Source organism: Arachis hypogaea, chromosome 13 (genome assembly GCF_003086295.3).
Source record: "Arachis hypogaea cultivar Tifrunner chromosome 13, arahy.Tifrunner.gnm2.J5K5, whole genome shotgun sequence".
In the NCBI taxonomy this organism is placed as follows: domain Eukaryota; kingdom Viridiplantae; phylum Streptophyta; class Magnoliopsida; order Fabales; family Fabaceae; genus Arachis; species Arachis hypogaea.
In genome coordinates, this window is record NC_092048.1 from 65,113,577 (window position 1) to 65,257,755 (window position 144,179).

Consider the following 144,179-nt stretch of genomic DNA (forward strand, 5'->3'; position numbering starts at 1 on the left):
CTTTTTCATTAGTTTTTACTTAGTTTTCATGTATTTCTTAGGTAATAAGTAAGTGTTTGGTTGAGAAATTCATGCTTTTCTTGATTCAATCAAACATTGTTGATTTTATGCATTTTCATGAGATTTTCTGCAAGATTTAGTTGATGTTTTGAAAAATGCAAAATCTTGTGATTATACCAAGGCTTTGAGAGTTTGTTTGGTTGATGATAGGTAAAAAGAAGCAGAAGAAGATCAAAGAAGAAAAGAAGGAGAGGCCAACGTTGGAGCCAATGTTGGCCCATCAATGTTGAAGGCAACATCCCGGAAGAAGAAAACATGGCTGCCAACATTGGAGGAAACGTTGGTGAACCAACGTTACCTCCAACGTCCTCGAAAATGTTCATTTCTGGAGTTGAAAGAAATTTGGGCGACGCATACGCGTCATTGACGTGTACGTGTGAAAGTGAAAAATTTCTTAATTCAGGCGCAAGCGTGAGTCACGCGCACGCGTGAAATGGCAAAATTGACCATTCACGTGTACGCGTGGGTCACGCATATGCATGACCCAGCCAACGTTAGAGGCAATGTTGGTGACCAAACGCTGCCTCCAATGTCCACGATGAGAAGCCCAGAATTTGGAATTGAGAAACTTGAATCGACGCGCACGCGTCCATGACGGATACGCGTGGAATGGAAAATTGGCAATGCATGCGTAAGCGTGGTGCATGCGCACGCGTGGAAGGGCAAAAACACAGCCTTCACGTGTACGCGTGGTTTACGCGCACGCGTGGATGCGCAAACTTTGGTGCACCAACGTTGAGTCAAACGTTGCTAGCAGCACCCAGATTTCATTTTTATGCAACGTTTAGGCTCAACGCTTTCACACAAACGTTGCCACCAACGTTAAGGCCAAACTCAATTCCTAAATGGCACCATGTAAGCTCATAAACGTTTAGCCAAGGTCAACGTCAGTTAGAATCATTCCTCACTGCTTCAATCAATGCCAAGGCCCACATCCAAGTACACTGAAGACCCAATTGAAGATGAGAAGAAGACTATAAATAGAAGGCTCTTCTAAACACTTTTACCTTTCTGCACTTTTACATTTCAATATTGAATTCAATTTAGCTTATGCTATTTCAATTTCTGTAACTTTCCTTTCAGCCAATTTTATATTGCTGTTTCTATTGAGCTTAATTTACTTTCTGCTAATTTTAGATTTCCTGCACTTGTTCTTTGAGCAATGATCTACTGAACCCCAATTCATTAGGGGCCGGAGCTCTATTTTGATTCATATGATTAAATGAACATCTTCTTCTTCTCAATTCATCTAGATAGCTAAGAAATAACTTCTGTTTTGATTGAGATCCATTCACTCCGGAAGGGGGTTTGAATCTGTGAATTTCCATGTGAGCCTCGGAAGGGGAATCATGGAAATTAGAACTGAAGCTTTGTTTCTCACAGCTCTCTTGATCAACACCATTCGGGAGGAATTGAGATCTTGAGAGTTTGTGTGGCTTATGGATGAGAGAAAATGCTTAACCTCTTCTCATGACAATTAGATCAAGGAATTGGAAATACTGATTGTGATTAGAGAGATTGGATTGCCAAGGAATTGGGATCCAATCAATTTCAATCTGCCATAGATCTATTCATATGATTAAGAAGGAAGTTGAGACCCATTTGATTCATTATGTATTATGATATCTCTAATCCCTGATGAGTCTTTCTTTCTGTTAATTGCCTTGAGTCTCATTTAATTACTTTAATTTACTGCTTTCCTTAATTTCCCTGCACCCAAAGCCCCTTACATTTGATGCAATTTACTTTTCTTGCCATTTAAGTTTCTATCAATTTACTTTCAGCAATTTACGATTCTTGTAATTTACATTCTGTTTGATGAAATTTCACTCAATTCATCAATATTCGCTTAACTAGACATATCACCTCACTAAAGTTGCTTGATCCATCAATTCATGTGGGATCGTCCTCACTCCTGTGAGTTATTACTACTTGATGCGACCCGGTACACTTGCCGGTGAGTTTGTGCGGAAATCAATTTTTCATCATCAGTGTACAACTTCCAAAGCATATCATAGTTGGAGACTTTGAAGAGGTTAATCAAGACATAGATTCAATCATTGATGAATTCTTGTCTAGAATTGAATCCATCCCCATGGGGCATAAATTTGAGGTCACTAGAGACAACTCTACACCAAGTGACATTGGTGACCTTGTTGAAGACTCTTCCATTGGGTGTGAAGTTGATGTTGAAGTGGACTTCACACAACCTCCGAAGTTTGATTTGATTGATGATGAGGAGGATTTGGAAGAAGTTGACGAGCAAGGAGAAGTTGAAAGAAGTTGTTAAGAGGTAGAAGAGCATAAAGGAATGACCCCTGCAAAATCATTGGAAACACCTCTCCCTAAGCTATCACCATCCATTCTTTCATTTAAGAGGGTAAATCTCTCATCTCTAAGCTTAATTAGCCCACTTGAATATGGTTTCCTTGAGACGGATGGGCAAATTAGAGCTCTTTGTGGCTTTAAGAGTAAAAAGGACATGGTTAGGGGTTGGCATTGCAAATTGATAAACCCATATTTTATGATATATATTGTGCTCAATTTAAGTGATTTATTCAACCCTTCACCCACTTATTCATGTAAATTGCATGGTTTCACTTTCCCTTCCTTATTATGTGATATATGTGAAATACATATTTCCTATGCTTTGAAATTATATATTTTAATTACCCTTTATTACCATTCGATGTCGTGATCTGTGTGTTGAGAAGTTCCAGATCATCTAAGGCAGGAATGACTTAAAGGATGGAAAGGAAACATATAAAAATGGAAGGAAAGCACAAATGGAGTTTTTGAAGAAACTGGCAGCGACGCGAACGCATGGACGACGCGGTCGCATGACCAGGGCGAAAAGGCAGCGACGCCAATGCGTGACTGACGCGGACGCGCGCCATGAGCAGAACACAGATGACGCATACGCATGACCGAAGCGAACGTGTGACAAGGAAACCTCCAGATGACGCGACCGCGTGACCCACGTGGACGTGTGACAGACGCCACGCACCAAAAATTACAGAAAACGCTCCCAGCGATTTCTAAAACCTTTTTTGGCCCAGATCCAAGTCCAGAAGGCACAGATTAGAGGTTATAAAGTGGGGGAATTCATCCATTCAGGAAGAAGTCTTCAATTATTCACTTTTCATAGTTTAGATATAGTTTTTAAAGAGAGAGGTTCTCTCCTCTCTCTTAGGTTTTTAGGATTAGGATTCCTCTTAAAGGATTTAGAATTTCAACTCTTCATCAGGTTCAATATTCCTTTTACTTTATATTTCTCTTTTACTTTCAGATGCTTTAATGCTCTCATTTAATTACTTATGTTGTCAATTTGGATTATGAACTCTTTATGTTTAAATTGATTTTCTCTTATTAATGCAATCGAGGTATTTCAGATCATTGATTCTTATTTAGCTTTTTATGTTATTGGCTTTAATTGATTAACTGGAAGCTCTTGAGTTATCAACTATCCATGATTGGTTGTTATGTCGGCTAAATTGACTGGTATTCCACTAACTCTAGTCATTCCTTAGAAGTTGGCTAGGACATGGGAACCTAACTAATTAGTTCACTTGACTTTCCCTTGCTTTCATAAGGGTTAACTAAGTGGGATTAACTTCCATTCTCATAGGAGTAACTAGGATAGGACTTTCGAATTTTCATACCTTGCCAAGAGTTTATTTTATAGTTATTTATTTATTTTACTTGTCACTTAAATTACTTGTTCCTTACTTTCAAAACCCCCAATTTACAAAACTCATAACCAATAATAAGAACACCTCCCTGCAGTTCCTTGAGAAGACGACCCGAGGTTTAAATACTTCGGTTATCAATTTTAAAGGGGTTTGTTACCTGTGACAACCAAAACGTTTGTACGAAAGGATTTTCTATTGGTTTAGAAGCTATATCTACAACGCGATCATATTTTTATATTTCTTTACCGATAGAAAAACCGATCGTCAAAATGGCGCCGTTGCCGGGGAACTGCAAACGTGTGCCTTATTATAGGTTATTGTAAATATTTTTCTTTTATTTGTTTATTTTTTTTTGTTTTTTCCCTTTTTTTTTATTAGCTACTATAAATTCTCACCCCTCTCGCTTTGAGTTTGGTTCTAATATTGTTGAAGGGAACGAAAGTTATAGCAGGAACATGCATCAAGGTCAGAGCAATCAAAGATGGATGGAGCCAGGAGGATCTGATCAACCCTTTAGGCAACAACACCCTCCAAGATATCATGGACGAGGACCACTATACAATGCATACCAAGCTAATAGACATGGTAGACCACCTTGCAATTACCAACAAGGCCCACCCTGTGCTTATAGACCATCCTCTCAACGTAGATTTGAACCACCGCACTCACAAGTTCTCTTTCACTATTCACCACCATATGACCCTTATCCACCACAATCCCAATAAAATTACTCCCAAGAACCACTACATTCTTATTTTGAACCCTCTCCCCCAACCAATGAAACCTCACACCCACCCCAACCTCTAGTGAATGACAAACTTCGTGTTCTTCTTCAAGGGCAAGCAAAGATAGAAAAGCGCGTACTGGAACTCACTACTGCCGTAACTAAGGTAGTAAATTTAATAGCTTCCCGACATCTGAGAACTCGAGGTACTCCCATGGCTGCATGTGGAGAATCAAAAGAAGATCGTAGCATGAAGGAGACACTAGAGACCTCGGTGGACAATGAGGAGCATGGCTTTGTACTAGAACGAGTAGAGGAAGCCATGACAGTTGTAGAGGAGGAAGTGGTTGAAGATTTAGGAGATGCTGAACCTCCATGGGAATCAAGAACCGTAAAAGATTCCGCTGAGAAGTCCAAAATTGATGCCAAGGAGGACAGTGCACAACCTCCACAGCATATGCCTTGTGAAAAATTGGACAGAACAGACCAAGAAGTTGATTCCATGGGCAGTGACGATCTTGAATCAAGCTCTCCTAGTCACGAACTCACATCCGCAACTGAATTCCTTGAGCCTGAAGAACCTTACCCAAGTGAATACGAAGATGACGTCGAGGTAGATTTCTCTCAACCTCCAATGTATGACTTAAGTGATGAGGAAGACATAGAAGACTTTGATCAGGACGCAGTTAGAGCTGAAGAATTTTGCAAAGAAGTGGAGGAATTCACAGAAGATTACAAGGGAGTAGAACTTACAGAACCACTGGAAACACCTATCCCAAAGCCATTACCACCTAATACAAGCTTCAAGTGGGTACAATCCTTAACCTTTATCTTTACTTTTTCACTTGAATATGGTTTGCTTGAAACAGATGGCCAGCTTAAAGCTCTCTGCAGCTTTAAAAGTAAGAGGGAAATGGCTCATACTCAGAGCTGGTGTACAAGATTCAATAAGGTTCCATGTTTCAATTCGAAGTGCAAGGATTGGTATCAAGTTCAATTGAATGGGTCACGGAAGACGTTTGGTCATCTTGGTGAGAATACAATTTCTAAACCGCCCGGATGGAAGCATATAGATCAAGACAAAGGCAGATTTAAAAGCAAAGTTTGGGATCCTGGAATCTATTCTGACATTCGTCACCCCGGGAGGCTGAGAACCTGTTTGAAGCTGCTCAAAAGCTTCACATGCCTAGTTTGGGACCCCAGAAGCTGTTGGCATTCCAAACATTGGAGGAGATTTCTAGGTGAATTTAAGTATAAGCCACCATAACAAGAAGCTCATCCAATGTCCAACTTAAGGACTTTAACTAAAAGTGCTGGATGGGAGACAACCCACCATGGTATGGTCGTTTCTTTTTCAATTTTTATTTCGTACTATTTGATTTTATGTTATATTATTGAACCTAGATGTTATTCATAGCATTTGCAGTAGCATTGCATACTGCATAATTGCATACCTGCATATAAAAAAAAAGAACGCGTGCGACGCGACCGCACTGCTAACGCGTTCGTGTCAGTTGCGAAAACCACCTCCCACGCGTCCGCGTCAATTACGCGAACGCGTGATCTGGAAATCAGTGTAAAAATCGAACGCCCAGAAATCTGGGCTGGAATCGTGCGGCTGGTGTGCGTTTAGCACAAAACGGCCCACGCGTTCGCGTCCCTGACGCGAACGCGTCACTTGCAAAACACCCATCCCACGCGATAGCGTGAGCGACGCGTTCGCGTCACGTGGATATTATGGCACCCCAATGGAGACAGAGAGTTGCGCTGAAACGACGCTGGAATTGTGCGTTTAGCACAATTTCCAGCGACGCGGTCGCATGCCTCATGCGACCGCGTCATTCATCCTTTTACCCATTCTATGCGATCGCGTCACTCACGCGATCGCGTCAACCCCATTCCACCCTAGCCATGCGATCGCGTGCCCCACGCGTTCATGAGGATTCAAATTTACTAACTCCAGTGATGTGAAACCCTATTCTCCTTTCCCAACCCCCTCTGCTCTCTCTCCCTCCTTCCTCTGCACCCATCACCACCGCCAACCACCCCTGACCGCCGCCCCAACGCTAACCACCCAGACCCACTGTGCCGCCCACCCCCCCTTCTTCCTTCTCCCCTCCTTCTTCTTCTCCTCCCCCTTCTCTCTCCTCCACCACCGTGGCCAGCCACCGCCACCGCGCTATCACCGTCGCGCCTCCCACCACCAACACCCTCACCCCCCTCCCTTCCTTCCTCCTTAACTCCCTCTCCACCATTACCCCAACCCGAAACCCCTACCACCAAACAGCCACCCACCGCCGCACCAACCATAGTTCGCCGCCGCGCCGCCCTACGCCACCGCCGTATTGCCGCCAATACCACCCCACTCCCATAATCTCTCTTAGTTCTATACTTGTGCCTCTAACCACCAGGTTCTGCCGAACGCCACTTTTCTTTCATTCGTAGTTAGTTGCATATTTTTTTCAGTTTATGTTTAAAATTAGGCTAGTTAGAGATGCATGTTTGTAGTGGATTCTAGGTGGTTAGGTAGCTAGGATTTGGTTAGTGGATTTAGGCCTGATAATTGCGCTGTTCGTGCTTCTTGTTTTATCAATTTTGCAATTCTGATGTTGCTGTGATATGTTGTTCTTTACTGTTTCATGCTGCTTTTTACACTGCTTTTTCATGTTCATATTCCGTATATGTAATTGCAGCTTTATTTTAATTTATATGAACTATTCTGCTTGCTGTTTATTACCCGGGAATATCCAATCTTAGCCGGAATGCTGCCCAATTTTCTGTAAATTGTTTTGATTTTCATTCATGTTTTTGTTTTGGCAATTTGAATTTGGCATTACTTAGTGGTGCACAAAATTGTGATCATCAACAATGACGCCAAAGACTTGGAGCTCTCAAACGTGAATCACACTTCGTCACAATTCCGCACATAAATGGTCATCTTGTAAATCTCAGTCAGGCGGATTCAAATGGTTATGGCGGATTGATAATTAACAGATGAATAAAACATAAAATAGAATAAAGATAGAGATACTTATGTAATTCATTAGTAGGAATTTCAGAGAAGCGTATGAAGATGCTTTGTTCCTCCTGAACCTCTGCTTTCCTATTGCCTTCTTCCAATCATTCATACTCCTTTCCATGGCAAGCTTTATGTTGGGCATCACCGTTGTCAATGGCTACTTCCCGTCCTCTCAGTGAAAATGTTCTACGCATGCTGTCACCGCACGGCTAATCATCTGTCGGTTCTCGATCATGTTGGAATAGGATCCATTGATCCTTTTGCTTCTGTCACACGCCCAACACTCGCGAGTTTGAAGCTCATCATAGTCATCCCTTCCCAGATCCTACTCAGAATACCACAGACAAGGTTTAGAGGTTCCGAATCTCAGAAATGGCCACCAATAATTCTAGCCTATACCACGAAGGTTCTAATCTTGATTAGAAACCCAAGAGATACACATTCAAGCTTGTTTGCATGTAGAACGGAAGTGGTTGTCAGGCACGCATTCATAGGTGAGAATGGTGATGAGTGTCACATAATCATCACATTCATCATGTTCTTGTGTGCGAATGAATATCTTAGAGAAGAAGTAGGCATGAATTGAATAGAAAAACAGTAGTACTTTGCATTAATTCATGAAGAACAGCAGAGCTCCACACCTTAATCTATGGTGTGTAGAAACTCCACCATTGAAAATACAAAAGTGATCATGGTGGTCATTGGCTTCGACCCCAGAGAGGGAACCTGAAGAACCAAGATGAAAATACAATAGTAAAAAGGTCCTATTTATAGAGAACTAGTAGCCTAGGGTTTACAGAAATAAGTAATTAATGCAGAAATCTTATTCGGGGCCCACTTGGTGTGTGCTTGGGCTGAGCATTGAAGCTTCCATGTGTAGAGACTTTTCGTGGAGTTAAATGCCAGTTTTTGTGCCAGTTTGGGCGTTTAATGATGCGCATAAACTAGTTATGCTACGATTTAGGAAATTGCACGATTGGCAAAATTCCTTCCGGCAAGTGCACCGGTTATCGTCAAGTAAAAACTCACAATAGAGTGAGGTCGAATCCCACAAGGATTGGTTGAGTGAGCAATTCGGATTAGAAGTGTGTTCTAGTTTAGCGGAATCAAGATTGAGATGAGAATTGCGGAATGTAAAATTGGCGGGAAAAGTAAATGACAAGAAATTGAAATGGCGGAATCTTAAATTGCATGAATTAAAGAGCAGAAACTAAATTGCTGAAATTAAAAGGGAATGGGGGTGATTGCATGAATTGAGTTGCAGAATGTAAAGAGAAGATGGAAATCAGAATTGGGGGATTCATTGGGTTATAGGAGATATTGAGATCTCCGAATCAAAACATGTTTATCTCTTCCTCAAGCAATGCGTTCATTGAATTTTGCTTGGCAATCTTATATGATTGGATCCCAATCCCTTGGCTCACCAATTCTCTCTAAAAATGAACAAATTCCCAATCCCTTTGTTTAAATGTTCATAAGAAGAGATGATGCTCGATCACTGATTATACCACACAGTTTCATGAACCACAATTTGGTAGGATTACATGTCACAATATCCATCCAAACCCCAATTCAATTCACTGTGAGAAAGCTTCTCTAGCATGAATCCTCCATTCCTTTCCCAAGGTTCCGAAGGATTCCAATTATGAGTAGTTTCTTTCCCAAGACAACTACCCAATGGAATTAGATCGAGAAGCTTTCTAACAAAATTCAAGAGAAAAGATTGAAGAAGAAGATGAACTATTATTGATTCATTGAATTACAATAGAGCTCCCTAACCCAATGAAAGGGGGTTTAGTGAGTCATAGCTCTGAATTCAATTACAAAGATATGAAAACTAACTAAAAGTGAAGGTAAAGTTCTCTCTAACTTAAATTCTATCCTATTTATACACTTTCTATATTGAGCTTCTGTTGTGTTTCTTGGGCTTTGAGGCCTCTCCCTGCTTTCCTTTTGCCTTGGGTTTATGATCCATAATCTTGATGAGGTTGTTGATCCAAATTCTTTAACATTCATTGAGCCAACTTAGTGATAATCAAATAATGACACATGACTCAATAAATTGAGATTTCAAACTCATCAATCCTTCAGGCCCAATCCCATAAACCATGATATTCAATTGGGTTTCATACCAGAATAAGTTTAAGTTAATGTTTGTGCTCAAATACTAACTTAAACCACAATATTTTTGGTCCAGAAACCTTTTCCAAGAGTGGCGTTTAAGTTGCAGTTTAAGCTTAAACTGCAGCTTAAACGCCAGATACTTCCAGTGAGGCCTTTTGTAGAAGCACGTTTAAGCTTTAGTTTAAGGTTAAACTGAAGCTTAAACGTGGAAATGGAAGAAGGCAGCCCTGGAGAGTCATGTAGTCGAACACGTTTAAGCTTCAGTTTAAGGTTAAACTGAAGCTTAAACGTGGATATAGGAAGGGCAGCCCTGGAGGTCGAACACGTTTAACCTCCAGTTTAAGGTTAAACTGGAGGTTAAACGTGGAAATGGAAGGAGGCATCCTGGAGGTCGAACACGTTTAAGCTCCAGTTTGAGGTCAAACTGGAGCTTAAATGTGGAAATGGAGAGAGCAACCCTGGAGGAGAAAACTTGGTCGAACACGTTTAAGCTCCAGTTTGAGGTCAAACTGGAGCTTAAACGTGGAAATGGCTCCCTGGTGCTTTTCCCATTCTGGCGTTTAACCTCCAGTTTAAGGTTAAACTGGAGGTTAAACGTGGAACTCCTTCCTGAGTGGCATTATCATTCTGGCGTTTAACCTCCAGTTTGAGGTCAAACTGGAGGTTAAACGTGGAATGCTTCTTTGGTGAGACTTTTCATTCTGGCGTTTAACCTCCAGTTTAAGGTTAAACTGGAGGTTAAACTTCAATTCCAGCATTTCTTAGCCTTCATGATTCTGGCGTTTAAGCTCCAGTTTAGGCTTAAACTGGAACTTAAACTCCACATGTGATATTCAAGCTTCCTTTATTGATTTTGTTGCTTCCTTGCTTAGCCTCTTCTTCCCTGAAATCATCCAAACAAATGCATCAAAGTCTTGCAAAATTTCATGAGAAATCTTCCATTCATAGCATTCAAGTAATATAACTAAAACTCATGGAAATTGCATCAAAATCATATTGTTTGGATGGTTCATTGCTTTGTTATTCTTTTAACCATTTTTGGTTACTTTAAGCTCAAGAAAATGCATAAAACAACTAAAACTAACAGAAAAATGCTAGTGAAACTAGCCTAAGATGCCTTGGCATCATTTAACTCCAGCTTTCGTGCCAGTTCTGGCGTTTTGACGCCAGAATTCTTAAGCTGACTTGAAACGCCGGTTTGGGCCATCAAATTTTGGGTAAAGTATAGACTATTATATATTGCTGGAAATCCCAGGATGTCTACCTTCCAACACAATTGAGAGCGCATCAATTGGGCTTCTGTAACTCTAGAAAATCCACTTCGAGTGCAGGGAGGTCAGAATCCAACAGCATCTGCAGTCCTTTTTCAGCCTCTGAATTAGATTTTTGCTCAGGTCCCTCAATTTCAGCTAGAAAATACCTAAAATCACAGAAAAACACACAAACTCATAGTAAAGTCCAGAAATGTTATTTTTATTTAAAAACTAATAAAAAAAATAATAAAAACTAACTAAAATATACTAAAAACATACTAAAAACAATGCCAAAAAGCGTATAAATTATCCGCTCATCACAACACCAAACTTAAATTGTTGCTTGTCCCCAAGCAACTGAAAATCAAATAGAATAAAAAGAAGAGAATATACAATGAATTCCAAAACATCTATGAAGATCAGTATTAATTAGACGAGGGGGGTTTTAGCTCTTTGCTTTTGAACAATTTTGGCATCTCACTTTATCCTTCGAAGTTCAGAATGATTGACTTCTATAGGAACTCAGAATCCAGATAGTGTTATTGATTCTCCTAGTTAAGTATGTTGATTCTTGAACACAGCTACTTTATGAGTCTTGGCTGTGACCCAAAGCATTTTGTTTTCCAGTATTACCACCGGATACATAAATGCCACAGACATATAACTGGGTGAACCTTTTCAGATTGTGACTCAGCTTTGCTAGAGTCCCCAATTAGAGGTGTCCAGAGCTCTTAAGCACACTCTTTTTGCTTTTGGACCACGACTTTAACTGCTCAGTCTCAAGTTTTAACTTGACACCTTCACGCCACAAGCACATGGTTAGGGACAGCTTGGTTTAGCCGCTTAGGCCATGATTTTATTCCTGTGGGCCCTCCTATCCACTGATGCTCAAAGCTTTGGATCCTTTTTATTTTACCCTTGCCTTTTGGTTTAAAGGGCTATTGACTTTTTCTGCTTGCTCTTTCTTTCTCTTTTTTTTTTCTTTTTTCGCATTTTTCGCATATATATATATATTTTGCAAGCTTTTCACTGCTTTTTCTTTCTTCAATAATCAATTTTATGATTTTTCAGATTATCAAATAATATTTCTCCTTTTCCATCATTCTTTCAAGAGCCAACAATTTTAACATTCATGAATCAACAAATTCAAAAAAATTATGCACTGTTCAAGCATTCATTCAGAAAAACAATAGTATATCCACCACATCAAAATAACTAAACTGTTTTAAAATTTGAAATTCATGCACTTCTTTTTCTTTTTCAATTAAAAACATTTTTCATTTAAGAAAGGTGATGGATTCATTTTCGTTGCTTTAAGGCATAGACACTTAGACACTAGTGATCATGTAACAAAGTCACAAACATAAATAAACATAAAGCATAAAAATATGAAAAACAGAAAATAAAGAACAAGGAATTTAAAGAACGGGTCCACCTTAGTGATGGCGGCTTGTTCTTCCTCTTGAAGATCTAATGGAGTGCTTGAGCTCCTCAATGTCTCTTTCTTGCCTTTGTTGCTCCTCTCTCATGACTCTTTGGTCTTTTCTAATTTCATGGAGGAAGATGGAATGCTCTTGGTGCTCCACCCTTAGTTGTCCCATGTTGGAACTTAATTCTCCTAGGGAGGTGTTGATTTGCTCCCAATAGTTTTGTGGAGGAAAATGCATCCCTTGAGGCATCTCAGGGATTTCATGGTGAGGAATTTCCTCATGTCCATGAGTGGGATCTCTTGTTTGCTCCATCCTTTTCTTAGTGATGGGCTTATCCTCATCAATGAGGATGTCTTCCTCTATGTCAATTCCAGCTGAATTGCAGAGGTGACTGATGGGATATTTCTGTGGAAGAAACGAATTTCTCCAAAACACCCAAATCTAACCGGCAAGTGCATCGGGTCGCATCAAGTAATAATAACTCACGGGAGTGAGGTCGATCCCACAGGGATTGAAGGATTGAGCAATTTTAGTTTAGTGGTTGATTTAGTCAAGCGAATCAAGATTTGGTTGAGAGATTTGTGATTTGCAGAAATTAAATTGCATAGAAAGTAAAGGGAATGGGTAGTTGGCATGAAATTAAAGAGAACAGGAATTAAAGTGCTGAATCTTAAAGAACAAGAAATTAAATGGCAGAAACTTAGAATGCAAGAAATGTAAATTGCAAAATCTTAAAGTGCAAGAAATGTAAATGGCTTGAATTGTAAAGGGAATGGGGAGTTGGATTTGCAGAAATTAAACAAGGAAATGTAAATTGCAACCAACAGAGAAGTAAAAGAACACTTGGATTGAACCGGATCTAAAAACAGAATTGTAAATAAGCATGAAAACAGTAAACAGGGAATGGGAAATGGGGAATCCGGATCTCAGGACCCAAGAGACTAGATAACCAAGTCTAGATCTCAATGCCTTCCTAGATCCAACAAGAACAATTGCAAAGGAATTGTGAATTGCAAAGAAAGTAGATGAAGAACAATTAACAGAAATTAAATTCAATAAGCAGTAGAAGAAACAGAGAGATCTTCGGATGAGATTGAAACAGAATTCCTTCAATTCTCCAACCCAAGATCCAATACAATTGCAATTGAAATTGAAAGCAATAAAACTAAGAAGAAGAGAGTGGAATTCTCCTTCCCCGAAACTAAGAAATTAAAGATCACTCAATATCCAAAGCTCTCCGAAAACTATTATGAAAACTCCAAAGGAAAGCTCTCTTCAGAACTTGAATTCTATCCTATTTATACACTTTCTTCAAATAATCTTCAAGCCTTGAGTTGGGCCTTTGCTCTTGGTGGAATTGGGTTGAGAGAGGCCTTGGTTGATTGCTCTTGGAGTTTGGAGAGGAACCAAAGTGAACCAAGTGAACCGGGTTGGAGTTTTGCAAAAGTTTGAGTAAAAGTTTGACCAAAAGTTTGAGGCAAACTTTTGGTCCAACTTTTCATATCAGCCCCCATGTTTTGCTGATACCCACGTTGGTGCAAAAGTTAGGGGTCTAACTTTTGTTCCAATGTTGGCCTTCCTTAGTGCACTTATGGCGCCAACGTTAGCCCAAAAGTTAGAGGCTAACGTTGGCGCAAACTTTTGCTCCCCCTTTGTGTTTTTCATGTGCCAACGTTAGCCCAAAAGTTAGAGACTAACGTTGGCGCAAACTTTTGGTGGCCAGGGGGTGTTTTTCTCATGCCAACGTTAGCCATAAAGTTAGGGGCTAACGTTGGCGCAAACTTTTGGTACCCAGGGAGTGTTTTTCTCATGCCAACGTTAGCCACAAAGTTAGGGGCTAACGTTGGCGCAAACTTTTGGTGCCCAGGGAGTAACTTTCATGTGCCAACGTTAGCCCAAAAGTTAGAGGCTAACGTTGGGGCTAACTTTTCACCCAAAAGTTTGTGCAAAAGTTTGAGGCTAACTTTTGGTCCAACTTTTTGCTTCCTGGTTCATTTTCACTTAGTCCATTGTCCTCTCTTTACTCCTAGCCATTCCTTCTTGCTTCAACCTTTCTCCAAGCTTTCTTCACCTATCATTAATCAACCAAACACATCAAAGCTATGCTTAAAATCATGAGATATTCATTTTATCATAATATGTGACAATTATAGCATAAAACCTCATGAAATAGCATGAATTCATACATGGTTGATTCAATCAAAGGAAGCATGAAAATCTACCCAAATTAGCTTACTTGTAGCTTAAGAAAGTGCATAATTCAATTGAAAACAAAAGAAAAAGGCTAGTGAAACTAGGCTAAGATGACTTGTCATCACAACACCAAACTTAAAGCTTGCTTGTCCCCAAGCAAGAAAAGATTTATTGAGAAGAAAGGATGAAATGGAAGAGGATGTTCATGCTAGCAGAGTATTATTGATAGTTCATGGGATTTTGTGTGGATATGTAAATACTCACTTTTTATTGACTCCTAGGCCTAGAAAGTCTCCTTCAAGTTTCAAGTAACATACTGCTATGACCTCTCATTATTCCTTTATCCTTGGCTATTACTTTGTTTATAAGCTTTATTTGAGTGTCATGTGTAGCAAGTTCATTTCCTTTTCTTTATACTTGACACATTATTCACTATAGACACTTGGCTCACATTCCTTCTTAGAACATTGATGCCCAGCACCTCTTTGGGCTACTAAGTGCCTTGTAGTTAGGTTGCTCTTGATAGTGGACTTTCAGCTGATGATCCCGGGATAGTTAACCCAAGTCACCGAGTGTTGATGCACTCCAAAGAGCTTAACAATCCAAGCAGATCCTAATACAAAGACACCACAGGCATATATTCTAAGGTTCAAGCTATTGGTGTCTAGCTTTGTTTCTTTTTGTTTTTCTTTTGTTCTGCCACTTTTTTTTTCTTTCTTTTTGTTTTTCTTTCTAACCAAGGATTTTTATTCGATTGAGATTCATAGACAGTAGGCCACTCTATACTTAGAAGGAGATATACTGGCTCTTTATTCACTAAAAGTGAGCTATTATACAATCACACACATACCACCACTTACTTTTATTCTACTTCTATCTAACAGAGACCATTCTACTTCGCATTCAAACATTTTTTTATTGAACTTAAAGATGCAGGGGACAAAACATGCTTTTTGCTAAGTGAAAGTAAACACACAAGCACACACATAGACTAGCTTACTTATTCTAAGATTGATTCTACTTGTATTAGATGAACACTTTAACAAAACACAAGTCAAAGCATTTTTCAACAGCAAGAGTTAAGTGTAAATACAACCTATTAGTTTGCAGTTCCTTTGTCCTTCCTTCTGTTGTGCCCTTTTGAGTTATGATGCATAGTGTCTTCAACTGGTGGTGAATTCCCTGCATAATTCTCAACAGTTGCTTGCTTCTCAAGCCCTTAGATGACCAGTTAGTATGCATGAGTTGAGTGTGGCTTGTGGATTTAATTTGGTGTGGGGACACCAAACTTAAGCTCTTGCCACTTCTCTGGATACAGCAGGTTAACTCTAGGCAAAATCTTGTATCCTTGCTAAAGGTTATGAAGTTAAGACTAAAAAGCAGTTAAGTGGTTGAATAATCTGTTCGATTGCTTGGAGCTAACAATGTGCAGGAGATTAGAATGTGCTTTTGAATGAGGTTTTGGTGGAACACCAAACTTAGAATCCTCCATTCTCCTTTAAGTTGTTTTTTGGTGTGCAACACCAAACTTAGCTCCTTGCAATACATATCAATTATTCAACATTTTTATTGAAAAGGCTATGAAAAGGAAACTACCTCAGGTTGGGTTGCCTCCCAACAAGCGCTCTTTTATTGTCATTAGCTTGACATTGAAGCTTTCTTTTATGGTGGTTGGTGCTTGTAGAGCCTCAATTTGTCTCCCCTGACTGTGATCCTCTTCTTTGTTCCCTGGTGTTCAATTTCAGCATGCTCTAATGAGAGTATGTTGCTGACAGTGTAGTAGTCCTCAGTTTGTTGGTTTGCCCCCAGCTGTTGATATATCAGTTGCACTTTGTCACCTTTGGAAAGCCCCTCTGTTGGGATCTTCCTGTTCTTCCAACCCCTTTTTGTTTTGTTTCTCCGTTTCATCTTTCCTTTTGTTGATCTTTCTTTTCTGGCCGTAGGCCTCCCTTGGGGACCTCTCTTCTCAGTGGCTAATACTCCAATATCCTCTTGGGCTCTTCATCAGTCTGCACAATCCTTAGCCTTGGGATGTTGCTGTGACTCTCTTTGTCATTTTCTTCCTTCAACTGTGATTCTCCCTTGTCAATTTTCATATAGTCTTTCTTCTCCTTGCTAAATTGTGCCTCTGGTAATACCTTCAGAGTGACACTCTTATCATGCATTCTAAGAGTTAATTCTCCTTCCTCTATGTCTATGATAGCTCTAGAAGTGGCCAAGAATGGCCTTTCCAGAATAATAGAATCACCATCATCCCCTTCTGAATCTAGAACCACAAAATCTGCAGGGTATATGAAGTTGTCCACCTTGACCAGCAGGTTTTCAATCATACCCCTGGGGTATACTGTTGACTTATCTACTAGCTCTAGAGATATTTGTACTGGTTTAACTTCCTCTATATGCAGCTTTTTTACCAAGGAGGATGGTATTAAGTTGATACTTGCTCCTAGATCGCACATTGCTTTAGTGATGGTTAATTCCCCAATGGTGCAAGGTAGCAAAAAGCTCCCTGGATCTTCAAGCTTAGGGGGAAACCCTTTTTGAATCAAAGCCCTGCATTCCTCAGTGAGCGGTATGGTTTCTTTCTCATCCCAACTTCTTTTCTTGTTAATAAGCTCCTTCAAAAACTTGGCATACAGAGGCATTTGCTCAAGTGCTTCAGCAAAAGGAATATTGATTTCCAGCTTTTTCAAAGTTTCAAGGAACTTGTGAAAATGCTGGTCCTTGGTTTCTTTGTTGAACCTCTGGGGATATGGCAGTGGAGGTATAAAGGTTTTCTCTACTTGTTGCTTTTGATTCTTGGTTGGCTCTTCAACTGCTTCATTCCCTTTTTTTGGAATTTTTGGTTGTTCCTCCTTTGCTTGAATTTGCTTTGAGGCTTCCTTGCTTGCCATTGCATCATCATCATTGGCTTCCTCTGTGTGTGTTGGTTGTTCCTCTTCTATTAGTCTTTTGCTGCTCTCTACTTGCTTCTTAGTAGTGTCATTGTTGCTCATCAATGTTCTCCCACTCCTTAATTGTATTGCCTTGCATTCTTCCTTAGGATTTGGGATTATGTCACTCGGTAATGAGCTTGAAGGTCTCTCAAGAGAAATCTGCTTGGAGATTTGCCCCATCTGTCTCTCTAGGCTCTTCAGGGATGCTTCCTGATTCTTGGTTACCATTTCCTGGTGTTTCAACATTTTGTCTATCACGGCCTCCAAGTTAGTGATTCTCTGGGCTTCAGGTGATACTTGAGGTGGGTTATGAGATGTGGGTGGTGGATGATAGGCATTTTGGTTGGTGGGTTGGTTATTGGATTGGTACTGGTTGGGGTTGGGGTAGTTGTTTTGAGGTTTTCTGTAGGGGTTTTGGTTAGTCTGCTGCTGGTTGTGGTTTTGGTGGCTTCTTGGGTTGTTTTGGTTTGAGTTCCTCTGCCATGGTTGTTGGTTTTGGGTATGATTATCTCCCCATCTGAGGTTTGGGTGGTTCTTCCAGGATGGATTGTATGTATCACCATACACTTCATTTGGTCCTTGGTTGTGCATATACTGTACTTGCTCTTGTTGTTGTTCTTCTTGAGTTTCTTCACTCTGTCCCCATGTGGTTGATGGTTGGCTAGTGTTAACTGCTGCAACTTGGAGACTATCAATCCTCTTGGCCATTTGCTCAAATTGTTGTTGAATTTGCTGCTGCATCATCTTGTTTTGAGCCAAGATTGAGTCCACTCCTTCTAGCTCCATCACTCCTCTTCTTTGTGATGGTTGGCGGTTTCTTTGATGAGCAAAGAAATATTGGTTGTTAGCCACCATATCAATGAGATTTTGAGCTTCCTCTGCAGTTTTCATGAGTTGCAAGGAGCCTCCAGCTGAGTGGTCAAGTGATTCTTGAGCCTTTAGGGTGAGTCCTTCATAGAAGTTTTGTAGCTTGTCCCACTCAGTGAACATTTCTGGTGGACATTTCCTCAGCAGAGCCTTGTATCTCTCTCATGCTTCATACAGATTTTCAGCATCCAATTGTGTGAATGTTTGTACCTCAGTTTTCAGCCTGTTAACCCTTTGAGGTAGGTAAAATTTGGCTAGAAATTTAGTCACCAAATCATCCCAGCTAGTGATGCTTCCTTGAGGAAAAGTTTCAAGCCATTGTGCGGCCTTGTCCCTTAATGAGAACGGGAACAGCAGAAGCTTGTAGGTCTCAGGGTTCACGCCATTGGACTTGACAGTGTCACAAATCCTTAAGAAGGTAGATAGATGTTGATTTAGATCCTCCAATGGTCCTCCCCCAAACTTATTTGCATTGACATTAGGGGTGAGAATGCTGCTTCCATAATGTCTAGCATTTGCAAAGGTATAGGAGGCCAAAACTCTCCTCTGGGGTGGATTGTTATTGTTGTTGTCTGCTCCACCTGGTGGATTGGTTGAATGTTCCTCCATATCTTGGAATTCTTCTTCTGATTCCTCTTCTCCAACAATATTTTTCCCTCTTTCAGCTCTTCTTAACCTTCTAAGAGTTCTTTCGTCTTGTTCATGAAAGATGGGTGTATTTCTTCTTGTACCTGACATACAAGCAGAACATAAGAAACACACAAACCAGTGACACTTCAATCTATTGCTAGAATGAAGTTTTAGTTAGCTTAAGCAAAAATTCAAACAGTTAGTGGGTTAATTGAAAATTAAAAGAACAGAAAATAAAAAGAAAAAATGCTAGATCTAGATCACCACCTCACTTAATCATTGTCAATCTAATCAATCCCCGGCAACGGCGCCAAAAACTTGATGGGATATTTCTGTGGAAGAAACGAATTTCTCCAAAACACCCAAATCTAACTGGCAAGTGCACCGGGTCGCATCAAGTAATAATAACTCACGGGAGTGAGGTCGATCCCACAGGGATTGAAGGATTGAGCAATTTTAGTTTAGTGGTTGATTTAGTCAAGCGAATCAAGATTTGGTTGAGAGATTTGTGATTTGCAGAAATTAAATTGCATAGAAAGTAAAGGGAATGGGTAGTTGGCATGAATTAAAGAGAACAGGAATTAAAGTGCTGAATCTTAAAGAACAAGAAATTAAATGGCAGAAACTTAGAATGCAAGAAATGTAAATTGCAAAATCTTAAAGTGCAAGAAATGTAAATGGCTTGAATTGTAAAGGGAATGGGGAGTTGGATTTGCAGAAATTAAACAAGGAAATGTAAATTGCAACCAACAGAGAAGTAAAAGAACACTTGGATTGAACCGGATCTAAAAACAGAATTGTAAATAAGCATGAAAACAGTAAACAGGGAATGGGAAATGGGGAATCCGGATCTCAGGACCCAAGAGACTAGATAACCAAGTCTAGATCTCAATGCCTTCCTAGATCCAACAAGAACAATTGCAAAGGAATTGTGAATTGCAAAGAAAGTAGATGAAGAACAATTAACAGAAATTAAATTCAATAAGCAGTAGAAGAAACAGAGAGATCTTCGGATGAGATTGAAACAGAATTCCTTCAATTCTCCAACCCAAGATCCAATACAATTGCAATTGAAATTGAAAGCAATAAAACTAAGAAGAAGAGAGTGGAATTCTCCTTCCCCGAAACTAAGAAATTAAAGATCACTCAATATCCAAAGCTCTCCGAAAACTATTATGAAAACTCCAAAGGAAAGCTCTCTTCAGAACTTGAATTCTATCCTATTTATACACTTTCTTCAAATGATCTTCAAGCCTTGAGTTGGGCCTTTGCTCTTGCTGGAATTGGGTTGAGAGAGGCCTTGGTTGATTGCTCTTGGAGTTTGGAGAGGAACCACAGTGAACCAAGTGAACCGGGTTGGAGTTTTGCAAAAGTTTGAGTAAAAGTTTGACCAAAAGTTTGAGGCAAACTTTTGGTCCAACTTTTAATATCAGCCCCCATGTTTTGCTGATACCCACGTTGGTGCAAAAGTTAGGGGTCTAACTTTTGCTCCAACGTTGGCCTTCCTTAGTGCACTTATGGCGCCAACGTTAGCCCAAAAGTTAGAGGCTAACGTTGGCGCAAACTTTTGCTCCCCCTTTGTGTTTTTCATGTGCCAACGTTAGCCCAAAAGTTAGAGGCTAACGTTGGCGCAAACTTTTGGTGGCCAGGGGGTGTTTTTCTCATGCCAACGTTAGCCATAAAGTTAGGGGCTAATGTTGGCGCAAACTTTTGGTGCCCAGGGAGTGTTTTTCTCATGCCAACGTTAGCCACAAAGTTAGGGGCTAACGTTGGCGCAAACTTTTGGTGCCCAGGGAGTAACTTTCATGTGCCAACGTTAGCCCAAAAGTTAGAGGCTAACGTTGGGGCTAACTTTTCACCCAAAAGTTTGTGCAAAAGTTTGAGGCTAACTTTTGGTCCAACTTTTTGCTTCCTGGTTCATTTTCACTTAGTCCATTGTCCTCTCTTTACTCCTAGCCATTCCTTCTTGCTTCAACCTTTCTCCAAGCTTTCTTCACCTATCATTAATCAACCAAACACATCAAAGCTATGCTTAAAATCATGAGATATTCATTTTATCATAATATGTGACAATTATAGCATAAAACCTCATGAAATAGCATGAATTCATACATGGTTGATTCAATCAAAGGAAGCATGAAAATCTACCCAAATTAGCTTACTTGTAGCTTAAGAAAGTGCATAATTCAATTGAAAACAAAAGAAAAAGGCTAGTGAAACTAGGCTAAGATGACTTGTCATCAGTGACAAATGAGATGAGGGAAGGCTAACCTTGCCAAAGTAGAGGACTTGTCCGCCACCTTGTAGAGTTCTTAGGATATAACTTCATGAACTTCTACTTCCTCCTAATCATGATGCTATGGATCATGATAGCCCGGTCTATAGTAACTTCAGACCGGTTGCTAGTGGGAATAATTGAGCGTTGGATGAACTCCAACCATCCCCTAGCCACGGGCTTGAGGTCATGCCTTCTTAGTTGAACCGGCTTCCCTCTTGAATCTCTCTTCCATTGAGCGCCCTCTTCACAGATGTCTATGAGGACTTGGTCCAACCTTTGATCAAAGTTGACCTTTCTAGTGTAGGGGTGTGCATCTCCTTGCATCATGGGCAAGTTGAATGCCAACCTTACATTCTCCGGACTAAAATCTAAGCATTTCCCCCGAACCATTGTAAGCCAATTCTTTGGGTCCAGGTTCACACTTTGATCATGGTTTTTGGTGATCCATGCATTGGCATAGAACTCTTGAACCATTAAGATTCTGACTTGTTGAATGGGGTTGGTGAGAACTTCCCAACCTCTTCTTCGAATCTCATGTCGGATCTCCGGATATTCATCCTTTTTGAGTTTGAAAGGGACCTCGGAGATCACCTTCTTCTTGGCCACAACTTCATAGAAGTGGTCTTGGTGCACCCTTGAGATGAATCTCTCCATCTCCCGTGACTCGGAGGTGGAAGCTTTTGCCTTCCCTTTTCTCTTTCTAGAAGTTTCTCCGGCCTTAGGTGCCATAAATGGTTATGAAAAAAACAAAAAGCAATGCTTTTACCACACCAAACTTAGAAGGTTTGCTCGTCCTTGAGCAAAAGAAGAAAGAAGAGAGTAGAAGAAGAAGAAATAGAGGAGATGGAGGGGGCTTAGTGTTTCGGCCAAGGGGGAGAAGTAGTGTGTATGCAGTGTGAAAATGAAGGAGTGAAGATGGGTTTATATAGGAGTGGAGAGGGGGGTATGGTTCGGCCATTATGGGTGGGTTTGGGTGGGAAAGTGGTTTGAATTTGAATAGTGAGGTAGGTGGGGTTTTATGAAGGATGGATGTGAGTGGTGAAGAGAATGGTGGGATTTGATAGGTTGGGGGTTTTGGGGGAAGAAGTATTGAGGTGATTGGTGAATGGGTGAAGAAGAGAGAGAGAGGTGGGGTAGGTGGGGATCCTGTGGGGTCCACAGATCCTGAAGTGTCAAGGATATCTCATCCCTGCACCAAGTGGCGTGCAAAAATGCCCCTTTCTGCCAATCCTGGCGTTAAACGCCAGGCTGCTGCCCATTTCTGGCGTTTAACTCCAGCTTCTTGCCCATTCTTGGTGTTAAACGCCAGTCTGGTGCCCATTTCTGGCGTTAAACGCCCATAATGGTGCCAGACTGGGCGTTTAACGCCCATTCTGCTACCCTTACTGGCGTTTAAATGCCAGTAAGTTTCTCCTCCAGGGTGTTCTATTTTTTATTCTGTTTTTCAGTTTGTTTTTGCTTTTTCAATTGTTTTTGTGACTTCACATGATCATCAACCTACAGAAAACATAAAATAACAAAAGAAAATAGAAATTTAACATAAATAATTAAAGATTGGGTTGCCTCCCAACAAGCGCTTCTTTAATGTCAATAGCTTGACAGTGGGCTCTCATAGAGCCTCACAGATGTTTAGAGCAATGCTGGAACCTCCCAACACCAAACTTTAGAGTTTGAATGTGGGGGTTCAACACCAAACTTAAAGTTTGGTTGTGGCCTCCCAACACCAAACTTAGAGTTTGACTGTGGGGGCTCTGTTTGTCTCTGTATTGAGAGAAGCTCTTCATGCTTTCTCTCCATGGTTATAGAGGGATATCCTTGAGCTTTAAACACAAGGGAGTCTTCATTCACTTGAATGATCAATTCTCCTCTGTCAACATCAATTACAGCTTTTGCTGTGGCTAGGAAGGGTCTGCCAAGGATGATGGATTCATCCATACACTTCCCAGTCTCTAGGATAATGAAATCAGCAGGGATGTAGTGGCCTTCAACCTTTACCAAGACATCCTCTACAAGTCCATAAGCCTATTTCTTTGAATTGTCTACCATCTTCAGTGAGATTCTTGCAGCTTGTACCTCAATGATCCCTAGCTTCTCCATTACAGAGAGAGGCATGAGGTTTATGCTTGACCCTAGGTCACATAGAGCCTTCTCAAAGGTCATGGTGCCTATGGTACAAGGTATTGAGAACTTTCCATGATCTTGTCTCTTCAGAGGTAATTTCTGCCTAGTCAAGTCATCCAGTTCTTTAGTGAGCAATGGAGGTTCATTCTCCCAAGTCTCATTACCAAATAACTTGGCGTTTAGCTTCATGATTGCTCCAAGGTACTTAGCAACTTGCTCTTCAGTAACATCTTCATCCTCTTCAGAGGAAGAATACTCATTAGAGCTCATGAATGGCAGGAGTAAATTCAATGGAATCTCTATGGTCTCTGTGTGAGCCTCAGATTCTCATGGTTTCTCATCAGGGAATTCTATGGAGGCCAGTGGACGTCCATTGAGGTTTTTCTCAGTAGAGATCACTCTCTCTTCCTCCTCTCCAGGTTCGGCCATGTGAGACGTGTTTATGGCTGATGCCAGGGCATTTTAGCCAATTTCACTAACCTTTTCTTTACTATTTTAGGGTAGTTTCATGCATTTTCTTAGGAAATAAGCAAGTTTTGGGTAAAAATTCACTTACATCTTGATTCAAGAAAGCATGGTGCACTTTACATGATTTCATGAGAATTTTGCATGAATTAAATGACAAATTAGATGATGCATGTATCATGATGAGGATTAGAACTTTGATGCACTTTATTGTTTAATTTTAGGACAAAGGAAGCAAGAAAGAACCACGTTAGCAGCCACATTAGTCTAACTAACGTGACCACTAACGTGGAATGGAAGCTAGCTTGCAACGTTAATGAGAAAAGTAATCGCCAATAACGTCCTCGAAGCCATCATAGCCCACGTTAAGAGTCACGTTAACTAAGTTAACGTGAATTCTAACGTGGAAGAAGAATGTGGAGCCAACGTTAGTGACACTCACCTTTGTCACTAACGTTGGACCAAGCTCATATTGGCCACGTTAAGGGCCACGTTAACTTAGTTAACGTGGACTCTAATGTTGGGAAGCAAAAGAATGGCCAACGTTAGTGACACTCACCTTTGTCACTAACGTTGGAATGAGCCACTTTGAGACACGTTAACTCCCACGTTAACTTAGTTAACGTGGAAGCTAACGTGGAGAAAGCAAATAATCACCAATGTTAGTGACACTCACCTTTGTCACTAACGTTGGAATGAGCCACAATGAGCCACTATGAGCCACATTAACTCCCACGTTAACTTAGTTAACGTGGAAGCTAACGTGGAGGAAAGGATGATGAGCCAACGTTAGTGACACTCACCTTTGTCACTAACGTTGGAGATGGCTATCATCACCACGTTAGAAGCCACGTTAACTTAGTTAACGTGGATTCTAACATGGGAAGTAGGGGCATCTTGGAACGTTAGTGACAAAGGTAAGTGTCACTAACATTCTCGAAGGATTGGCAAGCCTACGTTAAGAGCCACGTTAACTAAGTTAACGTGGACTCTAACGTAGGGGAAGGGAAGACTCTCAATGTTATTGGAAAAGGTGAGTCCCAATAACGTGTGTGAAGGACCAAGAGGCAACGTTAGTGGTCACGTTGGTGCCACTAACGTTGAAGTTAACGTGGATCATCCCTGGGTTAGGAACGTTAGTGAAAAAGGTGATTGTCACTAATGTTCTCGAATCCACACTCTCACTTAATGTTAACGCCACTAACGTCCTGAGCTAAATACCCTTCCTACTTCACACTTTCTCTCTGCAAGTAAAGCTAAGCCCACTGAAGAGGATAACTGCTTCAAACTCAAGATCCAAAGGCCCATATCCAAGGCTTGAAGAACCAACTAGAAGATCAGAAGAGTAGTATATATAGGGGTAGTTTTGAATTAGAGAAGGAGCTTTTTGGGGAGTTGGAAATTTGAGAACTACTCTTTGTATTTTACTTTCTCTGCACTTCTAGTTTATTTTTCAGAATGTATCTTCCATCTTTGTTTTCCTTTTCCAGAGCTATGAACAACTAAACCCCCTTCATTGGGTTAGGGAGCTCTGTTGTAATTTGATGGATGAATATTAGTTTTTATTATTTTTCTTCTATCTTTTCTCTTGATTTTACTAGAAAGCTTTCAATCTTCATCCAATTGGGTAGTTATCTTGGAAAAGAAGCTACTCATACTTGGGTCTCTTCTGAACCTTGGAAGAGGAATGAAGAGATCATGCTAGAAATGCTTTCTCATGTTGGACCAAATTGGGGTTGGAAGGATATGGTGACTATAATTCTACCAACACTTGATTTGGGAATGCATGTGGTATAATCAGTGACCATACTTCATCTCTTCTCATGAGCAATTGACCAAAGAATTGGCTATTGATCAAGATTTGAGAGATTGAATTACAAGGAATTGTAATTCGATCACTTAAGATTGCCAAGGAGATCAATGAACGCATTGATTAAGGAAGAGATAAAAATGAACTTGATCCGGAGAATGCAACATCTCCTAAACCCAATGAATTCCCCATTCTGATCTTACCCATTCTTTTTAATTTCTACAATTTACTTTTATGAGCATCTTCCCCATTCCCATTTAAGATTCTACAATTTACTTTCCGTCATTTATTTTAAGCTCTTTACTTACAACATTTACATTTTCTGCTATTTACTTTCCTGCTATTTAATTTCCTGCAACTCTCAAACCAAAATTCTGCTTCGCTCAACTAGAATCCTCTAATTAAAGTTTCTTGACTAATCAATCCCTGTGGGATTCGACCTCACTCTATTGTGAGTTTTTACTTGACGACAATTTGGTATACTTGCCGAAGGAAAATTGTTGAGAGACAAATTTCCGTGCATCAATGGCCTTGCACTCTCTCTTTCGATTCTCTTCTGTATTGCTTGGGAGAGTACTAGGAGGGAAGCTTCCTTAGTACTGCCTGGTGCAGCTTGCATTCCAGACAGACTTTGAGAAATCATATTGACTTGCTGAGTCAATATTTTATTCTGAGCCAGTATGACATTTAGAGTATCAATCTCAAGAACTCCTTTCTTCTGATTTGTCCCATTATTCACAGGGTTCCTTTCAGAAATGTACATGAATTGGTTATTTGCAACCATCTCAATGAGTTCCTGAGCTTCTGCAGACGTCTTCTTCAGATGAAGAGATCCTCCAGCAGAGCTGTCCAATGACATCTTGGACAGTTCAGATAGACCATCATAGAAGATACCTATGATGCTCCATTCAGAAAGCATGTCAGAAGGACACCTTCTGATCAATTGCTTGTATCTTTCCCAAGCTTCATAGAGGGATTCTCCTTCCTTCTGTCTGAAGGTTTGGACTTCCACTCTAAGCTTGCTCAATTTTTGAGGTGGAAAGAACTTTGCCAAGAAGGCATTGACTAGCTTTTCCCAAGAGTTCAAGCTTTCTTTGGGTTGTGAATCCAACCATGTCCTAGCTCTGTCTCTTACAGCAAAAGGGAAGAGCATAAGTCAGTAGAATTCAGGGTCAACCCCATTGGTCTTGACAGTGTCACAGATTTGGAAGAATTCAGCTAAGAACTGATGAGGATCTTCCAATGGAAGTCCATGAAACTTACAATTCTGTTGCATTAGAGAAACTAATTGAGGCTTAAGCTCAAAGTTGTTTGCTCCAATGGCAGGGATTGAGATGCTTCTCCCATAGAAGTCGAGAGTAGGTGCAGTAAAGTCACCAAGCACCTTCCTTGCATTGTTGGCATTGTTGTTTTCGGCTGCCATGGCTTCTTCCTCCTTGAAGAGCTCTGTTAGGCCCTCTAGAGAGAGTTGTGCTTTAGCTTCTCTTAGCTTTCTCTTCAAGGTCCTTTCATGTTCAGGATCAGCTTTAACAAGGATGCCTTTGTCTTTGCTTCTGCTCATATGAAAGAGAAGAGAACAAGAAAGTATGGAATCCTCTATGTTACAGTATAGAGATTCCTTGAAGTGTCAGAGGAAAAGAATAGAAAGAGAAGGTAGAAAGAGAAGAATTCAAACTTATCAAGAGGGATATAGTTCGAATTGTTGATAGTGGAGGAGTGTTAGTCCTTAAATAGAAGGATGTGAAAAGAGGAGAAGAATTTTCGAAATTAAAGTAAAAGATTTTGAAATAATTAAAAGAAATTTTGAAAATTTGATTGATGATTTTCAAAAACTAAGATTGGGAAAGAAATTAAGTGATTTTTGAAAAGATTTTGAAATTAGAAATCAAAAAGATATGATTGAAAATTAATTTTGAAAAAGATGTGATTGAAAAGATATGATTGAGAAGATATGATTGAAAATCAAATTAAAAAGAGAAAGTTTTAAAATTAAAGTTAATTACTTGACTAACAAGAAATTAGAAGATATGATTCTAGAATTTGAAAATTTTGAATTAAATCACTAATTGTAGCAAGGATTTTAGAAAATAGTAATAAATAAAAAAAATTGAAAAAAAAATTAATTTTGAAAAGATATGATTGAAAAGATATGATTTGAAAAAGATTTGATTTTGAAAAATTATGAAAATTTGGAAAAGATTTGAATTAAAAGCAAAATCTTCCCTCTAGTGTCTTCCTGGCGTTAAACGCCCAGAATGGCATCCATTCTGGCATTTAACGCCCAAAATGCTACCCTTTTGGGCGTTAAACGCCCAGCCAGGTACCCTGGCTGGTGTTTAAACGCCAATTTTCCTTCTTCACTGGGCATTTTGAACGCCCAGCTTTTTCTGTTTAATTCCTCTGCTGCATGTTTTGAATCTTCAATTCTCTGTATTATTGACTTGAAAAGACACAATTTTGAAAATATTTTTGAATTTTTAATGATGAGAAACAATAAAAAATGCAACTAAGATCAAATAAACAATACATGCAAGACACCAAACTTAGAAGTTTGTATACTAAGGACTATAACAATTTGAAAATGCATGTAAGAAACAACAAAACACACAAAACAAGAGAATTTAAAGATCAGAGCTAGGAAATCATCAAGAACAACTTGAAGATCAATGAAGAACATAATGCATATATTTGAAAAATGCAAGAAGAATAGAAACATGCAATTGACACCAAACTTAAAAATTAGACACTAGACTCCAACAAGAGACATAAAAATATTTTTGATTTTATGATTTTATAAATTTTTTTGTGATTTTTCAAAAATTATATGGAAAAGAGAATAAAGAGATTCAAAACTTTTAATAAGAATTCCAGGAATCATGCAATGTTAGTCTGAAGCTTCAGTCTAAAAAGATTAGACATGGTTAGCCAAGCTTCAGTAGGACATTACATTCAGCAGCTAAATTGATGAGAATCAATCAGCTTTTGTGATGATAAGAACATCACCTTGAAACTCTAGAATTCATTCTTAAAAATTCTGAAAAATAAAAAGAAAAGTACCTAATCTAAGCAACAAGATGAACCGTCAGTTGTCCAAACTCGAACAATCCCCAGCAGCGGCGCCAAAAACTTGGTGCACTAAATTGTGATCATCAACAATGGCACCAAAGACTTGGAGCTCTCAAACGTGAATCACATTTTGTCACAATTCCGCACAACTAACCAGCAAGTGCACTGGGTCATCCAAGAAATACCTTACGTGAGTAAGGGTCGATCCCACGAAGACTGTCGGCTTGAAGCAAGCTATGGTCATCTTGTAAATCTCAGTCAGGCGAATTCAAATGGTTATGGAGGATTGATAATTAAAAGATGAATAAAACATAAAATAGAATAAAGATATAGATACTTATGTAATTCATTGGTAGGAATTTCAAATAAGCGTATGAAGATGCTTTGTTCCTCCTGAACCTCTGCTTTCCTATTGCCTTCTTCCAATCATTCATACTCCTTTCCATGGCAAGCTTTATGTTGGGCATCACCGTTGTCAATGGCTACTTCCCGTCCTCTCAGTAAAAATGTTCTACGCACGCTGTCACCGCACGACTAATCATCTGTCAGTTCTCGATCATGTTGGAATAGGATCCATTGATCCTTTTGCGTCTGTCACGCGCCCAACACTCGCGAGTTTGAAGCTCGTCATAGTCATCCCTTTCCAGATCCTACTCAGAATACCACAGACAAGGTTTAGACGTTCCGGATCTCAGGAATGGCCGCCAATAATTCTAGCCTATACCACGAAGGTTCTAATCTTAGATTAGAAACCCAAGAGATACACATTCAAGCTTGTTTGCATGTAGAACAGAAGTGGTTGTCAGGCACGCGTTCATAGGTGAGAATGGTGATGAGTGTCACATAATCATCACATTCATCATGTTCTTGTGTGCGAATGAATATGTTAAAGAAGAAGTAGGCGTGAATTGAATAGAAAAACAGTAGTACTTTGCATTAATTCATGAAGAACAGCAGAGCTCCACACCTTAATTTATGGTGTGTAGAAACTCCACCGTTGAAAATACAAAAGTGATAATGGTGGTCATTGGCTTCGGCCCCAGAGAGGGAACCTGAAGAACCAAGATGAAAATACAATAGTAAAAATGTCCTATTTATATAGAACTAGTAGCCTAGGGTTTACAGAAATAAGTAATTAATGCAGAAATCTTCTTCCGAGCCCACTTGGTGTGTGCTTGGGCTGATCATTGAAGCTTCCATGTGTAGAGACTTTTCATGGAGTTAAACGCCAGTTTTTGTGCCAGTTTGGGCGTTTAACTCCAGCGTTTGTGCCAGTTCTGGCGTTTTGACGCCAGAATTCTTAAGCTGACTTGGAACGCCGGTTTGGGCCATCAAATCTTGGGTAAAGTATGGACTATTATATGTTGCTGGAAAGCCCAGGATGTCTACTTTCTAACGCATATGAGGGTGCACCAATTGGGCTTCTGTAGCTCCAGAAAATCCACTTTGAGTGCAGGGAGGTCAGAATCCAACAGCATCTGCAGTCCTTTTTCAGCCTCTGAATTAGATTTTTGCTCAGGTCCTCAATTTCAGCCAGAAAATACCTGAAATCGCAGAAAAACACACAAACTCATAGTAAAGTCCAAAAATGTGATTTTTATTTAAAAACTAATAAAAACATAATAAAAACTAACTAAAATATACTAAAAACATACTAAAAACAATGCCAAAAAGCGTATAAATTATCCGCTCATCACTTAGCTTTTCCGAAACCACTTCATGAATGCACGGGCCAGCATTCTTATTCGTTTCGATTCCCTGGTTAATAAATTGCACTTTTGATGATTCGATTTTAATTTTTTGCTATTTTTATATCTTTATGAATCATCATCACTAACCTGATATTTTTGAATATGACTTGACTAGTCTTTCAATTTGTGTATTTCTTGTTACTTAGGAAACAATTCTCAATGCCACTTACTTTAACTTTCTTTCTCCTAACTCATTGCTTTCCACTTTTTCACTTTTAACCACTTTTAACTTTCTAACTTCTCCCTTTGCCCTTTTTACTAACTCCTTCAACTTTTTACTTCATGGCATGATTATTGTTTTTCCTAATTAACAGGTATTCTACTTATAACATATTTTGGATTGTAATTTCTCATCTCAGCTTTTTAACTCCAAAACAATCCAAAATGCACAATTATTCAACTCATTTCATAATTCCAGTACTCCTTTACCACTATGTGCTTATCTTTCTATTTACCTACTTGTTTTCCTGTTTTTTATTCTTCAATTATATCCTAGATTTCTATTTTTCAGGATGTCTAACCCTCAACAAAAAGGAAAAAGAAAGGCAACTACTGGCAAACAGAAAAGAGGTGAATCCTCTATGTCTATCCTGGACATTATGCATGATGATTCTGATGACAAGTCATCTTAGCCTAGTTTCACTAGCCTTTTTCTTTTGTTTTCAATTGAATTATGCACTTTCTTGAGCCATAAGCAAGCCAATTGGGTAGATTTTCATGCTTCCTTTGATTTAATCAACCATAGATGAATTAATGCAATTTCATGAGGTTTTATGCTATAATTGTCACATATTATGAAAGAATATCTCATAATTTTGAGCATAGCTTTGATGTGTTTGGTTGATTAATGATAGGTGAAGAAAGCTTGGAGAAAGGTTGAAGCAAGGAGGAATGACTAGGAGGAAGAGAGGACAAAAAGTTCGAGCAAAAGTTTGCCTCAAACTTTTGGATTAATTGAAAATGAACCAGGGAGCAAAAAGCTGGACCAAAAGTTTGCCTCAAACTTTTGTGCAAACTTTTGGGCAAAAAGCTGGAGCAAAAGTTTGCCTCAAACTTTTGGGCAAAAAGCTGGAGCAAAAGTTTGCCTCAAACTTTTTGGCAAACTTTTGGCATCACAAATCAACACCCTGGAGAGCAAAAGTTTGCGCCAACGTTTGCCCCTAACTTTTTGGCAAACGTTGGTGCATGAACAACACACCCTGGAGAGCAAAAGTTTGCGCCAACGTTTGCCTCTAACTTTTTGGCAAACGTTGGCGCCATGAGTGTGCAAGGGGAGGCCAATGTTGGAGCAAAAGTTTGACCCCAAACTTTTGCCCCAACGTTGGTATCAGCAAAAGAGGGTGGCTGATGTGAAAAGTTTGAGTAAAAGTTTGCCTCAAACCTTTACTCAAACTTTTACTCAAGCTTTCATGATTCCAAACCCGGTTCAATTCGGTTCTTCTCCAAACTCCAAGAGCAATCAACCAAGGCCTCTATCAACCCAATTCCATCAAGAGAAAAGGCCCAATTGAAGGCTTGAAGACCATTTGAAGAAAGTGTATAAATAGCATAGGATTTAAGTTTTTCGGAGAGCTTCCTTTTTAGAATTTTCAATACTTACAGCAGAGAGCTTTCCTTTTAGTTTTCATAGAGAGTTTTCGGAGAGCTTTTGGTGTTGAGTGAATTTTAATTTCTAAGTCTCGGGGAAGGAGAATTGAATTCTCTTCCTCTTAGTTTTCTTGCTTTCAATTTCAATTACAATTGTCTTGGATCTTGGGTTGGAGAATTGAAGGAAATCTGTTTCAATCTCATCCTAAGACCTCTTTATTTCTTTACTGCATAATTGAACTTAAATTTCGGTTAATTGCTTCTTCATCTACTTTCTTTGCAATTTACATTTCCTTTGCAATTGTTCTTGTTGGATCTAGGAAGGCATTGAGATCTAGACTTGGTTATCTAGTCTCTTGGGTCCTGAGATCTAAATTCCAATTTTACATCCTCTGTTTAATGCTTTTCATGCTCATTTACAATTCTGTTTTTAGATCCGGTTCAATCCAAGTTATCTTCTACTCCTCTGCTTGTTGAATTTTACTTTTCCTTGTTTAATTTCTGCAAATCCAATTCCCAATTCCTTTTACAATCCAAGCCATTTACATTTCTTGCACTTTAAGATTCTGTAATTTACATTTCTTGCGTTCTAAGTTTCTGTCATTTAATTTCTTGTTCTTTAAGATTCAGCACATTAAATTTCAGTTCTCTTTAATTTGATGCAATTTACCCATTCCCTTTACTTCTCATGCAATTTAAATTCTGCAAATCACAATTCACTCAACCAAATCTTGATTCGCTTGACTAAATCAACCACTAAACTAAAATTGCTCAATCCTTCAATCCCTGTGGGATCGACCTCACTCCCGTGAGTTATTATTACTTGATGCGACCCGGTGCACTTGCTGGTGAGTTTTGTGTCGGATCGTTTTCTGCTACATCAGACTCCTGGCGGGAAAAGCACTTTACCCCGCAGAAGAAGGCTGACCAGCTCCTCCCTGCCAATGATCCCATTAAATTTACAAACAGATACTGTGAGCTGAAGTATCCTGTGTTTGCAGAAACCTGTACCTGGAGCGAACTATGAAAATTCCAGAAGAACTACAGCAGTACACTTCCGATCAGATTAAACAAAGAGGCTGGTTCTTCTTGGAGAGAAACTTGATAGAGGTTAATGCTTCCTGGGTAAGAGACTTTTACTGCAACTATTTCAAGACTTCCCTGGATGTAGTGCATCTCAGAGGAAAACAGATACTGGTCACTGAAGAGGCCATTGAGGTTATTCTGCAGCTTCAGCCTAAGTCCGATCAGCCTGACGGTTACCGAAAGGCTGAAGAGGATATGCGCTTTCTGAGATTTGACTGGGATGCTGTCAAGTAGAGGATAGCCCTTGATCCGACTGTCCCATGGGTCATGGGTAAGAACACCACAATGCCTAAAGGAATCAAGCTTATGTATCTGAATGATGAGGCTCAGCTCTGGCACCAGATCCTGAGCACCTTTGTTATGCCGAGCACTCATGAGACGGAGCTGTCTGCCACTATGATCACCATTCTCTAGTGTGTGCTGGAGGGTAAGGACCTGTATCTGCCACGATTCATCCGGCACTATATGGCCAGGGTCCATGTTAGAGGCACCCTTCCTTTCCCTTACCTGGTCACCCAGCTAGGCTGTCGAGCTGACGTGCCTTGGGAGGATGCTAATGAGAAGCCACCTGCTGCAGACTGCAAGAAGATTATCCCTCACAGCAGGAAGTTTCGGGCTTTAGGCTATACACCTCCATTCCTGACCGCTTCTGATGAGACAGCCACGCCTTCAGCTGCCCCTTCTTCCACTGCTGCACCAGCCCCACCCACTGCACCTCCACCTGCCCCAGAGCCCATTTACCACCTCGTGCACCGCTTATTCCAGCAGTTGGACCAGATGGAGTGCTGCAACAAGCGGCGATATGAGAGATCTGAGCATTACAGCAAGCGCCGCTATGAGCACCTCAAGATGATGATCCGATCTGGCAGTGACTTTCCCTCCAAGCCTGACACACTATCAGAGCCATCTGAGGTGGAGGCAGAGGAGCATGAGGAGGAGACCCATCCACAGAGAGAGGCCAAGCAGGCAGGCCCAGAGCAGGCTGTGCCACAGCAGGAGGAGCCACACCAGATACAGGCCGCAGATGTAGAGATTCCTATCCAGTCAGAGCCTCCACTGTAGCAGACAGATCCTCCTACCCTCATCTAGTCCGCAGACCCTCAGGCTACCACCTAGACTCCAGCAGCCTATCATTCCGGTGATGATACTCCTTCACACCCAACTTGAGTGAGCATCGAGGACGATGCTTTATTTTAAGTGTGGGGAGGTCGCCATCCCTGGCGTATTTCCTTTTGGTGAACCACTACAGACTCTTTCTATCTTATTTTATTTATTTTTCTGTATTTTTATCTTTATTTTTACTTTTCAGTACTTATACATTGTTATTTTGCTATATTTTTACTTTATTTCTGCATTTTGCACTTTAGTTTATATTTTAGCCATTTAGTTTAGTTTGCAATTCTAAACTTATTAGTTATAGAATATGTGGATTAATTAGTATAGTTTACCCTTTTAGCATATGATGGTTTGGTTTAAATTAAAAATAAAAAGGAAGTAAACTAGAGACTTTAACATAATTAAAACAATCCACACCTTGTATATATAGCATTACATGTTAGTTAGTTAACAACATTTCATCAAGGAACAACACTAAAACTTTAAAGGCACCCTAAGATTTACATTAAGAATAATGGGAACTCTTAATTTTTACTTGCATGACATGTATAACTGATATATGATTTTTGAGCTAGAGAACACACAGCCTGTGAGTTTTGAGCTTAATTATATGGTTACATTCAAACTATAATTTTTATTCCTGTGTGTTTTGCCCTTCTTTTTCATTCTGGTGTTCTTTACTTTGTTTTAATCTATATGTCCAATTATAGAGTATAGATACATACTAAGAGATGATTGAGGCCATCATTTGAAGTTTTCCTCACTTATCCCAAATTAGCCTACCTTTTACATCACCCTTGTTAGCCCCCTTGAGCTTTTTAATCCCCTCTTATTCTATAAACCACATTACTAGTCTTAAGCAGAAAAATAAAATAAAAATCCCAAGTTGAATCCTTGGTTAGCTTAAGATAGAAATTGTGTATTATTTAAGTGTGGGGAACTTTATGGGAACATGGATGATAGAGACAAAGGTGGAAAGTTAAAAAGAATAAAGATGTTTCAAAATAAAAATTTTTGGGAAGCATGCTTGGTGCACGAAATCGGGATTTTTCATTCCTTGGTAACGGTGCTAAAAACTTAATATGCACGTTCATAATTTTAGTTCTCTTCACAATTTCGATACAACTAACCAGCAAGTGCACTGGGTCGTCCAAGTAATAAACCTTACGTGAGTAAGGGTCGATCCCATGGAGATTGTCGGCTTGAAGCAAGCTATGGCCACCTTGTAAATCTCAGTCAGGTGGATTCAAAAGGTTATAGAGTTTTAATAATTAAAAGATAAATAAAACATAAACTAGGATAGAGATACTTATGTAATTCATTGGTGAGAATTTCAGATAAGCATATAGAGATGCTTTCATTCCTCTGAACCTCTGCTTTCCTGCTGTCTTCATCCAATCATTCCTACTCCCTTCCACGGCATGCTTTATGTAGGGCATCACCATTGTCAATGGCTACATCCCATCCTCTCTGTGAAAATGGTCCAATGCGCTATCACTGCAAGGCTAATCATCTATCGGTTCTCGATCATACTGGAATAGGATTTACTATCCTTTTGCATCTGTCACTATGCCCAGCACTCGCGAGTTTGAAGCTCGTCATAGCCATCCCTTCCCAGATCCTACTCGGAATACCACAGACAAGTTTTAGAATTTCCGGATCTCAAGAATGGCCATCCATGGGTTCTAACTTATACCACGAAGACTCTAATATCTCGGACTCGGTCCTCTGTATTAGATATCTAAGAGATACTCATTCTAGCTTGTTTGCATGTAGAACGGAAGTGTTTATCAGGCACGCATTCATCGGTGAGAATGATGATGAGCGTCACATAATCATCACATTCATCATGTTCTTGGGTGCAAATGGATATCTTAGAATAGGAATAAGCTTGAATTGAATAGAAAAACAAAAGTACTTTGCATTAATTCATGAGGAACAGCAGAGCTTCACACCTTAATCTATGGTGTGTAGAAACTCTACCAATGAAAATACATAAGTGATGAAGGTCCAGGCATGGCCGAATGGCCAGCCCCCATAAAGGTCTAAGATAGCATAAAACTGATCAAAGTTCTGATCCAAAGATCTAAATACAATAGTAAAAAGTCCTATTTATACTAAACTAGTTACTAGGATTTACAGAAATGAGTAAATGATGCAGAAATCCACTTCTGGGGCCCACTTGGTGCGTGCTTGAGCTGAGCATTGAGCTTTACACGTGTAGAGGCTTCTCTTGGAGTTGAACGCCAGTTTGTAAACTGTTTCTGGCGTTTAACTCCACTTTGCAACCTATTTCTGGCGTTTAACTCTAGAATGCAGCATGGAACTGGCGTTGAACGCCAGTTTGCGTCATCTAAACTCGGGCAAAGTATGAACTATTATATATTGCTGGAAAGCCCTGGATGTCTACTTTCCAACGCTATTGAGAGCGCGCCATTTGGAGTTCTGTAGCTCCAGAAAATTCACTTTGAGTGCAGGAAGGTCAGAATCCAACAGCATCTGCAGTCCTTCTTCAACCTCTGAATCTGATTTTTGCTCAGGTCCCTCAATTTCAGTCAGAAAATACCTGAAATCACAGAAAAAAAAACTCATAGTAAAGTCCAGAAATATGAATTTTAATTAAAAACTAATAAAAATATACTAAAAACTAACTAAATCATACTAAAAACTATGTAAAAACAATGCCAAAAAGCGTATAAATTATCCGCTCATCACAATACCAAACTTAAATTGTTGCTTGTCCCCAAGCAACTAAAAATCAAATAGGATAAAAAGAAGAGAATATACTATAAATTCCAAAATATCAATGAAACTTAGCTCCAATCAGATGAGCGGTACTTGTAGCTTTTTGCCTCTTGAATAGTTTTGGCATCTCACTTTATCCATTGAGGTTCAGAATGATTGGCATCTATAGGAACTTAGAATTCAGATAGTGTTATTGATTCTCCTAGTTCAGTATGTTGATTCTTGAACACAGCTACTTTATGAGTCTTGGCCGTGGCCCTAATCACTTTGTTTTCCAGTAATACCACCGGATACATAAATGCCACAGACACATAACTGGGTGAACCTTTTCAGATTGTGACTCAGCTTTGCTAAAGTCCCCAATTAGAGGTGTCCAGGGTTCTTAAGCACACTCTATTTTTGCTTTGGACCTTGACTTTAACTGCTCAGTCTCAAGTTTTCACTTGACACCTTCACGCCACAAGCATATGGTTAGGGACAGCTTGGTTTAGCCGCTTAGGACAGTATTTTATTCCTTTAGGCCCTCCTATCCACTGATGCTCAAAGCCTTGGATCCTTTTTATTACCCTTGCCTTTTGGTTTTAAGGGTTATTGGCTTTTTGCTCTTGCCTTTTGGTTTAAAGAGCTTTTGGCTTTTTCTGCTTGCTTTTCTTTTTCTCTTTTTTTTTTTTTTGCCATTTTTCTTTTCTCTTCTTTTTTTTTTCTGCAAGCTTTTGTATTCACTGCTTTTTCTTGCTTCAAGAATCATTTTTATGATTTTTCAGATTATCAAATAACATTTCTCTTTTTTCATCATTCTTTCAAGAGCCAATATATTTAACATTCATAAACAACAACTTCAAAAGACATATGCACTGTTCAAGCATTCATTCAGAAAACAAAAAGTGTTGCCACCACATCAAAATAATTAAACTAGTTTCAAGGATGAATTCGAAACCATGTACTTCTTGTTCTTTTGTAATTAAAACATTTTTCATTCAAGAGAGGTGATGGATTCATATTCATAACTTTAAGGTATAGACACTTAGACACTAATGATCATGTAATAAGACACAAGTATAAATAAACATAAAGCTCAAAAATTGAAAAACAGAAAAATAAATAAACAAGGAGATTAAGGAATGAGTCCACCTTAGTGAGGGTGGCGTCTTCCTCTTATTGAAGAACTAATGGTGCTCTTGAGCTCCTCTATGTCTCTTTCTTGTCTTTGTTGCTCCTCCCTCATAGAGCTTTGATCTTCTTTAATTTCATGGAGGATGATGGAGTGCTCTTGGTGCTCCACCCTTAGTTGTCCCACGTTGGAACTTAATTCTCCTAGGGAGGTGTTGATTTGCTCCCAATAATTCTGTGGAGAAAAGTGCATCCCTTGAGGCATCTTAAGGATTTCATGGTGAGGAATCTCCTCATGCTCATGTTGAGGTCCATGATTTCTTGTTTGCTCCATCCTTTTCTTAGTGATGGGCTTATCCTCTTCAATGAGGATGTCTCCCTCTATGTCAATTCCAGCCGAATTGCAGAGGTGGCATATGAGGTGAAGAAAGGCTAACCTTGCCCAAGTGGAGGACTTGTCAGCCACCTTGTAGAGTTCTTGAGGTATAATCTAATGAACTTCCACCTCCTCTCCAATCATGATACTATGGATCATGATGGCCCGGTCTATAGTAACTTCAGACTGGTTGCTAGTAGGAATGATTGAGCGTTGAATGAACTCTAACCATCCCCTAGCCACTGGTTTGAGGTCATGCCTTCTTAGTTGAACCGGCTTGCCTCTTGAGTCAATTTTCCATTGAGCTCCTTCCTCACATATGTCTATGAGGACTTGGTCCAACCTTTGATCAAAGTTGTCCCTTCTTGTGTAGGGGCATGCGTTCTCTTCCATCATTGGCAACTTGAACGCCAGCCTTACATTTTCCGGACTGAAATCTAAGTGTTTCCCCCGAACCATAGTAAGCCAATGCTTTGGATTCGGGTTCACACTTTGATCATGGTTCCTAGTGATCCATGCGTTTGCATAGAACTTTTGAACCATTAGGATCCCGACTTGTTGAATGGGGTTGGTGAGAACTTCCCAACCTCTTCTTTGGATCTCAAGTCAGATCTCTGGATACTCATTCTTTTTTAGCTTTAAAGGAACCTCAGGGATCACTTTATTCTTAGCCACAACTTCATAGAAGTGGTCTTGATGGACCTTTGAGATGAGCTCCATCTCCCATAACTAAGAGGTGGAAGCAATTGCCTTCCCTTTCCTCTTTCTAGAGGTTTCTCTGGCCTTAGGTGCCATTAATGGTTATGGAAAAACAAAAAGCTATACTTTTTACCACACTAAACTTAAAATATTTGCTCGTCCCCGAGCAAAAGAAGAAATAAAAATAGTAGAAGAAGAAGAAAATGGGGAAGATGGGGGGTGAGGTGATTTCGGCCAAGGGTGAATTTAGGGTTGTGTTGTGTGAAAATGAAGAAGGAATGAGGGGTTTATATAGGAGTGGGGGGAGGGTGAATTTTCGGCCATTAGGGTTGGGTTTGGGAGCAAAATTAGTTTGAATTTGAAGGTAGGTGGGGTTTTTGGGGAAGAGAGGATGGATGTGAGTGGTGAAGAGGTGATGGGGAAGAAAGTCATGAAAAGGTGTGAAGAGGAGAGAAGAAGGGTAGGTGGGGGTCCTGTGGGGTCCACAGATCTTGAGAGAATTCTGTGGGGTCCACAGATCCTGAGGTGTCAAGGGTTTTTCATCCCTGCACCTTTTAGACGTGTAAAACGCCCTATACATGCAATCCTAGCGTTTAACGCCAGACTGCTGCCTGTTTCTGGCATTAAACGCCACTTCCATGCTCTGTTCTGGCGTTTAACGCCAGGTAGATGCTGGTTTCCGGCGTTAAACGCCAGCCTGGTGCCTGTTTCTGGCGTTAAACGCCAGACAGATGCTTGTTTCTGGCATTTAAACGCCAGACTGCTCTCCTCCAGGGTGTGCTATTTTTTTCTGCTATTTTTTCATTTTGTTTTTTATTTTTCAGTAGTTTTTGTGACTCCACATGATCATCAACTTAATAAAACACGAAATAACAATAGAAGATAAATAAATATAATTAGATAACATTGGGTTGCCTCCCAACAAGCGCTTCTTTAATGTCAATAGCTTGACAGTGAGCTCTCGTGGAGCCTCACAGATACTTAGAGCATTGTTGGAACTTCCCAACACCAAACTTAGAGTTTGAATGTGGGGGTTCAACACCAAACTTAGAGTTTGACTTTGGGGGCTTTGGTTGACTCTGTACTGAGAGAAGCTTTTCATGCTTCCTCTCAATGGTTACAGAAGGAGATCCTTGAGTTTTAAACACAAGGTTGTCCTCATTCAGTTGAAGGATCAATTCTCCTCTTTCCACATCAATCACAGCTCTTGCTGTGGCTAGGAAGGGTCTTCCAGGGATGATGGATTCATCCTCATCCTTCCCAGTGTCTAGGATTGTGAAATCAGCAGGGATGTAAAGGCCTTTAACCTTTACTAGCACAGCCTCTACTTGTCCATAAGCCTGTTTTCTTGAATTGTCTACCATTTCTAATGAAATTATGGCAGCTTACACCTCAAAGATTCCCAGTTTCTCTATTACAGAGAGTGGCATGAGGTTTATCCCTAACCTAAGGTCACATAGAGCCTTCTCAATGGTCATGGTGCCTATGGTACTAGGTATTAAGAACTTTCCAGGATCCTATTTCTTCTGAGGCAATGTCAGTTGATCCAGATCACTCAGTTCATTGATAAGCAAGAGAGGTTCATCTTCCCAAGTCTCATTACCAAATAATTTGGCATTCAGTTTCATGATTGCACCAAGGTACTTGGCAACTTGCTCTTCAGTGACATCTTCATTCTCTTCAGAAGAAGAATACTCATCAGAGCTCATGAATGGCATAAGGAGGTTCAACGAAATCTCTATGGTCTCTAGATGAGCCTCCGATTCCTTTGGTTCCTCAGAGGGAAACTCCTTGTTGATCACTGGACATCCCAGGAGGTCTTCCTCACTGGGATTCATGTCTTCTCCCTCCCTTGTAGGTTCGGCCATGATGGTTAAATCAATGGCCTTGCACTTTCTTTTTGGATTCTCTTCTGTATTGCTTGGGAGAGTACTAAGAGGAGTTTCAGTGACTCTTTTACTCAGCTGGCCCACTTGTGCCTCCAAATTTATAATGGAGGACCATATTTCATTTATGAAACTTAAAGTGGCCTTAGATAGATCAGAGACTATATTTGCTAAGCTAGATGGATTCTGCTCAGAATTCTCTGTCTGTTGCTGAGTGGATGATGGAAAAGGCTTGCTATTGCTAAACCTGTTTCTTCCACCATTATTAAAGCCTTGTTGAGGCTTCTTTTGATCCTTCCATGAGAAATTTAGATGATTCCTCCATGAGGGATTATAGGTGTTTCCATAGGGTTAACCCATGTAATTCACCTCTGCTATTGCAGGGTTCTTAGGATCATAAGCTTCTTCTTCTTCAGAAGATGCCTCTTTAGTACTGTTGGATGATTCCTTCAATTCATTCAGACTCTGAGAGATCATATTGACTTACTGAGTCAATATTTTATTTTGAGCCAATATGGCATTCAGAGTATCAATTTCAAGAACTCTCTTCCTCATAGGTGTCCCATTATTCACAGGATTCCTTTCAGAAGTGTACATGAACTGGTTATTTGCAACCATGTCAATGAGTTCTTGAGCTTCTGCAGGCATTTTCTTTAGGTGAATGGATCCACCTGCAAAATGGTCCAATGATATCTTTGATAACTCAGACAGACCAGCATAGAATATATCCAGGATGGTCCATTCTGAAAGCATGTCAGAAGGACACTTTTTGGTCAGTTCCTTGTATCTCTCCCAAGCTTCATAGAGGGATTCACCTTCCTTCTATTTGAAGGTTTGAACATCCACTCTAAGCTTACTAAGCTTTTGAGGAGGAAAGAACTTGGCTAAGAAAGCTGTGACCAGCATATCCCAAGAGTTCATGCTATCCTCAGGTTGAGAGTCCAACCATATTCTAGCTCTGTCTCTTACAGTAAACGGGAAAAGCATGAGCCTGTAGACCTCGGGATCAACCCCATTGGTCTTAACAGTATCACAGATCTGCAAGAATTCAGTTAAGAACTGAAATGGATCTTCAGATGAAAGTCCATAAAACTTGCAATTCTGTTGCATCAGAGAAACTAATTGAGGTTTCAGCTCAAAATTGTTTGCTCCAATGGCAGGGATTGAGATGCTTCTTCCATGTAAATTGGAATTTGGTGCAGTAAAGTCACCAAGCATCTTTCTTGCATTGTTATTATTTTCGGCCATGTGTCCTTCTTTTTCGAAAATTTCTGTCAGATTTTCTCCAGAGAGTTATGCTTTAGCTTCCCTTAGCTTCCTCTTCAGAGTCCTTTCAGGTTCAGGATCAGCCTCAACAAGAATGTTCTTATCCTTGTTCCTGCTCATATGAAAAAGAAGAAAACAGAAAAGAAAATATGGAATCCTCTATGCCACAGTATAGAGATTCCTTTGTGTGAGTAGAAGAAGATATGAATAGAAAATGGAGAATCCAAACACAAGGGTGAGGAGTAGGTTCAAATTCTTGGATGAAGAGGAGTGTTAGTAAATAAATAAATAAATAGGAGGTGAGGGAGAAGAATTTTCGAAAATTAGATAAAATAAAATAAAAGTATTTTTGTTTTTAAATTAAAATTAAAAATTAAAATTAAAAATTCGAAAATTAAGCAAGGAAAATTAAATCAAATTAAATTAAATTTAAAACAATTAGTTAATTCAAAAAGGAATTTTGAAAAAGATGAAGGTGATTTTTGAAAATTAGAGAGAGAGAATTAGTTAGGTAGTTTTGAAAAAGATATGATTGAAACAAAAAGATAGGATTGATTGAAAAAGATTTGAAAATCAATTTGAAAAGATATGATTGAAAATCATTCTGAAAGAGATTTGGATTGGAAATTAAAAAGATTTGATTTTGAAATAGATTTTGAAATTAGCAATCAAAAAGATATAATTGAAAAGATATGATTGAAAAGATATGATTTGAAATTTAATTTGAAAAAGATTTGAAAAGGAAATTAAAAAGATTTGATTTTTGAAATTAAAGTTGATTACTTGACTAACAAGAAACTAAAAGATATGATTTTAAAATTCAAAGATTGAACCTTTCTTAATAGGCAAGTAACAACAAAAATTTTTTTTGAATTAAAACATTAAATGTTGGCAATTAATTCAAAAATGTGAAATAGAAATAAGAAAAAGATTTTGAAAATAATTTTTGAATTTTTTCGAAAATCATAAAAGAAAATGAAAAAGATTTGATTTTTGAAAAAGATTTGAAAAAGATAGAATTTTTAAATTGAAAATTTGATTTGACTCATAAGAAACAACTAAATTTTAAAAAGTTTTGAAAAAGTCAACTCAAATTTTCGAAAATTTATGAGAGAATAAGGGAAAGATACTTTTTGATCTTTTTTTTTGAATTTTAATGATGAGAGAGAAAAACATCAAAAAGACTTAATGCATGGAAATTTTAGATCAAAACACATGATGCATGCAAGAACACTTTGAATGTCAAGATGAACACCAAGAACGCTTTGAAGATCAAGATGAACATGAAGACTTATTTTTGAAAAATTTTTTAGAAAAGAAAAACATGCAAGACACCAAACTTAGAAATTTTCAAACTTTAGACACTAACAAATTAAAAATGCATATAAAAAATAAGAAAAGACACAAAACAAGAAAATATGAAGATCAAACAAGAAGACTGGCCAAGAACAACTTGAAGATCATGAAGAACATATGATGAATTTTCGAAAATTCTTGAGAAAAACAAAAATATGTAAGACACCAAACTTAAAAGTTGACTCTAGACTCAAACAAGAAACACAAAAATATTTTTGATTTTATGATTTTATTAATTTTTTTGTTTTTTTCGAAAATTATTTTGGGAAGAATGAAAAAGAAGAAAAAAAAATTTTTTTTGTATTTTTTAAAAATAATAAATAAAATAGAAGGCTTGAAAATAAAATAAAATTACCTAATCTGAGCAACAAGGTGAACCGTCAGTTGTCCAAACTCGAACAATCACCGGCAACGGCGCCAAAAACTTGGTGCATGAAATCGTGATTGTTCATTCCTTGGTAACGGCGCTAAAAACTTAATATGCACGTTCATAATTTTAGTTCTCTTCACAATTTCGATACAACTAACCAGCAAGTGCACTGGGTCGTCCAAGTAATAAACCTTACGTGAGTAAGGGTCGATCCCACGGAGATTGTCGGCTTGAAGCAAGCTATGGTCACCTTGTAAATCTCAGTCAGGCGGATTCAAAAGGTTATAGAGTTTTAATAATTAAAAGATAAATAAAACATAAACTAGGATAGAGATACTTATGTAATTCATTGGTGAGAATTTCATATAAGCATATAGAGATGCTTTCGTTCCTCTGAACCTCTGCTTTCCTGCTGTCTTCATCCAATCATTCCTACTTCCTTCCACGGCATGCTTTATGTAGGGCATCACTGTTGTCAATGGCTACATCCCATCCTCTCTGTGAAAATGGTCCAATGCGCTGTCACTGCAAGGCTAATCATCTATCTGTTCTGGATCATACTGGAATAGGATTTATTATCCTTTTGTGTCTGTCACTATGTCCAGCACTCACGAGTTTGAAGCTCATCACAGCCATCCCTTCCCAGATCCTACTCGGAATACCACAGACAAGGTTTAGACTTTCCGGATCTCAAGAATGGCCATCTATGGGTTCTAACTTATACCACGAAGACTCTAATATCTCGGACTCGGTCCTCTGTATTAGATATCTAAGAGATACTCATTCTAGCTTGTTTGCATGTAGAACGGAAGTGTTTGTCAGGCACGCGTTCATTGGTGAGAATGATAATGAGCGTCACATAATCATCACATTTATCATGTTCTTGGGTGTGAATGGATATCTTAGAATAGGAATAAGCTTGAATTGAATAGAAAAACAAAAGTACTCTGCATTAATTCATGAGGAATAGCAGAGCTCCACACCTTAATCTATGGTGTGTAGAAACTCTACCGTTGAAAATACATAAGTGATGAAGGTCCAGGCATGGCCAAATGGCCAGCCCCCATAAAGGTCTAAGATAGCATAAAACTGATCAAAGTTCTGATCCAAAGATCTATATACAATAGTAAAAAGTCCTATTTATACTAAACTAGTTACTAGGGTTTACAGAAATGAGTAAATGATGCAGAAATCCACTTCTGGGGCCCACTTGGTGTGTGCTTGGACTGAGCATTGAGCTTTACACGTGTAGAGGCTTCTCTTGGAGTTGAACACTAGTTTGTAACCTGTTTCTGGCGTTTAACTCCACTTTGCAACCTATTTCTAGCGTTTAACTCAAGAATGCAGCATGGAACTGGCATTCAACACCATTTTGCGTTGTATAAACTCGAGCAAAGTATGGACTATTATATATTGCTGAAAAGCCCTGGATGTCTACTTTCCAACACGATTCAAAGCGTGCCATTTGGAATCTTGTAGCTCCAGAAAATCCACTTTGAGTGCAGGGAGGTCAGAATCCAACAGCATCTGCAGTCCTTCTTCAACCTTTGAATCTGATTTTTGCTCAGGTCCTTCAATTTCAGCCAGAAAATACCTGAAATCACAGAAAAATACACAAACTCATAGTAAAGTCCGGAAATGTGAATTTTAATTAAAAACTAATAAAAATATACTAAAAACTAACTAAATCATACTAAAAACTATGTAAAAACAATGCCAAAAAGCGTATAAATTATCCGCTCATCAATGCTCATGTGAAATCAAAACAATTGAATTACCATGTGCATTCAAATATATATATATATATATATATATATATATATATATATATATATATTATTTTTGGTATTTAATTAAGGGGATACAAAAATTCCCCAATTGCAAATTAAAAAGAATCAATGCACATGGGATAAAATTAAAGTTAATGCATGAGCTTGCAATACAAAGTGAGAAAATTTGGGCACATAGGTTAAGAAACTTTGAATTACAAAATATGTATGTTAGGTGAGATCTTAGACTAATCAAGGATTCACTTATTAGCTCACTTGGCCTTATACATATACCCTTACCTTTACCTTGGCCCCATTACAACCTTGAAAAAGACCTCATGATTTTTGTATGCCTATATTCTATAATTGTTGATTGGTTAGATGAAGAACAAAGTTATAGAAAGTAAGGATAAAAATAAGAATAGAGTGATTAACCCAATAAACACTGAGTGACTAGAGAGTAAACATAAAATCCAGTGAGGGTTCAATAGCTCATCACCATATATCTCTGCTTAAATTGTTAACTGTCTTGCAAGTTTGTAAAATATTTTTACCCATCTCAATTGTAAAAGTACTTTAACATTATCTAGGGTTTGGCTATGTATATATGATTCCTTGAGGATGTGAATTAATTTAACTACATGTAAGTTTTATATACAAGTGAATAACAATTAGAATTGCATGATTCATTTAGGTAGTTGCATTTAGGATAGATTGCATTGCTTGAAATTCCACCACTTTAACCTTACCTTACTCTTTATCTTGGACTTAGCATGAGGACATGCTATTGTTTAAGTGTGGGAAGGTTGATAAACCCATATTTTATTATATATATTCTGCTCAATTTAAGTGATTTATTCAACCCTTCACCCACTTATTCATGTAAATTGCATGGTTTCACTTTCCCTTCCTTATTATGTGATATATGTGAAATACATGTTTCCTATGCTTTAAAATTATTTATTTTAATTACCCTTTATTACCATTCGATGCCGTGATCTGTGTGTTGAGAAGTTTTAGATCTTCTAAGGTAGGAATGACTTAAATGATGGAAAGAAAACATACAAAAATGGAAAAAAAGCACAAAATGGAGTTTTTGAAGAAACTGGCAGCTACGCGAACACATGGACGACGTGGTCGCATGCCCAGCGCGAGAAGACAGTGACGCGAACGCGTGACTGACGCGGACGCGCGGCATGAGTAGAACACAGATGACGCGTACGCATGACCGAAGCGAACGCGTGACAAGGAAAACTCCAGATGACGCAACCGCATGACCCACGCGGACGCGTGACAGACGCCATGCACCAGAAATTACAGAAAACGCTCCCAGTGATTTCTGAAACCCTTTTTGGCCCAGATCCAATTCCAGAAGGCACAGATTAGAGGTTATAAAGTGGAGGAATGCATCCATTCAGGAAGAAGTCTTCAATTATTCACTTTTCATAGTTTAGATGTAGTTTTTAGAGAGAGAGGTTCTCTCCTCTCTCTTAGGTTTTTAGGATTAGGATTCCTCTTAAAGGATTTAGAATTTCAACTCTTCATCAGGTTCAATATTCCTTTTACTTTATATTTCTCTTTTACTTTCAGATGCTTTAATGCTCTCATTTAATTACTTATGTTGTCAATTTGGATTATGAACTCTTTATGTTTAAATTGATTTTCTCTTATTAATGCAATCGAGGTATTTCAGATCATTGATTCTTATTTAGCTTTTTATGTTATTGGCTTTAATTGATTAACTGGAAGCTCTTGAGTTATCAACTATCCGTGATTGGTTGTTATGTTGGCTAAATTGACTGGTATTCCACTAACTCTAGTCTTTCCTTAGGAGTTGGCTAGGACTTGGGAATCTAACTAATTAGTTCACTTGACTTTCCCTTGCTTTCATAAGGGTTAACTAAGTGGGATTAACTTCTATTCTCATAGGAGTAACTAGGATAGGACTTCCGAATTTTCATACCTTGCCAAGAGTTTATTTTATAGTTATTTATTTATTTTATTTGTCATTTAAATTACTTGTTCCTTACTTTCAAAACCACCAATTTACAAAACTCATAACCAATAATAAGAACACCTCCCTGCAGTTCCTTGAGAAGATGACCCGAGATTTAAATACTTCGGTTATCAATTTTAAAGGGGTTTGTTACTTGTGACAACCAAAACATTTGTACGAAAGGATTTTCTGTTGGTTTAGAAGCTATATCTACAATGCGATCATATTTTTATATTTCTTTACCGATAGAAAAACTGATCGTCACAAATCAAAACTCATGATGGTTGCATGTTCAAGGCTTAATAGCAAGGGTTGGTGTGGAACTAGATTGCTTGGGTTTAGGATGATGTTTGGTTGCTCAAGTGAGAATTCCAAGATTATGGCACCCGGATGGACTAATGATGATCAATTTGAAGATGGGTGTAGAAACAAGATATGGGATCCGAGAATACATGAGGATCCCTTTTGGGAGCCCTTAGCTTGTGTGGAACTCTATCAAGGCTTGGAGCTATCATTTTTGAAGAATGGAGCTTATTGGAGATTCAAGCATTAGTGGATGTTCCAAGATGAATTTAAGCACAAGCCACCTTGATGAGGAGCTCTCCATAAGTCCAACTTAAGGACAATAAATAAAAGTGATAGGTGGGAGACACCCCACCATGGTAAAATCTTTTCATTTTCTCTTTTGTAAATATTGGTGATTAGTTTAATTTCATGTTTTGATTGGTTAGTTGAGTTTAGATGGTAGTCTAGTATGTTAAATAAGGTTTTATGGTGTTTTGGTAGCTGTTTGGAGGTTTGAAATAATTGGTTTGGTGCATGATAAACCCCAATTTTGTGGTTTATCATGTGCTTAATTTGGGGGATTTTATCACTTTTTCCCACATTTATTCAATGAAATAGCATGGTTTTGCAATTCTCCATTGATTTGTGCTTAAATGGGAAAACATGCTTTTTAGGCCTTAAAATAGCTAAATTCAATTCACTTTAATTCTATTCGATGCCTTGATATGTTTGTTGAGTGATTTCAGGTTCATAAGGCAAGTATTGGATGGAAAAAGTGAGGAGAAAAGCATGCAAAGTAGGAGAACTCATGAAGAAATGAAGGAACCGCAAAGCTGTCAAGCCTGACCTCTTCGCACTCAATCGACCATAACTTGAGCTACAAAGGTCCAAATGAGGCGGTTTTAGTTGCGTTGGAAAGCTAACATCCGAGGCTTCAAATTGATATAAAATTTTCCATAGTTGCTCTTCGCGTTTAGGGACGCATACGCGTACTGTACTCGTACATGCCGATGGAGCAGCGTGATTCACTAAAGTGAAATCATCGCCAGCGATTTGTAGCTCATTTTGGGCCCAATCCAACTCATTTCTGATTGATGCCAGGGCATTTTGGCCAGTTTCACTAACCTTTTCTTTACTGTTTTAGGGTAGTTTCATGCATTTTCTTAGGAAATAAGCAAGTTTTGGGTAAATAATCACTTACATCTTGATTCAAGCAAACATTGTAAATTTTATATAATTTTATGAGAATTATGCATGAATTGAATGATAAAATGAATGATGCATGATCTCATGGGTTAGAACTTAGCTTTGATGCACTTTATTTGCTTGATTTCAGGACAAAGGAAGCAAGGAAGAGCCACGTTAGTCTAACTAACGTGACCACTAACGTGGAATGGGAGCTAGCTTGCAACGTTAATGAGAAAAGTGATCGCCAATAACGCTTTCGAAGCCATCATAGCCCACGTTAATTGCCACGTTAACTATATTAACGTGGTAGTTAACGTGGAAGAAAAGGGAGCTCCAGCGTTAGTGGTAAAAGTGAATACCACTAACGCTCCAAAATGGGCAATTGGCCACGTTAAGAGTCACGTTAACCTAGTTAACGTGAACTCTAACGTGGAAGGGGCAAACAATGCCAATGTTAGTGACACTCACCTTTGTCACTAACGTTGGACTAAGCCAACATTGCCCACGTTAGTGGTCACGTTAATACCACTAATGTGAAATGTAACGTGGAGCCAAGCATGATAAGCCAACATTAGTGACACTCACCTTTGTCACTAACGTTGGAGATGGCAATCTTCAACACGTTAAGAGTCACATTAACTAAGTCAACGTGAACTCTAACGTAGGAAGGTGAGGTGTTTGGAGCGTTAGTGACAAAGGTAAGTGTCACTAACGCTCTCGAGGCTAAGGCATGCCCACGTTAAGAGCCACGTTAGTTATACTAATGTGAACTCTAACGTGAAGAAAGGAGGGGCTAAGGGCAACGTTATTGGAAAAGGTAAACGCCAATAATGCTTGCGATGGACCAAGAGGCAACGTTAGTGGTCACGTTAGTACAACTAACGTTGAAGTTAACGTTAACCATCTTGGGCTAGGAATGTTAGTGCAAAAGGTGATTGTCAGTAACGTTCTCGAACCCACATTTTCACTTAAACGTTAACACCACTAACGTCCTAGCTAAAATCCATGCCTACTTCACACTTTCTCTACAAGTAAAGCTGAGCCCACTGAATCCTCCAAACTGCTTCAACTCAAGATCCAAAGGCCCATATCCAAGATTTGAAGAGCCAACTAGAAGAGCAGAAGAGTAGTATAAATAGGAGTAGTTTTGAACTAGAGAGAAGCCTTTGGATTGGGAGAACCACTCTCTGTATAATTTACTTTCTCTGCAACTTCTAGTTTTACTTCCAGAATGCATTCTCCATCTTTGTTTTCCATTCCCAGATCTATGAACAAGTAAACCCCTTTCATTGGGTTAGGGAGCTCTGTTGTAATTTGATGGATCAATAATAGTTTTCATTATTCTTCCTCTTTCTTTTCTCTTGATTTTACTAGAAAGCTTACAATCTTCATCCAATTGGGTAGTTGTCTTGGAAAAAAAGCTATTCATACTTGGATCTCTTCAGAACCTTGGAAGAAGAATGAAGAGATCATGCTAGAAATGCTTTCTCATGTTGGACCAAATTGGGGTTTGGATGGATATAGTGACATATAATCCTACCAAAACTTTGATTTGGAAATACATGTGGTATAATCAGTGACCATACTTCATCTCTTCTCATGAGCAATTGGTCCAAGGAATTGGCTATTGATCAAGATTTGAGAGATTTAATTACCAAGGAATTGGAATTCAATCACTTAAGATTGCCAAGGAGATCAATGAATGAATTGATTGAGGAAGAGATGAAAATGAACTTGATCTGGAGAATGCAACATCTCCTAAGCCCAATGAATCCCCCATTTCTGATCTTACCCATTCTCTTTACTTTCTGCCATTTAGTTTCATGCTAAATTCCCCATTTCCCATTTAAGATTCTGCAATTTACTTTCCGTCATTTATATTCAGCTCTTTATTTCCAGCATTTACATTTTCTGCCATTTACTTTCCCGCCATTTAATTTCCTGCAATTCTCAATTCAAATTCTGCTTAGCTCAACTAGAACATTCCTCCAATTAAAGTTGCTTGACCAATCAATCCCTGTGGGATTCGACCTCACTCTATTGTGAGTTTTTACTTGACAACAATTCGGTATACTTGCCGAGGGAAATCTGTTGAGAGACAAGTTTCTGTGCATCAAGTTTATGGCGCCGTTGTCGGGGATTGATTTTGCATCAACAATGATTAAATTGGTGGATAACTGGATTGAGCATTTTTTTCTTCTTTTGTTTGATTTAATTTCATTTGAGTAATTTACTTTCAGTCTTAGTTATTTCCTTCCCTTTACCCCTTACCCGTTTGTGGTGTTATCTGCATTTTTTTTACTTTTTAGTTTACTAACCCACTAACTTTTTGATATATTGCATCACTCACACTAACAGCATTTCTGCAGAGAATACTGTCTGCATCTATCTTTCTTACTTGTGACTTGTGGGTTGTATGACAGGTAGAAGAAGCAGGGCTTCAACTTCCTTTGATTCTAAACCTGAGAGGACCTTCCTTAGATTGAGGAGAGAAGCAAGAGGAAAGAGGGTCGTTAGTGCTGAGGAAGAGGAGGAGTATTTTGAACCAGACATGGATGAGAATATGGAAAACCACCATGAAGAAGAGGCTCACAACCATGGCAGAGAAGGCCCAGTGCATCATGTTGGGCAAGAGAGAAGAGTTCTGGGATCTTACATCAATCCAAACCCAGAAAACTATGGAGGTAGCATCCAAAAGCCAACCATACATGCCAACAACTTTGAACTAAAGCCACAGCTCATCACCCTTGTTCAGAACAACTGTTCATTCGGAGGAAGTGTTCAAGAAGATCCCAATCAACATCTAACCACCTTCCTGAGGATATGTGATACTGTAAAGTCTAATGGTGTTTATCCTGACACCTATAGACTGCTTCTATTCCCCTTCTCACTCAAGGACAAGGCATCAAAATGGCTGGAATCCTTCCCGAAGGAGAGTTTAACAACCTGGGAGGATGTGGTGAACAAATTCTTGGTGAGATTCTATCCTCCTCAAAGAATCAACAGGTTGAGAGCTGAGGTACAAACATTCAAGCAGCAATATGGTGAGACTCTATATGAAGCATGGGAGAGGTTTAAAGACTTGACAAGAAGGTGCCCACCAGATATGTTCAATGAATGGGTACAGCTACACATTTTCTATGAAGGTCTTTCCTATGAATCAAAGAAGGCATTAGACCACTCATTCGGGGGATCTCTGAACAAGAAGAAGACCATTGAAGAAGCCATAGATGTCATTGAGACTGTAGCCAAGAATGACTACTTCTATGCCTCTGAAAGAGGCAACACTAGAGGAGTAATGGAGCTAAACAACGTGGATGCACTGCTGGCCCAGAACAAGCTGATTGCCAAGCAGCTGGCTGACCTTACCAAGAAGATGGAGAGGAACCAAGTAGCAGCAATCACCACCTTATCAGCAGCTCAAGAAGGAGTAAATGCAGAGGCAGAGGGTGATTAGGAACAAGCCAACTACATTGGAAACTCACCCAGGCAGGCATATGATCCATACTCCAAGACTTACAATCCTGGTTAGAGGAACCACCCAAACTTTGGGTGGGGAAATCAACAAGACCAAGGCCAAGATCAGAGACGCCACAACCCCAACAACAATGCAGCTCACCAACATTCCACACAGAGATCATATTAGCACCCACCTAACAACACACCTCAACATCCATTCGAAAGCCAAAATGGCCCTTCTCATCCCTCCAATCTCAACTCACCATCATCGGAAGAAAGACTATCAAGGATTGAGACTCTACTTGAAGTCATATGTAAGGAAGTCCAGGACAGTAAAGTATTCCGAGAGGAAGTGCGGTCCAATATGCAGAATCAAGATGCTGCCATCAAGAAACTTAAGACACAAATTGGCTACCTATTCAAGCAAATTTCCAATCATAACCTATGCAGCAATACTGATCCAAACCCAAGAGAGGAGTGTCAGGCTATCACCCTCAGAAGTGGGAAGAAATTGAAGGAAATTCCCAAGAATTCACAAGAGAAGAACTCAAATGAAAAGGAAAAGGAGCGAGATGAAGTCCAAATTCCCATTCCCAGTTCACAGCAAAAAGGAGAAATACTGAAGCCAGACGTCCCAAAAGCTCCATACCTCAGCAATTAAAGAAGAAGGGGGACGACAACCAGTTCTTAAGATTTTTGGAAATTGATGAGCGGATAATTTATACGCTTTTTGGCATTATTTTTACATAATTTTTAGTATGATTTAGTTAGTTTTTAGTATATTTTTATTAGTTTTTAATTAAAAATCACATTTCTGGACTTTACTATGAGTTTGTGTGTTTTTCTGTGATTTCAAGTATTTTCTGGCTAAAATTGAGGGACTTGAGCAAAAATCAGATTCAGAGGTTGAAGAACAACTGCAGATGCTGTTGGATTCTGACCTCCCTGCACTCAAAGTAGATTTTCTGGAGCTATAGAACTCCAAATGATGCGCTCTCAATTGCATTGGAAAGTAGACAACCAGGTCCTTCCAGCAATATATAATAGTTTATACTTTACCCGAGTTTAGATGACGCAAGCTGGCATTCAACGCCAGTTCCATGCTGCATTCTGGAGTAAAACACCAGAAACAGGTTACAAAGTGGAGTTAAACGTCAGAAACAGGTTACAAACTGGCGTTCAACTCCAAGAGAAGCCTCTACACGTGTAAAGCTCAATGCTCATCCCAAGCACACACCAAGTGGGCCCCAGAAGTGGATTTCTGCATCATTTACTCATTTCTGTAAACCCTAGTAACTAGTTTAGTATAAATAGGACTTTTTACTATTGTATCTACATCTTTGGAACATCTTTAGTTTCATCTTTAGATCACGTTTGGGGGCTAGCCTCTCGGCCATGCCCGGACATTCATCACTTATGTATTTTCAACGATAGAGTTTCTACACACCATAGATTAAGGTGTGGAGCTCTGCTGTTCCTCATGAATTAACGCAAAGTACTATTGTTTTTCTATTCAATTCAAGCTTATTCCTATTCTATGATGTTCATTCGCACCCAAGAACATGATGAATGTGATGATTATGTGACGCTCATCATCATTCTCACTTATGAATGCGTGCCTGACAAACACTTCCGTTCTACATGCAAACAAGCTAGAATAAGTATCTCTTAGATATCTAATACAGAGGACCGAGTCCGAGATATTAGAATCTTCGTGGTATAAGTTAGAACCCATGGATGGCCATTCTTGAGATCCGGAAAGTCTACACCTTGTATGTGGTATTCCGAGTAGGATCTGGGAAGGGATGGCTGTGACGAGCTTCAAACTCGTGAGTGCTGGGCGTAGTGATAGACGCAAAATGATAGTAAATCCTATTCCAGTATGATCGAGAACCGATAGATGATTAGCCATGCAGTGACAGCGCATTGGACCATTTTCACAGAGAGGATGGGATGTAGCCATTGACAACAGTGATGCCCTACATAAAGCTTGTCATGGATGGGAGTAGAAATGATTGGATGAAGACAGTAGGAAAGCAGAGGTTCAGAGGAACGAAAGCATCTCTATATGCTTATCTGAAATTCTCACCAATTAATTACATAAGTATCTCTATCCTAGTTTATGTTTTATTTATCTTTTAATTATTAAAACTCTATTACCTTTTGAATCCGCCTGACTGAGATTTACAAGGTGACCATAGCTTGCTTCAAGCCAACAATCTCCGTGGGATCGACCCTTACTCACATAAGGTTTATTACTTGGACGACCTAGTGCACTTGCTGGTTAGTTGTATCAAAATTGTGAAGAGAACTAAAATTATGAACATGCGTATTAAGTTTTTAGCACCGTTACCAAACAATGAACAATCACGATTCGTGCACCAAGTTTTTGGCGCCGTTGCCGAGGATTGTTCGAGTTTGGACAACTGACGGTTCATCTTGTTGCTCAGATTAGGTAATCTTCTTTTTGTTTTATTTTTAAAAATTTTTCAAAAAAAAAAATCTTTCAAAAAATTTTTCCTTTATTTTCGAAAAAAAATAAAAATAAATCTTTCCAAAAATATATTTTTCTTCAGAATTTTTAAGAATGAATTCTAGTGTTTCAGATGATGCTTTTATCATCACAGGAGCTAGTTGATTCCCATCATTTTGGCTGTTGTATGTAATGTCCTGCTGAAGCTTGTTCTGCCCTGTCTAATCTCTTTAGACTGAAGCTTTAGACTAACATTGCTTGATTCCTGGAATTCTTATTAAAAAAATTTTTGAAATCCTTATTTTCTTTTTCAAAATAATTTTGTAAAAAATAAAAAAAAAGTTTATAAAATCATAAAATCAAAAATATTTTTTGTGTTTCTTGTTTGAGTCTAGAGTCAAGTTTGGTGTCATTTGCATCTTTTTAATTTTCTAAAAAAATTATTTTCGAAAATTTCATGCATTGCATTCTTCATGAGCTTCAAGTTGTTCTTGGCCAGTCTTCTTGTTTGATCTTCATATTTTCTTATTTTGTGTCTTTTCTTGTTTTTCAAATGCATTCTTGAAACATTAATGTCTAAAGAATAAAAATTTTTAAGTTTGGTGTCTTGCATGTTTTCTTTTCTTGAAAATTTTTCAAAAATAAGTTCTTGGTGTTCATCTTGACATTCAAAGTGTTCTTGGTGTTCATCTTGACATTCATAGTGTTCTTGCATGCATCACATGTTTTGATCCAAAATTTTCATGCATTGAGTCTTTTTGATGTTTTTCTCTTTCATCATTAAAAATTCAAAAAATAAAAAAAAAATATATCTTTCCCTTATTCTATCATAAAATTTAAAAAATATGGGTTAAATTTTTCAAAAATTTTTCAAAATTAGTTGTTTCTTATGAGTCAAATCAAATTTTCATTTTAAAAACTCTATCTTTTTCAAATCTTTTTCAAAAAAAACCAAATCTTTTTCATTTTTCTTTCATAATTTTCGAAAATTTCAAATTGATTTTCAAAAAATCTTTTTCTTATTTCTATTTCATACTTTTGAATTTAATACTAACAATTAATGTGATTGATTCTAAAATTTTAAGTTTGTTACTTGCCTAGTAAGAAAGGTTCAATCTTTAAACTCTAGACTCATATCTTTTTAGTTTCTTGTTAGTCAAGTAATCAACTTTAATTTCAAAATCAAATATTTTTAAATTTCTTTTTCAAATTTTTTTCAAAATAGGTTTCAATCACATCTTTTCAAAATCAATTTCAAAATCTTTTCTAACTTCTTTTCTAACCTCTTATCTTTTCAAAAATTGATTTTCAAATCTTTTTCAAACTAATCCTATCTTTTTGATTCAATCATATCTTTTTCAAAACTACCTAACTAATTCTCTCTCTAATTTTCAAAAATCACCTTCCTCCTTCTCAAAATTCCTTTTTTAATTAACTATTTCTTTTAAATTTTAATTTGATTTAATTTTATTTTCCTTTCTTAATTTTTGAATTAATTTTAAATTAAAACAAAAATATTTTTCTTTTCTTCTCAATTATTTTCGAAAATTATTCTCTCCCCCTCATCTCTTTCTAATTATTTTATTTACTAACACTTCTCTTTTTAAAAATTCAAACCCTCTCCCTCTTTCTGTGTTCGAATTTCTTATCTTCTTCTACTCACATAAAGGAATCTCTATACTGTGACATAGAGGATTCAATATTTTCTGTTTTCTTCTTTTTCATATGAGCAGGAACAAGGACAAGAACATTCTTGTTGAAGCTGATCCTGAACCTGAAATAACTCTAAGAGGAAGCTAAGGGAAGCTAAAGCACAACTCTCTGGAGAAAATCTGACAGAAATTTTCGAAAAAGAAGGAGACATGGCCGAAAATAATAACAATGCAAGGAAGATGCTTGGTGATTTTACTGCACCTAATTCCAATTTACATGGAAGAAGCATCTCAATCCCTGCCATTGGAGCAAACAATTTTGAGCTGAAACCTCAACTAGTTTCTCTGATGCAACAGAATTGCAAGTTTTATGGACTTCCATCCGAAGATCCTTTTCAGTTATTAACTGAATTCTTGCAAATCTGTGATACTGTTAAGACCAATGGGGTTGATCCCGAGGTCTATAGGCTTATGCTTTTCCTGTTTGCTGTAAGAGACAGAGCTAGAGTATGGTTGGACTCTCAACCTAAAGATAGCCTGAACTCTTGGGATAAGTTGGTCACGGCTTTCTTAGCCAAGTTCTTTCCTCCTCAAAAGCTTAGCAAGCTTAAAGTGGATGTTCAAACCTTTAGACAAAAAGAAGGTGAATCCCTCTATGAAGCTTGGGAGAGATACAAGGAACTGACCAAAAAGTGTCCTTCTGACATGCTTTCAGAATGGACCATCCTGGATATATTCTATGATGGTTTGTCTGAGCTATCAAAGATGTCATTGGACCATTCTACAGGTGGATCAATTCACCTAAAGAAAATGCCTACAGAAGCTCAAGAACTCATTGACATGGTTGCAAATAACCAGTTCATGTACACTTCTGAAAGGAATCCTGTGAATAATGGGACGCCTATGAGGAAGGGAGTTCTTGAAATTGATACTCTAAATTCCATATTGGCTCAGAATAAAATATTGACTCAGCAAGTCAATTTGATCTCTCAGAGTCTGAATGGATTGAAGGAATCATCCAACAATACTAAAGAGGCATCTTTTGAAGAAGAAGCTTGTGATCCTGAAAACCCTGCAATAGCAGAGGTGAATTACATGGGTGAACCCTATGGAAACACCTATAATCCCTCATGGAGGAATCATCCAAATTTCTCAAGGAAGGATCAACAAAAGCCTCAACAAGGCTTTAATAATGGTGGAAGAAACCGGTTTAGCAATAGCAAGCCTTTTCCATCATCCACTCAGCAACAGACAGAGAATTCTGAGCAGAATCCATCTAGCTTAGCAAATATAGTCTCTGATCTATCTAAGGCCACTTTAAGTTTCATGAATGAAACAAGGTCCTCCATTAGAAATTTGGAGGCACAAGTGGGCCAGCTGAGTAAAAGAGTCACTGAAATTCCTCCTAGTACTCTCCCAAGCAATACAAAAGAGAATCCAAAAAGAAAGTGCAAGGCCATTGATTTAACCATCATGGCCGAACCTACAAGGGAGGGAGAGGACGTGAATCCCAGTGAGGAAGACCTCCTAGGATGTCCAGTGATCAACAAGGAGTTTCCCTCTGAGGAACCAAAGGAATCTGAGGCTCATTTAGAGACCATAGAGATTCCATTGAACCTCCTTATGCCATTTATGAGCTCTGATGCGTATTCTTCTTCTGAAGAGAATGAAGATGTCACTGAAGAGTAAAGTGCTAAGTACCTTGGTGCAATCATGAAGCTAAATGTCAAATTATTTGGTAATGAGACTTGGGAAGATGAACCTCCCTTGCTCATCAATGAACTGAGTGTTCTGGATCAACTGACATTGCCTCAGAAGAAATAGGATCCTGGAAAGTTCTTAATACCTTGTACCATAGGCACCATGACCTTTGAGAAGGTTCTATATGACCTTGGGTTAAGGATAAACCTCATGCCACTCTCTGTAATGGAGAAACTGGGAATCTTTGAGGTGCAAGCTGCCAGAATCTCATTAGAGATGGTAGACAACTCAAGAAAACAGGCTTATGGACAAGTAGAGGACGTGCTAGTAAAGGTTAAAGGCCTTTACATCCCTACTGATTTCATAATCCTAGACACTGGGAAGGATGAGGATGAATCCATCATCCTTGGAAGACCCTTCCTAGCCACAGCAAGAGCTGTAATTGATGTGGAAAAAGGAGAATTGATCCTTCAACTGAATGAGGACAACCTTGTGTTTAAAACTCAAGGATCTCCTTCTGTAACCATGGAAAGGAAGTATGAAGAGCTTTTCTCACTGCAGAGTCAACCAAAGCCCCCACAGTCAAACTCTAAGTTTGGTGTTGAACCCCCATATTCAAACTCTAAGTTTGGTGTTGGAAGATTCCAACAATGCTTTGAACATCTGTGAGGCTCCATGAGGCTCACTGTCAAGCTATTGACATTAAAGAAGCGCTTGTTGAGAGGCAACCCAATGTTATCTAATTATATTTATTTATTTTCTATTGTTATTTCATGTTTTATTAGGTTGATGAACATGTGGAGTCACAAAAACTACTGAAAAATAAAAAATAAAATGAAAAACAGCAAAAAAAAAGCACACCCTGGAGGAGAGCAGTCTGGCATTTAAACGCCAGAAACAAGCATCTGTCTGGCATTTAACGCTAGAAACAGGCACCAAGCTGGCACTGAACGCCAGAAACCAGCATCTACCTGGCGTTAAACGCCAGAACAGAGCATGGAAGTGGTGTTTAATGCCAGAAACAAGCAGCAGTCTGGCATTAAACGCCAGGATTGCATGTATAGGGCGTTTTACACGTCTAAAAGGTGCAGGGATGAAAAACCCTTGACACCTCAGGATCTGTGCATCCCACAGGATCACCACAGGATCTGTGGACCCTACAGGATTTCCTTAGAATCTATGGACCCCACAGGACCCCCACCTACCCTTCTTCTCTCCTTTTCACACCTTTTCATGACTCTCTTCCCCAAATACCCTTCACCAATCAACTCAATCACTCTTCTCCATCACCTCTTCACCACTCACATCCATCCTCTCTTCCCTAAAACCCAACCCTAATGGCTGAAACTTCACCCTCCCCCCACTCCTATATAAATCCCTTATTCCTTCTTCATTTTCACACAACACAACCCTAAATTCACCCTTGGCCGAAAACACCTCACCCTCCATCTCCTCCATTTTCTTCTTCTTCTACTATTTTTCTTTCTTCTTTTGCTCGGGGACGAGCAAACATTTTAAGTTTGGTGTGGTAAAAGCATAGCTTTTTATTTTTCCATAACCATTAATAGCACCTAAGGCCAGAGAAACCTCTAGAAAGAGGAAAGAGAAGGCAATTGCTTCCACCTCTGAGCCATGAGAGATGGAGAGATTCATCTCAAAGGTCCATCAAGACCACTTCTATGAAGTTGTGGCCAAGAAGAAAGTGATCCCTGAGGTTCCTTTCAAGCTCAAGAAGAATGAGTATCCGGAGATCCGACTTGAAATCCAAAGAAGAGGTTGGGAAGTTCCCACTAACCCCATTCAACAAGTCGGGATCCTAATGGTTTAAGAGTTCTATGCAAACGCATGGATCACTAGGAACCATGATCAAAGTGTGAACCCGAATCCAAAGCATTGGTTTACCATGGTTCGAGGGAAATACTTAGATTTCAGTCCGGAAAATGTAAGGCTGGCGTTCAACTTGCCAATGATGGAAGAGAACGCACGCCCCTACACAAGAAGGGTCAACTTTGATCAAAGGTTGGACCAAGTCCTCATAGACATATGTGAGGAAGGAGCTCAATGGAAAATTGACTCAAGAGGCAAGCCGGTTCAATTAAGAAGGCATGACCTCAAACCAGTGGCTGGGGATGGCTAGAGTTCATTCAACGCTCAATCATTCCTACTAGTAACCGGTCTGAAGTTACTATGGACCGGGCCATCATGATCCATAGTATCATGATTGGAGAAGAGGTGGAAGTTCATGAGATTATACCTCAAGAACTCTACAAGGTGGTTGACAAGTCCTCCACTTGGGCACGGTTAGCCTTTTCTCACCTCATATGCCACCTCTGCAATTCGGCTGGAATTGACATAGAGGGAGACATCCTCATTGAAGAGGACAAGCCCATCACTAAGAAAAGGATGGAGCAAATAAGAGATCATGGACCTCAACATGAGCATGAGGAAATTCCTCACCATGAAATCCCTGAGATGCCTAAGGGGATGCACTTTCCTCCACAGAATTATTGGGAACAAATCAACACTTTCCTAGGAGAATTAAGTTCTAACATGGGACAACTAAGGGTGGATCATCAAGAGCACTCCATCATCCTCCATGAAATTAGAGAAGATCAAAGAGCTATGAGGGAGGAGCAAGAAAGACAAGGAAGAGACATAGAGGAGCTCAAGAGCACCATTGGTTCTTCAATAAGAGGAAGACGCCACCCTCACTAAGGTGGACTAATTCCTTAATCTCCTTGTTTATTTATTTTCCTGTTTTTCGATTTCTGAGCTTTATGTTTATTTATATTTGTGTCTTATTACATGATCATTAGTGTTTAAGTGTCTATGCCTTAAAGTTATGAATATGAATCCATCACCTCTCTTGAATGAAAAATGTTCTAAAAACAAAAGAACAAGAAGTACATGGTTTCGAATTCATCCTTGAAACTAGTTTAATTATTTTGATGTGGTGACAATACTTTTTGTTTTCTGAATGAATGCTTAAACAGTGCATATGTCTTTTGAAGTTGTTGTTTATGAATGTTAAATATGTTGGCTCTTGAAAGAATGATGAAAAGGAGACATGTTATTTGATAATCTGAAAAATCATAAAAATGATTCTTGAAGCAAGAAAAAGCAGTGAATACAAAAGCTTGCAGAAAAAAAAATAGCAAAAAAAAAGAAAGAAAAAGAAAAAGCAAGCAGAAAAAGCCAAAAGCTCTTTAAACCAAAAGGCAAGAGCAAAAAGCCAATAACCCTTAAAACCAAAAGGCAAGGGTAATAAAAAGGATCCAAGGCTTTGAGAATCAGTGGATATGAGGGCCTAAAGGAATAAAATCCTGGCCTAAGCGGCTAAACCAAGCTGTCCCTAACCATGTGCTTGTGGCGTGAAGGTGTCAAGTGAAAACTTGAGACTGAGCGGTTAAAGTCAAGGTCCAAAGCAAAAAACAGAGTGTGCTTAAAAACCCTGGACACCTCTAATTGGGGACTTTAGCAAAGCTGAGTCACAATCTGAAAAGGTTTACCCAGTTATGTGTCTGTGGCATTTATGTATCCGGTGGTAATACTGGAAAACAAAGTTCTTAGGGCCACGACCAAGACTCATAAAGTAGCTGTGTTCAAGAATCAACATACTGAACTAGGAGAATCAATAACACTATCTGTATTCTAAGTTCCTATAGATGCCAATCATTCTGAACCTCAATGGATAAAGTGAGATGCCAAAACTATTCAAGAGGCAAAAAGCTACAAGTCACGCTCATCTGATTGGAGCTAAGTTTCATTGATATTTTGGAATTTATAGTATATTCTCTTCTTTTTATCCTATTTGATTTTCAGTTTCTTGGGGACAAGCAACAATTTAAGTTTGGTGTTGTGAAGAGCGGACAATTTATACGCTTTTTGGCATTGTTTTTACATAGTTTTTAGTATGATTTAGTTAGTTTTTAGTATATTTTTATTATTTTTTAATTAAAAATCACATTTCTGGACTTTACTACGAGTTTTTGTGTTTTTTTGTGATTTTAGGTAATTTCGGGCTGAAATTGAGGGACTTGAGCAAAAATCAGATTCAGAGGTTGAAGAAGAACTGCAGATGCTGTTGGATTCTGACCTCCCTGCACTCAAAGTAGATTTTCTGGAGCTACAAAACTTCAAATGGCGCACTCTCAATTGCGTTGGAAAGTAGACATCCAGGGCTTTCCAGAAATATATAATAGTCCATACTTTTCCTGAGTTTAGACAACTCAAACTGGCGTTCAACGCCAGTCCCATGCTGCATTCTGGAGTAAAACGCCAGAAACAGGTTGCAAAGTGTAGTTAAACGCCAGAAATAGGTTACAAACTGGCGTTCAACTCCAGGAGAAGCCTCTACACATGTAAATCTCAATGCTCAGCCCAAACACACACCAAGTAGGCCCCAGAAGTGGATTTCTGCATCATTTACTCATTTCTGTAAACCCTAGTAACTAGTTTAGTATAAATAGGACTTTCTACTATTGTATTTACATCTTTAGAACATCTTTAGTTTCATCTTTAGATCATGTTTGGGGGCTGGCCTCTCGGTCATGCCTGGACCTTCATCACTTATGTATTTTCAACGGTAGAGTTTCTACACACCATAGATTAAGGTGTGGAGCTCTGCTGTTCCTCATGAATTAATGCAAAGTACTATTGTTTTTCTATTCAATTCAAGCTTATTCCTATTCTAAGATGTTCATTCGCACCCAAGAACATGATGAATGTGATGATTATGTGACGCTCATCATCATTCTCACTTATGAACGCGTGCCTGACAAACACTTCCGTTCTACATGCAAACAAGCTAGAATGAGTATCTCTTAGATATCTAATACAGAGGACCGAGTCTGAGATATTAGAATCTTCGTGGTATAAGTTAGAACCCATGGATGGCCATTCTTGAGATCCAAAAAGTCTAAACCTTGTATGTGGTATTCCGAGTAGGTTCTGGGAAGGGATGGCTGTGACGAGCTTCAAACTCGCGAGTGCTGGGCGTTGTGACAGACGCAAAAGGATAGTAAATCCTATTCCAGTATGATCGAGAACCGACAGATGATTAGCCATGCAGTGACAGCGCATTGGACCATTTTCACAGAGAGGATGGGATGTAGCCATTGACAACGGTGATGCCCTACAAAAGCTTGCCATGGAAGGGAGTAGGAATGATTGGATGAAGACAGTAGGAAAGCAGAGGTTCAGAGGAACGAAAGCATCTCTATATGCTTATCTGAAATTCTCACCAATGAATTACATAAGTATCTCTATCCTAGTTTATGTTTTATTTATCTTTTAATTATTAAAACTCTATAACCTTTTGAATCCGCCTGACTGAGATTTACAAGGTGACCATAGCTTGCTTCAAGCCGACAATCTCCGTGGGATCGACCCTTACTCACGTAAGGTTTATTACTTGGACGACCCAGTGCACTTGCTGGTTAGTTGTATCGAAATTGTGAAGAGAACTAAAATTATGAACGTGCGTATTAAGTTTTTAGCGCCGTTACCAAGGAATGAACAATCACGATTTTGTACACCAGAAATCTTCAAGAAACTACAAATCAACATACCCTTTGCTGAAACAATAGAGCAAATGCCGCTCTATGCCAAGTTTTTAAAGGAATTAATGACTAAGAAGAGAAGCTGGAAGAGCAATGAGACAGTGATACTAACCGAAGAATGTAGTGCCATCATTCAGCACAAACTACCCCAGAAATTGAAGGACCCTGGGAGTTTCCCTATCCCTTGCATTATAGGGGAAATCACAGTGGAAAAGGCTCTGTGTGACTTAGGAGCCAGCATAAATCTGATGACAGTAGCTATGATGAGAAAAATGAGGATTGAGGAGGCTAAGCCAACAAAAATGGCCCTACAACTGGCAGACCGATCATTCAAGTTTCCTCATGGCATAGTAGAAGATTTGCTGGTAAAGGGAGGAGATTTCATCTTTCCAGCAGACTTTGTAGTGCTGGACATGCAGGAGAAAGCCAAAGCCTCCATCATCTTGGGTAGACCTTTCTTGGCCACTGCTGGAGCTGTCATTGACGTTCAAAAAGGTGAACTCACCCTGAGATTACACAATAAAAAGATGACATTCAATGTGTTCAAGGCTATGAGTTACCCACCAGAACCATTGGGAGAATGTATGAGGTTGGATTCACTAGAAGATGCAGTACAGGAGATTTTTGAAGAAGAAGAACTTGAAGGGTTAACAGAGGAGGAATCAACATCTAGCGAAGAGGCTGCAACAACAGAGATTCATATACAGGGTGCACCTAAGGAAGAGAATAAAAAGATGGAAGCACCCAAACTTGAACTCAAAGCTCTGCCACCCACTCTCAAATATGCATACTTAAGAGAGAGTGAAAGTTACCCAGTGATCATAAACTCATCCCTCAGCCGAGATCAAGAGGAGGAATTACTCCAAGTATTACGAAAGCATAAGGATGCCATTGGATGGACCCTCGCTGACCTGAAAGGAATCAATTCGGCCATTTGCATGCATAAGATACTGTTGGAAGATGATGCCAAACCATCCATTCAACCCCAAAGGAGGCTGAATCCAGTCATGAAGGAAGTGGTACAGAAAGAAGTTATGAAGTTATGGCTGGGAAGGGTAATCTACCCGATCTCCGACAGCCCATGGGTTAGCCCCGTGCAAGTTGTCCCAAAAAAGGGAGGAATCACTGTAGTCCCCAATGAGAAGAACGAACTAATCCCTACAAGGACCATCACAGGATGGCGGATGTGCATAGACTACAGAAAACTCAATGAAGCTACAAGAAAAGATCATTTCCCCCTTCCTTTCATGGATCAGATGCTGGAAAGACTTGCAGGATACGCATATTACTGTTTTCTCGATAGTTATTCAGGATATAACCAAATAGTGGTTGATCCAAGAGACCAAGAGAAAACTTCATTCACTTGCCCATATGGAGTGTTTGCCTACAGGCGCATGCCATTTGGGCTATGTAATGCACCTGCAACCTTCCAGCGCTGCATGCTCTCCATTTTCTCAGATATGATAGAAAAATTCATTGAAGTCTTTATGGATGACTTTTTGGTATTCGGAGATTCCTTTACTAATTGCCTAAATCACTTGGCCCTGGTATTAAAAAGATGTCAAGAGACCAACTTGGTCTTGAACTGGGAGAAATGTCACTTTATAATGACAGGGGGAATAGTTCTTGGCCATAAGGTTTCTAACCAAGGCATTGAGGTAGATAGAGCTAAGGTGGAACTCATTGAAAAATTACCCCCACCAAGTGATGTCAAGGCAATTAGGAGCTTTTTAGGGCATGCCGGCTTTTACAGAAGGTTTATTAAATATTTTTCAGAGATAGCCAAGCCCTTAAGCAATCTCCTTGTATCTGATGCACCATTTGTCTTTGATGAAAAATGCATGCTAGCATTCGACAACTTGAAAAAGAGGCTATCCTCTGCCCCTATCATTTCCCTACCTGATTGGAACTTACCATTTGAACTGATGTGTGATGCATCTGATTTTGCAGTAGGGGCAGTGTTAGGGCAGAGGAAAGATAACTTAGTCCATGTGATATACTATGCCAGAAAAGTCCTCAATGACACTCAAAGAAATTACACCACCACTAAAAAGGAGTTGCTAGCAATAGTTTTTGCATTTGACAAGTTTAGATCATACCTCATTGGTGCCAAAGTGATTATTTTCACAGACCACACAGCACTTAAATACTTGTTTGCCAAGCAGGAGTCAAAACTAAGACTGATAAGGTGGATCTTATTGTTGAAGGAATTCAATATTGAGATTAGAGACAAGAAATGAGTGCAGAACAAGGTAGCCAATCACCTATCCAGGATCCCTCATGACAAAGGTGGAACACATGATACAAGTGTAAATGAATGTTTCCCAGATGAGCAGTTAATGACGGTTCACAAAGCACCCTTGTTTGCAAACATTGCCAATTTCAAGGCAACTGGGGCTTTACCTCCAGAGATCAACAAACATCAAAAGAGAAAGCTCATCAATGACACAAAGTATTTTGTTTGGGATGAACCATATCTCTTCAAGAAGTGTTCAGATGGAATCCTGAGAAGATGTGTTTCGGAAGAAGAGGGACAAGAGGTCTTGTGGAATTGCCACGGCTCGTGCTATGGAGGCCATTTTGGAGGGGATAGAACTGCAGCCAAGGTGTTACAAAGCGGATTCTTTTGGCCCACCCTTTTCAAGGATGCCAAAGAACTAGTAAAGAACTGCAATGAATGTCAAAGAGCTGGAAACATACCCAAAAGAAATGAGATGCCACAGAATTTTATCTTAGAACTGGAACTGTTTGATGTGTGGGGAATCGATTTCATGGGACCATTCCCAACCTCATATGCAAACAAGTATATCTTGGTAGCAGTGGATTACATTTCCCAACCTCAGAAAGAACATCTTTAGCCGGTTCGGAGTCCCCCGAGCACTCATCAGTGATGGAGGAAGCCATTTTTGTAACAGACCACTAGAAGCGCTCCTCCTACGATACAGGGTGAAACACAAGATTGCCACACCTTACCACCCCCAAACAAGTGGGCAAACTGAGATATCTAACAGAAAGCTAAAAAGGATTTTGGAAAAGACTGTAGGAGCATCAAGAAAGGATTGGTCGAAGAAGCTGGATAATGCTCTTTGGGCATACAGAACGGCATTCAAAACACCAATTGGGATGTCCCCATATCAACTGGTGTATGGAAAAGCTTGTCATTTACCATTGGAGCTGGAACACAAAGCCCTCTGGGCTCTCAAGCTACTAAATTTTGATAGCGTTGCTGCTGGTGAAAAGAGGGTCTTGCAGCTGCAGGAAATGGAGGAGTTTAGATCTCAAGCCTATGAAAATGCCAAGATTTATAAAGAAAGGGCAAAGAGAAGGCACGACCTCCATCTGGCACCCAGGAGCTTCGAAAAAGGACAGCAAGTGCTCCTTTACAATTCCAAATTAAGACTTTTCCCTGGGAAACTCAAATCAAGGTGGTCAGGACCCTTTCTTGTCACAAAGGTCTCGCCGTATGGACACATAGAAATCATGGAGGAAAGTTCAAAGAGGACGTTCACTGTGAACGGACAAAGGCTCAAGCACTACATGGGAAACATGGGAGGAAAGCCCCAAAATGAAATATCATCTCAACTGATGGAGAAATCGTCGAGCTAGCGACATTAAAAGAGCGCTTCGTTGGGAGGCAACCCAACCTAAGATAGTTTCCTTTTCATGATCATCTCAATAAAGGATATAAGCAGTTTCCCTCGTATTGTGAGGAGCCAAGTTTGGTGTTGCACACCAAACCAATCCAAGAGTGAATGTGTAATTCTAAGTTTGGTGTTCCACCATAGATTTTAGTTAGAATCACATTACACCTCTTCAATGGCAAGTTGCTAGCCCCAACTAATCAGGGAAACCGCTTAACAATAGTTTAGTTTCTATTTCATAGTTATTTTATCAATAAAAGCACATGAGGTTCTACATTAGGCAATGAACTAAGTTTGGTGTTCACACACCAAATTAAGTCCAGAAATTTACAAGCATACATGCGAGCTAACTATTCTTCAAGTGCTTGGAGAACAAGCAACTTCCAATAACTTTGCAGGAATTCAATCAACCTTCTAGAAAAACAGTGCACCACCATCTAAGGAGGCGAAGAAGGACGCAGAAGCTATGGATAATGACAACAAAGAGATAACCAGAAGGCACCACCAAAAGGTTGTATTACTACTTGATCCCATATGCTTGGAGATGTTAAAAAAATTGGAAGTCTGAATGTAACCCTGATTAATAGTTACTCTTTAGCTTAAATCACTAGAATTTAATATTTGCTTTCATTGCCTTTGTTATATGTGTGCTGGTCCAAGTAACCTGTCTTTATTTTCACCTTGCTTACTTGTATGCTTGTCCTTTTTGAATCAAATAAAAAGAGATGTTATGAAAGACCAGAGTGATGATCAATTGTAGAGTAGGTTCTTAAGCTTGTGGTGTAGTAATCACTTAGCTAAGTTGGTTCACCAACAAGGTAGGAAGGCAACTATCTGTCCTGAAGTCATATGCTTGAAACTCACCCCATGAGACTAGCTAAATAACAAGATCCTAATAAGAAAAAGGAAAAGAACAGTAAGAGTTGAAAAAGAAAGAAAAGTAATAAGAAATAAGGCTAGGCACCAAGGGCTTGAATCTTGAGGGATGTGTCTGTGGTGCTCTTGTACCAAGGATCTGCTTGGATGAATAAGTTCTTAGGAGTGCTTCATCACTTGGTAACTTGGGTTAACTAACCCGGGATTATCAACTGAAAATCCACTATCAAGAGCAACCTTGCTACAGAACATTTAGTAACCCAAAGAGGTGCTGGACACCAAGGCCTCAAGGAAAAAAAAATAACAAACCATGTGCCTGTGGTGTGCATCTATGGGGGAGAGAGACTTGAGGGAGCAAGTCCTTAGGGGTGTTTTAACACCTAGCACCTTGAACCAACTGGTTCGGGAGTGTTGGCTGAAAGCTTATTTTAAAGAGTCACCCCCTCACAGAGCACTTAGCCTAAGGATGCAATAAACCTTGAAAAGACAAAGGGATCAATAAATAAAAGTCTCAAAAGGTACAATCAAGTGAGTATTCCAGGGCATGATAAAGGTCTGAAAGCCAATAAAGGAATGAACCTAAGTTGCTATGCATGAAACCCCATAAAACCAAGGACATGACTTCCACAATAATGATTTATTCCTCTTGTCATTTCATTCATCATTCTCATGTTTCAGTACTTGCTTAGGGACAAGCAAGCTTTAAGTTTGGTGTTGTGATGCCAGGGCATTTCGGCCAGTTTCACTAACCTTTTCTTTACTGTTTTAGGGTAGTTTCATGTATTTTCTTAGGAAATAAGCAAGTTTTGGGTAAATAATCACTTACATCTTGATTCAAGCAAACATTGTGAATTTTATATGATTTTATGAGAATTATGCATGAATTGAATGATAAAATGAATGACGCATGATCTCATGGGTTAGAACCTAGCTTTGATGCACTTTATTTGCTTGATTTCAGGACAAAGGAAGCAAAGAAGAGCCACGTTAGTATTCACATTAGTCTAACTAATGTGACCACTAACGTAGAATGGGAGCTAGCTTGCAACGTTAATGAGAAAAGTGATCGCCAATAACGCTTTCGAAGCCATCATAGCCCACGTTAATTGCCATGTTAACTATATTAACGTGGTAGTTAACGTGGAAGAAAAGGGAGTTCCAGCGTTAGTGGTAAAAGTGAATACCACTAACGCTCCAAAATGGGCAATTGGCCACGTTAAGAGTCACATTAAGTTAGTTAACGTGAACTCTAACGTGGAAGGGGCAAACAATGCCAACGTTAGTGACACTCACCTTTGTCACTAACATTGGACTAAGCCAACATTGCCCACGTTAGTGGTCACGTTAAGACCACTAACGTGAAAAGTAATGTGGAGCCAAGCATGATAACCCAACGTTAGTGACACTCACCTTTGTCACTAACGTTAGAGATGGCAATCTTCAACACATTAAGAGTAACGTTAACTAAGTCAACGTGAACTCTAACGTGGGAAGGTGAAGCGTTTGGAGCGTTAGTGACAAAGGTAAGTGTCACTAACGCTCTTGAGGCTAAGTCATGCCCACGTTAAGAGCCACGTTAGTTATACTAACGTGAACTCTAACGTGAAGAAAGGAGGGGCTAAGGGCAACGTTATTAGAAAAGGTAAACGCCAATAACGCTTGCGATGGACCAAGAGGCAATGTTAGTGGTCACGTTAGTGCAACTAACATTGAAGTTAACGTTAACCACCTTGGGCTAGGAATGTTAGTGCAAAAGGTGATTGTCACTAACATTCTCGAACCCACATTTTCACTTAAACATTAACACCACTAACGTCCTAGCTAAAATCCATGCCTACTTCACACTTTCTCTACAGGTAAAGCTGAGCCCACTGAAGACTCAAAACTGCTTCAACTCAATATCCAAAGGCCCATATCCAAGATTTGAAGAGCCAACTAGAAGAGCAGAAGGGTAGTATAAATAGGAGTAGTTTTGAACTAGAGAGAAGCTTTTGGATTGGGAGAACCACTCTCTGTATAATTTTACTTTCTCTGCAACTTCTAGTTTTACTTTCAGAATGCATTTTCCATCTTTGTTTTCCATTCCCAGAGCTATGAACAACTAAACCCCTTTCATTGGGTTAGGGAGCTCTGTTGTAATTTGATGGATCAATAATAGTTTTCATTATTCTTCCTCTTTCTTTTCTCTTGATTTTACTAGAAAGCTTTCAATCTTCATCCAATTGGGTAGTTGTCTTGGAAAAGAAGCTATTTATACATGGATCTCTTCAAAACGTTGGAAGAGGAATGAAGAGATCATGCTAGAAATGCTTTCTCATGTTGGACCAAATTGGGGTTTGGATGGATATAGTGACATATAATCCTACCAAAACTTTGATTTGGAAATACATGTGGTATAATCAATGACCATACTTCATCTCTTCTCATGAGCAATTGGACCAAGGAATTGGCTATTGATCAAGATTTGAGAGATTGAATTACCAAGGAATTGGAATTCAATCACTTAAGATTGCCAAGGAGATCAATGAATGCATTGATTGAGGAAGAGATGAAAATGAACTTGATCCGGAGAATGCAACATCTCCTAAGCCCAATGAATCTCCCATTTCTGATCTTACCCATTCTCTTTACTTTCTGCCATTTACTTTCATGCTAAATTCCCCATTCCCCATTTAAGATTCTGCAATTTACTTTCCGTCATTTATATTCAGCTCTTTATTTCCAGCATTTACATTTTTTGCCATTTACTTTCCCGCCATTTAATTTCCTGCAATTCTCAAATCAAATTCTGCTTAGCTCAACTAGAACATTCCTCCAATTAAAGTTGCTTGACCAATCAATCCCTGTGGGATTCGACCTCACTCTATTGTGAGTTTTTACTTGACGATAATTCGGTATACTTGCCAAGGGAAATCTGTTGAGAGACAAGTTTCCGTGCATCACTGATGCTATTGAACCCAAGGATTGAAGGGGGAATGAACCAAGTAGTCATAGTTTGAGTTTTCATCATATTTTAGGTTAGAATTCTAGAGAGAGAAGCTCTCCCTTCTCTCTAGAATGTAGGGTAGTTTAGGTTTAATTTTCTTAGATCCACTTTCAATTCCTGTTTTGATTTAGTTTTCCCTTGTTAATTCCTTGATATTACACCTTTGTTCTTCTAGTTCTTGTTGTTAATTTCCTTTTCATACACTTTTATGTTCATACACTCTTGTTGGGTTTCTATTTTTCTTTCAATGCAACTTTATGATTCCATGTTTCTTTTATGTTGATCTTGATTGTTATTTTTGATTTCTTGTTTATGTTGGTTATGGATTTCCTTTAATTCTTGCATTTTATGATGTTTACTTTTCTTGCATACTAGGTGTTTGATAAAATGTTTCTTCTAGTTTCTGAGTAGTTTTCTTGACTCTTGGCCTAGGCTAAGGGAATTGAGTGACCTTGAGTCATTGGGTCTCATTGAATTGGTGATTTGAGAACCTTTGGTGATCAAATTGATACCCATTGACACTAACCCACTACTAATATAATTAGTAGATAGGTTGGGACTTATGGGTTGATGTGATCAAGCTTATTTGATATACTTCAAGTATAGAAGTAAACTTAATGAGCTTGGTTCCTCATAATTATCAATATTTGGTTTGTAGACAAGGATGGTGATCTCAGTTACCTAAGTCTAGCCAAGAGTTCTTTCCATTTCTTTTATTAGTTTTTGTTATTTTACTTTCTTGCCTTTATATTTTCTTGTCAATTATCAAAATCAAACCCCCTTGTATTTTCATAGCCAACAATTAAAGACTTTATTGCAATCCCTTGTGAGACGACCCAGAGTCTAAATACTTCGGTTAATTTTTATTGGGGTTTGTACATGTGACAACCAATATTTTTGATTGGGAGGATTGTTTATTGGTGTAGAACTATACTTGCAACGAGATTTCAATTGTGAAATTCTAAACCGTACAAGAATTCACTCATCAGTGCAAGAACTTGGAAAAATTTTGAAAAACAGAGCACCAACCAACGCGTACGCGTGACCTAAGTTTTTTTGACCACCCACGCGCACGCATCATTCAAGCGTACGCGTGGATTCAAAATTTCCACCTCCCAGCCAAAAGCCCGAGAGTTGCGCTTGCAGTGTGCGAGACTTCTGCCTGAGGCACAAGTCAACCCACGCGTACGCGTAGACTCTCTGATTTGCAATGCACGCGTACGCGTGACACACGCGTACGCATCGCTGCCATTTCACCACTCCACGCGCACGCATCCCTGCATGCGCACGCGTGGATCGCCTTGTTTCAACACTCTTCTTCTCTTCTCTCCTATCCATTTCTTTCCTTCTTCTTTTTTTTCTCTTTTCTTTCCACCCTTCACCCATTGTCCAATACTACCAAACACCATCTAACACCATTTCTTTTAGTTAGTTAGTTGGTTGTTTAGATAGTTACATTTCCATTTCATCTTCTATTTTTCATTATAAGTGTTGGATTATTGATTTTGTTTACTATATATTGCTGCTTATTATTAACTGAATACTATTTTAGCATAATTGTTTTTAATATTCATTGTTGGTTCATTATTGAGGTTATAATTTGTTACTTGGTTTTGAGTTCTTCATGCGTCACTTTGTGAGTACCAAGTACATGAGAATTGCCTTCAAGCGTCTTAACCCTTTTTGAATTGCATGATTTGACCACCATGTGATTTGAACCCTTTTCTTTGACTAGGCAATTTCTTGATGGATGTTGTGCATTTATCTTAATACATTGTGTTTCTTGTCATATGCATCCATATGTTTTTTGCTTGAATGCTTTCATGCTTCTCTATTGCTTGCTTGGTTGTTTTAACCTACGAGTTATGAGCATCTCAAGCACACTAGAATGAGTGAAGTGCATGCCTCTCTTGTGGCATAGTTTTTTATGCTAGTGTGTGTTCTATACCGCATGCATCTTAGAATTCACACACCTATTTTCCTTAATGTCACACTAATTCACTCACTCCATTCTAGTGATTTACCTCATTCCAACAATTTATGCTTCCTTGCTATTGTATTTACTTTTCTTACTATCCTGGCTTTTATTTTCAAGATGAGTTATTATGAGCAACAAAATAGAAGCGGGAGAAAGAACACGCAGCAACTGGTTGATCCACCAGCTGAAGGTGGCAATTCAGAAAGTCACCGTACCCCCTTGTTCATCTTTGGATGCACCGAGGACGGTGCAAACTTTTAAGTTTGGGGAGGTTGTCCGACCGAATCGACATTTTTGGGTGACAAATTTCTAATCCCAACACTTTTGCATTTCAGTTTTAGGTCTTTTAGGATTTTTAGTTGCATACATATATATAATAAGCTTAGTCAAAATAATAAAAATTTTCAAGTAATTTATCTATAGGGCATCCCAATTGATTTGAGTACAAATTTTTCATAGAACTTTCTTGAATTATATATTGTGGATCATGTTTTTGAGCTAAGAACACAAGCATGTAAGTTTTGAGCCTAATTGTGTGGTTACATCATATAACCACGTATTTTCCTTCTTGTGTGCATTCTTCTCTTTCTATGATTGTAATCTTTGATTTGTTTGATTCTTTATGTCCATTATTTTATGCATACATGCATTTATATGATTGAGGCCATCATTTTAATTAGCTCACTTATCCAAATAACCTATCTTTTGTCTTCCATTGTTAGCCAACTTTGAGCCTACAATTAACCCACATGTTCTTAATTTAGCACATTACAAGCCTTAAAGCGAAAAACAATAAATGTCCTTTATTTGGATCTTTGATTAGCTTAGGCTAGTGAGTGTGTACCATTCAAGCGTGGGAAACTTGGGACATTGGTTGAGAAAAAGGGTATTTTGAGCCTTTCATGGGAAATCTTGGGAATTGGGTGCATACTCATGTGTTAATCAAATGTAAAACCATATGCATTGAAACTTTTGTATATACTTTATTGCAAAAAAAATGAGAAAATAAAAAGAAAAAAAATATAGAAAAAGAAAAAAAAAGAAAAACAATAAAAAGGGGACAAAATCCCCCAAAGTGAAGTCCAATAACAATCAATGCATATGAGTTGTGATTAAGAAAAGAATGCATGAGTGTGTGAATAAGTGAAGAATGGGTAGTTAGGTTAGATTTGAAATTGTATAGGTTGTCATAGGTTAGGTGGAAAGTTTAAGTTAATCAAAGATTCAAATTCAAGTCCACTTAGCCATATACATCCTACCTTGACCCTAGCCCCATTACAACCTATGAAAAGACTTCATGATATGTGTATGCATGCATTGAATAATTGTTGATTATTAGATGAAAAACATATCTTGGAAAGCATGATTAGGGGAGAATTGAGTGAATCAATCCTATACACTTGAGTGACTAGAGCGAATACACATCCGGTGAGGGTTCGATTTCTCAATTACATGTTTTCACCATGATCATCCCTTTTCTTGCAAGTTTATAAAATCTTTAATAACTCAACTCAATTGTGGTTTGGCTTGGTTGTTAATACCTTTAGCCCTTGTGCATATATGCTTTCTTGGAATTTGAATTATTTTGACCAAGTAGTTGTATTCATTTAGATAGTTGCATATAGATAGGTTGCATATAGGTAGTTTACATTGAATAAATGATAGTACCCTTTATTCCTTCTTGGTTAAGCATGATGACATGCTTGGTTTAAGTGTGGGGAGATTTGATGTATCACTATTTCGTGGTATATTGTGTACTTAATTTGGGTGGATTTCATCCATTATTCCCACATTTATCCAATAAAATGACATGATTTCATGATTTCTTCCTAAATTGTTCTTAAGTGTAAAAACATGCTTTTTAGGCCTCAAAATAGCTAATTTTAATTCACCTTTGATTCCAATAGATGCCTTGATGTGTTTGTTAGTGACTTCAGGTTGATAAGGCTAGGAATGGATCAAAGGAATGATGAGAAAAGCATGCAAAGTGGAGAAATCATTGAGAATCAAGGATTTGGGATGCATTCATCAACGCACACGCGTTGAATTGAAGTCGCATGGCGACGCGTATGCGTACATGACGCGTACGCGTGGAACGTAAAATGTCAAGTGACGCGTATGCATGACCCACGCATACGCGTCGATGCTTGCACATGACTTCATTAAAGTGAAAACGATGGGGGCGAATACTAGGCTTCCCAGGCCCAAATCCAACTCAGTTTCTGAGCCTATTCTATGCAGAAATCAAGAGGAGTCAAGGGGGGAAGTCATAGTTTAGTTTTGATCATGCTTTAGTTAGTTTCTAGAGAGAGAAGCTCTCTCTTCTCTCTAGAATTAGGTTAGATGTAGATTAGGAATTCTTAGATCTAGGTTTAATTCATGCTTATATTTACTTTTCCTTTATAAATTCTTGTTCCTCTACCTTTCCTCTTTCTAGTTTTGTACTTTACTCCTTGTACTTGTTTACTTTGTTATTGATGCACTCTTGTTTCTTCTATTTTTCATTTTAATACAATTTATGATTTGTGTTCCTTTATTGTTGATTTGAGTTGTTGTTATTTATTTGCTATTAGTAGTTGTAGATATACTTTTCTTGCAATTTCATCTTGCTTTCCTTTTATGCCTTCCATGTGTTTGACAAAATGTTTGGTTGGGTTTTAGTGTAGATTTTTCTCCTCTTAGCTTTGGTTGAGTAATTGGAGACTCTTGAGTTATCAAACTCTCTTGTTGATTGATAATTGGAAGTTGCTAGTTGACTTGAATTTCACTAAAGCTAGTCTTTCACTATGATTTGACTAGGACTTGTGGACTCGAGTTGATTATATTCATTTGACTTTCGTTCATAGTTAGAGGTTAACTAAGTGGAGCAATGGAAAATTCTTGTCACAATTGAGGATGATAATGAGGATATGACTTCTAGTTCTCATTCCTTGCCAAGAGCATTTTTAGCTATTAGTTTAATTCTTACTATTGACTTTTCTTGTCCCTTATTCAAAACCTGTAAATACTTGTCCTATAACCAATAGCAAGAACACTTCCCTGCAATTCCTTTGAGAGACGACCCGAGGTTTGAATACTTCAATTATTTTTATTGGGGTTTGTTACTTGTTTTTCATACCCTGGGTGGAGCTGTCCGACTCGAGATGTTCTACTGACAAGTCGACCGACCTCTTCAGGTCAGGACAATCCGACCTCTTCTCAAAGAGCTCGGCCAAATCACCAGGAAAGCCCAAAAAGGGCCCAAATAGAGGAACACGACCCAAATCCAAAGGCAGCCCAAAGCCTACAGAAAGAAGGGCGGTTCCCTTGAAGATAAGCTGACCTCACCCAAAGATAAGATAAGATAAGATAACTAACTTATCTTATCTAAAAAGGTCACTCCACACCATTATAAATACACTGGAGCACCTAGGTATAACTCATACTCTGATTCTACTAAAAACCTGTTAATACCCTTGCTAACTTAAGCATCGAGTCCCTTGCAGGTACCCCCACCCTCCGGTGACAAAGGATAAGCTGCATCACCAGTCCAATAAGTCAGACGCAACCACTCCGGCCGCCACTCACCAGCTAGACACATCAGCTCCGACCAGTACAGAAGATCTCATCCGAGATCGACCTACAGTTTCAGGTAACCCTCAAAATATTGGCGCCGTTGCCGGGGAACCTAGAAGTCATCCCACCACCATGGCGGACGACCATGACGACAACCACAACTCAGATCTAGAGGATAGAACGCTGCACAAAAATACCGACACCACACCAAAAAATATCCCGCAACCTGATGGAGACAAAAACTCACCAAACCCGGGAGCTCTTGAGACACTCCAAGATCGTTTAAAGTAACTTGAGAAGGAAGCCCAACATCAGCGAGAAGCTGGAAAAGACCTACAAAGAGAGATAAGGCGACGTCGGGAATTGGAGGACAAAATCCTAAAACTCGAAGCCGATCTCAAAGCAAAAGCTACTCGATCCACTCATGAGGACAGCTTTTGCAAGGATCAGGATCCATTTACTAGGGAGATCATGAAACCAAAATTCCTAAGGACTTTAAACTCCCAGATATGACTTTATATGATGGCACGGCAGATCTCAGCCATCATCTTAGTAACTTCAGGAGTTGGATGTACCTCACCGACGCCTCCGACGTAGTCCCGACTACCTTAACCAAAATAGCGATTAAGTGGTTCGACAATGTACCCCCCGGGTCCATCTCAAGCTTCGACAACTTGGCCAAAAAGTTTCTAGCCAAATTCTCTACCCAGAAAAACAAAACCAAGCACGCCCCCAAGCCTATTAGGAATCAAACAAGGAGATCGGGAAAGTCTCCGCAGCTACATAGAAAGGTTCAACAAGGCATGTCTAGACATACAAAGTCTACCCACGAAAGCGGCCATCATGGGCGTCATCAATGGCTTGCAAGAAGGGCCTTTTAGCCACTTCATATCGAAAAGGCATCTTACATCTCTAAATGAGGTACAAGAACGAGCAGAGAAGTATATCAACATGGAGGAAAACTCTCAACTAGGAGAGACCTCAAAATCTGGATTCTCCTACTCTTCCCGAGATAAGGACAAAGAATCCAAGAAAAAAGATCAACTCGGGGAAAAGATCAAAAAATACCACAATTATACCCCTCTTCGGGTATCCCTTGTGGATGTCTACAGAGAAGTATACCATACTGAAAAGATACCTCCAGCTCGACCACTCAAAAGCAAAAAAGGAGGAAGAAACCGGGCTGAATATTGTGAATATCATCGAATCTATGGACATTCCACCAATGAATGTTTCGACCTAAAAAATATCATAGAAAAACTTGTAAGAGAGGAAAACTAGATCGGTATTTGGCGAGCCGAGCAGACGATCCCAGAAAAAGAAGAAGAGACGAAGATGTCGGACGGGCTGAACGACCACCTCGTACGCCCGAAAGACACGTCCACATGATACACGAAGGATTTGCAGGAGGAGGGATTTCCAAATATTCTCACAAAAGACATCTTAAAGAAGTATATCATGTCGAGGGAAGGGAGGAAACACCTGACATCCCCACAATTACTTTTACAAAAGAGGACGCATTCGGCATCATCTCAGGACACGATGATCCTATGGTCATCACTATCATATTGGCAAATACAAATCTCCACTGCACACTGATAGACCAAGAAGCTCCGCCGACATCTTGTTCAAAACTGCCTTCGACAAGCTCGGCCTGGCAGAAAAAGAACTCAACATATCCAGACAGTCTGTTCGGACTAGGAGACATCCCAGGGCAACCACTTGGATACATCTCACTACACACGACATTCAGAAAAGGAAACCAGTCAAGAACACTCAAGATAGACTACATCGTAGTCAATGTGAGTTCAGCCTACAATGCCTTAATAGGTCGGATAACATTAAATCAGCTCGACGCAGTAGTCTCGACTCCACATCTATGCATGAAGTTCCCAACAATAGAAGGGATAGCTACAATAAAAGCAGATCAGAAGACGGCACGCCGCTGCTATAATGAAAGTCTAAACTCAGAGGCAGAGGAGAAGAATTCCACACAATCGAACTTGGTAGAGTTCAGAGGTGGGAAGAACTCTGCCCACAACCCGAAGGTGAAGTAGAGAAAGTCCAGATCGGAGACATCCCGGACAAAACAACTAATATCGGTAGAATCCTAAAAGGAGATATAAAAGATTCACTCGTACAGTTCTTACGAGATAACTTCTACCTCTTCGCATGGAAGGCTGTAGACATGCCAAGTATAGACCCCAAATTAATGTGCCACAAGCTAGCAGTCTACCCAGGATCTTGGCCAGTACAACAGAGACGTAGAAAGCTCGGGCCAGAACGATCCCAAGTTGTGGAAGAGCAGGTACAAGCTCTACTAGAGGCAGGATTCATAAGAGAAGTCAAGTACCCGTAATAGCTAGCCAACGTCGTCTTGGTGAAAAAAGCAAATGGGAAGTGGCAGATGTGCACTGACTACACTGATCTCAACAAAGCCTGCCCAAAAGATCCTTATCTACTCCTAAGTATCAACGCTCTGGTAGATGCCTCCTCCGGATATAAATACCTCTCGTTTATGGACGCATATTCGATATACAATCAAATCCTGATGTATCCATCCGACCAAGAAAAAACTTCATTCTTAACCCCAAAAGCAAACTACTGCTACATCGTCATGCCTTTTGGTCTTAAAAATGTGGGAGCTACTTATCAGAGATTAATGAATAAGGTCTTTACGGATCACATCGGAAAAATCATGGAAGTCTATGTGGACGACATGTTAATAAAGACACAAAGTGAAGAGACACTATTGTTTGACCTGACCCAAGTATTCGACACTATAAGAAGGCATGGCATGCGACTCAATCCTGCAAAATGTACCTTCGCAGTAGAAGCTGCCAATTTCTTGGGTTTTATGCTCACACAAAAAGGAATCGAGGCAAATCTGGATAAATGACGGGCCATACTCGACATGAAGAGCCCGATTTGTATCAAAGAGGTACAACAACTCAACGGAAGATTGGCAGCCTTGTCCAGATTTATAGCTGGATCGGCAATAAGATCTCTCCCCTTCTACATCACTCTAAGGAAGGGAAAGAAGTTTGAATGGACCACGGAGTGCGAGCAAGCCTTCCAAGATTTCAAAAGATTCCTGGGACAACCACCCATCTTAACTCGGCCACGAAAGGGAGAACCACTCATATTGTACCTCGTGGTAGGAAGTCGGGCAGTAGCCTCAGCACTAGTTCGAGAAGATGACAGTGGGCAACAACCCGTATACTTCATCAATAAAGCATTACAAGGATCCGAGCTGAAGTACCAAAAAATAGAAAAATTTGCCTATGCTCTCATACTAACATCTCGATGACTTCGTCCATACTTCCAAGCTCACACCATTAGGGTTCAGACCAATCAGCCGATAAAAGGGATTTTCCAAGCTCACAATACATGGCCGACTTCATTGCAGAATTTACAGACACTCCAAAAATCCCAACAGAATGGAATCTCTACGTGGACGGTTCCTCAAATAAAATTGGAAGCGGCGCGGGCGTGATAATTGAAAGCGACCAAGGAACCCAAATCGAACTCTCCCTCAAATTTGGGTTCCCTGCCTCAAACAACCAAGCTGAATATGAAGCACTACTAGCTGGTTTGAAGCTAGCTAGGGAGGTTGAAGCCCAAAAGCTTGTTATCCTCAGCGATTCACAAGTAGTCACTTCACAAATAGCAGGGAGCTACCAAGCCAAAGATCCCACCATAAAAAAATAATTGGACAAAACCAGGGAATAGCTCGGACAACTCGGAGAATATGAGGTCCGTCACATACCCCGAGAACAGAACGCCCGAGCTGACGCACTCTCAAAACTAACCAGCACCAAACCAGGGGGCAACAATAGAAGCCTCATCCAAGAAATGCTTCAGAACCCATCAATCTCGGAAGAAGAAAAATTCCTAGCCATAACAGGTCAGGATGAAGGATGGATGACTTCCATAATTAACTACCTCAAAACAGAGACACTCCCCACAGATAAAAAGGAGGCAAAGATGTTAAAACGGGAGGCACAATACTACACTATCATAAACAATACTCTATACAAAAGAGGGATTTCAATATCATTGTTAAAGTGTGTGCCGACTTCCAACACAAAGGAAGTTCTAGAAGAAGTACACAGCGGCATCTGTGGCAATCATCTCGGAGCACAAGCACTTACCAAAAAGGTACTCCGGGCAGGATTTTATTGGCCAAAAGGAAGCCATAGAATTTGTAAAGACATGTCCACCATGTCAAAAACATGCCAACTTTCACATCGCCCTACCAGAGGAACTCATCAGCGTAACCTCACCTTGGCCATTCACAAAATGGGGACTCGACCTTCTCGGACCTTTCCCTCAGAGATCGGAACAAGTCAATTTCCTCATAGTAGGGATAGATTACTTCGCAAAGTGGATCGAGGCAGAACCCTTAGCTAACGCCACGGCTCAAAGAAGTCGAAAATTTCTATATAGAAACAATGTCACAAGATTCGGGGTTCCATTCTCCATCACCACAGACAATGGCACCCAATTCAAAGATGCAGGCTTCATAAAGTTGGTGGCCGACCTGAACATAAAACACCAATTCACTTCTGTAGAATATCCCGAGGCCAATGGACAAGCTGAAGCTGCCAATAAAGTCATATTGGCTGGGCTAAAATGGAGGTTACAAGAGGCAAAGGGAGCTTGGGCCGACGACCTCCCACAAGTCCTATGGGCGCATCGAACAACCCCATGTTCCACCACAAAGGAATCACCTTTCTAACTAGCCTATGGAATGGAGGCAATGATCCTAGTAGAGGTCAAAGAAGGGTCGCCCAGAGTGATTCACTATAGTGAAGAAGCCAACTCCCAACTTCAAAGGGAAGAACTCGACTGGTGCACGAAATTGTGATGTCCAGGCTCAAACTATTCCTGGCACGTGAGCAACTTGGTACGCGTAATCGTGATTACACATTCATAATTTGTCACAACTTCGATACAACTAACCAGTAAGTGCACTGGGTCGTCCAAGTAATACCTTACGTGAGTAAGGGTCGAATCCCACGGAGATTGTTGGTATGAAGCAAGCTATGGTCACCTTGTAAATCTCAGTCAGGTGGATATAAAACAGTTATGTGGTTTTCGAATATTAATTAATAAAAAGTAGAGATAGAGATACTTATGTAATTCATTGGTAGGAATTTCAGATAAGTGAATGGAGATGCTTTTCGTTCCTCTGAACCTCTGCTTTCCTGCTATCTTCATCCAATCAGTCTTACTCCTTTCCATGGCTGGCTTTATGTGATACATCACCACTGTCAATGGCTACATCCCCTCCTCTCAGTGAATAATATGCTCACGCACCCTGTCACGGCACGGCTATTCATCTGTCGGTTCTCGATCATGCTGGAATAGGATTCACCCTCCTTTTGCGTCTGTCACTAACGCCCAACAATCGCGAGTTTGAAGCTCGTCACAGTCATTCAATTATTGAATCCTACTCGGAATACCACAGACAAAGTTTAGACTTTCCGGATTCTCTTGAATGCCGCCATCATTCTAGCTTACGCCACGAAGATTCTGGTTAGGAGATCTAAGAGATATTCATTCTAGCTTATTTCATGTAGAACAGAAGTGTTTGTCAGGCACGCGTTCATAGGGGAGAAGGATGATGAGCGTCACACATAATCATCACCTTCATCACGTTCTTGGGTGCGAATGGATATCTTAGAAGCGAAATAAGATGAATTGAATAGAAAACAGAAGTACTTTGCATTAATCTTTGAGGAACAGCAGAGCTCCACACCTTAATCTATGGAGTGTAGAAACTCTACCGTTGAAAATACATAAGTGAATGGTCCAGGCATGGCCGAGATGGCCAGCCCCCTAAAACGTGATCAATAGTCTCCTAAGATGAACTATGGAATAAAACTGAGACCAAAGATGCCTAATATAATAGTAAAAGGTCCTATTTATAATAAACTAGCTACTAGGGTTTACATGAGTAAGTAATTGATGTATAAATCCACTTCCTGGGCCCACTTGGTGTGTGTTTGGGCTGAGCCTGAGTGTTGCACGTGTAGAGGTCCTTCTTGGAGTTGAACGCCAGCTTTTGTGCCAGTTTGGGTGTTCAACTCTGGTTTTGGCTCCTTTTCTGGCGCTGGACGCTAGATTTGGGAAGAAAGCTGGTGTTGAACGCCAGTTTACGTCATTTATTCTTGGCCAAAGTATGGACTATTATATATTTCTGAAAAGCCCTGGATGTCTACTTTCCAACGCAATTGGAAGCGCGCCATTTCAAGTTCTGTAGCTCCAGAAAATCCACTTTGAGTGCAGGGAGGTCAGAATCCAACAGCATCAGTAGTCCTTCTTCAACCTCTGAATCTGATTTCTACTCAAGTCCCTCAATTTCAGTCAGAAAATACCTGAAATCACAGAAAAACACACAAACTCATAGTAAAGTCTAGAAATGTGAATTTAACATAAAAACTAATGAAAACATCCCTAAAAGTAACTAGATCCTACTAAAAACATACTAAAAATAATGTCAAAAAGCGTATAAATTATCTGCTCATCAAACTCCCAACTTCAAAGGGAAGAACTCGACCTACTTCTGGAAATTCGAGAAAGAGCTCAGATTAGGGAAGAGGCACTAAAATGACGAATGGCTTCAGGATACAATCAAAGGGTAGTGCCACGAGGTTTTGCTGAAAATGACCTCATCCTAATCCAAAATGATATCGGAACAACTCGACCTGGAGAAGGAAAGCTGGCAGCAAACTGGAAAGGACCCTACCGAGTCATAGAGGTACTTGGAAAGGGTATTACAGACTGTCCGAACTCGAAGGGAGAAGAGCTCCCTAGGTCATGGAATGCCTGCAACGAGGTACTAAGCCAAGATCTAATAAAATCTTAGGATAAGGTGTACTCTTTTTCCTAAAAAGGTTTTGTAACGAGGTACTAAGCCAAGATCTATAAATTGCCCGACTTAGAGGGGTAAAACTCCCACGTGTATATATCTACATTTTCTTTTGAATAAAGTTTTTTATATTTTCTACAAAATTCTCAAGACGCATTAGTCTGAAATACTAAAAAATTCATCGCCCGATTACAAAGCTACGAGATCGGCAGAAAGTGAAGATCAAAGTCATTGTCCGGCCATAATAAAAGACCAAAGAAGATGAAAACCAAATTCATCAAAAGGTCGATCAAACAGCGATTAAACCTAATTTCGACAAAATCGGCAAAGATGAAAAAGCGACAAAATAGAATAATGCAAGAAGTTATCGAAAGTGATCCATAGAAGGGACCTGACGAGGTCTTAATAAAATGGGTTGCTAAAAATAATTTAAAAGACAGGACAACGTAAAGAAGTTGGACCAGTCGACCACAATAACCAAAGTTATAAAAAGTCAATCCCTGGAAAGAGGGCTGGCCAGCCCTAAAAAAGAGGATTACTATAAATAACTTAGAAGAGACCGACATGGTGAAGTCGGCCTCCCACAAATAAGTTAGAAAAAGTAATCCCTGAAAGAGACCTGACAGAGGCCCAATAAAGAGGATTACTAGAAATAACTTACAAGAGACCGACATGGTGAAGTCGGCCTCCCACAAAAAAGTTATAAAAAGTAATCCTTGAAAGAGACCTTAAAGAGGTCCAATAAAGAGGATTACTAGAAATAACTTAGAAGAGACCGACATGGTGAAGTCGGCCTCCCACAAACAAGTTATAAAAAGTAATCCCTGAAAGAGACCTGACAGAGGTCTAATAAAGAAGATTACTAGAAATAACTTAGAAGAGACCAACATGGTGAAGTCGGCCTCCCACAAACAAGTTATAAAAAGTAATCCCTGAAAGAGACCTGACAAAGGTCCAAGAAAGAGGATTACTAAAAATAACTCAGAAGGGACCGACATGATAAAGTTGGCCCAAAAAAATCACAAAGTTATAAAAGTAAATCCATAAAAAAGAGATCCGGCGAAGCCTGATTAAAAATGGATTACTAAAAATAACTCAAGCGAAAGTCGACCAACGAAAGCTACAGAGTAGATCGACACGAGAAGTCGAACCAACAAAAAGCGTGCGCTAAAAGGGACACAGCTTTGCCCAAAAAGCCACGGCTCCACGATAAGAATATCAAAATTGTTTAGACTAACTAAAAAGGGTTCTACCAGAACACTAAAAAGTTGCCAGACAAGTTAGCCCCACGGAGCATCTCACCCAAACAAGAGACAGACAAAACAGGATCTAATCAAAAAGAGGTTGGACAACAAAGTACCAACACTCTATAAACATCTCATAAAGGCCAAGGAAAGGTTAAAAGACCAAAGCCAGAAGTGCTTCGCCGAAAAGTACGAAGTTTTGAAAAAAGACACTACTTAAAAAGCGAAAAGCACGGCCTCAAAGACGGAGCTAAAAAGTCGCCCAAGCAAACTATAAAAGGTTCCCCATCGGAGCACTACCTAAAAAGTTGTTAGATTATGACTAAAAATCCCGAGCAGTGAAGGCAAACAAGTCGGAATAAGGCTCCAACACTTCCAAAAAAAAAAACCTAAGAAGGTACCAAGACAGATGAAAACAAACATGTTATGAAAAACATAAAGTTATAAGAATAACAAGCTCAAGAGGCTACCAAAACCAGCCCCAAAAGCTTGGAAACCATTTTGTTTTTCAAAATTAAGTTGCTAAACAAGCAACTAAGAAAGTGTCAAGGGCCAGCAACCACCATTTACAAAATAAAGAGTTCAAAAGCCCACAAGTCATTCTATTTACACAAATATTTAGAAATTTCATTTAAGATCTGAAGGCTTCTCAGCAGCATCAGCACGGGGTAAAGGAGGGCGAGTCTGAAGAGGCACTGCATCCATTGTCCCGTCATCCCTGTTTAAGATCTGGCAGTCAGGTTCTGATTCAGGATGACCAACCTCAAATGAAGGAGCTGAAGAAGTCGGCACAATAGAAGTCTTGACGCCAGGCACAGGAGGGGGTTCAACATCATCGTCATCAGGGTCGTCAGGGACAATCTTGCCATCCTTTACAACATTGTCCAGGCTGAAGAGAGTAAGGTCAAGCTCGGGTGCAAGAACTCGAACCTGCTCCTTCAGGTTCTCATAAGCAGCATTTATGCTGCCTACAAGGTGACCCTGGAGCTCGGCATAATCAGCCCGGGCAGACTCCAACTCCTCCCTGAGATGCATCACTTCCCTGTAGGTCGTGACGTAGCTATCCTTGTACCTGAATGCCGTGTCTTCAGCCAACCTCACAAAAGCCGCCAAGGCAACAGAACTAGCCTTTTCACCCTCCAACTCCTTCTCCAGCTTGGTCACTTTCACTTGGAGCTCCTCTTTCAAACCCTTCATCCGGTCGAACTCCCGTTTAGCCTCCTCCATAAAGGCTTTGGTAGCATGAAGAGGAAGATCTTGGGCAGTTCAGTATAATGCAGCTCCCATATCTGCCATCTTAATGCTGCTCCGGGTAATAAAGTCCAAATGGTGAAGGAGAGAGACATCGTTAGTAGGAAAGGTACCATAAGGACCAATCTGCTGATCGACAAACTCAACCGCGTCAAAGTCAGGGGCATCAAGGTTAAAAGGCTCAGTTGTCTTTTGTTTTTTGTTTAGAGGAGCGCCAGAAGTAGCAACAGAAGCTTGCGGAGGATCAACCAAACGAACCCGAGGAGTAGGGATCATCCTCCTCACCCCCGGTGAGCTCAGTACGGACGGCTTCGACTGAACCTGAGATGACCCCTCCCCGGCCGCCTTGGCCGAGACATTTTGAGCCGCTGTAGCCTTTCTCGTCTTTTTAAATGCCTTCATAGAGTCATTATTTTTTTCCATCTCTGAAAAATAGAAATCAACCACAGGAACATGTTACAGATTGGAAAAAGAAGAAATGAAAGTAAAAATAAAGATATACAAGATATACCAAGCTCAGTTCAGATAAGGGAGGGATCCCCCAGGAACTTCTTGGTATCAAGATGGGGAGGCTCCCCCCAATTATCCTCCAAGACATTCACAAAGGCCTGCTCGACCTCGTCCAACATCTCCCAAGCATACCGGGATACCACTACATTCCTCTGCCATTCTAAAGGAAAGTGGGGTTCGTTATTCTCGTCCAGAAAGAAACGCCGAACTCCTTCAACAGCCCGGAACTTAAAGAAGTAATTCTTAAAATCTCGGAAAGACTCATCGTACATAGAAAAAACCTTGTGCCCTTGGGCAGACCTAAAATAAATCCAAGAAGCCTTCTTCTTGGTAGTCCCAGGCTTGGTCAACACAAAAAGATACAAAAAGAGGGTTTGAGAAGGTTTAACAGCAAATTCTTGACAAACCAGCTGAAAAATCTTGATGAAACCCATGAATTCGGATGAAGCTGAGAGGGGGCTACGTTACAGGACCATAACAGGTCAGTTTCAAAGGAAGTAAAAGGAAGGGTGATGTTCATTTGGCTAAAAAAGAAGTCATATGCATAGAAAAAGGAACGCTCCCCCTGAGTCAGGACAGGGAAGCAAACTCTATCATCAGAATCAAGTGCACTAACTCGTAATTGTTCTACTGATCCCCACTGCTACAAATTCGGTGATGTTTTCTAAGAGCTATGCAAAATTCAGAATTGGCTAAAGAAACACACAGCAACACAAGGGAGTCCAACCAATCGGACATCCCCTCTGGAACCTTAGAAGACGCCTCTACAATATTTTTGCGAGAAGACATGGCCAACTAGTCCTACAAACAAGAAAGAAAGATAGATTACAGACTAAAAAACATCTCGGGTGAAGTCAAAACAACTCGGCCAGTATAATTCAAGACAGCACAAACAACAAAAGGAAACCCCAGGACCCACACCGAAGATCCAGGGGCATCCTTTGGAGGTAGTCATGGAACAAGGATTCAGGAAAACCTACAAGACTAACATCCCAACAAAACTCTCAGCAAAGACAAAGAAAAGCCCTTTCTCAAAAAGTAACATCCCAAGAAGAAAAGAAAGTCAAAATAAAGTCATCAAAAGAAGTAGCAAAGTAGCAATTCAATCAGAAAACCAAAAAACAAAATGCGCCAAGCAGAGGACGTCAAAGACGGAGCCTTTTTCTTTCAAAAGAAACAAATGAAGCTGTTACCCCAGAAAGCTACAACATTAAGAGGCAACAAAATGTGCAAAACCCAAAGAACCCTCAACCACCGGGAGAAACATGCATGCAAACACAAAATCAAAGCTTCACCAAAGAATCGAAGACAAAAGCGACGAAAAAAGTAAAAAAGAGGTTGAAAGTAAAACCAACCTGAAAAAGCAGAAAAGCTTCAAAGAAGTTGAAAATGGAAGATGGAATCCGGAGTCGCCCTTTCACAGCAAGGAAAGCACTAATAATCGCCAAGCAAACGTCGTAGGGAGAAACGTAAAAACTGCAAACTTCAGGCTAAAACAGAAAGAGAGAAAGAAAAGGGAAGTTACGGAGAAGAGAAACCGTTTTCCTGAGTGTGAAATTCAAAATAGAGAGGATAAGAGAAACGGGGCAATTAAAAACCAATTAATGAGGGTATTAAACCCTCGCACATTCTGAAGACCAGAGCGCTAATGTAAAGCGCGCGCTAGAAGAAACGAAAGAAGAAATGTTTCGCATTCAAAAAAGAAAACTCTACAAAGAAGAAGTCGACAGATGCTCGAGTTCAGCTTCACCAGAGAAGGATTGAAAGTCCTAAAACTAAGACTCGACCTCTAAGACCGAGCTCGCGCAGGGGCACTGTTCATACCCTGGGTCGAGCTGTCCAACCCGGGATGTTCTATTGACAAGTCGACCGACCTCTTCAGGTCAGGACAATCCGACCTCTTCTCAAAGAGCTCGGCCAAATCACCAAGAAAGCCCAAAAAGGGCCCAAATGGACGAACACGACCCAAATCCAAAGGCAGCCCAAAGCCTACAGAGAGAAGGGCGGTTCCCTTGAAGATAAGCTGACCTCACCCAAAGATAAGATAAGATAAGATAACTAACTTATCTTATCTAAAAAGGTCACTTCACACCATTATAAATACACTAGAGCACCCAGGTATAACTCATACTCTATTCTACTAAAAACCAGTTAATACCCTTGCTAACTTAAACATCGGAGTCCCTTGCAGGTACCCCCACCCTCCGGTGACAAAGGATCAGCTACATCACCAGTCCAATAAGTCGGATACAACCACTCTGGCCGCCACTCACCAGCCGGACATGTCAGCTCCAACCAGTACAGAAGATCTTGTCCGAGATCGACCTACAGTTTCAGGTAACCCTCAGAACACTTGTGATAACCAAATTTTTGCATGAGAGGATTGTTTGTTGGTTTAGAAACTATACTTGCAATGAGATTTCATTTGTAAAAATCTAAACCACACAAAAATCCATTCATCAAATTTTCTAACTATATGAGCTTGGGGTATTGAAATTCTGTATGGGTATAATATTATATGAATTTAGGTTGAATATATGTGAAATTATTGTCAAATTAGTGAAATTGGAACAAACTTATGGTGATTGAAGCTGGTTGAGTTGGTTTGGAGACCTTGAGGTTGTGGAGAAGAGATTTTGTGGTACCATATGGCTTAGGGAAGAATCGGCCAAGGTATGATTTTGGATTCTTGTAGTTAATCTATAATGTTACATGAAAACTTAGGCTAGTTGTCATAAGATAGGCTTGAATATTTTGAATGATTGGATTTGATAGAATTAATGTATATATAAATATGGGTGATGTTAATAATGATTGATGAGTATATGGGTGCAATAGGTAGAATTATATGTGAAATAGTTTGAATGAGTTGATATATTCAGGTGTTGGAATGATGATTGTATGAAAAAAAATGAGTATGTGATATTGTGTAGGAATGAATGGTGTTGATTTGGTTATGGTTTGGTTAGTTTTGGATTTGGAATTCTGAAAAACTTGAGGTTTTAAATCTTTGGTAAAAACTGAATTTTAGACCAACTTTGGTGGGCTATAACTTGGTTTCTGGACCCCCAAATCTTGTAAAACTTTTTTGAATAGAAGTTGGGTCTGAGAAGTTTATAACATTCGAATAACGGATGAAAAATGATTTTGAACGAAAAAGTTATACGCGTTTGAAGTTTGGGTTTAAAAATAGGATTTTGCAAAAGTTGCTGAAAACCAGAAATTCTAGTATTTGTGCCCATGCACACTATTGTGTGCACGCACAGACCAGAGCGTGTCTTGAGACTCGTGCGTACGCACGAGGGATGTGCGCATGCATACCCTAGAAAGTTTACAAGTTGTGTGTACGAACAAGCTAGGAAAGTCATTCTGGTGCATGCATATACACAGTATAATGCATACACACGAGTCCTGTTTTTCACATAAAACTTTATTTTTAACTGTTTAACCTTTCTGGTAAGCTTGTAAACCTCCGTGACCCCTGTTTAAGGTCTGATAGCTAGAGTAGGCTTAGGATGGAGAGAGAACCTATTGACAGAGTTAGATTGACATTGAGAAAGAGTTGTGAAGTGAATAATGGAACTAATAATCCATGAAAATGATGAATTGTGATTATATGAGTTATGGATAAGGGTGAAGATGGTGTTGATGAACTTTGATGATGTTATTAATGATTGATATTGATGATAAGAAAGATCCATTTGGTTTATGCATTTAAAATGATCTGAGACACAAATTTTTCTAGGTAGATGCAGTGGCTTGTCACCACTTGCTCCAGGTTGAGACTTAGAACACTTTTGATCCTTCGTCACAAGATGTGACCGAGCACTTTAACTCCCTGGATTCCCCTAATGAGGTCATAATTGATTGATGATATATATATATATATGCATAGACTCTTAGGGATGCGTGCACACAGGGACTGTCTAAGGTTCGCTACTGGAGATGTCGGGTTTGGCTGGATAACTGACAGATGAGACTCATTGGCCATAGAGAAGGTATGCATCATATGCATTTGTATGCTTTGTTTGAGTTTGCATTTGTTTTTACTTGTTTAGTTGCTTAACTGTAATTAACTACTATCTAATCTATCTATTGTAACTACTATCTATACCTATGCTTTTCATGTTTGTTTTGCCTGTGTTTGTTTTTGAGAGATCCCTCTGGCGGGTAGAGGAGGCGCTGAGGGTTGTTCCACTAGAGTTTGGAGGATTTTTGAGAAAGGAAATGAAGTGTTATACTATATTAGATCCCTTAGACATAGTCACCTTAATTCTGGTTTCAAGAAAACTTTAGAATACGATTATGGGTTGTTAGAGTTTTGGAATACCTCTGGCTTTTTGGGACATTATTTATTAATTATACAGGCACCTTTTCCATATTGAGGATCCCTGATTCTCATTCCGTACATATATTATTGTTTTTTAGATGCAGGATGCGAGGCACCTCGCTGAGCATACTGGAGGCTCTACTGAAGCGAAGATTTACTTTTGGGCTTTGTGTTTTATATCTTCTATATGTATATATGTATATAGGTTCTCCACTTTGTTTATATTTGTATTTTGTCCTTTCTAGTGGTTGACTTGGAGAAACAGGATTTTATTTCGTCTTTTGGAAATATTTTGGTGTTATATGTATATATAATTATACTCTGGCCGACCTTTGCTTTGCAGGTCGAGTTAAGAGCTTGATACTTGTATCTTTTTGGAACTCCATGTATATATTTGTACATTATCTTTACTATACGCTGTTATCTATCCTTTTTTATGCTTAAGCATTTCAATGCGACTTGTTTTATGTTTGTTTTGTTCAACCTTTTCTTCAAGGCACCGAGTTAAACTTCTGTTCATATATGCCTATGTATGCATTTCACTTTTAGAGGTTGTAATACCTCAGCATCTCTGGTTTACGAAATTAAGTGTAAAGTTCCATTTGGCAAGGTGTTACAGAAAAAATTAGAAATATTAGTTTGAAAATTTAAAGGTGAGATTTAGATTCAGCGGATTTTTTCGAGTGAAAAATATAATTTTCTGCAGAAAAATGCGTAAAAATGCGTACCGGTGATTTAGTTGGCAATATCAGCTTAAGTTCGTCCGGTACTACATATGAGGAAATAAAAGCTACAGAAATACTGAGAGAAAATGCTTAGATTAGAAAACTGGTAATATATTCTAAAGGTTTTGGCTAGAGGTTGGGCCAAACGAACCAAAAATAGAAATCGGTTGGACTGGGTCTAAATTGGTTCCAAGCCCAACAACGTATATAAGCCTCATGAAGAGGCAACTCAGCCTTATTACTCAGCCTAAGTTTGTCCGGTACTGCGTATGAGGAAATAAAAGCTGCAGAAATACTGAGAGAAACTGCTTAGATTAGAAAACTGGTCATATATTCTAAAGGTTTTGGCTTGAGGTTGGGCAAAACGAACCAAAAATGCAAATCGGTTGGACCGGGTCCAAATTGGTTCCAAGCCCAACAACGTATATAAGCCTCATAAAGAGGCAACTCAGCCTTATTACTCACCATTGAGGGTGAGAAACATGCTGAAGTGGAGGAAGAAGAGATGAGAGGGTGATGTACGGATTTTTCATGGTAAAGAATTCACAATAAATTCTCATTGCTAGTATAGTTTCTAAACCAACAAAGAATCCTTTCATACAAAAATTTGTTTGTCACTAAAGCAAACCCAATAAAATTAAACCGAAGTATTTAAACCTCAGGTCGTCTCTCAAGGAATTGCATGGAGGTATGTTACTATTGGTTATGGAAAAGTATCTTTTTGGGTTTTTGAAATAAGGAACAAGAAAAGTAAATTGCAAGAATAAAACTAATAGCTAAGAAAGCTCTTGGAAAAGTATGAGAACTAGAAGTCCTATCCTAGCTATCCTTATCAATTGTGATGAGAATTGTCCATTGCTCCCACTTAGTTAACCTCTATCTATAGAGGAAAGTCAAGTGGATAAATCAGTTTGATTCCTCAAGTCCTAGTCAACTCCTAAGGAAAGACTAGCTTTAGAGGGATTCAAATCAACTAGCAACTTTCAATTATCAATCAACAAAGGAGTTTGATAACTCAAGAGTCTCCAATTACTCAACCAAAGCCAAGAGGAGAAAAATCTACACTAAAATCCAACCAAGCATTTTGTCAAACACTTGGAAGGCATAACATAAAAACATAGAAATTAAAAAGAGATAATAAAATCCAAACAACCAATTGCAAGCATCAATAACATAAATTGAAGAAAGCAACCATAAATATGAAATACCTCAAATTGCATTAAATAGAGAAATCAAATCTAACATGAGAATTCATAAACTAAAATAGCAACGTAAAGTATTCAACAAGGGAATTAAATAGACTAGAATGCTAAGAAAAATAAAAGTAGAAGAGAAACTAATTAAACTAAGATAGAAATCTAAAATTGGGAAGAATTAAACCTATCTCTAGAAAACTACATCTAAAACCTAAAATTATGTGAAGGAAAGTTTGAATGAAATGAATGAATGTGATTCCCCCACAACGCAGCCTCTAATCTGTGTTTTTCAAGCTTGAAACTGGGCCAAAAACAGCCCAGAAATTGTCCCCAGCGATTTCTGATACGTCCAGCACGTGGCTCTGTCACGCGTACGCGTACGTCACGCGTACGCGTCGATGAACTTTTGCAAGGTCACGCGTACGCATACTCCACGCGTGCGCATCGTCTAACTGCATGGCAACTATGACAAATTGCATATCATTTCGAAGCCCCGGATGTTAGCTTTCCAACGCAACTGGAACCGCCTTATTTGAACCTCTGTAGCTCAAGTTATGATCGATTTAGTACGAAGAGGTCAGGCTTGACAACTTAGCAATTTCTTCAATTTCTTGTATTCCTTCCACTTTTGCATGCTTCCTTTCCATCCTTTAAGCTATTCCTGCCCTATAAACCTTGAAAAAACTTAACAAACATATCACGCCATCGAATGGTAATAAGAGAAGATTAAAATTAGCAAATTTAAGGCCAAAGAAGCGTGTTTTCAGTCATAGCACAAAATTAGGAAGGAAAATGTAAAATATGCGAATTCTATGAATAAGTGTGAGAATAGTGGATAAAATCCACTCAATTAAGCACAAGATAAACCCTAAAAAAGCTCTCTACTAGTTCAAAACTACTCTTATATATACTACTCTTCTGATCTTCTAGTTGGCTCTTCAAGTCTTGGATATGGGCCATTGGATCTTTAGTTGAAGCAGTTACAGTCTTCAGTGGGCTCAGCTTTGCTTGCAGAAAAAGTGTGAGTTAGGCATGGACGTTAGTTAGGACGTTAGTGGTGTTAACGTTAAGTGAAAATGTGGGTTCGAGAACGTTAGTGACGATCACCTTTTTCACTAATGTTCCAAGCCAAAAATGATCCACGTTAACTTCAACGTTAGTGGCACTAACGTGACCACTAACGTTGCCTCTTGGTCCTTCGCAAACGTTATTGGCATTCACCTTTTCCAATAACGTTGCTTATTGCCCCTTTTCCCCACGTTAGAGTTCACATTAGTATAACTAACGTGACCCTTAACGTGGGCATGCCTAAGCTTCGAGAGCATTAGTGACACTTACCTTTGTCACTAACGCTCCAAACGCCCCTCCCTCCCACGTTAGACTTCACGTTAATGTGATTAACGTGACCACTAACGTGGTGGTGATTTCCATCTCCAACGTTGGTGACAAAGGTGAGTGTCACTAAAGTTGGTCCATCAATTCTTCCTCCACGTTAGCTTCCATGTTAATGTAATTAACGTGGCAACTAACGTGGACAATAGTGGCTTAATCCAACGTTAGTGACAAAGGTGAGTGTCACTAACGTTGGCAATTCCTTGTTCCTTTCACGTTAGAGTTCACGTTAATGTAATTAACGTGACTCTTAACGTGGCCAAGTGTGCCCTTTTTCCAACGTTAGTGGTATTCACTTTTACCAGTAACGTTGGAGCTTCCCTTCTTCTCCACGTTAGCTTCCACGTTAATGTAATTAACGTGGCAACTAACGTGGGCTATAATGGCTTTCAAAGGGGTTATTGGCGATCACTTTTCTCATTAACGTTACAAGCTAGCTCCCATTCCACGTTAGTGGTCACGTTAATTAGACTAACGTTGCTACTAACATGGTTCTTCCTTGCTTCCTTTGTCCTGAAATCAAGCAATTAAAGTGCATCAAAGCTCTATTCCAAGTCATGAGATCATGCATTATCTAATTTGTCATTCAATTCATGCATAATTCTCATGAAATCATGTAAAGTTCACAATGTTTGCTTGAATCAAGATGTAAGTGAATATCTACCCAAAACTTACTTATTTACTAAAAAAATTCATGAAACTACCCTAAAACAATAAAGAAAAGGTCAGTGAAACTGGCCAAAATGCCCTGGCATCACAACACCAAACTTAAAGCTTGCTTGTCCCTAAGCAAGTACTGAAATATAAGAATGATGAATGAAAGAATAAGAGAAATAAGTTCTTATTATAGAAGTAAAGCTCTTGGTTTATGGGGTTTCATGCATAGCAATTTAGGTTCATTCCTTTACTGGTTTCCAGGTCCTTATCATGCTTTTGAATACTTACTTGATTGCATCCTATGAGATCCTTATTCTTTGATCCTCCCCTTTTTTTTTCAGGGTTTATTGCATCCTTAGGCTAAGTGCTCTGTGAGGGGGCGACTCTTTAAAATAAGCTTTCAGCCAACACTCCCGAACCAGTTGGTTCAAGGTGTTAGGTGTTGAAACACCCCTAAGGACTTACTCCCTTAAGTCTCTCTCCCCCATACATGCACACCACAGGCACATGGTTTGTTATTTTCTTTCCTTAAGGCCTTGGTGTCCAGCACCTCTTTGGGTTACTAAATGTTCTGTAGCAAGATTGCTCTTGATAGTGGATTTTCAGTTGGTAATCCCGGGTTAGTTAACCCAAGTTACCAAGTGATGAAGCACTCCTAAGAACTTATTCATCCAAGCAGATCCTTGGTACAAGATCACCACAGACACATCCCTCAAGATTCAAGCCCTTGGTGCCTAGCCTTATTTCTTATTATTTTTCTTTCTTTCTCAAACTCTTATTGTTCTTTTTTCTTTTTCTTATTAGGATCTTGTTGTTTAGCTGGTTTCATAGAATGTGCTTCAAGCATGTTCTTCAGTACACATAAGTGCCCTCATACCTTATAGGTGATCCAACTTAGCTAATTTATTATCCCACCACCAACCTTGAGGACTTACTCCACAATATGAACCCCACTCTGGTTTTTCTTTTCATAACATTCTCTTTCATTAAATTCAAAGGGCAAGCATACAAGTAAGTAGGATGGAATTGAAAACAGGTAACTTGGACCAGCACACATGTGACAAAAGCACGGGAAACAAACATTAAATTCTACTAATCTAAACTAAAGAGTAACTATTAATCAGGGGCACATTCAGACTTTCAATTTGAGCATTTCCAAGCATATGGAATCAAGTAACAATACAACCTTTTGGTGGTGCCTTCTAGCTATCCCTTTGTTGTCATCATCCATAGCTTTTGCATCCTTCTTCACCTCCTTGGATGATGGTGCACTGTTTTTCCAGAAGATTGATTGAATTCCTGCAAAGTTATTAGAAGTTGCTTGTTCCCAAAGCACTTGAGAAATAGTTAGCATGCATATATGCTTGTGAATTTCTGAACTTAATCTGGTGTGTGAACACAAAACTTAGTTCCTTGCCTAATGCAACAGATTGAATACATGCAGAGAACCTAATGTGCTTTCATTAATAAAATGACTATGAACTAGAAACTAAACTATTGTTAAGTGGTTTCCCTGATTGGTTGGGGCTAGTGATGAGCAGATAATTTATACGCTTTTTGGCATTGTTTTTAGTATGTTTTTAGTATGATTTAGTTAGTTTTTATTATATTTTTATTAGTTTTTAAATAAAAATCATATTTCAGGACTTTACTATGAGTTTGTGTGTTTTTCTGTAATTTCAGGTATTTTCTGGCTGAAATTGAGGGAGCTGAGCAAAAATCTGATTCAGGCTGAAAAAGGACTGCAGATGCTGTTGGATTCTGAACTCCCTGCACTCAAAATGGATTTTATGGAGCTACATGAGTTCAAATGGCGCGCTCTTAATTGCGTTGGAAAGTAGACATCCAGTTCTTTCCATCAATATATAATAGTCTATACTTTGCTCAAGTATAGATGACGTAAACTGGCGTTCAACGCCAGTTCCATGTTGCAGTATGGCGTCAAACGCCAGAAACAGGTTACAGATTGGAGTTGAACGCCAGAAACAGGTTACAACCAGGCGTTCAACTCCAGAAACAGCCTAGGCACGTGAGAAGCTTAAGTCTCAGCCCCAGCACACACCAAGTGGGCCCCAGAAGTGGATTTCTGCACCAATTATCGTAGTTTATTCATTTTCTGTAAACCTAGGTTACTAGTTTAGTATTTAAACAACTTTTAGAGATTTATTTTGCACCTCATGACATTTTAGATCTGAACTTTGTACTCTTTGACGGCATGAGTCTCTAAACTCCATTGTTGGGGGTGAGGAGCTCTGCTGTGTCTCGATGAATTAATGCAATTATTTCTGTTTTCTATTCACACACGCTTGTTTCTATCTATGATGTTCATTGGCACTTCAATATGATGGATGTGATGATCCGTGACACTCATCACCATTCTCAACCAATGAACGCATGCCTGACAACCACCTCTGTTCTACCTTCGATTGAATGAGTATCTCTTAGATTCCTTAATCAGAATCTTCGTGGTATAAGCTAGAATCCATTGGCAGCATTCTTGAGAATCCGGAAAGTCTAAACCTTTTCTGTGGTATTCCGAGTAGGATTCAGGAATTGAATGACTGTGACGAGCTTCAAACTCACAAGGGTTGGGTGTAGTGACAGACGCAAAAGGATCAATGGATCCTATTCCAGCATGAGTGAGAACCGACAGATGATTAGCCGTGCGGTGACAGCGCACCTGGACCATTTTCACTGAGAGGACGAATGGTAGCCATTGACAACGGTGACCCACCAACACACAGCTTGCCATAGGAGGAACCTTGCGTGCGTGAAGAAGAAGAAGACAAGGAGAAAGCAGAGATTCAGAAGACAAAGCATCTCCAAAACTCCAACATATTCTCCATTATTGCATAACAAGTATTTAATTCATGCTCTTTTATTTTTCGCAATCCGAATTGATAATTATAATTGATATCCTGACTAAGAATTACAAAATAACCATAGATTGCTTCAAGCCAACAATCTCCGTTGGATTCGACCCTTACTCACGTAAGGTATTACTTGGACGACCCAGTGCACTTGCTGGTTAGTGGTACGAATTGTGAAAAGTGTGATTTACAATTCGTGCACCAAGTTTTTGGCGCCGTTGCCGGGGATTGTTCGAGTTTGGACAACTGACGGTTTATTTTGTTGCTTAGATTAGGAAAAATTTTTCTTTTTGGTTTACAGTCTTCTATTATTATTTTTTGTTGAAATTTCTTTTTTAAATCCTTATTTTTTCTTTTTAAATTTTTCGAAAATTTTATAAACTGATAATTGAGTTTTTCTGTTTGAGTTTAGTTCCATATTTTAAGTTTCGTGTCAATTGCATGTGTTTCTTTTCTTTTAAATTTTCGAATTTGTGTTCATTGTTCTTTCTTAATCTTCAAGTTGTTCTTGTTTATTTTCCTTGTTTGATCTTTAGTTTTTCTTGTTTTGTGATTTTTCTTATTTTTCTTGTGCATTCTAGAATTATTGGTATCTAAAATAAAAAATAAAAAAATATATTTTTATACATTAAACACCTTGTTAAAACACTTTAAATTTATAACTCAGTTGGCTAGAGCGTTGTGTCTATGTTCTTGTGAATAGTTGCTCCTTTGAGTCTTTCTTTCTAAAATCTTTTCAAAAATAATTTTTCTTTGATTAAATCTTGTGTCAAGTTTTAAGTTTGGTGTTTTCTTGTTAGTTCTTATTTAATTTTCGAAAATTAGTTTTTGGTTTTCTAAAAATTTTAAGTTTGGTGTTCTTTTTTTATGTTCTTGAGTCCTTTGAGTCTTTGACTTTTTGTTCTTCGTGTTCTTGTGAATCTTCAAGGTGTTCTTGAGTCTTTCTTGTGTTTTGATCTTAAAATTTTTATGTTTGGTGTTCCTTGGTGTTTTTCCTCCAAATTTTCGAAAATAAGGAGCATTAGATCTAAAAATTTTAAGTTTTGTGTCTTTTTATTGTTTTTCTCTTTTCTCATTGAATTCAAAAATATCTTTTTCCTTTATTTTAATTGATTTTTCGAATTTTCCTTTTAAAAATTCAGATTTTATTTTAAAATTTTTTATTTTATCTTATCTTAGTTTTAAAATTTCAAAATTCAAAATCTAATTTTCAAATTTAAAAATCAAATCTTTTCAAAATTTAAATCTTTTTCAAATCCTTATCTTATATTGTCGACTTTTTCGAAAATTCAAAATTCAATTTTCAAATTTCAACTTTCAAATTTCAAATTTTCAAATTTCAAATTTAAATTTCAAAACTTTTTAATTTAAATTCCTTATATCTTACCTAGCTTATCTTATCTTTTCTAATCTCAAATCTTAAAATCAAATCTTTTTCATATCTTTTCTTTATTTTATTTTATTTTATTTTCTTATAAGTATCTTTAATTTTAAGACATATCTTTTTCAAAACTTCCTACCAATTTCTCTCTCTTCATTTTTTTCGAAAATCCTCACACATCTTTTTCAAATCTTTTTAATTAATTAATTTAGTTTTCAATTTTCTTTTATTTCTTTTTCTTCTAATTTTCAAAAATATAGTCAATTTTTCATTTATTTTATTTTATTTTATTTAATTTTAATTTTGGTTTTCCAAAAATAAAATTTATTTGCAATCTGCATCATCTCCCTTTCTCCATCATGGACCTAAGTGGAAATGAACAGTCCAGAAAGACTCTGGGGTCATATGCTAACCCCACTACTGCTTCATATGGGAGCAGTATCTGTATACCCTCCATTGGAGTCAGTAGCTTTGAGTTGAATCCTCAGCTCATTATCATGGTGCAGCAAAGTTGCCAGTATTCCGGTCTTCCACAGGAAGAACCTACAGAGTTTCTGGCACAATTTTTACAAATTGCTGACACAATACATGATAAGGAAGTAGATCAGGATGTCTACAGATTATTACTGTTTCCATTTGCTGTAAAAGACCAATCTAAGAGGTGGTTAAATAACCAACCTAAGGCTAGCATAAGGACATGGAAACAGCTGTCAGAAAAATTCCTGAATCAATACTTCCCTCCAAAACGGATGACATAGCTAAGGCTGGACATCCAAGGCTTTAAACAAGGAGATAATGAATCTCTTTATGATGCATGGGAAAGATACAGAGAGATGCTAAGAAAATGCCCCTCTGAAATATTTTCAGAATGGATGCAGTTAGACATCTATTATGGGCTTACAGAGAGAGCTCAAATTTCTCTAGATCACTCAGCTGGTGGATCTATACACATGAGAAAGACAATTGAAGAGGCTCAAGAGCTTATTGATACAGTTGCCAGAAATCAGCATCTGTACCTAAGCAGTGAATCTTCCATGAAAGAAGAGGCTAAAACAGTAACTGCTGAACTCAGTCTTGCAGAACAAATTACTGAAATCAATCAGCAATTAGACTTTCTAACAAAACAGCTGGCCGAATTCAAGGAGATACTACAAGACACAAGAATAGCTAATCTGAATATGGAAGTACAGTTGAAGCAAATAGAACAGCAGTTATCAAAACAAATAACGGAAGAGTGCCAAGCAATTCAATTAAGAAGTGGGAAAACATTAAATACCTCACTTCAAGGCAGCAGGAAGCCAAGAAATAAACAACCTGCTATCCAAAATCCCTTTGAGGACAGTAAGAGCCCAGAGAGGAATAACTCTGGCGTTCAAACGCCAGAAATAGGCAAGGATTTGGCATCAAAGGCCCAATAGAAGCTCAGTTCTGGCGTTCAAACGCCATGAACAAGTAAGGAGTTGGCGTCCAACGCCACTCCAGCTTCTAACCCTGGCATTCAAATGCTAGTGAGGGATCAGACACATACAAGTGCTGATAACAACCCCTCTAAAAAGGCTTCTCCAACCACCTCTGTAAGAAATAAACCTGCAGCAACTAAGGTTGAGGAATATAAAGCCAAGATACCTTATCCTCAAATACTCCGCCAAGAGGAGCAGGATAAGCACTTTGCTCGCTTTACAGATTATCTCAGGACTCTTAAAATAAAGATTCCATTTGCAGAGGCACTTGAGCAAATACCTTCTTATGCCAAGTTCATGAAGGAGATCTTGAGTTATAAGAAGGATTGGAGAGAAACTGAAAGAGTTTTCCTCACTGAAGAATACAGTGCAGTCATTCTGAAAAGCTTTCCAGAAAAGCTTAAAGATCCCGGGAGCTTTCTGATACCATGCATATTAGAGGGTAATTGCACTAAGACAGCTTTATGTCATCTTGGGGCAAGCATCAACTTAATACCTGCATCCACTATCAGAAAGCTTGGTTTAACTGAAGAAGTTAAACCAACCCGGATATGTCTCCAACTTGCTGATGGCTCCATTAAATACCCATTAGGCGTGATTGAGGACATGATTGTCAGGGTTGGGCCATTCGCCTTTCCCACTGACTTTGTAGTACTGGAAATAGAGGAGCACAAGAGTGCTACTCTCATTCTAGGAAGACCTTTCCTAGCAACTGGACGAACTCTCATTGACGTCCAAAAGGGGGAAGTAACCTGAGAGTCAATGAGGATGAGTTTAAGTTGAATGCTGTCAAGGCCATGCAGCATCCAGACACACCAAAAGACCGCATGAAAGTTGATCTCATTGACTCTTTGGTAGAGGAGGTCAACATGGCTGAGAGTCTCAAATCAGAGCTGGAAGACATCTTTAAAGATGTTCAGCCTGATTTGGAGGGTTCAGAGGAACTGAAAGAGCCTCTGAGATTTCCTCAGGAAGAGGAGAAACCTCTTAAACCCGAGCTCAAGCCATTACCACCATCCCTGAAATATGTATTTCTGGGAGAAGGTGACACTTTTCCAGTGATTATAAGCTCTGCTTTAAACCCACTAAAAGAGGAAGCACTAACTCAAGTGCTAAGGACACACAAGACAGCTCTTGGGTGGTCCATAAGTGACCCTAAGGGCATAAGCCCAGCTAGATGCATGCACAAAATCCTATTGAAGGATGATGCTAAGCCAGTGGTTCAACCACAGAGGCGGCTAAATCCAGCCATGAAGGAAGTGGTGCAGAAAGAGGTCACCAAATTACTGGAGGTTGGGATTATTTATCCTATTTCTGATAGCCCCTGGGTGAGCCCTGTTCAAGTTGTTCCCAAGAAGAGAGGTATGACAGTGGTTCATAATGAAAAAAATGAACTGTTTCCTACAAGAACAGTTACAGGGTGGCGCATGTGTATTGACTACAAAAGGCTCAACACAGCCACCAGAAAGGATCATTTTCCTTTAACATTCATAGACCAGATGCTAGAGAGACTAGCAGGTCATGAATATTACTGCTTTTTGGATGGCTATTCAGGTTACAACCAAATTGCAGTAGATCCTCAGAACCAAGAGAAAATAGCATTCACATGTCCTTCTGGAGTATTTGCTTACAGAAGAATGCCTTTTGGTTTGTGTAATGCACCTGCAACCTTTCAAAGGTGCATGCTCTCTATCTTCTCTGATATGGTAGAGAAATTTCTGGAAGTCTTCATGGATGACTTTTCAGTATTTGGAGACTCATTTAGCTCCTGCCTTGAACATTTAGCACTTGTTCTGAAAAGATGCCAAGAGACCAACCTAGTTTTAAACTGGGAAAAATGTCACTTTATGGTGAATGAAGGAATTGTCCTTGGGCATAAAATTTCAAACAAGGGGATAGAGGTGGATCAAGCTAAAGTGGAAGTAATTGAAAAATTACCACCACCTGCTAATGTTAAGGCAATCAGAAGCTTTTTGGGGCATGCAGGATTCTACAGGAGGTTTATAAAGGATTTTTAAAAAATTGCAAAACCCCTGAGCAATCTGTTAGCTGCTGACACGCCATTTGTGTTTGACACAGAGTGTCTGCAAGCGTTTGAGACTCTGAAAGCTAAGCTGGTCACAGCACCAGTTATTTCTGCACCAGACTGGACTTTACCATTTAAACTAATGAATGATGCCAGTGACCACACCATTGGTGCAGTACTGGGACAAAGGCATGACAAGCTTCTGCATGTCATTTATTATGCTAGCCGTGTTTTAAATGATGCCCAGAAAAATTACACAACCACAGAAAAAGAATTGCTTGCAGTGGTTTATGCCATTGACAAGTTTAGATCATACTTAGTAGGATCAAAAGTGATTGTGTACACTGACCATGCTGCTCTTAAATATCTACTCACAAAGCAGGATTCAAAACCCAGGCTCATAAGATGGGTGTTGCTTCTGCAAGAGTTTGATATAGAAATAAGAGACAGAAAAGGGACAGAAAACCAAGTGGCTGATCATCTGTCCCGGACAGAACTAGTAGAAGGGGAGTTTCCTCCCTCTATTGAGATCTCTGAGACCTTTCCGGATGAGCCTTTGTTTTCCATTCAGGAAACACCATGGTTTGCAGATATTGCGAACTATAAAGCTACAAGGTTCATACCCAAGGAGTACAGCAGGCAACAAAAGAAAAAATTAATTACTGATGCAAAGTACTACTTGTGGGATGAACCCTATCTCTTTAAGAGATGTGCAGACGGAATAATCCGTAGGTGTGTGCCTAGAGAAGAAGCACATAGGATCTTATGGCATCTCCATGGATCCAAATATGGAGGTCATTTCGGAGGTGAGCGAACAGCCACCAAGGTCCTCCAATTTGGCTTCTACTGGCCTACACTATATAGGGATTCCCGAGAGTTTATACGTAACTGTGACAGTTGCCAAAGAGCTGGTAATCTGCCTCATGGTTACGCCATGCCTCAACAGGGAATCTTGGAAATTGAGTTGTTTGATCTATGGGGAATTGATTTCATGGGACCTTTCCCACCATCATACTCAAACACTTACATTCTGGTGGCAGTCTACTATGTATCAAAATGGGTAGAGGCCATTGCCACACCCACCAATGATACTAAAACAGTGCTGAAGTTCCTCCAGAAACATATCTTCAGCAGGTTTGGTGTCCCTAGTGGCACTCACTTTTGCAACAAACAACTTTACTCTGCCATGGTCCGGTATGGGATTCGCCACAAGGTGGCGACTCCATATCATCCACAGACAAATGGGCAAGCTGAAGTTTCTAATAGAGAACTAAAAAGAATCCTGGAACGGACTGTAAGTACCCGTAGAAGGGATTGAGCAAGAAGCTTGGATGATACTCTGTGGGCTTACAGAACAGCATTCAAGACTCCTATAGGGACCTCTCCATACCAGCTTGTGTATGGTAAGGCCTGTCATCTGCCCATGGAACTGGAACATAAGGCCTTCTGGGCAACCAGATTCCTAAACTTTGATGCCAAATTAGCTGGAAAAAAAAGATTGCTCCAGCTGAATGAGCTAGAAGAATTCAGATTCACTACTTTCGAAAATGCCAAGCTTTATAAAGAGAAATCAAAAAGCTGTCATCTAGAGTCTTTGAACCAGGACAAAAGGTTCTGTTGTTTAACTCTAGGCTCAGGCTATTCCCCGGGAAACTGAAATCCCGGTGGAGGGGACCATATGTGATTACAAGTGTATCACCATATGGTTATGTGGAGCTTCAAGACATTAATTCTGATAAGAAGTTCATTGTTAATGGACAGAGAATCAAGCACTATCTTGAAGGCAATGTTGAGCAAGAGTGCTCAAGGCTGAGGCTAGATTAAAAGCTCAGTAAGGTCCAGCTAAAGACAATAAAGAAGCGCTTATTGGAAGGCAACCCAATGTTATTTAACTATATCTCTTTATTTTCTATTATTATTTTATGTTTTCCTTAGGTTGATGATCATGTGAAATCACAAAAATAATTGAAAAATCAAAAACAGAATGAAAAACAACATTAAAAATAGCACACCCTGGAGGAGGAACAGTCTGGCGTTTAAACGCCAGAAGCAAGCATCTATCTGGCGTTAAACCCCAGAAACAAGCTACATTTGGGCGTTTAACGCCAGAAACAGGCAGCAGTCTGGCGTTAAATGCCAGGATTGCACAGCAAGGGCGTTTTACACGCCTAATTGGAGCAAGGATGTTAAGTCCTTAACCCCACTAGATCTGTGGACCCCACAGGATCCCCACCTCTTCTTCTCTCCTTATTACACTTTTCCATAACACTCTTCCCCAATTTAACCTCTACTAATCACCTCCATTACTCCTCCAAAACCATCATACAACCCACCTACACCCACCCACTCAAATTCAAACCACTCACACCTCTCCATCTCATCTATTTTCTTCTTCTTTTACTACTTTCTTTCTTTTGCTCGAGGACGACCAAACATTTTAAGTTTGGTGTGGAAAAAGCAATACTTTTCTTTTGTTTTTCCATAACCACTAATGCCTCAAGGGAAGCACTTCCCTCCACAAAATTATTGGGAACAAATCAACACTTTCCTAAGAGAATTAAGTTCCAACATGGGACAACTAAGGATGGAGCACCAAGAGCACTCCATCATCCTCCATGAAACTAGAGAAGATCAAAGAGCTATGAGGGAGGAGCAACAAAGACAAGGAAGAGACATAGAAGAGCTCAAGAGCACCACTGGTTCTTCAAGAAGAGGAAGAAGCCACCCTCACTAAGGTGGACTCATTCCTTAATCTCCTTGTTCTTATTTTTCTGTTTTTCATTTACTATGCTTTATGTTTATGTTTGTGTTTTGTTACATGATCATTAGTGTCTAAATGTCTATGCCTTAAAGTTATGAATATGAATCCATCACCTTTCTTAAATGAAAAATGTTTTTAATTGAAAAAGAAAAAGAAGTGCATGAATTTCGAATTTTAAAACAGTTTAATTACTTTGATGTGGTGGCAATACTTCTGTCTTTCTGAATGAATGCTTGAACAGTACATATTTTTGATATTGTTGATTCATGAATTTTAAAATTGTTGGCTCTTGAAGAATGATGAAAAAGGATAAATGTTATTTGATAATCTGAAAAATCATAAAAATGATTCTTGAAGCAAGAAAAAGCAGTGAATACAAAAGCTTGCAAAAAAAATAGCGAAAATGAAAAAAAAGAAAGAAAAAGCAAGCAGAAAAAGCCAATAGCCCTTAAAACCAAAAGGCAAGGGTAATAAAAAGGATCCAAGGCTTTGAGCATCAATGGATAGGAGGGCCTAAAGGAATAAAATCCTGGCCTAAACGGCTAAACCAAGCTGTCCCTAACCATGTGCTTGTGGCGTGAAGGTGTCAAGTGAAAACTTGAGACTGAGCGGTTAAAGTCGAGATCCAAAGCAAAAAGAAGAGTTTGCTTAAGAACCCTGGACACCTCTAATTGGGGACTCTAGCAAAGGTGAGTCACAATCTGAAAAGGTTCACCCAGTCATGTGTCTGTGGCATTTATGTATCCGGTGGTAATACTGGAAAACAAAGTGCTTAGGGCCACGGCCAAGACTCATAAAGTAGCTGTGTTCAAGAATCAACATACTAAACTAGGAAAGTCAATAACACTATCTTTATTCTAAGTTTCTATAGATGCCAATCATTCTAAACTTTAAAGGATGAAGTGAGATGCCAAAACTGTTCAAAAGCAAAAAGCTAATAGCCCCGCTCATCTAATTAATTCTGATCTTCACAGATGTTTTTGGAATTCATTGTATATTCTCTTCTTTTTATCCTATTTGATTTTCAGTTGCTTGGGGAGAAGCAACAATTTAAGTTTGGTGTTGTGATGAGCGGATAATTTATATGCTTTTTGGCATTGTTTTTAGTATGTTTTTAGTATCATTTAGTTAGTTTTTGTTATATTTTTATTAGTTTTTAAATAAAAATCATATTTCTGGACTTTACTATGAGTTTATGTGTTATATAATTTCAGGTATTTTCTGGCTGAAATTGAGGGAGCTGAGCAAAAATCTGATTCAGGCTGAAAAAGGACTGCAGATGTTGTTGGATTCTGACCTCCCTGCACTCGAAATAGATTTTCTGGAGCTACATGAGTCCAAATGGCGCGCTCTCAATTGCGTTGGAAAGTAGACATCCAGGAATTTCTAGAAATATATAATAGTCCATACTTTGCTCAAGGATAGATGACGTAAACTGGCGTTCAACACCAGTTCCATGTTGCAGTCTCGCGTCAAACACAGAAACAGGTTACAGATTGGAGTTGAATGCCAGAAAAAGGTTACAACCTGGTGTTTAACTCCAGAAATAGCCTAGGCATGTGAGAAGCTTAAGTCTCAGTCCCAGAACACACCAAATGGGCCCCAGAAGTGGATTTCTGCACGAATTATCGTAGTTTATTCATTTTCTATAAACCTATGTTACTAGTTTAGTATTTAAACAACTTTTAGAGATTTATTTTGCACCTCATGACATTTTAGATCTGAACTTTGTACTCTTTGACGGCATGAGTCTTTAAACTCCATTGTTGGGGGTGAGGAGCTCTGCTGTGTCTCGATGAATTAATGCAATTATTTCTGTTTTCTATTCAAACACGCTTGTTTCTATCTAAGATGTTCATTCGCACTTCAATATGATGGATGTGATGATCCGTGACACTCATCACCATTCTCAACCTATGAACGCGTGCCTGACAACCACCTCCGTTCTACCTTCGATTGAATGAGTATCTCTTGGATTCCTTAATCAGAATCTTCGTGGTATAAGCTAGAATCTATTGGCAGCATTCTTGAGAATCCGGAAAGTCTAAACCTTGTCTGTGGTATTCCGAGTAGGATTCAGGGATTGAATGACTGTGACGAGCTTCAAACTCACAAGGGTTAGGCGTAGTGACAGACGCAAAAGGATCAATGGATCCTATTCCAGCGTGAGTGAGAACCGACAGATGATTAGCTGTGCGGTGACAGCGCACCTGGACCATTTTCACTGAAAGGACGGATGGTAGCCATTGACAACGGTGACCCACCAACACACAGCTTGCCATAGGAGGAACCTTGCGTGCGTGAAGAAGAAGACAGGGAGAAGGTAGAGATTCATAAGACAAAGCATCTCCAAAACTCCACCATATTCTCCATTACTGCATAACAAGTATTTAATTTATGCTCTTTTATTTTTTGCAATCCAAACTGATAATTATAATTGATATCCTGACTAAGAATTACAAAATAACCATAGATTGCTTCAAGCCAACAATCTCCATGGGATTCGACCCTTACTCACGTAAGGTATTACTTGGACGACCTAGTGCACTTGCTGGTTAGTGGTACGAGTTGTGAAAAGTGTGATTTACAATTCGTGCACCAGCTAGCAACTTGCCATTTGAAGAGGTGTAATGTGATTCTAACTGAAGTCTTTGGTGGAACACCAAACTTAGAATTACACATTTACTCTTGGATTGTTTTGGTGTGCAACACCAAACTTAGCTCCTCACAATACAGGGAAAACTACTTGTAACTTTTATTGAAATGATCATGAAAAGGAAACTACCTTAGGTTGGTTTGCCTCCCAACGAAGCGCTCTTTTAGCGTCGCTAGCTCGACAATTTCTCCATTAGTTGAGATGATACTTCATTTTGGGGTTTTTCCCCATGTTGCCCATGTAGTGTTTGAGCCTTTGTCCGTTCATAGTGAAAGCCCTCTTTGAACTTTCCTCCATGATTTCTATGTGTCCATATGGCGAGACCTTTGTGACAAGAAAGGGTCCTGACCACCTTGATTTGAGTTTCCCAGGGAAAAGTCTCAATTTGGAGTTGTAGAGGAGCACTTGCTGTCCTTTTTCGAAGCTCCTGGGTGTCAGATTGAGGTCATGTCTTCACTTCGCCTTTTCTTTATAGATCTTGGCATTTTCATAGGCTTGAGATCTAAACTCCTCTATTTCCTGCAGCTGCAAGACCCTCTTTTCACCAGCAGCAATGCTATCAAAATTTAGTAGCTTGAGAGCCTAGAGGGCTTTGTGTTCCAGCTCCAATGGTAAATGACAGGCCTTTCCATACACTAGTTGATATGGGGACATCCCGATTGGTGTTTTGAATTCCGTTCTATATGTCCAAAGAGCATCATCTAGCTTCTTCGACCAGTCCTTTCTTGATGCTCCTACAGTCTTCTCCAGAATCTTTTTTAATTCTCTGTTAGATATCTCGGTTTGCCCACTTGTTTGGGGATGGTAGGGCATGGCAACCTTGTGTTTCACCCCGTATCGTAAGAGGAGAGCTTCTAGTGGTCTGTTACAAAAATGGCTCCCTCCATCACTGATGAGTGCTCGGGGGACTCCGAACCTTCTAAAGATATTCTTTCTGAGGAAGTTCATGACCACCTTGTTATTATTTGTTGGGGTTGTAATATCCTCTACCCACTTGGAAACATAATCCACTGCTACCAAGATATACTTGTTTGAATATGAGGTTGGAAATGGTCCCATGAAATCGATTCCCCACACATCAAACAGTTCCAGTTCTAAGATGAAATTCTGTGGTATCTCATTTCTTTTGGGTAAGTTTCCAACTCTTTGGCATTCATTGCAGTTCTTGACTTGTTCTTTGGCATCCTTGAAAATGGTGGGCCAAAAGAATCCACTTTGTAACACCTTTGTTGCAGTTCTTTCCCCTCCAAAATGGCCTCCATAGCACGAGCCGTGGAAGTTCCACAGGACCTCTTGTCCCTCTTCTTTTGAGACACATCTTCTTAGGATTCCATCTGAACACTTCTTGAAGAGATATGGCTCATCCCAGACAAAATATTTTGTATCATTGATGAGCTTCCTTTTTTGATGTTTGTTGATCTCTAGAGGTAAAGCCCCAGTTGCCTTGAAATTGGCAATGTCTACAAACCAGGGTACTTTGTGAACCGTCATTAACTGCTCATCTAGGAAGTACTCATTCACACTGGCATCATGTGTTCCATCTTTGTCCTGAGGGATTCTGGATAGGTGATCGACTACCTTGTTCTCCACTCCTTTCTTGTCTCTGATCTCAATGTTGAATTCCTGCAACAACAAGATCTATCTTATCAGTCTTGGTTTTGATTCCTGCTTGGCAAATAAATATTTAAGTGCTATGTGATCTGTGAAAACGATCACTTTGGCAACAATGAGGTATGATCTAAACTTGTCAAATGCAAAAACTATTACCAGCAACTCCTTTTCAGTAGTGGTATAATTTCTTTGAGTGTCATTGAGGACTTTGCTGGCATAGTATATCACATGGACCAAGTTATCTTTCCTCTGTCCTAACACTGCCCCAACTGCAAAATCAGATGCATCGCACATCAGTTCAAATGGTAAGTTCTAATTAGGTAGGGAAATGATAGGGGCAGAGGACAACCTCTTTTTCAAGTTTTCGAATGCTAGCATGCACATTTCATCAAAGACAAATGGTGTATCAGATACAAGGAGATTGCTTAAGGGCTTGGCTATCTTTGAAAAATCCTTGATAAATCTTCTGTAAAAGCCAGCATGCTCTAAAAAGCTCCTAATTGCCTTGACATCACTTGGTGGGGGTAATTTTTCAATGAGTTCTACTTTAGCTCTGTCTACCTCAATGCCTTGGTTAGAAACCTTGTGGCCAAGAACTATTCCTCCTGTCACCATAAAGTGACATTTTTCCCAATTCAAGACCAGATTGGTTTCTTGACATCTTTTTAACACCAGGGCAAGGTGATTTAGGCAATTGGAAAAGGAATCCCCGAATACTGAAAAGTCATCCATAAAGACTTCAATGAATTTTTCTATCATATCTGAGAAGATAGAAAGCATGCAGCGTTGAAACGTTGCAGGAGCATTACATAGCCCAAATGGCATGCGCCTGTATGTAAACAATCCATATGGGCAAGTAAATGACGTTTTCTCCTGGTCTCTCGGATCAACCACTATTTGATTATATCCTGAGTAACCATCTAGGAAACAGTAATATGCATGTCCTGCAAGGCTTTCCAACATCTGATCCATGAAGGGAAGTGGGAAGTGATCTTTTCTTGTAGCTTCATTGAGTTTTCTGTAGTCAATGCACATCCTCCATCTTGTGACCGTTCTTGTAGGGATGAGTTCATTCCTTTCATTGGGTACTACAGTTATTCCTCTTTTCTTGGGGACCACTTGGACGGGGCTGACCTATGGGCTATCCGAAATTGGGTAGATCACCCCTCCTTGCCACAGCTTCATGACTTCCTTCTGTACCACTTCTTTCATGACTGGATTTAGCCTCCTTTGGGGTTGAATGGATAGTTTGGCATCATCTTCCAGTAGTATCTTATGCATGCATATGGCCGAACTGATTCCCTTCAAGTCAGCGAGGGTCCATCCAATGGCATCCTTATGCTTTTGTAATACTTGGAGTAGTTCATCCTCTTGTTCTTGGCTGAGGGCTGAGTTTATAATCACTGGGTAACTTTCATTCTCTCCTAAATATGCATATTTGAGAGTGGGCAGCAGTGCTTTGAGTTCAAGTTTGGGTGCTTGTTTTCTTTCATTCTCCTCCTCTGGTGTGCCCTGAACATGAATCTCCACTGTTGCAGCCTCTTCGCTTGATGCTAATTCCTCTTCTGTTAACCCCTCAAGTTCTTCTTCTTCAATAACCTCTTGTACTGCATCTTCCAGTGAATCTAACCTCATACATTCTCCCAATGGTTCTTGAGGGTAGCTCATGACCCTGAACACATTGAATGTCATCTTCTCATTGTGTAATCCCAGGGTAAGTTCACCTTTTTGGACATCAATGATAGCTCCAACAGTGGCCAAGAATGGTCTTCCCAGGATGATGGAGGCCTTGGCTCCCTCCTTCATGTCCAACACTACAAAGTCTGCTGGGAAGATAAAATCTCCTACCTTCACCAGCAAGTCTTCTACTATGCCATGAGGAAACTTAAATGATCGGTCTGCCAGTTGTAGGGCCATTTTTGTTGGCTTGGCCTCCTCAATCCTCATTTTTCTCATCAAAGCTACAGACATAAGATTTATGCTGGCTCCTAAATCACATAGGGCCTTTTCCACTGTGATTTCCCCTATAATACAAGGAATCTAGAAGCTCCCAGGATCCTTCAATTTCTGGGGTAGTTTGTGCTGAATGATGGCACTACATTCTTCGGTTAGTATCACAGTCTCGTTGCTCTTCCAGCTTCTCTTCTTGGTCATTAATTCCTTCAAGAACTTGGCATAGAGCTACATTTGCTCTATTGCTTCAGCAAAGGGTATGTTAATCTCTAGTTTCTTGAAGATTTCTAAAAATCTTGAGAATTAGTTGTCATCCCCCTTCTTTTTCAATTGCTGAGGGTATAGAGCTTTTGGAACGTCTGGCTTCAGCATTTCTCCTTTTTGCTGTGAATTGGGAGTGGGAACTTGGACTTTATCTCGTTTCTCTTCCCCTTCATTTGAGTTCTTCTCTTGTGGCTTCTTGGAAGTTTCCTTCAATTCCTTCCCACTTCTGAGGGTGATACCCTGACATTCCTCCCTTGGGTTTGAATCAGTGTTGCTACACAAGTTATGGCTGGGACTTTGCTTAAATAGGTAGCCAATTTGTGTCTCGAGTTTCTTGATGACAGCATCTTGATTCTGCATATTGGACCGCACTTCCTCTCGGAACAATTTACTATCTTGAACTTCTTTGCATATACGTTCAAGTAGAGTTTCGATCCTTGAGAGTCTATCTTCGGATGATTGTGAGTTGAGATTGGAGGGATGAGAAGGGCCATTTTGGTTTTGATATGGATGATGAGAGGTGTTGTTAGATGGGTGTTGATATGATCTCTGTGTGGAATATTGGTGAGCTGCATTGTTGTTGGGGTTGTGACGTCTCTGATCTTGGCCTTGATCTTGTTGATTTCCCCACCCAAAGTTTGGGTGGTTCCTCTAACTAGGATTATAAGTTTTGGAGTATAGATCATGGGTCAGCTCCATCACTCCTCTAGTGTTGCCTCTTTCAGAAGCATAGAAGTAGTCATTCTCAGCTACAATCTCAATGACATCTATGGCTTCTTCAATGGTTTTCTTCTTGTTCAGAGATCCCCCAGATGAGTGGTCTACTGCCTTCTTTGATTCATAAGAAAGACCTTCATAGAAAATGTGTAACTGCACCCATTCATTGAACATATCTGGCTGGCACCTTCTTATCAAGTCCTTAAACCTCTCCCATGCTTCATAGAGAATTTCACCATCTTATTGCCTGAAGGTTTGTACCTCAGCTCTCAACCTGTTGATTTTTTGAGGAGGATAGAATCTCGCCAAGAATTTGTTCACCACATCTTCCCAGGTTGTTAAACTCTCCTTCAGGAAAGATTCCAGCCATTTAGATGCTTTGTCCTTGAGTGAAAAGGGGAACAAAAGTAATCTATAGATATCAGGATGAACACCATTAGACTTCACAGTATCACATATCCTCAGGAAGGTGGTTAGATATTGATTGGGGTCTTCTTGGACACTTCCTCCGAATGAACAGTTATTCTGAACAAGGGTGATGAGCTGTGGCTTTAGTTCAAAGTTATTGGCATGTATGGTTAGCTTTTGGATGCTACTTCCACAGTTTCCTGGGTTTGGATTAATATAAGAGCCTGGAACTCTTCTCTCTTGTCCAGCATGATGCACTGGACCTTCGCTGCCATGGTTGTGAGCCTCTTCTTCATGATGGTTCTCCATATTCTCATCCATGTCTGGTTCAAAATACTCTTCCTCTTCCTCAGCACTAACAACTCTCTTTCCTCTTGCTTCCCTCCTTAGTCTAAGGAAGGTCCTCTCAGGTTCAGAATCAAAGGAAGTTGAAGCCCCGCTTCTTCTACCTGTCATACAACCAACAACGCACAAGCAAGAAGGAGATAAATGCAGGAAGTATTCTTGTCAGAAATGCTGTTAGTGTGAGTGATGTAATATATCAAATAATTAGTGGGTTAGTGAACTAAATTGTAACAAATAAGAGAACCCCTCAAACGGGTAAAGGATAAAGAAAAAAAAATAACTAAAATTGAAAGTAAATCACTCAAATAGAAATTAAATCAAATAAAAGAAAAATGCTCAATCTAGTTATCCACCAATTTAATCATTGTTGATACAAAATCAATCCCCAGCAACGACGCCATAAACTTGATGCATGGAAACTTGTCTCTCAACAAATTTTCCTTCGGCAAGTATACCGAATTCTCGTCAAGTAAAAACTCACAATAGAGTGAGGTCGAATCCCACAGGGATTGATTGGTCAAGCAACTTTAATTAGAGGAATGTTCTAGTTGAGCTACGCAGAAATTGAGTTGATATTTGCAGAATCATAAATGGCGGGAAAGTAAATAACAGAAAGTTTAAAAGCTGGAAAATAAAGAGCAAAATGTAAATGGCGGAAAGTAAATTGCAGAATCTTAAATGGGGATTTGGGGAAATGAACATAAACGTAAATGGCAGAAAGTAAAGAGAATGGGTAAGATCAGAAATGGGGGATTCATTGGGCTCAGGAGATGTTGTATTCTCCGGATCAAGTTCATTCTCATCTCTTCCTCAATCAATGCATTCATTGATCTCCTTGGCAATCTTAAGTGATTGGATTCCAATTCCTTGGTAATTCAATCTCTCAAATCTTGATCAATAGCCAATTCCTTGGTCTAATTGCTCATGAGAAGAGATGAAGTATGGTCACTGATTATACCACATGTATTCCCAAATCAAAGTGTTGGTAGGATTATATGTCACTATATCCAACCAAACCCCAATTTGGTCCAACATGAGAAAGTATTTCTAGCATGATCTCTTCATTCTTCTTCCAAAGTTCCGAAGAGATCCAAGTATGAATAGCTTCTTTTCCAAGACAACTACCCAATTGGATGAAGATTGAAAGCTTTCTAGTAAAATCAAGAGAAAAAAAAGAAGAAGAATAATGAAAACTATTATTGATCCATCAAAGTACAACAGAGCTCCCTAACCCAATGAAAGGGGTTTATTTGTTCATAGCTCTGGGAATGGAAAGCGTAAATGAAAAGTACATTTTGAAAACTAAAACTAGAAGTTGCAGAGAAAGTAAAATATACAGAGTGTAGTTCTTCCCAATGCCCAAAAGCTCTCTACTAGTTCAAAACTACTCCTATATATACTACTCTTCTGATCTTCTAGTTGGCTCTTCAAGTCTTGGATATGGGCCTTTGGATCTTTAGTTGAAGTAGTTACAGTCTTTAGTGGGCTCAGCTTTGCTTGCAGAAAAGGTGTGAGTTAGGCATGGACGTTAGTTAGGACGTTAGTGGTGTTAACGTTAAGTGAAAATGTGGGTTCGAGAACGTTAGTGACGATCACCTTTTTCACTAACGTTCCAAGCCAAAAATGATCCACGTTAACTTCAACGTTAGTGGCACTAACGTGACCAATAACGTTGCCTCTTGGTCCTTCGCAAACGTTATTGGCATTCACCTTTTCCAATAACGTTGTTTATTGCCCATTTTCCCCACGTTAGAGTTCACTTTATTATAACTAATGTGACCCTTAACGTGGGCATGCCTAAGCTTCGAGAGCGTTAGTGACACTTACCTTTTTCACTAACGCTCCAAACGCCCCTCCTTCCCACGTTAGAGTTCACGTTAATGTGATTAACGTGACTACTAACGTGGTGGTGATTGCCATCTCTAACGTTAGTGACAAAGGTGAGTGTCACTAACGTTGGTCTATCAATTCTTCCTCCACGTTAGCTTCCATGTTAATGTAATTAACGTGGCAACTAACGTGGGCAATAGTGGCTTAATCCAATGTTAGTGACAAAGGTGAGTGTTACTAACGTTGGCAATTCCTTGTTCCTTTCACGTTAGAGTTCACGTTAATGTAATTAACGTGACTCTTAACGTGGCCAAGTGTGCCCTTTTTTCCAACGTTAGTGGTATTCACTTTTACCACTAACGTTGGAGCTTCCCTTCTCCTCCACATTAGCTTCCACGTTAATGTAATTAATGTGGCAACTAACGTGGGCTATAATGGCTTTCGAAGGCGTTATTGGTGATCACTTTTCTTATTAACGTTGCAAGCTAGCTCCCATTCCACGTTAGTGGTCACGTAAATTAGACTAACGTGGCTACTAACGTGGTTCTTCCTTGCTTCCTTTATCCTGAAATCAAGCAATTAAAGTGCATCAAAGCTCTATTCCAAGTCATGAGATCATGCATTATCTAATTTGTCATTCAATTCATGCATAATTCTCATGAAATCATGTAAAGTTCACAATGTTTGCTTGAATCAAGATGTAAGTGAATATCTACCCAAAACTTGCTTATTTACTAAGAAAATACATGAAACTACCCTAAAACAATAAAGAAAAGGTCAGAAAAACTGGCCAAAATGCCCTGGCATCAACTGTCACAGTTACGCACGAACTCTCGGGAGTCTTTATAGAGAGTAGGCCAGTAGAAGCCACATTGGAGGACTTTTGTGGCTGTTCGCTCGCCTCTGAAATGTCCTCCATATTGTGATCCATGACAATGCCATAATATCTTCTATGCTTCTTCTCTAGGCACACACCTACGGATTATTCCGTCTGCACATCTCTTAAAGAGATATGGTTCATCCCACAAGTAGTACTTTGCATCAGTAATTAATTTTTTTGTTTGTTGCCTGCTGTACTCCTTGGGTATGAATCTTGCAGCTTTATAGTTTGCAATGTCTGCAAACCATGGTCTTTCCTGAATGGCAAACAATTGCTCATCCGAAAAGGTTTCAGAGATCACAATAGAGGGGGAGGATGCCCCTTCTACTGTTTCTATCCGGGACAGATGATCAGCCACTTGGTTCTCTGTCCCTTTTCCGTCTCTTATTTCTATATCAAACTCTTGCAGAAGCAACACCCATCTTATGAGCCTGGGTTTTGAATCCCGCTTTGTAAGTAGATATTTAAGAGCAGCATGGTCAGTGTACACAATCAATTTTGATCCTACTAAGTATGATCTAAACTTCTCAATGGCATAGACCACTGCAAGCAACTCCTTTTCTGTGTTTGTGTAATTTTTCTGTGCATCATTTAAAACATGGCTAGCATAATAAATGACATGCAGAAGCTTGTTATGCCTTTGTCCCAGTACTGCACCAATGGCATGGTCACTGGCATCACACATTAGTTCGAATGGTAATGTCTAGTCTGGTGCAGAAATAACTGGTGCTGTGACCAGCTTAGCTTTCAGAGTTTCAAATGCCTGCAGATACTCTGTCTCAAACACAAATGGCATGTCAGCAGCTAGCAGATTGCTCAGAGGTTTTGCAATTTTTGAAAAATCCTTTATAAACCTCCTATAGAATCCTACATGCCCCAGAAAGCTTCTGATTGCCTTAACATTGGCAGGTGGTGGTAATTTTTTAATTACTTCCACTTTAGCTTGATCCACCTCTATTCCCTTGTTTGAAATTTTATGCCCAAGGATAATTCCTTCAGTTACCATAAAGTGACATTTTTCCCAGTTTAAAACAAGGTTGATCTCTTGGCATCTTTTCAGAACAAGTGCTAAATGGTCAAGGAAGGAGCTGAATGAGTCTCCAAATACTGAAAAGTCATCCATAAAGACTTCCAGAAATTTCTCTACCATATCAGAGAAGATAGAGAGCATGCATCTCTGAAAGGTTGCAGGTGCATTGCACAGACCAAAAGGCATCATTCTGTAGGCAAACACTCTAGAAGGACATGTGAATGCTGTTTTCTCTTGTTCTTGAGGATCTACTGCAATTTGGTTGTAACCTGAATAGCCATCCAAAAAGCAGTAATATTCATGACCTGCTAGTCTCTCTAGCATCTGGTCTATGAATGGTAAAGGAAAGTGATCCTTTCTGGTGGCTGTATTGAGCCTTCTGTAATCAATACACATATGCCACCCTGTAACTGTTCTTGTAGGAACCAGTTCATTCTTTTCATTATGAACCACTATCATGCCTCCTTTCTTAGGGACAACTTAGACAGGGCTCACCCAGGGGCTATCAGAAATAGGATAAATAATCCCAGCCTCCAGTAACTTGGTGACCTCTTTCTGCACCACCTCCTTCATGGCTGGATTTAGCCGCCTTTGTGGTTGAACCACTGGCTTAGCATCGTCCTCCAATAGGATCTTTTGCATGCATCTTGCTGGGCTGATGCCCTTAAGATCACTTATGGACCACCCAAGAGTTGTCTTGTGTGTCCTTAGCACTTGAAGTAGTGCTTTCTCTTCCTGTGGATTTAAAGCAGAGCTTATGATCACCGGAAAATTATCACCTTCTCCCAGAAATGCATATTTCAAGAATGGTGGTAGTGGTTTGAGCTCGGGTTTAGGAGGTTTCTCCTCTTCCTGAGGAATTTTCAGAGGCTCTTTTATTTCCTCTGATTCCTCCAAATCAGGCTGAACATCTTTAAAGATGTCTTCTAGCTCTGATTCGAGACTCTCAGCCATGTTGATCTCCTCTACCAGGGAGTCAATAATATCAATACTCATGTAGTCTTTTGATGTGTCTGGATGCTTCATTGCCACAACAACATTCAGCCTGAACTCATCCTCATTGATTCTTAAGGTCACTTTCCCTTTTTGGACATCAATAAGGGTTCGTCCAGTTTCTAGGAAAGGTCTTCCTAGAATGAGAGTTGCACTTTTGTGCTCCTCCATTTCCAGCACTACAAAGTTAGTGGGAAAGGTAAATGGCCTAACCTTGACAATCATGTCCTCAATTATGCCTGATGGATATTTAATGGAGCCATCAGCAAGTTGAAGACATATCCGGGTTGGTTTGACCTCTTCAGTTAAGCCAAGCTTTCTAATAGTGGATGCAATAGATTGATACTTGCCCCAAGGTCACATAGAGCTATCTTGGTACAAGTACCCTCTAATGTGCATGGTATCATAAAGCTTCCGGGATCCTTAAGCTTTTCTGGTAAGCTTGTTAGAATGACTGCACTGCATTCTTCAGTGAGAAAAACTTTTTCTGTTTCTCTCCAATCCTTCTTATGACTTAAGATGTCTTTCATGAACTTAGCATAAGAGGGTATTTGCTCAAGTGCCTCTGCAAACGGAATCTTTATTTCAAGAGTCCTGGGATAGTCTGCAAAGTGGGCAAATTGTTTATCATGTTCCGCTTGGCGGAGTTTCTGAGGATAAGGCATTTTGGCTTTATATTCTTCAACCTTAGTTGCTACAGGTTTATTTCCTACAGAGGCAGGTTGAGAGGCCTTCTTGATGGAGTTATTATCAGCACTTGCAGGTGTCTGATCCCTCACTGGCGTTTGAACGCCAGAACTGGACATGGAATGGGCGTTTAACGCTAGTTTTTCACCCTTTTCTGGCATTTGAACGCCAGACTTATTCCTCTCTGGGCTCTTACTGTCCTCAGAGGGATTTTGGGTAGCAGGTTGCTCATCCTCTGTCAGCTGTTCTTTTCTTGGCTTTCTGCTGCTTTGAGTTGAGGTATTAATGTTTTTCCACTTCTTAATTGAACTGCTTGGCACACCTCTGTTATCTATTTTGATAACTACTATTTTGTCTGATTCAATTGTGATTCCATATCTTTGTTAGCATTTTTGGTTTCTTGTAGCATCTCCTTAAATTCTGCTAACTGCCTTGTTATAGAAGATAGTTGCTGATTGAGTTCAGCAACTTGTTCCTGAGGACTAAAGTCAGTTGATACTGCCTTAGCTTCTTCTTTTATGGAGGACTCATTACTTATATACAAATGCTGATTTTTAGCAACTATATCGATAAGCTCTTGAGCCTCTTCCATAGTCTTTCTCATGTTTATAGATCCACCAGCTGAGAGGTCTAGAGATACCTGAGCTTTTTCTGTAAGCCCGTAGTAGAAGATGTCTAACTGCACCCACTCTGAAAACATTTCAGAGGGGCATTTCCTTAGCATCCCTCTGTACCTCTCCCAGGCGTTATAAAGGGATTCATCATCCTCTTGTTTAAAGCCTTCGATGTCCAGCCTTAGCTGTGTCATCCTTTTTGGAGGGAAATATTGATTCAGGAATTTGTCTGATAACTGTTTCCATTTCTTATGCTTGCTGTAGGTTGGTTATTTAACCACTTCTTAGCTTGATCTTTTACAATAAATGGAAATAGTAATAATCTGTAGACATCCTGATCTATTTCCTTGTCACGTACTGTGTCAGCAATTTGCAAGAACTGTGCCAGAAACTCAGTAGGTTCTTCCTGTGGAAGACCGGAATACTGGCAATTTTGCTGCACCATGACAATGAGCTGAGGATTTAGCTCAAAACTGCTTGCTTTGATAGGAGGTATACAGATGCTACTCCCATGTGCAGCAGTAATGGGGTTAGCATATGACCCCAGAGTCCCTCTGGACTGTTCATTTCCATTTAGGTCCATGATGGATAAAAGAGAATTGATGTGAATTGCAAATAAAATATATTTTTGTTTTTGTTTTATTTAAGTAGAAACAAACCAAATAATTAAAAATAAATAAAAATAATAAGATAAAATAAAATAATTAAAAATTAAAATATAAATTTCGAAAACTAAGAGAAAAATAAATTTGAAAACTAAAATAATTACTTAATTAAGAAGATTTGAAAAACTTTGGATATGATTTTTGAAAAAGATTTTGAAATTTAAAATTTCAAAACGAAGATAAGACAGAATAAAAAGTTTTAAAATAAAAATTTGAATTTTTAAAGGAAAATTCGAAAATTAATTAAAATAAAGAGAAAAGATTTTTAATGAAGAAAGAGAAAAACAGTAAAATTGATACCAAACTTAAATTTTTAGATCAAAACAAGGGAAACAAACAGGAAAACTTTGAATATCACGATGAACACTAAGAACAACTTTTGAAAAAAATTTTAGAAAACAGAAACACAAAGGACACCAAACGTAAAAAATTTTTATATTCTGAGCACTAATAATTCGAAAAAATTAAAAGAAAAATAAAATCATGCAATTGACACCAAACTTAAAATATGAAACTAAACTCAAACAGAAAAACTCAATTATTAGTTTATAAAAATTTTCAAAAAAAATTGAAAAAGAAAATAAGGATTTAAAAAAAAAGTTTCAACCAAAAACAATAATAGCAGACACAATTTTAGTGACTCTTAACTAAAAAGATAAATTTTTCCTAATCTAAGCAACAAAATAAACCGTCAGTTGTCCAAACTCGAATAATCCCCGGCAATGGCGCCAAAAACTTGGTGCACGAATTGTAAATCACACTTTTCATAACTCGTACCACTAACCAGCAAGTGTACGGGGTCGTCCTTGTAATACCTTACGTGAGTAAGGGTCGATCCCACGGAGATTGTTGGCTTGAAGCAAGCTATAGTTATTTTGTAATTCTTAGTCAGGAAATTAATAATAAAAATGACTAGGTTTATGAAGAGTAAATAGCATAAATTAAATAATACTTGTTATGCAGTAATGGAGAACAGATTGAGGATTTGGAGATGCTCTATCTTTCGAATCTCTGCTTTTCTACTGTCTTCTTCTTCAAGCACGCAAGGCTCCTTCCATGGCAAGCTGTATGTTGGTGGATGACCGTTGTCAATGGCTACCATCCGTCCTCTCAGTGAAAATGGTCCAAATGCGCTGTCACCGCATGGCTAATCATCTGTCGGTTCTCACTCATATTGGAATAGGATCCATTGATCCTTTTGCGTCTGTCACTACGCCCAGCACTCGTGAGTTTGAAGCTCGTCACAGTCATCCTATCCCAGATCCTACTCGGAATACCACAGACAAGGTTTAGACTTTTCGAATCTCAGGAATGGCCGCCAATAATTCTAGCCTATACCACAAAGACTCTGATCTCACAGATTCGAATGCTCTATTGTCAGGAGATGCAATCAAACACGTGAACTAGGAATCAAAGAGATACACACTCAATCTAAGGTAGAACGAAAGTGGTTGTCAGGCACGCATTCATAGGTTGAGAATGGTGATGAGTGTCACGGATCATCACATTCATCATGGTTAAGTACGAGCGAGTATCTTAGAATAGAAACAAGCGTGATTGAATAGAAAACAGAAGTAATTGCATTAATCCATCGAGACACAGCAGAGCTCCTCACCCCAACCATGGAGTTTAGAGACTCATGCCGTAGAGGATACAAAATTCAGATGTGACATGTCATGAGGTACAAAATAAATCTCTAAAAGTAGTTTTTTGTTATTAAACTAGTAGCTAGGGTTACAACAAATAAGTAACTAAGTGCAAATAGTGCAGAAATCCACATCCGGGGCTCGCTTGGTGTGTGCTTGGGCTGAGCATTGAGCTTTACACGTGTAGAGGCTTCTCTTGGAGTTAAACGCCAGGTCGCAGCCTATTTGTGGCGTTTAACTCTGGTTTGTAACCTGTTTCTGGTGTTTAACTTCAGGATAGGGCAGGAAGTTGGCGTTTAAACGCCAGTTTGCGTCATCAAAACTCGTGCAAAGTATAGACTATTATATATTTCTGGAAAGCCCTGAATGTCTACTTTCCAACGCAATTGAGAGCGCACCAATTGGGTTTCTGTAGTGCTAGAAAATCTATTTCGAGTGCAGGGAGGTCAGAATCCAACAGCATCTGCAGTCCCTTTTCAGCCTCTAAATCAGATTTTTGCTCAGGTCCCTCAATTTCAGCCAGAAAATACCTGAAATCACAGAAAAACACACAAACTCATAGTAAAGTCCAGAAATGTGATTTTTGCATAAAAACTAATAAAAACATAGTAAAAACTAACTAAATCATACTAAAAACTACCTAAAAATAATGCTAAAAAGCGTATAAATTATCCGCTCATCAACAAGCCAATAGCAAAAGCTAGAATTGAAGCCACTACCGCCGCACCTAAAGTACTCATACCTTGATGAAGCCCACAAGTTCCCAGTGATCATAGCAAGGGAACTAAATCCTCTATAAGAAGAGAAGTTGCTATGTGTTTTGAGGAAGAACAAAAGGGCAATAGGGTGGAGCTTGGTGGATCTAGTAGGGATAATTCCCCAAGTGTGTGAGCACCAGATCTTTTTAGAAGAAGAAGCTAGACCCGTGAGACAACCTCAAAGGCGATTGAATCCTACCATTTTGGAGGTTGTCAAGAAGGAGGTAACCCCGTTACTCGAGGCGGACATCATCTACCCCATTTCGGATAGTGAATGGGTGAGTCCCGTTCAAGTTATGCCAAAGAAGTCCGGGGTAACCACAATAAAAAATGAAAGCAGGGAGCTCATAGCAACACAGGTGCAAAACTCTTGGCGAGTATGCATAGAATACCGAAGGTTGAACTCAGCCACTAGAAAAGATCATTCTCCACTTCCGTTTATCGATCAAATGCTCGATTGACTATCCGGTAAATCCCATTATTGCTTTCTAGATGGCTATTCGGGGTACTTCCAAATACACATTGCTCTAGAGGACCAAGAGAAAACAACATTTACTTGCCCTTTTGGAACTTATGCCTATAAGCGTATGCCATTCGATTTATGCAATGCACCGGCAACTTTCCAAAGGTGCATGATGAGCATATTTACAGATTTTCTAGAGCAATGCAAGGAGGTATTCATGGATGACTTCACGGTATATGGTTATTCTTTTGATCATTGCTTGGATAATCTTGAAAAAGTTTTGGAAAGATGTACTAAAACCAACCTTGTCTTGAATTTTGAGAAGTGTCATTTCATGGTTAAGCAAGGCATTGTTTTAGGACATATTGTTTCCAAAGATGGTATTTCTGTAGATCCTGCTAAAATCAATGTTATATCTAGCTTGCCTTACCCCTCTTTCGAGAGGGAAGTCCGTTCTTTCCTTAGAAATGCAGAATTTTATCGAAGATTCATGAAGGACTTTAGTAAGGTAGCATTGCCTCTATCAAGATTGTTGCAAAAGGATATTGAGTTTGATTTAAGCAAAGAATGCATGGAGGCTTTTGACAAGATCAATGTAGGATTGACCCAAGCTCCCATTGTGCGAGGGCCGGATTGGAGTCGGCCATTCGAAATAATGTGTGATGCTTCAAATTTTGCCGTGGGAGCCGCGTTAGCACAACGCAAGGGTAAGAATCCATATGTCATAGCCTATGCATCAAAAATACTAGATGTAGCCCAATCCAAGTACACCACCACCGAAAAAGAACTTTTAGCCATAGTTTTTGCCTTGGACAAGTTCCGAGCATATCTACTTGGTTCAAAGGTGGTGGTGTACTGGTGCACGAAATTGTGATCTCTGGTAATGGCTTCTTAGGCCAGATACTCTGATCTAGTTTTACAGTCTGTCACAACTTCGATACAACTAACCAGCAAGTGCACTGGGTCGTCCAAGTAATACCTTACGTGAGTAAGGGTCGAATCCCACGGAGATTATTGGTATGAAGCAAGCTATGGTCACCTTGTAAATCTCAGTTAAGTTGACTCATATGGGTTACAATATATTATGTAAATAAAACATAGAGTCGGGATAGAAATACTTATGTAAATCATTGGTAGGAATTTCAGATAAGTGAATGGGGATGCTTTTCGTTCCTCTGAACCTCTGCTTTCCTGCTATCTTCATCCAATCTGTCTTACTCCTTTCCATGGCTGGCTGTATGCAAGGGCATCACCGTTGTCAGTGGCTACATCCCCTCCTCTCAGTGAATCATATGCTCACGCACCCTGTCACGGCACGGCTATTCATCTGTCGGTTCTCGATCATGCTGGAATAGGATTCACCCTCCTTTTGCGTCTGTCACTAACGCCCAACAATCGCGAGTTTGAAGCTCGTCACAGTCATTCAATCATTGAATCCTACTCAGAATACCACAGACAAGGTTTAGACCTTCCGGATTCTCTTGAATGCCGCCATCATTCTAGCTTACGCCACGAAGATTCTGGTTAGGAGATCTAAGAGATACTCATTCTAGCTTAATTCATGTAGAACAGAAGTGTTCGTCAGGCACGCGTTCATAAGGGAGAAGGATGATGAGCGTCACACATAATCATCACCTTCATCACGTTCTTAGGTGCGAATGGATATCTTAGAAGCGAAATAAGAAGAATTGAATAGAAAACAGTAGTACTTTGCATTAATCTTTGAGGAACAGCAGAGCTCCACACCTTAATCTATGGAGTGTAGAAACTATACCGTTGAAAATACATAAGTGAAAGGTCCAGGCATGGCCGAGATGGCCAGCCCCCTAAAACGTGATCAAAGGATCATAAGGTAATCCAAAGATGCCTAATACAATAGTAAGAGGTCCTATTTATAATAAACTAGTCACTAGGGTTTACATGAGTAAGTAATTGATGCATAAATCCACTTCCGGGGCCCACTTGGTGTGTGTTTGGGCTGAGCTTAAGTGTTCCACGTGCAGAGGCCATTTGTGGAGTTGAACGCCAGTTTCTATGCCAGTTTGGGCGTTCAACTCTGGTTTTGGATCCTTTTCTGTCGCTGGACGCCAGATTTGGGCAGAAGGCTGGCGTTGAACGCCAGTTTACGTCGTCAATTTTTGGCCAAAGTATGGACTATTATATATTGCTGGAAAGCCCTGGATGTCTACTTTCCAACGCAATTGGAAGCGCGCCATTTCGAGGTCTGTAGCTCCAGAAAATCTACTTTGAGTGCAGGGAGGTCAGAATCCAACAGCATCAGCAGTCCTTTTTCAACCTCTGAATCTGATTTCAGTTCAAGTCCCTCAATTTCAGCCAGAAAATACTTGAAATCACAGAAAAACACACAAGCTCATAGTAAAGTCCAGAAATGTGAATTTAACATAAAAACTAATGAAAATATCCCTAAAAGTAACTAGATCCTACTAAAAACATACTAAAAACAATGTCAAAAAGCGTATAAATTATCCGCTCATCATGTACTCGGATCATGCGGCGTTAAAGTATTTGTTGGCTAAGAAGGAATCCAAACCGAGATTGATTAGATGGGTTTTATTGTTGCAAGAGTTTGACTTGGAAATTAAGGATAGGAGTGGGACACAAAACCTAGTGGCGGACCACTTAAGTCGCCTTGAACACACAAAAGGCGATACCACTCCTATTAATGATTCTTTTCCCTTTGAGGGCTTGCATGCAATCTCGGAAACCATCCCTTGGTATGCACCAATCACCAATTACTTAGTATCTCGCTCCTTCCCTCCTAATCTCCAAACATCAAAAGGATAAGCTAAAAAGTGAATCTAAATACTATGTGTGGGATGACCCATACCTTTGGAGATGTGGAGCGGATCAAGTAATTCGGAGGTTTATTCCACAAACCGAATTCTACTCAATCTTGGAAGCTTGCCACTCCTCCGAAGGAGGAGGCCATTTTGGACCTCAACAAACGGCAAGGAAAATCCTAAATTGTGGATTTTGGTGGCCAACTATTTTCAAGGACTCTTCTTATTTTTATAAATCTTGTTCTCAATGCATTAGATTTGGTAATATCTCCAAGAAGGATGAAATCCCCCAACAAACCATGCTATTTTTTGAGATTTTTGATGTGTGGGGAATCGACTTAATGGGGCCGTTCCCAAATTCTAATGATTTTCTCTACATTCTACTTGCCGTTGATTATGTGTCCAAATGGGTGGAAGCGATACCCACCCGGACGGATGATGCTAATGTCGTCCTTTCTTTTGTGAGAAACAATATCATTTGTAGATTTGGGTCACCACGAGCAATCGTGAGCGACCAAGGTTCCCATTTTTGCAATAAGAGATTGTTGCCCGAAAAACTAAGGTTAAAATAGGAAGGCCCATATCAAGTAGTGGAAGTGGAACCCTATGGAGTTTACCATTTGCGCCATCCCTCAACTTCGGACATCTTCAAGGTCAATGGGCACCGTCTCAAGTTGTATCATGGTGAGCAAATGAAGAGCAACAAGGAGATTGAGGTATTCTTTTTGGAAGATGCACCTCTTGGCAAAGAGCAATGAGCTAGTGAAAGTCTAACTTAAGGACATTAAACAAAAGTGCTAGGTGGGAGAGACCCCACCATGGTGAGATCTATCCTTTTTACCCTTTTGTATATAGTTCTTGAACTCTTCATTGTTTTGCGATTGCTTAGTTATAGCTTTGCTTGATTAGAGTTGATTGTGACTACCTTAGATAACTTGTTCATGAAGATTTGCATTGAGTTTTCAATAAATGAATTGATTTTATAGTGGAAGAACACCCCTTCTTTGGGTTTTGCATTGAGTTTTGGGTGTTTTTGACCCCTTTGGCTTGTTAGGACACTAAATTCATGATAATTAGGCATTCTTCATGATTCTTGCAAAAAAAAAAGGGGCGTACATGCACGCACTATGCGCGTACGCGCCTTTACGCCTTCGCAGCTCCTGGGTCATTTTCCAGAGAGTTGTCCAAATTCTGGGCCAATTCTGAGCCCTGGGCATGACCACAGTCGTGCGTGCGCGCACCTGGCGCGTCCGCGCCCATGGCCATTTGCGCAAAAGCACGTGTACGCGCACTAGCCGCGTCCGCGCTAATGATGTGAATTGCAATCCAAAGTCATTTTCTCGAGAGTTGTGCCCAAGTTGGGCTAATACCATGCCAATGGCCTAACTCGACTCGCGCGTTCGTGCACAGGCCGCGCACGTGCACCTCAAGCAAAATGCATATCGACGCGCCAGAGCGCCGTGCGCGTCCGCATCGATTGTACAAAGTCATCTTCTGGTACTTTTTCCCGAGAGTTGAGCCAAAGTTGTACCCAACTTGTGATGAAGGCACAACTCCGATGCATGCGCAAGCGCACCTGGCGCTCGTGCGCACGCCTGCCCATCACCACTTCATGCGTACGCGCACTGTGCGCGTCCGCGCCCCTATTGATTTTTGCCTATGCGTGCACCCGCGTGCATGGCGTGCGCGCGCCGGTTTCGCGAACCAATGACTTTAGAGCGTGCCCTTTTCTTTCAATCTCTTCTTACCTTCTTACCATCACCCTTCTTCTTCCCTTCTACCATTTCTACCACCTCTCTTTCTCCTCTCCTCTCTCATACTCTTCACTACCTTTTTTCTCACTTACATACCCCATTTCTCTTCTTCCTCTCAAGGTACTTCTCATTTCTATTCTTTTTTTTTTTAGTTTTCTCTTCCTTCGTCTTTTCATTAGCTACATTCCCTTACTCTTCCTCTTAATTAGTTTTCATTCATGTTTACTTTGTTTATTATATTTTCCTTCTTTTTATTTTTACTTATGGTTGTTAAAAGTGGGGATTACTCTTGCATTGATGAGTTGGATTCTTTTAATTACTTTCTCTTGCAATGTGTGGCATGCTTTGATGATTAATGATGCTTTATGGGATGTTACATTGTCACCCTTCCCTCAATTTTTGTCATGAAAAGGGATGCACACCAAGTGTTTGATGGAAGACCTACATGACTTTTTGGAGTTACATTTGACTTAGTGTCCTCTACTTTAGTGCTCTTTCTTATTTACTTGCTTGTTCATAGGTGCATTGAGCTTACTACATTTCTTGCTTCATTTCTACATGCTCATCCCCTAATTTTCACTCCTTGTTATTGATGTTAAGAGTGTGTGCTTCTTGTTTGCATGCATATACCACTCATACATCACATGCTAGTTATTCGCCACGATTTTCATTGTTGCCTTAGTCACGTGTTGCAGCTGTCATGTGTCTAAGCCACTTATTCTTTTATGCTTTATCACTTGCATGATTATTATTTCTTGGTGCTTCTTTAAGTTTAATTTTGCCACCTTTCCCTCTTTTCTAGGATGGTTATCAAGAAAGACAACAGAAAGGCACCCAAAAAGGCACCCTCATGGTCCACTAGCAAAGCACAACAAGCACCTAGAGCCAAGCCCCTCCTCAATAAGGCACGGAGCGTTGCTAACATTGATGTTTTGGAAAAGGACAATCCGGCAAGGGATCCGACCAAGTTCCCAAACTGCTATTGCGAACTTGTCTACCCCTTGATCAAACCAAGGAACTATCATGCGGAGCCTCTTCTAGCCCCTCCGGCTCATGTCATTCCATTCATCATGCCCGCATCGAGCGGCGGCAATGGGAGTTCCTATTGAGGAAGCCACGGGAAGCAAACTTGTCCTGGGTGGAAGAATTTTACACTAACTACCACTCCTCCTCTCTTGCATCGGTATTTGTGTGCCGAAGACAAGTTTCCGTCACAGAGGAGGCCATTCAAAGTGTGCTTAGGATCGGACCGTTAGCGGAAGGGATTGATGCATATCAAGAGATTTTGTCGGCATGGTGCGAATACGCGTTTGATTAGGATACCGTCCTTAGGGTCATTGCCATACCCGAATCATTCTGGATTCAAGGAAGGATAAGGCCTCGGCCCAAGGGCATCAGCGCATGCTTTCTCACTAGAGAGGCTCAGGCATGGGTCCAAATTCTAGCCCATTATATGCTTCCAAGCACCCATGGCTCATCTATCACTGCCGAGTATTGGTTTGATGTGTCCTCACAGAGAGACCGGTTCATATTCTCCGTCTCATTCGCCAAGGTATGGGCCGCATCCACGCTAAGGGAAACTTACCATTTCCCGATCTAGTGACCGACTTAGTTGCCGCAACCGGTGTTCCCCGAGAGACTAAGGATCGGAGGGCCATGATCCCGATAGACGGCGATGTTGTTCCGAATGGGAGATATCTTTACCCTCTGGCGGACACCAAGGAGCCGAAGTTAGCCGTCCCCATGAGCATTCCCACCACCTCAATCGCACCACCAAAGTCATCCATGCAACGCATAGAGGACCTCCACAAGAAGCTCGATTGTTATGAGTAGCGAAACCAATGCCGATACACTTTTGTCAAGAAGCTTCTAAGTTGCCTATCACCACCTATGGAAGAACCGGAAATTTCCACGTCCACCGGCACCGATAATAAAGAAAACGATAATGAAGAAGAGGATGGACACTCGGAAGCCGATCAACCACTACGTCTCCCTCAAGGCACGGAGGACCATGCCAACTTCTAAGTGTGAGGAGGTCGGTCGGCCGACCGGTCTTCATAGGTAACACCCGAATAAATTTTGAATCTCTTTTGCTAATTAGGATAGATTGCATAATTAGGTTTTTCACCTTTTTAACCCCTTTGCATATTAGTTATCTCTTAATAAATCCACTTGGTTAGAGTAATGACTTCTCTTCTAGAACTAGATCTCTCCTAGAACTAGAATTTTACGGCAACCCTACAAATTTTGAAGAATTTTTTATGCTAAGCTTGCTCGAAGAATGTAATTTGGAACATGGATTTTGAGCCAAGAACACGAGCAAGTGAGTTTGAGCCTAATTGCGTGGTTACATCTTATAACCACTTACTTTCCTTCTTGTGTGCATTGTTCTCTCTCTATGATTGTGATCCTTAATTTGTTTGACTCTATATGTCCATTGTTATATGTATAAATGCATGTGCATGATTGAGGCCATCAATTCACTTAGCTACTTACCCAAATGACCTTACCTTATAACAACCTTTGCAACCAATTTTGAGCCTACGCTTAACCCGATTATTCTTAATTTTAGCACATCACAAGCCAAAGACGAAAAACCATGAATATCCCTATTTGAATCCTTGAATAGCTTAGGCTAGTGCATGTGTGCCATTCAAGTGTGGGAAAACGCGGGGGGGGGGGAGGGGGAAGCATTGGTTGAGATAAGAGCATGTTGTTTTTGTTGAAAAATTGGGAAGTGGATACATACTCATGTGTTGATTAAATGTATAGACCTCATGCATTGATGTTCTTGTATATAGTTGAAAAAAAATATATGAGAAAAACAAAAGAAAAAAATATATACATATATGCGTATAGAAAAAAAAGAGAAAAGACAAGAAAAGAAAAGAAAAAAAAATATATATATATAGAAAAAGGAAGAAAAAAAAGAGAAGCAATAAAAGGGGACAAAATATCCCAAAGTAAGACTTAGAGACCAATCAATGCATATGTGTAATGATCAAAAGTAAATGTATGAGTATGTGAAAGAGTGAGGAATGGGTAGCTAGGTTAGTACATAATTGTATAGGATGTTATATAGGTTAGGTAGGGAGCTCAAGTTAATCAAAGGATTCAATTTTTAGCCCACTTAGCCAAATATATAACCCTACCTTAACCCTAACCCCAGTCAACCTAAGGAAAGACCTCATGATATATGTATGCATGCATAGAACAATTGTTGATTATTAGAGGATTTTGGAAGAGCATGAAGTAGGGGAGGATTGAGTGATCAACCCTATACACCGAGCGAATAGAGTGCAAATACTTCCGGGGAGGGGTTCGAAGCTTAATTCCTTGTTCCCGGCTCTCGCGAGTGTTTTTCATGCAAGTTACGCATATTTCACTTTGGGTTACTAGAATTGGTAGAGTTCATACATTGCCCATCATCTTACCCTATGTGCATATATATATATATATGTGTGTGTGTGTGTGTGTGTGTGTGTATGTTCTAGGAAGATTGAATTGCTCTTGACCAAGTAGATAGTAGCATACACCCTAGTTGCATTCATGTAGGTAGATTGCATTCTATGAGTCTCACTCTCTTGTGATCCTTTGATCTTTAGCATGAGGACATGCTATACTTTAAGTGTGGGGAGGTTGATAAATCCCGTTTTTAGGGTCTATCATGTATAGATTTAAGAGTTTTATCAAATGATCTTCCTCACTTATTCATATAAAACTGCATGATTTTGTGTTCCTTTCCACATTTTGCCTCATAGATGAAAACATGCTTCTTTTGCATCAAAATTAATATATTGCAATCCTCATTTATTACCATTCGATGCCTTGATCCATTTGTTAAGTGGTTTCAGAAGTTATAGGACAAAAATGGCTGAGAGGAGTGAAGGAAGCATGCATGAATGGAAGGAGCATGGAATAAAGCAAGTTTTGAAACTTCGGCATGTGCGCGCATGCGCACCGTACGCATACGCGCGAATGTTTAATCTCAGAGCCGGCTGGGTGGAGCCGAGACGAGAAGCCGGTGCGCTTATATGGCTGGGCCACAAATCATTGGACGCGCGCGCGTACTATGCGCCTGCGCGCAGATCGCATAAGACCCAGGTGCGCGTACACATATAGTGCGCATGTAATTTTTAAGAAGAAAATGTGACCAGCGATTTTAAGGAGTCCCAGGCCCTGTTTTGGAGCAGAATTTTGGAGGAAAAAGCTTAAGAAGACCAAGGATTAGGAGTGTTAGGAGAATTAGTCATAATTCTAGATATTTTGGGTAGTTAGTTACATTTTGTTTTTAGAGAGAGAAACTCTAACTTCTCTCTATGATTTCACTTCCTCCATTGCAATTCTCCTTTGATTTCTTGGTGAGATCCATTGCTAATTCACTTTTGTTTTGATACAAGTTATAGATCTACTCTTCTTCTACTCTCAATTGATGTTCTTTTGATTCAATCTCTTAGATCTAGATTTGTTTGACGTTGCTACTTTGAATTTTGATTAATGAATTGAGGAATTTCATTCAATTGCTTGATTGTTGATGGTTGTTTGGATTGGATAGCTTTAATTCAATTTTCTTCCCTCAATTACATCATGTGTTCTATGAGTGCCTACTAATTGTTTGTGATAATGAGAACCCTAGTTATGGAGTAGATCTCTCTTACTTGGCTTAGGGATTGAGTTATTGGAGACACCTGAATAGTGGATATCAATTGTTGACTAGGAATTGAGAATTACTAATTGACTTGGAGTGCACTAAAGCAAAATTCCCTAGGTGAGACTAGGACTTGTGACTCAAGTTAGTTGCTCTCACTTGACTTTCCTCCATTAGGGCGGTTAACTAAGTGAAGCAATAATCAACACTTATCACAATTGAAGGAAACTATAATGATGGAACTTCCAATGCTTACCCCTAGCCAAGGCCTTTATCTCAATTAATTGTTGTTTACCTGTGATAGCTTGAATTCTAGCACCAACTCTCAAAACCACAAAAGACTTCCTAATCAATGATGTTCATTATAAGCCAATTCCTAGGGAGAATAACCCAGGGTAAGAATCCATATGTCATAGCCTATGCATCAAAAATACTAGATGTAGCCCAATCCAAGTACACCACCACCGAAAAAGAACTTTTAGCCATAGTTTTTGCCTTGGACAAGTTCCGAGCATATCTACTTGGTTCAAAGGTGGTGGTGTACTGGTGCACGAAATTGTGATCTCTGGTAATGGCTTCTTAGGCCAGATACTCTGATCTAGTTTTACAGTCTGTCACAACTTCGATACAACTAACCAGCAAGTGCACTGGGTCGTCCAAGTAATACCTTACGTGAGTAAGGGTCGAATCCCACGGAGATTATTGGTATGAAGCAAGCTATGGTCACCTTGTAAATCTCAGTTAAGTTGACTCATATGGGTTACAATATATTATGTAAATAAAACATAGAGTGGGGATAGAAATACTTATGTAAATCATTGGTAGGAATTTCAGATAAGTGAATGGGGATGCTTTTCGTTCCTCTGAACCTCTGCTTTCCTGCTATCTTCATCCAATCTGTCTTACTCCTTTCCATGGCTGGCTGTATGCAAGGGCATCACCGTTGTCAGTGGCTACATCCCCTCCTCTCAGTGAATCATATGCTCACGCACCCTGTCACGGCACGGCTATTCATCTGTCGGTTCTCGATCATGCTGGAATAGGATTCACCCTCCTTTTGCGTCTGTCACTAACGCCCAACAATCGCGAGTTTGAAGCTCGTCACAGTCATTCAATCATTGAATCCTACTCAGAATACCACAGACAAGGTTTAGACCTTCCGGATTCTCTTGAATGCCGCCATCATTCTAGCTTACGCCACGAAGATTCTGGTTAGGAGATCTAAGAGATACTCATTCTAGCTTAATTCATGTAGAACAGAAGTGTTCGTCAGGCACGCGTTCATAAGGGAGAAGGATGATGAGCGTCACACATAATCATCACCTTCATCACGTTCTTAGGTGCGAATGGATATCTTAGAAGCGAAATAAGAAGAATTGAATAGAAAACAGTAGTACTTTGCATTAATCTTTGAGGAACAGCAGAGCTCCACACCTTAATCTATGGAGTGTAGAAACTCTACCGTTGAAAATACATAAGTGAAAGGTCCAGGCATGGCCGAGATGGCCAGCCCCCTAAAACGTGATCAAAGGATCATAAGGTAATCCAAAGATGCCTAATATAATAGTAAGAGGTCCTATTTATAATAAACTAGTCACTAGGGTTTACATGAGTAAGTAATTGATGCATAAATCCACTTCCGGGGCCCACTTGGTGTGTGTTTGGGCTGAGCTTAAGTGTTCCACGTGCAGAGGCCATTTGTGGAGTTGAACGCCAGTTTCTGTGCCAGTTTGGGCGTTCAACTCTGGTTTTGGATCCTTTTCTGGCGCTGGACGCCAGATTTGGGCAGAAGGCTGGCGTTGAACGCCCGTTTACGTCGTCAATTTTTGGCCAAAGTATGGACAATTATATATTGCTGGAAAGCCCTGGATGTCTACTTTCCAACGCAATTGGAAGCGCGCCATTTCGAGTTCTGTAGCTCCAGAAAATCCACTTTGAGTGCAGGGAGGTCAGAATCCAACAGCATCAGTAGTCCTTTTTCAACCTCTGAATCTGATTTCAGCTCAAGTCCCTCAATTTCAGCCAGAAAATACCTGAAATCACAAAAAAACACACAAGCTCATAGTAAAGTCCAGAAATGTGAATTTAACATAAAAACTAATGAAAACATCCCTAAAAGTAACTAGATCCTACTAAAAACATACTAAAAACAATGTCAAAAAGCGTATAAATTATCCGCTCATCACAACACCAAACTTAAATTGTTGCTTGTCCCCAAGCAACTGAAAATCAAATAGGATAAAAAGAAGAGAATATACTTCAAATTCCAAACTATCAATGAAACAGAGCTTCAATCATATGAGCGGGACTTATAGCTTTTTGCCTCTTGAATAGTTTTGGCATCTCACTTTATCCATTGAGGTTCAGAATGATTGGCATCTATAGGAACTTCAGATTTCGAATAGTGTTATTGACTTTCTTAGTTCAGTATGATGATTCTTGAACACAGCTTCTTTATGAGTCTTGGCCGTGGCCCTAAGCATTTTGTTTTCCAGTATTACCATCGGATACATAAATGCCACAGACGCATAATTGGGTGAACCTTTTCAGATTGTGACTCAGCTTTGCTAAAGTCCCCAATTAGAGGTGTCCAGGGTTCTTAAGCACACTCCTTTTTTTTTTTTTGCTTTGGACCTTGACTTTAACCGCTCAGTCTCAAGTTTTCACTTGACACCTACACGCCACAAGCACATGGTTAGGGACAGCTTGGTTTAGCCGCTTAGACCAGGATTTTATTCCTTTAGACCCTCCTATCCACTGATGCTCAAAGCCTTGGGATCCTTTTTATTTGCCCTTGCCTTTTGGTTTTAAGGGTTATTGGCTTTTTCTGCTTGCTTTTTCTTTTTCTTTCTATTTTTTTCGCCTAAATTTTTTTTTTCTATTTTTTTTTTCTGCTGCTTTTTCTTGCTTCAAGAATCATTTTTATGATTTTTCAGATTATCAAATAACATGTCTCCTAGTCATCATTCTTTCAAGAGCCAACATATTTAACATTCTTAAACAACAACTTCAAAAGATATATGCACTGTTCAAGCATACATTCAGAAAACAGGAAGCATTGTCACCACATCAATATAATTAAGTTAAGTTCAAGGATAAATTCGAAACTCATGTACTTCTTGTTCTTTTGAATTAAAACAGTTTTTATTTAAGAGAGGTGATGGATTCATAGGACATTCATAACTTTAAGACAAAGTTACTAACTACTAATGATCATGTAATGAAGACACAAACACAGATAAGTACATAACATAGAAAACGAAAAACAGAGAAAGTAAGAACAAGGAATGAGTCCACCTTAGTGATGTCTTTGAGCTCTTCTATGTCTCTTCCTTGCCTTGGCTGCTCCTCCTTCATTGCTTTTAGATCTTCTCTGATTTCATGAAGGATGATGGAGTGCTCTTGATGTTCCACCCTTAGTTGCTTCCAATAATTGTGTGGAAGAAAATGTATCCCCTGAGGTATCTCAGGGATCTCTTGATTTGCAGTCAAATGTTCTACCACTGAGCTATAGACCCTTGATGGAAGCTTTTGTCTTCCCTTTCCTCTTTCTAGAGGTTTCTCTGGCCTTAGGTGCCATCAATGGTTATGGAAAAAAAACAAAAAAGCTATGCTTTTACCACACCAAACTTAGAATGTTGCTCGCCCTCGAGCAAAAGAAGAAAGAATAGAAGAATAAGAAGAAGATATGGAGGAGATGGATGGGAGTGTGTATTCGGCCATATGGGTGGGATTGGGTGGGAGAGAGATGTTGAATTTTTGAAGGTAGTGGGTGTATGGATGTGAGTGGTAAATGGAAAACAAAGATGATCATGAATGGAAAGAGAGATGATGAGGTAGGTGGGGATCCTGTGGGGTCCACAGATCCTGAGATGATCCTGTGGGGTCCACAGATCCTGAGGTGTCAAGGCATTTACATCCCTGCACCAATTTAGGCATGTAAAATGCCCTTGCACACAACTCTGGGCGTTCAGCGCCAGGTTGGTGCCCTTTTTAGGCGTTCAACGCCCCTTTGCTGCCATTTCTGGCATTGAACGCCAGAACCATGCTTGTTCTGGGCGTTCAGCGCCAGAACTATGCTCTGTTCTGGCGTTTGAACGCCAGACAGATGCTCCTCCAGGGTGTGATTTTTCTTCTGCTGTTTTTGATTCCATTTTCGATTTTTATATTTATTTTGTGACTCCACATGATCATGAACCTAAGAACACATGAAAAACAATAAAAATAAGAATTAGATAAACATTGGGTTGCCTCCCAACAAGCGCTTCTTTAATGTCAATAGCTTGACAGTGGGCTCTCATGGAGCCTCACAGATGTGCAGAGCTTTGTTGAGACTCTCCAACACCAAACTTAGAGTTTGGATATGGGAGTTCAACACCAAACTTAGAGTTTGGTTGTGGCCTCCCAACACCAAACTTAGAGTTTGACTGTGGGGGTTCTGGTTGACTCTGCTTTGAGAGAAGCTTTTCATGCTTCCTCTCCATGGTTGCAGAGGGAGATCCTTGAGTTTTGAATACAAGGGAGTTCTCATTCCATTGAAGGACTATTTCACCTCTGTCAACATCAATCACAGCTCTTGCTGTGGCCAGGAAAGGTCTTCCTAGGATGATGGATTCATCATCTTCCTTTCCAGTGTCCAGGACTATGAAATCAGTAGGTATGTAAAGGCCCTCAACCTTTACTAATACATCTTCTACTTGTCCATAAGCCTGTCTTCTTGAGCTGTCTGCCATCTCTAGTGAGATTTTAGCAGCTTGCACCCCATAGATTCCCAATTTCTCTATTACAGAGAGGGGCATGAGGTTTATACCTGAACCAAGGTCACACATAGCTTTAAAGATCATGGTGCCTATGGTACAAGGTAATATGAACTTTCCAGGATCCTGTCTCTTCTGAGGCAATGTCAGTTGATCCATATCACTTAGTTCATTGATGAACAAGGGAGGTTCAACTTCCCAAGTATCAATGCCAAATAATTTGGCATTGAGCTTCATGATTGCACCAAGAAACTTGGCAGTTTGCTCTTCAGTAACATCCTCATTCTCTTCAGAAGAGGAATACTCATCAGAGCTCATGAAGGGTATAAGGAGGTTCAATGGAATCTCTATGGTCTCTAGATGAGCCTCAGAGTCCCTTGGTTCCTCAGAGGGAAGCTCCTTATTGATCACTGGACGTCCCAGGAGGTCTTCCTCCTTGGGATTCACGTCCTCCCCTCTCCTCACAGGTTCGGCCATGGCGCTTATGTCAATGGCCTTGCACTCTCCTTTTGGGTTCTCTTCTGTATTGCTTGGGAGAGTACTAGGAGGGATTTCAGTGATCCTTTTACTCAGCTGGCCCCCTTGTGTTTCCAGATTTCTAATGGAAGATCTTGTTTCATTCATGAAACTTACAGTGGCCTTAGATAGATCAGAGACTAGATTTGCTAAATTAGAAGCATTTTATTTAGAGTTCTCTGTCTGTTGCTGAGTTGATGATGGAAAAGGCTTGCTATTGCTAAACCTATTTCTTCCACCATTATTAAAGCCTTGTTGAGGCTTTTGATCCTTCCATGAGAAATTTGGATGATTTCTCCATGTTGAGTTATAGGTGTTTCCATAAGGTTCACCTAAGTAGTTCACCTCTGCTATTGCAGGGTTCTCAGGATCATAGGCATCTTCTTCAGAAGATGCCTCTTGAGTACTGTTGGATGCAGCTTGCATTCCATGCAGACTCTGAGAAATCATATTGACTTGCTGAGTCAATATTTTATTCTGAGCCAATATGGCATTCAGAGTATCAACCTCAAGAACTCCCTTCTTCATAGGCGTCCCATTACTCACAGGATTCCTTTCAGAAGTGTACATGAACTGGTTATTAGCAACCATGTCAATGAGTTCTTGAGCTTCTGCAGGTGTTTTCTTTAGGTGAATGGATCCACCTGCAGAGGTATCTAATGACATCTTAGATAACTCAGACAGACCATCATAGAATATATCCAGGATGGTCCATTCTGAAAGCATGTCAGAAGGACACTTTTTGGTCAACTGTTTGTATCTTTCCCAAGCTTCATAGAGGGATTCACCTTCTTTCTGCCTGAAGGTTTGAACATCAGCTCTAAGCTTGCTCAGCTTTTGAGGAGGAAAGTACTTGGCTAAGAAAGCCGTGACCAGCTTATCCCAAGAGTTCAGGCTGTCTTTAGGTTGAGAATCCAACCATAATCTAGCTCTGTCTCTTACAGCAAAAGGGAAAAGCATGAGCCTGTAGACTTCAGGATCTACTCCATTAGTCTTAACAGTATCACATATCTGCAAGAATTCAGTCAAGAACTGAAAAGGATCTTCAGATGGAAGTCCATGAAACTTGCAGTTTTGCTGCATCAGAGAAACTAATTGAGGTTTCAGCTCAAAGTTGTTTGCTCCAATGGCAGGAATGGAGATGCTTCTTCCATGTAAATTGGAATTAGGTGCAGTAACGTCACCAAGCATCTTCCTTACATTATTATTATTTTCGGCTGCCATCTCCTTTTTCTGTTCAAAAATTTCTGAAAGGTTATCTCTGGATTGTTGTATTTTAGCTTCTCTTAATTTTCTCTTCAGAGTCCTTTCAGGTTCTGGATCTGCTTCCACAAGAATGTTCTTATCCTTGCTCCTGCTCATATGACAAAGAAGAAGGCACAGAAAAATAATAATAATAATGGAGATCCTTTATACCACAGTATAGGGATTCCTGTGTGAGTGGAAGAAGATGGGGAGACAAAGAATGTAATATAATGGAAGAAACACAACTGTGAGGAGGCTTTGAGATGTGAGATGAGATGTTAGGATATGAATGAATAAATAGAATGAGATGGGAGAGGGAGAATTTTCGAAAATATTTTTGAAAAAGAGTTAGTGATTTTCGAAAATGGTTTTTTTGAAAAATGTTAGTAATTTTCGAAAATTAAGTTTTCAAAATTCAAAATAATTAATAAATTAAAAAAAAGAAATTTTTGAAAAAGGGGAGAGATATTTTCGAAAATGAAAGAGAGAGAGTTAATTAGGTAGTTTTGAAAAAGTTAAGAAACAAACAAAAAGTTAGTTAGTTAGTTGAAACAAATTTTGAAAACCAATTTTGAAAAGATAAGAAGTTAGGAAGTTAGAAAAGATATTTTTGAAAAAGATAAGATAAGAAGATATTTTTGAAAAGATATGATAAAAATTAGTTTTTGAAAAAGATTTGATTTTTAAAATCTCAATTAATGACTTGATTCATAAGAAATCACAAGATATGATTCTAGAACTTAAAGTTTGAATCTTTCTTAACAAGCAAGTAACAAACTTCAAATTTTTGAATCAAAACATTAATTGATTATGTTATTTTCGAAATTTTAATACAAAAATAAGAAAAAGATTTTTGAAAAATATTTTTGGAATTTTCGAAAATAACTAAGAATTTTGAAAAAGATTTGATTTTTGAAAAAGATTTTGAAAAAGATAAGATTTTCAAATTGAAAATTTGATTTGACTCATGAGAAATAATTTGATTTTTAAAAATTTTTGAAAAAGTCAACTCAAATTTTCGAATTTGATGAGAGAAAAAGGGAAAGATATTTTTTTGATTTTTGAATTTTTATGATGCAAGAGAAAAACACTAAAATGATGCAATGCATGAAATTTTTAGATCAAAACATGTGATGCATGCAAGAATGCTATGAATGTCAAGATGAACACCAAGAACACTATGAAGAACATGATGAACATCAAGAACATATTTTTGAAAAATTTTTAATGCAAAGAAAACATGCAAGACACCAAACTTAGAATTCTTTAATGCTTACGCATTAAGAATTCAAGAATGCATATGATAAACATGAAAAGACACAAAACAAAAATTCATCAAGATCAAACAAGAAGACTTACCAAGAACAACTTGAAGATCATAAAGAACACTATGAATGCATGATATTTTCGAAAAATGCAAGATGCATATGCAAGTGACACCAAACTTATAATGTGACTCAAGACTCAAACAAGAAACAGAAAATATTTTTTATTTTTATGATTTTCTAATTTTTTTTGGATTTTTTTTTTTTGAATATAATATGAAAAAGAAAAAATAAGGATTCCAAAATTTTTAATATGAATTCCAGGAATCTTGCCATGTTAGTCTAAAGCTTCAGTCCAGGAATTAGACATGGCTCACTAGCCAGCCAAGCTTTCAAAGAAAGCTCCAGTCCAAAACACTAGACATGGCCAATGGCCAGCCAAGCTTCAGCAGGTGATCAGAAACAGTAGCAGGTGGATTAACTCCAACTAGCTTGCTCTTGATAACAAATTGATGCCTCAGTCCAAATGAATTTAGACATGGCTTTACAGCCAGCTAGGCTGCAACATATAATTACATGGGCTGGAGTGATTAGTTGAATACCAATCCCAAAGTAGTTTGGGTATGGCTTTACAGCCAGATATGATTCAACATATTTCATGAAACACTAGAATTCATTCCTAAAAATTTTGAAGCCATAGAATAATTTATTTTTGAAAACATTTTTATTTTTTTCAAAAACAGATGAGAAAATTTTAGAAATTTTTTTTTAAAAAAATTTTGAAAATAAAATAAAAAGAAAATTACCTAATCTGAGCAACAAGATGAACCGTCAGTTGTCCAAACTCGAACAATCCTCGGCAACGGCGCCAAAAACTTGGTGCTGTTGCCGGATCAAAAGGGAATCTGGCACTGATGTTACCGGACCAAAAGCTTGCCGAAAACTCAAAACAATCCCCGGCAACGGCGCCAAAAACTTGGTGCACGAAATTGTGATCTCTGGTAATGGCTTCTTAGGCCAGATACTCTGATCTAGTTTTATAGTCTGTCACAACTTCGATACAACTAACCAGCAAGTGCACTGGGTCGTCCAAGTAATACCTTACGTGAGTAAGGGTCGAATCCCACGGAGATTGTTGGTATGAAGCAAGCTATGGTCACCTTGTAAATCTCAGTTAAGTTGACTCATATGGGTTACAATATATTATGTAAATAAAACATAGAGTGGGGATAGAAATACTTATGTAAATCATTGGTAGGAATTTCAGATAAGTGAATGGGGATGCTTTTCGTTCCTCTGAACCTCTGCTTTCCTGCTATCTTCATCCAATCTGTCTTACTCCTTTCCATGGCTGGCTGTATGCAAGGGCATCACCGTTGTCAGTGGCTACATCCCCTCCTCTCAGTGAATCATATGCTCACGCACCCTGTCACGGCACGGCTATTCATCTGTCGGTTCTCGATCATGCTGGAATAGGATTCACCCTCCTTTTGCGTCTGTCACTAACGCCCAACAATCGCGAGTTTGAAGCTCGTCACAGTCATTCAATCATTGAATCCTACTCAGAATACCACAGACAAGGTTTAGACCTTCCGGATTCTCTTGAATGCCGCCATCATTCTAGCTTACGCCACGAAGATTCTGGTTAGGAGATCTAAGAGATACTCATTCTAGCTTAATTCATGTAGAACAGAAGTGTTCGTCAGGCACGCGTTCATAAGGGAGAAGGATGATGAGCGTCACACATAATCATCACCTTCATCACGTTCTTGGGTGCGAATGGATATCTTAGAAGCGAAATAAGAAGAATTGAATAGAAAACAGTAGTACTTTGCATTAATCTTTGAGGAACAGCAGAGCTCCACACCTTAATCTATGGAGTGTAGAAACTATACCGTTGAAAATACATAAGTGAAAGGTCCAGGCATGGCCGAGATGGCCAGCCCCCTAAAACGTGATCAAAGGATCATAAGGTAATTCAAAGATGCCTAATACAATAGTAAGAGGTCCTATTTATAATAAACTAGTCACTAGGGTTTACATGAGTAAGTAATTGATGCATAAATCCACTTCCGGGGCCCACTTGGTGTGTGTTTGGGCTGAGCTTAAGTGTTCCACGTGCAGAGGCCATTTGTGGAGTTGAACGCCAGTTTCTGTGCCAGTTTGGGCGTTCAACTCTGGTTTTGGATCCTTTTCTGTCGCTGGACGCCAGATTTGGGCAGAAGGCTGGCGTTGAACGCCAGTTTACATCATCAATTTTTGGCCAAAGTATGGACTATTATATATTGCTGGAAAGCCCTGGATGTCTACTTTCCAACGCAATTGGAAGCGCGCCATTTCGAGTTCTGTAGCTCCAGAAAATCTACTTTGAGTGCAGGGAGGTCAGAATCCAACAACATCAGCAGTCCTTTTTCAACCTCTGAATCTGATTTCAGTTCAAGTCCCTCAATTTCAGCCAGAAAATACTTGAAATCACAGAAAAACACACAAGCTCATAGTAAAGTCCAGAAATGTGAATTTAACATAAAAACTAATGAAAACATCCCTAAAAGTAACTAGATCCTACTAAAAACATACTAAAAACAATGTCAAAAAGCGTATAAATTATCCGCTCATCATGTACTCGGATCATGCGGCGTTAAAGTATTTGTTGGCTAAGAAGGAATCCAAACCGAGATTGATTAGATGGGTTTTATTGTTGCAAGAGTTTGACTTGGAAATTAAGGATAGGAGTGGGACACAAAACCTAGTGGCGGACCACTTAAGTCGCCTTGAACACACAAAAGGCGATACCACTCCTATTAATGATTCTTTTCCCTTTGAGGGCTTGCATGCAATCTCGGAAACCATCCCTTGGTATGCACCAATCGCCAATTACTTAGTATCTCGCTCCTTCCCTCCTAATCTCCAAACATCAAAAGGATAAGCTAAAAAGTGAATCTAAATACTATGTGTGGGATGACCCATACCTTTGGAGATGTGGAGCGGATCAAGTAATTCGGAGGTTTATTCCACAAACCGAATTCTACTCAATCTTGGAAGCTTGCCACTCCTCCGAAGGAGGAGGCCATTTTGGACCTCAACAAACGGCAAGGAAAATCCTAAATTGTGGATTTTGGTGGCCAACTATTTTCAAGGACTCTTCTTATTTTTATAAATCTTGTTCTCAATGCATTAGATTTGGTAATATCTCCAAGAAGGATGAAATCCCCCAACAAACCATGCTATTTTTTGAGATTTTTGATGTGTGGGGAATCGACTTAATGGGGCCGTTCCCAAATTCTAATGATTTTCTCTACATTCTACTTGCCGTTGATTATGTGTCCAAATGGGTGGAAGCGATACCCACCCGGACAGATGATGCTAATGTCGTCCTTTCTTTTGTGAGAAACAATATCATTTGTAGATTTGGGTCACCACGAGCAATCGTGAGCGACCAAGGTTCCCATTTTTGCAATAAGAGATTGTTGCCCGAAAAACTAAGGTTAAAATAGGAAGGCCCATATCAAGTAGTGGAAGTGGAACCCTATGGAGTTTACCATTTGCGCCATCCCTCAACTTCGGACATCTTCAAGGTCAATGGGCACCGTCTCAAGTTGTATCATGGTGAGCAAATGAAGAGCAACAAGGAGATTGAGGTATTCTTTTTGGAAGATGCACCTCTTGGCAAAGAGCAATGAGCTAGTGAAAGTCTAACTTAAGGACATTAAACAAAAGTGCTAGGTGGGAGAGACCCCACCATGGTGAGATCTATCCTTTTTACCCTTTTGTATATAGTTCTTGAACTCTTCATTGTTTTGCGATTGCTTAGTTATAGCTTTGCTTGATTAGAGTTGATTGTGACTACCTTAGATAAC

The 144,179-nt window shown here is 39.4% G+C and overlaps 5 non-coding genes across 5 annotated transcripts; 3 read left to right on the forward strand and 2 right to left on the reverse strand.

Annotated features, from left to right (window-relative positions):
* The first annotated feature begins 26,515 nt into the window (after positions 1–26,515).
* Positions 26,516–26,623, forward strand: LOC112739625 (small nucleolar RNA R71). The gene has a single exon (XR_003170556.1). It is a non-coding gene; the product is annotated as a small nucleolar RNA R71 (small nucleolar RNA).
* Positions 26,624–41,771: 15,148 nt separating this feature from the next.
* LOC112739920 (small nucleolar RNA R71) lies at positions 41,772–41,879 on the forward strand. Its single transcript, XR_003170855.1, has one exon. It is a non-coding gene; the product is annotated as a small nucleolar RNA R71 (small nucleolar RNA).
* A 10,379-nt stretch (positions 41,880–52,258) lies between these two features.
* On the reverse strand, positions 52,259–52,365 carry LOC112739303 (small nucleolar RNA R71). The gene has a single exon (XR_003170235.1). It is a non-coding gene; the product is annotated as a small nucleolar RNA R71 (small nucleolar RNA).
* Positions 52,366–57,441: 5,076 nt separating this feature from the next.
* LOC112739966 (small nucleolar RNA R71) lies at positions 57,442–57,549 on the reverse strand. The gene has a single exon (XR_003170899.1). It is a non-coding gene; the product is annotated as a small nucleolar RNA R71 (small nucleolar RNA).
* Positions 57,550–138,532: 80,983 nt separating this feature from the next.
* LOC112739299 (small nucleolar RNA R71) lies at positions 138,533–138,640 on the forward strand. The gene has a single exon (XR_003170231.1). It is a non-coding gene; the product is annotated as a small nucleolar RNA R71 (small nucleolar RNA).
* Positions 138,641–144,179: the final 5,539 nt, after the last annotated feature.